Here is a 110,083-nt window from a genome sequence, read left to right as displayed (position 1 = left end):
CGTGGAAAACAGCATTGCCTCGCTTTTGGGATTCACAAAATGACAATTGGACTCCAATTCAGAATACGAGTCCGACGACATTGTCAGAATTTCGAGCGTCAACACGATCAGAATCGTCAACAACGTTATCGGGTCGGCGTACATCAACGGCTCGCAATTAAATTGCATTTATTCCTTTTATCCAGACGTGGGTCCGGGTTTTAAAATCATCGAAAGACCCACCCATTTAATTTACCTCCCTGTCAAAGTCCCAGAAATTTCCACGATGATCACTCGCATCGTCGATCAAAATGGAAATTTAATCGACTTTCGCGGCGAGGACATCACGATCCGTTATCACATTCGAGAAATGAAATAAATATTTTTTTCCGGCATTTAAAAAATGAGCAAATATGTTAGTGTCAAATTAAATGTGTCTCAGGGTCAGATCGAAAAAATAAAAAAATTAATTATGGAAGGCAAACCCGTGAGCATCCGGATTTCAAGAGACGATTTTAGAGGAAACGACGTTTTACTTGTGACAGAAAGTCAACATCGAAAAATTTCGGACGCTCTACATCGAGGAGTTGGAGTCACCATTAAAATGAGCAAAACTCACGTGGAACACAACGCAAATGTGAAAGGAGGATTTATTGGAGCTCTTTTACTTTTATTGGGAATGCTTGCAGCTCGAGCCGCTCCAGTAGTTGCCAATGGCTTATTGGGTGGGGTTGCCTCTTCGCTTGGATCCACTATGACCGACAAAATTGCAGGAAGGGGTGACGTTTACGTCAAAAAAAATGGAAATGGAATGAATATGGGGACTCACAGAGGAAACGGATTGTTTTTAACACCCTGGGTCAAAGGAAGCTCAGTCAGAGATGGACTTTACGTCAAAAGCGGAAGAGGATATGAATCTATCGGTGCCGGATTGCTTCTCGGGCCAAACTCCCCATTCTCAAGCGTCCCTTTTTTAAATTTAATTTTGTAAAAAATAAAATTTTTCGGGCAAGGTTTAAACACCTTTACAAAAATTAAAAAGTTTTTTTCATTACGCGTTATCACGTCATGAAAAAAAAAAATGTTTTGTCACCGGAATTTTTTTTTTTAATTTTTTTTTTTTGTATTTTTTTTGAAATTTTTTTTTTTTTTGAAAAAAAATTTTTTTTTTTGAAAATTTTTTTTGTATTTTTTTCGAAAATAATTTTTTGTCCCAGAAAATTTTCACCCCGCGATTATCAAAATTTTCACAACTAAGATGAAAAAATGATTTTGTCCCAGAAATCTCCTTTTCTAGTAGTTTTGTCATCCAATATTTTTTTGAATAAAGAATTAAATATAATTCAACATTTGTTGTGCAAAAACTTTACTCAAAGTTCAAATTTTCTAAATCTTAAGAGCTTCTTATAAAATCTTATAAAAAACAATACATGGAAATATTATCAGCATGCAAAATTGATTTAGATAATACTCAAACTAACATGTATACTCAAAATATATTTATCCAATGTGAAACAATTTTTTTCTAAACAAAGCAAATCTTTTGTAACATTAACAGCAAAGTGTTGGTTAATGAAATGCATATGGACTGTGATTACAAGTAGCTTAAAAAATATATGTTTCAATACTGAAGTGCAAATTGATATAGAAATGCATTTCCCTCTTCTTGAAAGTATGCTTTTTTGCTCACAAGGGTAAGAACCTTTTCCTATGCTAGAGATAGAGATATTCATTGTATTATTGTAATTTATCAAGAATTGCTTGCTTATATCAAAGATTGTTACTGCCTTACCCGTAAGCAATGATTTAAACTTTTATAGCTTTTTATCTAACTTTTTTTTTTCCACTTCAGGTTACAGCTCATGTTAGAGAAGCCAAAACTGTTATTCAGAAAAAACCCAAAATCTTCATAGACTTTTACTTTCAACATTTTAAAGATCTAGGTTTGTAAAAGAAGAAACTAATTTAAAACTCATCAAAGAAGTCATTTTGAAAGATGTTCTCTCAAATAATATACTAAATTAACTTATCTTAATATTATATGCATATTAACATAACATCTCAAATAATGTAGAAATTTGTGTTAAGTTATCTAATGACAGGCTCTAAGTCAAGCATACCATTCATCATAAGTCAGTCATACCGTTCATCATAAGTCAGTCATACCGTTCATCATAAGTCAGTCATACCATTCATCATAAGTCAAGCATACCATTCATCATAAGTCAGTCATACCGTTCATCATAAGTCAGTCATACCATTCATCATAAGTCAGTCATACCGTTCATCATAAGTCAGTCATACCATTCATCATAAGTCAAGCATACCATTCATCATAAGTCAGGCATACCATTCATCATAAGTCAGTCATACCATTCATCATAAGTCAGTCATACCGTCCATCATAAGTCAGTCATACCATTCATCATAAGTCAGTCATACCGTTCATCATAAGTCAGTCATACCATTCATCATAAGTCAAGCATACCATTCATCATAAGTCAGGCATACCATTCATGTTACTATGATAGATGGCAAATCTAATAAAAATACATAAAATATAACAAGCTCTGGTAAATTTTGCGGTGTATGTGGATGTTCATCAAAAGATATGAACAACATTGAAAAAGTTTTAAAATTTCCTTATCAAACGGAATGCAATATGGATTGTCTACAATTTATGTATGGATAAGATATTATGGCTGTCTTTGTATTTCGTACAAGTTGCCAAATAAAAACTATAACAGTTTTAATAACAAAAACCAATAAAATAATTTTGGCACGTACAATTTTATTTTGTCCAACTGTGGGACAGTATAAGTAGTTTTTAAAATTTGCATTTTTGGACTCTGAGTAGTGTGTACTTTCACCATATGAAGTACTAGCCATCGGCGCTGGCATATCTGTCAGTTGAAAATAGCAAGTGGTAAATCACATTTGTCAATAAATTAAAAGTTACATAAAAAAGTCAATTTTATTCAGGAATTTATCATTTAAAATTTATTAGAAAGAAAATCTATACTTTTAACTTACAAGGAAAAAAAGTGTTTAACACCTTAACGACGAATAAGGTCAAGTCTTTTCTTCACACTCCCACCAAGCTTTTGTACAATACTCAAATCTATTTTGTTGCTGCACGAAACTATTTTTCAAAATCTCAAAGTCTTTAGGTTTCTAATCACATTTTCTTTCAAATTTCCCCAAAATCTGCAATTTGTTGTGCCTCTGCCAACAAAGTTTACCTACTCAGAACAAAAATTAGACGCGAGACTCCGGGGGGCGAAATGGATAGGAACATGAGCAACTTTTTTTAAAATTTCAACTGAAAATTAAATTTAACATCATTTGGTGAATTTTTTGTCGTCGGAATAAATAAGAATGACAAGAATTCGACAACTTAAAGTAGGACTTGTCATCATAACGAAATCGAAATCTCGATAATTCTTAAAAAGCTTCTTTTCTGTAGTTCAGAAAACAAAGTAACATCTAATATTGCTACATTTTCTTTAGAATAGCGCTGATGTGTTGATCGGTGCAACCAAATGATCTGGCAATACGTCTTTGGGAACAACCGGAACAATTATTGAACTTTTTTTTAGTTTTCTATGTTACCTTTGGTCGTTTACCTTTAGTCACTTATCTTCGATATGTTACCCTTAGTTGCTGATATTTTACCTTTGGTCGCTATTTTAACCGGTCTACCGCCTCCAGGTTTCCTCTTAAGATCACCACCTTCTCTTAAAATCTTGGTCCAAAAAACAAATTTTTCATTTTACTCCAGTGTTACAAAATGGTCACAAATTTGGTTGTTAGATAAATGAGAGTTCTTTAGATAAAACTTCTACAACTCATAATGTTATCGAACGTTGCCATTGCAAATTGAATCAGAAAAAAAAGATTTGGTTGTAATTAATTTTTATTAGAATTTTGTAATAACAAATTTTCAAAAAGTTTAACAACAATACTTAAAAAACCACGTTACACAACTAACTTAACTTTACTGACAAATTTGTCACCTGTTACTTCTATGGTTTGATGTGCTTTACCGACTAATAATACAATCACAAGAAATGCATGCAATACAAGTTTTATTTCAGTATCCTTGTCGTTCTTTCAGTAACATAGTAACTACAACATGATAGTTATATTTTTGACACAGCAAATGTATTTGTAATATTACGATAACAAAGACATTCATAAATACATAATGGTAATCATTTTTTAGCATTACAAAATTATAAAAGCTATTTTAAATTAGATTTATTTTAAATGATATACTTTATGTACTTTATTCGATATTAATGAAAAATCAACACATCGATGCTTAATTTACAATACCTCTCATACCTTATATTATTTTGTTTCAACCCTTCAAAAAATTGCGCAGATTTGTAATTAGATTAAATCCATTAAACTTTTTTTCAAAATTAACAAATTTTATATGAAAATAATTGTCACAAAAAAAACCTTTAAACGCATTTATGCATTTAAACGCTTTAAACGCATAAAGAGTTCTATAAACTTTGGAAATAAAACTTTTGAGCTATAACATTTCTTGCAGAAAATTATAGCTCAAAAGAATTTGTCTTAAAGTAACCCCTGATCAGAACAATTTGCTTGGCATGTAAATTCAGCGTTCTGATGTGTAAATTCAGCGTTCTGGTGTGTAAATTCAGCGTTCTGATGTGTAAATTCAGCGTTCTGATGTGTAAATTCAGCGTTCTGGTGTGTAAATTCAGCGTTCTGATGTGTACACACAGAAAACAAATGTTGCGAAACCGCTTAAGAAATGTTGAGTTCAATTGTTGAATTGTTTCAAAATGTTGAATTTTCAACATAAAATGTTGATTATAATGCAACATTTATGTTGAGAAACGGATTTTTTAGCAATAAATTTCGTTGAAAAATAAAACTCAACATTAGTTGTTGAGATTCGAAGTATGCACTACCATTTTGGATAATAAGTTCACGATGCTCATGGCCTGGAGTAATACAATTTTTTTTATTGAAAAATCCTAACATAATTTTATTTAATGTATCAATGCCATTTATGCGGAGAATTATTTTTTAAAGTTAAAGAGCTACACTCTCATCTACGTAATCATGAAGCTGCTGGTGAATTAAGAATGCCTGTTCGCTGTTGTCAAGCTAAATGTACTCGTTCGTTTCGCAATTTGTGGAACCTCAAAAGACACATGGATAAGTATCCTATAAGTAACCTATAGTACACCCTCTTTGACAGTAAGAATATGGATAAGTATCCTATAAGTAACCTATTGTACACCCTCTTTGACAGTAAGAATATATACTAGAAACATAAATGTTTATCAAATGAATATTACAACAACCAAGAAAACAAATATTTAAATATCGTTAATTACACTGGGCAACAAAAAAAAAATTTTTTTTTTTGTATCTTTAACAATTTTATTCAAATTATACTAATTTTGGGCTGAGAAAAAAGAAAATGACAACGAAAATTTTTTATTAGCTCTAGTTTTTGAGATATAGAATAGCGAAATCTGGAAAAATATCCTGCCTTTAAAATTTTAGTTTATGCCAAGCCCTTTACTTTGTTTTCAAGGCGCAAATTATTTTAAGTTTGTTAGCGAAACGTACTTTATAAAAAGTTATTAACAGTCCGTAAAAACGAGCGCTATTTTAAAAATCAACCTATAAAAAGTTGCTTTTCTACTTCAATTAAAGTTTAGAATTACTTATGTTATTTCAACTAAGAATGAATTATAAAAGTTATAAATGCGTTATAAAAGTAATTACATTATTATGGTATTATTACTTTTTTAATGCAATTAGTAGAGTGCTATTACTTTTGTAGTTTAAGTTTATTATTTTATATTTTATAACTTTTTCGCTAACATGCCATTTTTAATGTCATTTTCGAATTCAGCACAGGGAAATACATAAGAAATTACTAATTTTGGTTCCGAAACAAATTCACTGTTGGGCAGTGTTATCAATTTTACGATAATTTTATTTTTTTATTTTTTTATTTTTTATTATTTTTTATTTGTTCTTCAGTGCCTCATCGTTACATATTTCTAATAAATTTCCGTCTACTGGATAATGCAATCATAAAAATTTTGATTGTGAAAGTTGGTCTATGGGAAGAATCCTAAATACTCGACCCAAAAAACTTTTGGCTTATTGTGAACATTGATGAAGTGGTCTTATCATGAAATGTAAACATATAAATACAATAGCTGTTTTCACAACAATTCATGAAGAAAACAATTGTGTACTTTATCTGATAAAAACAGGTAAAAAAAAATATTGTTTTTTTAAATATCTTTTTCGCTTCAATACACCCAAAAAAGTTCTTTATGCAGAGAACACTTAAGAACTATGGTTTCCTCGAACGTCCACACAATTTGAGCGGGAGATAAAAAATTTTTTTATAGACGTAAATTTTTTCTCTTATCTATAAAATGATATTGTTTATGCAAAAGTTCTATATGTTTCATTTTATATGTATACGTTTTAGATGTTTTGTTTTTAGAGTAGAAGAAAACTATTATAGGTAAATTGAAACGTAGACGAGTCAGCTATGGAGAAAATATACCAGCCTGAACATCCACTACCCGATGAAATTAGAACTATGTTACGGAGTGAAACCATTTGTCAATTTTGTGGAGTAAGCTATTTGATTCATAGTGAAATAAAAAGGCTACAATATGAGTTAGAAGAGTGTAAAAAAGAGGTATATTAAGATATAGATATATAATTTTTAAGAAATTAGTAAATTTAAGTTTTCCTAATTCGTTTATCTATTCCTTTTTTATTTTATAGATAAAAAGGCTAAAAGACTTCGATACAAGAGAAATTTTTTTAGAAAATGATATAAAGCAATTAAATTTACAAATTAAAGATCTCAAGTCTAAATATGAATCAGTAGAGAAAACGTAATTGTTGTAGCAATACAGTGAATTAATGTTATTGATATTGTTTTTAATAAAGTTCAAAAGTAGAAGTTTTATTAATTTTTTATGATGAATAAAAAATTTTTTAAAAAGTGATTTCTTTTAATTAAAGATTTTATTTTTTGTTTTTAGAAGTCAACAGCAAAGTTTACTTTTAAATAGTAAAGAGTCAGAAACTTCACACTTAAAAGACAAATTAAAATCATTTTCAAAGATGAGTGAAGAAGCAATCTTAAACTTATTGAGTTTTAAAAATCAAATTGTATGGAGTATGCAATGTCTGCAAGATGTTCTAAAGAAAATGAAAATTGTTTATTGTATTCTTGTACTAAATGTAAAAGATTTACCAAATGAATTGTCAGCATTTATGCAAGAACTGAAGTTAAAACTAATTGCAGAGGAAATCAAGAGATCAGACTTAATCAGTTATTTAAACTCTTCAAATCAAAAGGTATTTAAATAAAAATAATTATTTTTGTATATATTAACCTATATGCTACAGTTAGTTTATATAATAAGTTTTATTTATATTCAACTACAATCTGGGCAATATACTTTACACTGAATCAGACTGTTTATGTTACCTGAAATATTTACAGAATATACATTTATCTTTATTATTTATAATTATTAGTATTATTATTAATATAATTATTATCATCATCACCATCATCATCACCATCATCATCATAATAATAGAATAGCGCTGATAATAATAATAATAATAATAATAATAATAATAATAATAATAATAATAATAATAATAATAATAATAATAATAATAATAATAATAATAATAATAATAGTAATAATAGTTTTTTTATACACTATTTTTACCATCTATGATTCTAAATTTACAAAAAGCTGTTTAACTAAATTTGTAACTTTTTGAATCTATTCAAAAATATCATTTCATTACTAAGTTAATTGTCTAATTGTAAATAATTGTCTTTTGTATATAAACAGAAAATGCAAATAGCTAGAGTTAACCACCTTGCATGGTTGAGTGGGCTAATTCTATTAGCAGCTCACTTATCAGCAACTTTACCGGACCCTATTCCTTTGCAATACACAAATAAAAGTCTTTGATCACTACTAAGGTCTTTCAGTATTTCCTCTAAAATATATCCATTAACTATTGGATTTCTGACAAGTTGTGGATTGAAGGAAAAAAGTTATATAAAAAAACAACATTTTTTTTTTAACCTTTGATAGCTTTAAACAAAACTTGATGTGTATCCTGAATATTTTCAGCACACTTTTTGCCAAGAAGGCTGCTGAAACTTTCTGGTCAAGTTGTCATACTATCTAGTTTTTTAAAAAGAACTCTAAAAGGAAGTTTGTTTAGATGTAATGCACATCTAATAAGGGGCAGTTTTCTTTAATAATTTTTCAAGTTTATCAAACCACTTATTGGGCCAGTATTGGTAACAGTATTATCAAGAAGAACTGCCTAAATACTTTCAACACTGTTAAATTCTTGTAAAAGACATTTCTTTTGCAAGTACTAAACAAGTTGTGTCAATTATAGGAATTTTTCTATGACTCAATTAGGTTCTAGTAGATTTTTGCAACTTCATAAGTAAATGTGAGGTGATGTTTAGGTTCAATAGATTTTTTGAGCAATTTCCTTTCAGGTGAGTTTATGGTTTTGTTATGCTAGAAGTTTGAGGGTTCTGATCAACTTTGCTATCTACATCAAGGCAAATTAGCTTTTTTTTTCTTTATCTTCACTAACTATCTTTACTTGTGCTTTAGCCCTATCTAATTTGCACTTGTCAATCAAGATGTTTTTGATAACAAAATATTTTCCTAAGATATGTTTAATGTCATGTAGTAAAGCATTTGCAAGAGCTGCACCTAAGTATAACGAACACTCATTTCTGATTTCATAGCAAACTTGGGAAACTTAATTTAAAAAATTCTTTACTGGCTGCCATTCAACTTCTTCCTGAAAGAAAATGCAGCATACAAAATGGTTTTTCAATTTACGTGTACTTAAAATGTTTCAATGAAGTTACAATAAGTTTACCTCAGTTTCAGATGAATTGGTTGTTTCTTCTGATGACTTTGTATGTTGTATGAAAGATTCTGCTTTATCAACTACCCTTTGAGATAAATGCTCATTAGCAATCCTTTTGTTTCTTTTAAAGCTACTCTATCAACTGAAGGAAGTTGATATCCTGCCTTTGCATCAGTTTTCTCCTCTGGTCACAAAGATAAACTCTGTTTTCAAGAGGTACTTTTGCATTTTATGAGCAAATACATACAATATGTTCTTCTGAGCAATTTGCATTATTGCATGACTTTTCTATCACTGCAAGGTAGGATATTCAATGAGCAAGAACAAGCAGTAATATTAAAGAGCATATCCAAATTTGTATCTAGATTTTGTTTGATATTTGCTCTACCATACTTGCAATCAATGTTTTTCACTAGAATGAGAAGATCATTTACTTTTCTAGCAATAGATTTATCAGTTGTTCAAGGTAGATTAGGATTCACTGCAGCCCAAATTGATTTTAAGTTAATTAATACACAATTCTATGCTGAAACAAAGTTTTAATTGTTGCAAAACCTTATACTTATATAAATAGATCAAACACAAAAGTACATTTGCTTAAACTTTTGCCAACTTTCAGCTTTCCTGTAAGATCTTCCACCAAATTGCCATCCCAAAGTAGTAGATTTATTTTTGGAGTGTTAAAAGCTGACAATTGCTTGATAAATAGCAATTATTGAACCAAATCTTGATATTTTGTTCTATTGCATGAATGATTTGGGCTAATATTTAGACTGAAGGTTAGTTGAGTATCTTTGACTAATTAAGCAATACAAGTGTCAGAACTATGGTCTTTCCATTTTTAGGAACAGATGGGGTGGCTTCTCTGACTCTAGCGTAGATATCAGTATCAAGTGTCTCCCTTGTCTGACAAAAAAGTGGATAATTCCAATTGCGGATTGATCAAGTTAGTTTCCATCTTGTTTCTCTTTCCAAAATGTGTTAATTTTTTTGTTAATTTACTTATACTTTATATCAGCCAACAAATACCAATTCTTGCCTCTCTACTACTTGATAAAGATCAAAGTGAAGGCATTTTTATGTGCCTTATTAAATAGTTTGTTAAACATTTCTTTTATGGTTAGCAGCATTCTTTCATGCTTAGTCTGTTTTGACTGCTGGTAAAATTAGAACCCAGGAAATTTTTATTGTATGGTTTCTTTTCAAAGAACTCATTCAGAGTAGAACTTGCTATGGCAACAAGCAACAAGAAAAAGTTTAAGTCTACATTTGTTTTTTTTTTTAAAGATTGTTTTAGTAAAGTAAATTAATTTTAGTGTTTTGAGCAGTGAGTACTGAGTATCTTTCAAAATGAAATAGATTTGATCATTCTGTTATCTGTATAATAAGTGTAGTTATCATTCTGTTACCTGTATAGTAAGTATAAACAATCAACTTTTTATCAATAACCTGCCTGATATTTTGATAAAAAATAGTTTGTGCATCTCATATAAGCAAGGCACAACTTACCTTACAGCAATTAAATAATTAAAGTAAAACACAGCTTTATGAACAGTTTTATTAAAAGAAACTTTTGAACTACTTAAAATGAAGTTAAATATGTTAAAGTGTTAAATTTAAATATATTTATCTTTTTTTACAAAATGTCTGGTATTATGACAGTATTATGACAGATTTTATGAATTTTTTATTTATTTAGTTAACTTTCTTTGATTTTCACAACCATATTCCCAAATTAGACTTTTTCAATATTTTGGAGATTTTCAAACTTCTTTGAGATTTTCAAACTTTCTTTACAACTTGATCATGTTTTCTAAATAAAAGAACAACAGACTTTTATTTTTTAGTTAAAAGCTGAAAATCTAATTATTCAAAAAGAAACTAATGAGAAACTTGTTGAAATGGAGAAGATTTTTAATAAAGAAATGTTAAAAGTAGTTTTTGTATATCCTGATTTTATTTTGTTGATATTTGTCTTTTCCACTTAAACTGTGGTAGTTTAAAGTTTGCATCTTTTATTATTTTTAAAATTAATTTTATTTAAAAAAAAATTTTAAATTTAAAAGAAGAAAAATCTGCATACTTAGATTTCTTTTCAGGTTAGATTGGTTTTGTTTGTTAGATTGTATTTTTAAAAAACCACAAAATACAATCTAACCCAATATAGATTTTCTTTTTTTTTTTTTGTCCTCATTTTTCTAGAAAATAAATCTATTGGAAGAAGAAAAAGTAAAAGAGATCCAATTTTTAGAGGAAAAGCATCGATATCAGGTAGGATTATTTTGATGTAATGAAAATGAACAACAGAAAATTTTTTTTTAGATTTATATACATCAATATAGAGTTCTTCAAAAGTTTTGTCTCCCATAAGTTGAAGTATAAAAAAGAACTGGCTTGAAGTAACTAATTCTTATTGCAGCACATTTTTCTTATTGTTTCCATGGATGATTAAAATATAGTATTAGAGGTTTTTTTGACTGTTGTCTAGAACATTAAGTAATCTTTTTGGACTAACAAATACAAAAAAGTGAACTATATCAAAGAGAGGTATGTAACATTTTTTTTTTTTTTTGGAATAATAACTCAGTATCTTTAATTGATATTTTAGATTAAGTAATATTTATTCTCTATATTAGTTTTAATTTGCGTGTCTTTGACATTTACCAAGTTATAGCTAAATGATTTGAAATAACCTTTACCATAGGTCAAAAGTATTATTTCCTTTATCATTAAAATATGAATTTATATAAATCATAACTTCATAGCAACTAAAGTGTTTTTTGTTTTTTAGATGGGAAATGTTGGTGGGAATAGTAACTTGACACCAGAGCTGAGAAAGTACAAGATTCTACTAGAATCTAGAGGCATGACAAAGTTGGAGGTGGCAAAGGTACTAAGATGTAATCCATAATCAGTTCAGCAGTGTTGTCACCAACTGATAAATGGCAAACATCAATAGTATCATGTGCTCATAGGCTGAATTTGTTAGGGAATTATCAGCAACATGGCAAATCAATATCCATCTTGATTGTTCAGAGATATATAACTTGTCTACCAAGGGGAAAACTAGCCTACAAAAGGCTAGTCAAACCTCTTTTAACAGATAAGAACAAAGAAGACTAAATTTCTGCTACTGGTTAGAAGAACATGGCTGTTTCATAATGGAAAAATTAATAGAGCTCACATTCTATGGGCTAATGAATCAACAATTTAACTAAATATTGTGCCAAATAGGCAAAATGTTTGAATGAGGACTGCCAATAAAACTAAAAGTCAACCTGCCTGAAGACCTAAAAATGCTCATAAGGTATACTCATAACTGTTAATAGTTGGAGGGATGAATACTTATGGGTTAATCAAACTTTAATTCTTCCCTGAGAAAGCTACCATAAATATATAAAGGAAATTCTGCTAGTCTTTGAAGAACCATGTTAAGGGTAAAACAATGGCAGCACCAAAATTGATGAAGCTAAGATGTTTTTGAGTGATGGACAAGTTTTACTTCAAAAAGATAGAGTACCAGCCCACAGTACTCAGGCTACCTACATCTGTCAGAATTCATTCTGAAGCATACAGCTAAGGTCAGTGCTGCTGGTGCTCACTGGAGTAAAATAGATTCAAAATTGGCCATTTGATAAAAATGAAAAAAAGGTCATTTTGAAAAAATTTTTAATGGTAATCTGTATATCCACCTGGTTTGGTCAGCTCAGGACTGACCTTTAACCTTATGGAACCCATTAATCAGCAAAAGTGAGTTACTCCTATGCTTTTATGATGTTAAAGCTACAGTTTGTTAAAAATTCTTATTCCATTCTGGGGACTTTTCAATTTTAAATTTGTAACTATGTTTAAAAACAATATTTAAGTGCTTGTAGTATATATTAAATTAAGTGCTTGCAGTATATGTTAATAGGCCTTTGAAAAAAGAGCATTCAAAGTATTTCATTTTTATGTAAGTTTTTAAAATAATGTGCTCGCCTAGATATAGATTTGATTTTTTTCAATTGAATGTCTGATAATTACAGATTATAAATCTTTTTTTTTTTTCCTTTGCCCCTATTTATCCCTTTTATGCATATTTGTGGAAGTGTGTCTAATACATCAGCAGACACCAGTTAATAAAACCATGTAATAAACAAATTAAACTAATGGCATTCCTTTTTCTCAATTGCTGTCCATGAGCATGCAACACTGAGAGAAATTAATCAAAGTTTTTCGAGTTTTTAAGTTATTTTTTTGTTTGTGTTACTTTTTACATTAAATTTAAGTTTCTCTAATTTATTTTAGTAAATCAAGCAAACTATGTTTTATTGTTTATTCATTCAAGCTTTTGATTTTTTTTTACTATTTTCACTTGTCCAGTCTTAAAAAAAGATTTCTCAAAAATAAATTGTCCCATGTCCAACATTAGTAAATGAATGTTAAAAATCTATATATTTTTTTAATATCTAACAAGTGCTCTTAAAATAAACTTTTAGCTTAAAAAAGAATTTTTGGGCAGTTTTAAAGCTATTCTACCTCAATGTGGTTTGGTGGTCAAACCACTCACATACAGGCAGACAAATATATGCATGCATTTGTGTTCCTTCTTATAAATAATGCTGCAACCTAAGTTTAAGAATTTTTATATAGCAATTTAATTTTAATTTTTATATAAAATTGAAGGAGCAGAACCAATGGGTTCTGAGTTTCTCAAGTAATTCCTTTGTTCACCTTGTGTTTATATATATCACCATTAATATACAATTAAGCAAATAAAAGATATGGGGTGGAAGTCAAACATCATAGGCCTAAAGCTTTATGAAAAGAAAATTTTCTTGTAGCTTTGATGCTTTCTGACTTACATTCAATTTATTCTTCAATGTAGATTGAAAAAAAAGATAAAACAGAAAAAGATTTGACAAATGTAATACACCAAATGAAGGTAAGTAATCTTGTGTAAAAGTACAAAAAAAAAAAATAGCTACAGAATGTTTTAGCATTCAAGATGTAATTTATGTTTCGGTAAGTATTTTTTACTTTGCCCATAATTTTTATACAGATTGATCATTTGGAAAGTAAGAGTCTTTCTGATGAACTGCTCTCAGCTAAAACTGTTGTTCAGCAGCTCTGTTCAAAAGTTGATCAATTGAAGAAAGAGCAAGAGGTTGCAAAATTTTTATTTCTAATGCATACATTTAAGTATTAAAATAGTTATAATCTGCAACAATATTTGCTAAAGAATAATTTTTTAATTAATTAATTAGATTAGCTATTTAATCATCAATAAATTAATAAATCAATCAATAAATGATTATTCCATAGGTTCTATCTAATGCATACAAAGATTTAGAAGGAGAAAACAAGGCTTTAAAAGCAGAAAGGTTAGAAAATAGTATTCTCTTGTGGTTTTAGCGAAATCTTTATTTTTTTTCCTTTAACTTACAGTAAACTTAAAAAAGATTTCATTTGAGTGGTTTAAAAAGATATCAACCAAGGTGTTTAAAAAATATGTCAACTGAGGAGTTTAAAAACTGTTTCATCAATTGCATTTTTTACACCATTTAAATCAAACTTTTTCTATCATTAAAAGATTTAAATATAAAATGCTGTGTTACTTTTTTCAGGGAAAAAAGTATACTTGCTTATCAATATAAATTAGGGCAAATGCAAGAATCTTTAGATGAAAAGATAATTGATTCAGAAAAGTCGAAGGAACAGGTTTTTTTCTTTTTTTTTAAAGTTTTCTTTAATTTTTTCTTTGTAAAGTACTAAGTGAACATATTAAGTTTTGTTCAGATTGAGCAACTGAAGAAACGGTTACAAGAATTAAAGGAGGAAAATCAAAGGCATGTAGAAGAGCTGATAAATGCACAGAATAATGTGAACAGCCTTTTTTAGATTACACTTTATTTTTCCATATATTTTGCAATTTTGTCTATAAATGTTTTTCTGTTTAATTGTTTTAAAAAGATTGTTGTATTTTGATTAATTTGTTTATTATATACTTATTTTTTTATGTTCTCCATATTTCTATATAATTTGGATTTAGCTTAAGATGGAAATGGATGACCAGCATAAAAAAACAATTAGCGACTTGAATGAAAGTTACTTGAAACGCGAGCAGAAGGTCATTAAATTTGTTACTTACCTTCTGTAAATTTTAAATCACTTTTGTTTAGTTTACACTTAGACCTCTAGAACCTAATTTAAGCAGAGCATTTGTCGCTAAAAATCTACTCTCTTCCTGAGTTAAATAAATAACATGTTTTTAAAAACATTTCTTTTATTTAGTGTTGCAAAGGCAATAGTAAAAAAACTTAACATATCACCAGAATGATGGAATTATAAAAAAATATCAAATCAGTTGTTTCTAATTGTAACGAGTAATATTTTGTCAGAGCAATCCTAAAAACGATCTTGGTAAAATATATAACAACAAAAATTTACAAAGAATTTTTTTTGAATTCTTACAAAACCATTAAAAAAATTTATTCTGAAGAAGCAATATTTTAAGATCTAAATCTTATTACGAATAAGAGAATTACTTTTAGTAATCAAATGATTCAAGATCAAAAGAACATAAATGGCTTTAAAAACAACAATTGATTTTTTAGAAGCATTTTAATCAGTGTTGTTAAAGGTCTAGAAGAACTTGAAGCCAAATTTAAAAAAAAACATCTAACTTCTTCTTACAAATGATTTATTTTTGTGGGTATATATGTTGCTTTTGCCTTTCTTTAAAAACAAAGAACTTAATTGGTTGATTATATCTCAGTTGTGCTAAAAATGTTTCTTGTTTTAAAAGCAGCTTGACGCAAGTTTTCTGACAAAGGCAAAAAGCATGTGGAAGTTGCTGTTAAAAGATTTTTTTTTTTTTTTTTTTTTTTTTTTTTTTTTTTTTTTTTTTTTTTCAGCGCAAAATTTGTTGTACTGCAAGTTTTTTTATTTTACTTTTTAATGAGTTTTTAAAGAGAAATATAATTGTATTAAGTAAAGGGATTGACACTATTGCATTAGTTAAAAGGTCAGTTATCACTGATTAATGTCATCATGTATCTTCTGTAAGATAAAAAACTTTGTCCTCACATTCAAAAAACTTGGTGTAAGAGATGAACGCTCGGTATGAGATAAACGCTTTGCTGTTTTTATTTTTCTCTACTTATTTAGCTGAAATTTGAAATGGATTCAATGCAAGACAAATTTCACAGCAAAGTCAAAATGTTACTGGAGAAAGCTGACGTTGCACAAGTTAACATTTTGTTGTTGTTGATAATATTTTATTGTTGAACATTGATTTTATACTCTTTAAAATAGAGTTTTACAAAGTTGTCTTATAAGCCGTTTTTTTTACTTAGTTTATATACCACTTTTTTTTTCCCTTATAAAGGTCTTTAATAAAAACTTACAAATGCTTCAATGTTTTTAGAAAGAAAAAGCCTTTGCTATATCAGCATTGACAGATAAACTTATAAAGTCCCAGCTATTGTATGAAGAATCTGTAAAAAATGTGGTTTATAAGAACTTATCTACAGAAAGCGAAGATAGTTACAAAAAGAAAATCCAAGATCTACAAAATTTACTCACAGTAACACAAAGTGATTTTAAAAAAAATTGCATACTTTTGCAGGACAGCATGAATGAGGTTTTTAATTTATTATTTTTTAGTTTCTTACATATAAACTTAAAAATTTCTAAACTTAAAATTTTCTTGATATTAACTATAAAGTTGATGAAAAATGACTATCAAGGAATGACATAAAACAATCAGGGACGTACTGACTCTTATGAACGGATAACAAGAAAGAGTCCAAAAAACTCATGTATCATGTACAACTTTATCAATCCACAATCAATCATTTATCAATCCACAACCAATCATTTATCAATCCACAACCAATCATTTATCAATCCACAACCAATCATATAAAGTAATAAATGATTATAGTTTAGGTAAAAGTAAAACCATTACAGGAAAAAAGTTCATCGATCTTTGCACATTCTTGAGTTATATCTTCTTTGTCTATGCTCCACATTAGCCCATGCTCTGCTGCCACTTGAATTTTATGGTTCAGGTTTTTTTGTCTTTGTTAGCCGATCTGTCCTTTTTTTTTTATTTTACTGAACATCGCATTCCACAAAATCTATAAGAATGTCGCTCAGAATAAAATAAACTGTTTTTAACTCTGAAAAAAAAATCCTCAAAAAACGTTCTTTCTGAACAAGTTTGGAGTCCATTGGGTTTTTTTTTAATCAAATGTGCTTTATTAATTCCTATATCCTTGAAATCATGCGATTGAAATATTAACACGTTTCCAGAAGTAAATAGCTGCGTGAAATACTTCTGTGATTCGGTGTTCTTTTGCAGAAGCAGATCATCCACAGTCTCATACAATGCCTGCCTTTTTTTCTTGAGATACTCTTGGATTCCACTTTTAATTCTACAACTATCTTCACCGCTTTAGCTAAGAAATCTACTGCTCCTGAATCATTGAATGTTTGCAGTTGGTCGCAAGCTAACAACAGAGTAATAGTCAAAAACAAGATCTTGCTAATATTTTCACTAATTTCACTAAGTCAACAACAGATTTTGCTGATAGCAAATCAATACTTTTAGTTTGACAAATTAGGTTGGGTAGAGCCAAACTTTCAAAAATTTCATCAAATAGGAACAGTGTGGCAAATTTATCGAATAAACATTGTTTTGTATTTGCTTTTTATTTTAAATTGATTCCTCAGTATTCTCGTCGAGCTGCCATACCCTTAAATGTTATATATAATCTTTCATGTTTGCTGCGCCATCAAAAGAACATTCAACCCATCGCTGAAATGAATTTTTTTGTCGCTCCAAAGAATTTTATATTTCCTCGGGTATAATGCAAAATAATCTTTTATTGGTTTAACTCAATGTGGTAACTTCACATTTAATGAATGTCTGTACGATAACATTTAGATATTTAGATATTATTTTACTGGCAAATGTCTGCACGATAACATTTAGATATTTAGATATTATTTTACTGGCAATTGTTGAACAATACGAAGAGTGATGGCCGTTAGTTCACACAATGTAATATCAGTTGTTGCAACTCCAGAACATCGTAAATTTTTTTTTCAGAAGCTTCACAAGTTTACTGATTGCTGTAACATCTGCTGTACATTTAACATCATCATTGCCAGAACAATCTTATTCTGTGTGAACATTATGTTATCCTGCGTGCTGTATGACAGAAATGTTAGTTTACTTCCTCTTCCAGACATTTACTGTTGTATTCAAAATTTGGTGCAAGTTTTGTACAGTTTTATCATGTTCCTAAAAGAAACATGATAAAACTTTTTATCGCTAAATCTTCAATTCAATCTCAAAAGCTTTATTTCTTTTTAATGATTGCTTTTCAAACCTAGATGATCTCTGCTGTGCAGTGAAATAGTTTTACTAGTTTGAACGCGAAGTGATAGGTATTTGTCGAAGTTATTGACCAAGACTAGGCTGTTTCTAAATCCTTGTGTTTTGTTGGAGCTTAGGCTGACAGACACTGGAACTGATACAGGGATCTCTTGAACTGATGCAGAATGGCAAGATAAACACTGAAGTTGAAATAGGAGTCTCTTGCGCTGATGCAGATGTAATTACAAATGTAACAAATAAGGTGATTTTTTTAAACCTCTTTGTATTTAGTGCCAGGAAAGTTAAACTATGACCTACATTAGTACATTTTTAGCTTACTAATAGCTGTATGCTTGCACACTACAATTAAGTGTTCAGACCGCTTACTGATTTAATACAAGGTAAAGATAAATCTCTTACCCTCTGATGTAATTAGATAATTTTATTTACAACACTTGGCACTTAAATGAGTAGACTGTATAAGAATTTAGAATAAGTTTTTATTATTATCTTCGTGAGCTTCCATTGTATTTATTATTACAACAATCTAAATTTCAAAGATATACAGCTCTCTGCAGATTAAACTCTTGTAAATAATCTAAATACTGCTCTCTGCAGATTAAACTCTTGTAAATAATCTAAATAACAAAGTGTACAACAGCACCATAACAACATATTAGCTTATTTATTTTTCTGAGTAACGTTTGTGGCATCAAGTAAATTTAGACCGGTAATGACAAACCAGATACCCTCGTGCAAACGTTCAGAATAAAATTAAGGGAGATTGTAAGAGGTAAATAAGGAGTAAAGTTCAGATTATCGTAACTAGGGACGTAGCTAATGGACTCTGGTACTATCTTTGAGAGTTTTACGGTCCAAATATGAAGATAAAATTATTCTTTATCATAGGGTGAAATTCCACCATAAAAAAAGTTTTTTTTTTTTTTGAATCATTTTTTTATATCCCTACAGCATTAAGTAGCAATCACATGACGCATGAAACAACAAAAAGTAATCCAGACTGTAAAAGATTGCTCGAGTGTAATTTGGACGATCGTCTAACGATTGTAAGAGATTGCAAACATTCACTGGACACTTATTAATAATTATTACATTCAAAAACTTTTTTATTGGTGTTTTTTTTGAAATATCGACAGAAAAATTTAAAAAAAACAACCAACCTTTGAACATTTCAGTTTAAGTTTAAAAAGTGTTCTTTTATAAAGTTTATAAACAATTAAATCTCAACTAGCATTACTTTTATATGGGAAAGCACAACTGGGTCTAAATCAATAGTTTGTTGATCGCATCGATTAAATGGAAACCAAGCTAAAGTTACACAAGGCATAAATTTCTTTAAAAATCATCTTCCCAACTTTAACCAATGGAGTAACATCCTTAACACCTTTGGTATTACATATACGGACCATTAAGTAAAAACTTCTCATGTTTTGATTGTTTTGAATCGGACTGAAGGTTTCTTGAATAACGCTAACCACCTTTACAATAAATGACCCTGACCACCTTTACAATAAACATTGGCTGGCTAGTTTTGATATATTTGGAGCTTTAATATATTTCGAGTGACACGCAGTTTCTTCAATGTTATAAAAAATACCAATATTGTATATATAAATTCAGTTTATTTTGAATTTGAGCACATTTTCTTAATACTCATCCAATCACATAAGCTTAGAGTATTGTTTGCCTTTATCTTAAATGCAATTTGCTTTTTATTTTGGTTCTGTTTTCTATGCAGATCGAATCACTTCGAGATTGCGTCAAACGCGAGTGCGAAGAACGGTTTGAATTGACAGAAGCTCTCTCAGCAGCTAGAGCTGAACTTCTTTCAAGTCAAAGCGAGCAAAAGAGCAGCGTGCTTTGTCCTACCCGTAGCTCAGTTAAGCCAATGACGAAAAATTTTACTCTAGATTTGGAGAAGAGTAATCGTATGTTAACCAATGGTGGTCAAAGAAACTCTAAACAAAGTGGGAGGTGATAAAGTGAAGCGATTATTAAAGTAATTAAGTTATTAATAGTAAAGTTTTTGCTCTGAAAAACAATTTGAGAAGCTGTTTGACTCGATCTCCAGATAATATACGAACCTTTTTTTTTCATAAAGAAATAGCGTAAGTCTAACTGAAAACACCATGATTGGTGTTAATTTATGTTTCATTGATTTTATGATGTATGATTTATTGTATAAAGATGCTTATATGACAATTAAATTTGTGTAATTTGTATCAAAGTTGTCTTATATTTAACATTTTATTCTTAAACCATCAAAATCTTTTAAGTGTTATGAATAAACTTCTTGTTTAATAAGTTGTCAAATTTTTGCTCGCTAATCTCGATGGGCTTAGATGGATGGGATATCGAAACTGAAATTGAAAGGATGTTCAAGTTGGCCTGTTTAAAAAAATTGCAGAGAATACCTCAAAATCGTTTCTTTGTTAAAACTTTATTTAGAGTTTACTAATATAACATAATTCGCTATTCTACAAAAATGTAAACGAGATTTTATATACAGTGATCTGTTTCAGGTACTCAAATTTACCTTTTTTTTGGAATTCGATGTTACTATCGACTTCCATGAATACTCTATTATAGCACGAAATTCTGTCTCATAAATAACACTAGATTTATAAAATCAAAAGAATAATCGAGAATCATTTTTAGTGATCAGTCAAGAAAATGCCATCACTCTCCCTCAACTTTAATCGAAAGAAATAAAATATCAGAAGCAACTATAGAAAAACGCGCCATTGCGTTCCACATTTCTGATGTAGGCCATAAACTGACACAAGGTTAAATTCTGATAACCTTGTACAGAATTGCAAAGTATACGTTTCGACAAGAACGGTTACGCTCTTGAATGATTGTTTTCATTTAAACATGTTTTAATATTTTTATCGAAAACCAACCAAAATCAGTCTATTCGACACGAAACGGATAGACTCCGATTACAAGATCATTTGTTCATTCACCGAACGACTACAGTACGAACTTAGTACAATTTCCATTTCACCAGATAAAAAAGAAAACATTTGGAAAATCCTCACATTACATCGACAAAAAACTCGTTTGATGAATTCCCCATAGCCATTCGAAAACTTTGCTTACTTGCGCTCATCTCGCGCGGAATAGTGTCTAGGCGTCCTAACTCTCGTAGTGCGCTATTGCGAGCGTTTTCTCCCTTTTCGAAATTGTTATTTGACTTAATAGACTCTCTTGTACTGTGTAAGCTAACACTGTCAGCTGATGTAATTGTATCGTTAGTTAAAGGATCGGTAGTTGCGGCTAAAACTCGTTTTGACTCTAAACTACCTTTACTACCATGACTTCTATCAGACGAACTGCTACTGCGCAGCGTAACTTGATCGTAATCATAGTGTTGCGGTTGCTGCATGAGGAGCTGCTGTTGCTGATGTATAGGTAGTTGTTGTCCTCGAAATGATCCTCCCGATCCACTATTACTTCCTAAAACAATATTGTGTAATAAAATTAAAAAAATTCCTTAAATATTTTATCGCAAGACTGTGAGCAAAAGAATTCTTTCATATAAAATGAACCGAGAAAAAAAAAAGGTACCAGTATGATGCGAGCCTTGACTACCGGGATGGTGTGCAAAATAAGAATTGAAAGCTGGTTGGTAAATTTGAGGATACATATCCATATAATTAGGAGGAACAACAGTGGAATAATTTGTTGCAGATGGGGCAACACCCATCTCTGAACCAGAAGTTACAGAAGGCGAACCACGAACTATCATACCAGGATGAATTAAAGGCATACCACCCATTTGCATAACGTATTGAGAAGACTGAGGACCAACCCAAGAACCTAAATTATAATCGCTTAACAATGCAAGACTACTTAGTTCTAATTCAAGTGGAAGCATAAATATCCAATCACTCCGTTCATTTATGAAACACTCTAGGAAAAACAAATATGCTTATAAACGCCTACCACACTGACTAGAGTGATTTGACAACGGTAACTCATTTGATTCGAAATCATCTAAGGTTAAACCTTTCATTGAACTGTTTAAATCACCAAATACATAATAACATTGTTCGGAAAAAGTGACCTTCTTTACAGTGTGCTTGATGAGTTCAGCCTAAAAAAACAATGTCGTTGAAAAAAAAACTAAATTACAAATATACTAAAAACAAGCGCCTCAAAAATTTATTTTTAAGATGCAATATTTAAAATAAGCTTTAGACCTTAAGTAATTTTGAAGCGTATTTCCTAGCATCTCTGCGATCTTGAAAACCATCAACGTGTGCAAACAACCAATCCACTAAATCAGATCCTGTGCGAAATAAAGTTTACATTCATTCATCTCAACATTAAAAACGTTTATATTTGTGTCGCATTTCACTGAGTGCTGATTATGAACCAATAAAATATTCCGACTAAATTTGACTGAAATAAAAATTTTGACTGAAATGAAAAAATGAAATTCCTGAAAGAAGTTAAAAGGAAAAGTTAGTTTTCTTTCTTCAATAAAAAGATAAATACGACTAAACATAAAAACATTGAATGATATTTGTTTGGGTGTAATAACGAAAAAAAAAAAAAAGACGTCATGCAGTGTATTTACATAGCAAATTTAAATACGAGATTTTCTAATGCTGAGAGCATTTTCCGAATGCTCTTATACATTTTTACAATCCCTCATTTTTTTTTTTTTTTTAATAAGTCTGCTTTGACTTTTTATAGATCGCACTAAAAAAACATAAAACAATATTCATGAAGCTACCTATAAAAGCATTTGGAATAGTTATTTTTAACCACATTCTGTCTCGAACAACCAAACCCGAATCGGGTGACGCCATTACTTTTACGATTGTATTCATGTCTGTTTTTATTGACAAACCAAGATCAGAGTGATCCATGTAACCTAAACACAGATTAAAGTTTAATGTGACCGAATGTTATTTATGATGAAAGAGAATTCTCAGAACGATTTAAGAATTGTAAATCGTGCTTACGGTCAGATTCTGGAATTGAACTAGTTAGTGAATCACTTGTTGAAGTCATTGTACTCATGGAGGGACTGCCTGCACGACCTCCCAAAAGACCGCCGGATGCTAATATAGAAAAATTAGACTTTTTATAACTGTGACGTCATTTAAAATTATAATGACGTCACAGTTATTAATTTTTTTAATATTTTAATCGCCAATTTCGAAATTTAAAAGAATATTATTTACTAGGATACCTCTCACAGCTTCAGAATGTTGCATCCAAGCTGCTGGATCGATAGGCCTTGTAATATCGTCTACAAATATAAAAATCAATAAAACAGATTGTTTTGAAACAACTCATGATTATCACTCGTTAATCAACGAGAAATCTTTATGTTTAAATGTTAATGGGATCATAGCAAAGATGTTACGAACTTACTTCTTGGTACAGTGAAATATCCTTTTGGGTTAGGATCCCAACATTTGGCAACTGTCAGCATGATGGGACTAAAAAACGTAATATGATTAAGGATTTTTACAAACAAACTCAGATGTTTTAGCGAAAAGACTTTTGGACCTACCCAGGTTTGTGCACGCATTCTCTGAGTACTCGTACTGCATCATCATTACTCATATTTTCAAAGTTCACATCGCCAACCTAAAAAAAAAACGTTAAAATTACTAAAATCCCACCTCAATATTTTAAATCTCCATTATATATTAGATTCAATGAACTTAATATTTTCATATGTAAACAGAACATACCTCAAATATAGCAGATGAAGGTAAAAAAGAGTGCTTTTTTGTGCAATTATTAATATCTGTTCCTGGGGGCGCGGATGAGTTTTCAACAAAAATTTCTCTTATTTTTTTATGACTGCGGCGGAAAAAATTAAACTGTACCATTTCTCCTTGAAATGCTTCACTTAATAAATTTCCTTGCAAAATAAAATGACAAAAAAAGGCTTATATTCATTTCCGGATATCAGAACAATAACATTCATTTGCATATTTGCATTGGACGCCTGGACTCTTTTTCTACCTATTTATCCGATTAACACCTCTGCTTTTAAGAAGCTTCCAAGATAATCGTCGCAAACAAATTCACTTAAGAGATTTAGCAGTTTAAGGACGAGTATTTTAAAGACAAATAACTTAAGTTTGAAAAATTTCTCTTGTTTTTTATTTACCAATTAAATTTTGTGATATAAAATTTTTCGATAAAATATTCTCACCAAGGTTCAACGAAAACGTTTCGTGATTTTAAAACTTTTAAAACACATTCAATGTTTACCGAGATTATGCAACATAGTTTTAAAACAACATCCGCTGCCATTTTCTTTGAGTTTGCGTATGGTTTGCGTGTGGTTTATTTACAGCACTCGTAATTATTTTCTTATCAGCGGTTTAATAAGACGCTCACTTTGATATCGAGATAAAAAAAAATTTAATTTACTATTTTCAAATATTGAGATTGAAAATTAGTTTTTAATCTGCAGACTTTTTTAAACATAAATTAAAGAGAAAAAGTACAACAACAACAGAAAAAAAAAAAATAATGATAAAAAAAAGATAAATAAACAGAACAAAGAAAACAAACCACGTCCATCTGACCACGTGGCATCTGAGGACGTGCTGAGAGTTGAGATTACCGATATAATGATAAGGGAAAATCTGACAGAAATTTGATTGAAATTTTTTTCTTTAAAGCAAATATGCCATTGATAAATAGTTTTCCGAAAAACTAACTATATGAAGTCTTTTTTTGTTTGGTAAGATTTCATGTTAAGTCTATCAGACGTTTGTATGTATCACGAGTGATTGTTTCATGTTAAGTCTATCAGACGTATCACGAGTAATTGTTTTGGTGATAAATAAAAAAAAATAAAGAATTCACTACGAAATAAATAAAAAATCCACTGTAACAAAACAATCAAAAGAATTAAATCGAATTAATAAAGTAAACTGTTTTATATAATATATTTCTCTAAAGAATAACCTTGTTTAAAAAGTGTCTGATACTTTCAAAAGGAGAGAGACGGGTAAGTGAGGAAGAGGGGAAAGTTGGAAATTTACATCCCTATAAAATGCTAAGTTTGTTTTTGAAAATAAAGTGTTAAATTTATTATTACAATAAATAACATGATGTTCAGGGAAGGATGAAAAAATCGAACACAACTACGAATTTTGTCATGACCATTGAGTAATGCAGATTGCTTGAATTATTTGCTCACCTATCAAAACCTTTAAAAATGTGTTATGATTTGAAAGGTTTTTAAGTGCTTTTTGGAGTGCAGTAAAAATTTTGGAAATGAAAACTATAGATTTATTTTCTTTCTAAAGACTAGTGTTGCTTCTTAAAACAATTTTTTTTTTTTTTGAAATTTGAGATTCAAAAGCTTTCTTACAAGTAAAATATAATGCACAAAATACTTCTGGTTCCACTTATTCTGTGAATTATTTTTTATGTAAAAAAAAAAATTATATATTTTTAAATAACTTTCTTATTGCCCTTTTTTTCTTTATTCTCATAATTTAAAAAATATATATATATATTAATACATAATAAACATAATTTAAATGATGTGTAGTTAAAACTTAATTGTTGTGAAATGAAGCTTATAGAGATATGAAGCTTAAGGAGATATGAAGCTTATGGAGATATTATAGAGATATTATAGAGATATTATGGAGTAAAGAAAGTCTATTTATATCAAAACTGTTTCAAAATAAAAATCAAGTCTAGATTGTTCCAGAGGACCCTAAGCATATCAAATCAAAACTCACAGCAAGTATCATATCTCCAGGTTCAATTCTTCCATCTGCATCAACAGCACCTCTTTAAAAATGATAGTAAATATTGAAGAAATAAAACATATTTACGTATGTTCACATCTTTATACAACATATTTTATAATACATACTTGCATATCGTTAGTACCATGTAAAAACTTGCTTTTAAAATTATCAATATTTAAAAACAAAAAAACAAAAAAAAAGCAACTTTTAAGTCTTTTTTGTTTATAACTTAGCTCAAGTTTATACCCTTTCATAACTGATCCAACATAAATTCCACCATCTCCTTTCTTGTTAGCTTGTCCAACAATGCTGATTCCAAGAAAATTTATTTTATCTAATAACAACAGTTGGATCTTTTAGATAGGTAAATTAATGAATTAAACAGAACAAAAAAAATCTTTACAGTATTTTTTATGGATTCTGATAAGATTGGGACTTATTTTCGTTTCAGTCTTTACAAAATTAGCTGTAATCTTTGTGCATTGCTACATGGCAAACTATTATTTTAAAAAGTTAGAGCTTTTACTTGTCTTGTAATCAGTGCATAGGAATAGAATATATACAAGTTTAGTAGATGTAATTTAAAAGATTGCAAATACTTGAATTGAAATAGCAGAAACATTGCACATTTATTTAGCTTTTTTAACTTTTATGAGAAATTTTTAATATAAAAGTTACTTTGTTAAATCTATAGATTCACTAGGATCAAACAATAAAGATTTGATTGCGCAAAAGAAGTCATCTGGTTTTATAATTTTTTAGCAAATATGAAGCTTTTGAAGAATTTTTGTTTAAAAGAAGACATTTTCAAAAAGTTATAAATTTTTGTTACTAATTAAGATAAAAAAAAAAGTGAGAAAATTACCCATATTTAAAACAACTGTAATAATGTTAAGTGACATAGTCGACTCTGTGATGGTACTGAATGAAGAACACTAAAACAAGTACTCGTAAGTAACATAGAATTTAAAAATAATATTATAAAATATTTACTTTAACATGACAAGAAGCAAATATTTTGCAATATTTATGTTTAATTTAAATAATAAAAACTTCACACAAAGAATTCTTACTCTTTCTACTCGAGGCATTCGTTGTTTTCTGCGTCGCCTCTTCTGCCTTGCTCCACCATATTTTGAGTTTTCTGTTGTACTTGATACCCGACTCTCTTCATCTGAGTCAACAAAACTTGTGGTCTCTAAATCACTACTCATTATAGATGATGAATCAAAGTCTGAGCGATTCTCTCTATGCACTCTTCCTCTGCTCCGGTGGCCCTCATCTAAATTTTATAAAATTACCAAAGTGTATTTTCTGGCATGGAAAAGTCTTTTTAATAAGATTATTAAAATTAATAAGATGTACAACTAATATAATAAAATGTATTTTCATGTAAAGCTATTACTTTCAGTTTCTAAGCGACGACTTCTGTTCGACCGTATACTTTTACGAGAACAAATAGACTCAGTATCATTTTCTGGTTGTCTATCCTTTCTTCTAAAAATTAAATAACTTTTGTTTAATGAAAAATAGATAAAATCATGATAACATACATTATCATAATGTTATAAAAAATACATAGATTTATGATAACATACGTTGCATTGGAACGTCCAGTTAGATGGTTTAGTCCAGATTCACCTGAATTTGTAGAGTTTCCATCATTAGATCCCTCTTCTGGTGGTACAACCTGAAACAGTCCATATAGTTATCTTAAAACTGAGTTACTAAAACTGTTATTGAAAAATTTCTGAAAATTTTCTGAAAAAGCCTTAATTAATTTATTAAGAATTAAGATTATACACATAATGAATGAAATTAAATGCTGAAGAGCTTATTACTGAAAGAAAATTATAATCTATTTCACTAAAAAAAAATACAGAAACAATACATTTACAACAGATGAATAAATTTAGTTTAATAAATTTAGCTAAAAAAACTAATTTAATATCAAGAAGTATATACAAGTAACTTACCCATGAAACAACGCGGCCATTGAAACAAGGCAATATAGCATCATCATCAATAATTTCTTCTTTTACAACTCTAAAAAAAAGTTACAAACATACATATTTTTATGAATGTGTGTGTGTTTGTGTTTGTGTGTGTGTGTGTGTGTATGTGTGTGTGTGTGTGTGTGTAGACATACAAACATACTTCATACATAAATGCATACATGCATACATACACACACACACACACACACACACACACACACACACACACACACACACACACACACACACACACACACACACACACACACACACAGATATATATATATATATATATATATATATATATATATATATATATGTATATATATATAATATACACAGATAGATATATATATACATATATATACATATATATACATATGTATATATATATAAATGTATATATATATATATATATATATATATATATATAATATACACAGATATATATATATATATATATACGTATATATATATATATACATATATATATATATATATATATATATATATATATGTATATATATATATATATATACATATATATATATATATATATATATATATATATATATATATATATATATATATATATATATATATATATATATATATATATATATATATATATATATATATGGGTGTGTGTTTTCCTGCACGAATCTAGTAACAATTGAATACAAAAAACACAGCTCACCCAAAATCATCATCCATTGATTTAAAGAAAAACCTATAATTAGGTCTATTTATAACGTTTTTAAAATCCCCTAATGTTACTTGATCTGGGCATTTTGGTATCTTTACTAAATAAGGTGTTTCTTCGTCATCTACATGGTAAATTATTTTAGTTTCATCTGGCACACTCATTTTTTAGAATCAAGGATCTTGGCTATCTATTGCGTTATACACTACGAATGACTGATGTTTTCATTCTAAACCCATAATGGACGATACGGAAAACATTGATCATAAAAAAGGGATAGGGGGGTTTCTTCACCGGGAAATAATTGTAGTCAAGTTACATTTGAAATCGATTGCTAATCTAAGTTTTATTTACTTACTTTTTATATCTAAACACTCAATAGTTTTTAAGTTTGAACAAACCATAACTTAATAGTTTTACAAAAGAAAAGGAAAACATAGGTGCATTATCATCACTCATGTGCAAGAACCTAATTGAACAGACATTTGTACAAATGATTTTATACGATTGTTTTAATAAGCAAGGCAGTAAACATTTTTGTTACCGATTACAACTGCTGACCTCCTCCCACAACATGCAGCCATTTTTAAAACTTGTGAGTTTTCCAAAAACTTTTCTTTCTTTGTGTCATTTCTAGGTTTTTATTTTATTTTTCGTCTATTTGAATAAAGTTAAAAGCGTACGAACAGAAACTATTAGTTTTAGGTTTATAAAAACTTCCTGGTCCTATAGTGATTATCTAAATAAAATGGAGTTGTGTCAATATCGTCTCTTTCGTATCTTCCTTCTTTCTTTTCTCTTTTTGCGCATAGTTAAACATTTCTTGTACGATTTTTTTGCTTACATTCCGCATGGCAATCCGAACTAATTTTTCATTTGCTTTCTGCATGGCAATCTGAATTTATTTTAATTTTTTATATTATTTACTTCCCTGTAAGATAACAATTTTAAAAATTTATGACTTAAACTTTTAATTGTTGTGAAACATTTTTAATATGGTTTCTAAAAAAGAAACTTTTTGCAAGTTTTGCAAGTTTTGCCACTGTTTTGTTGCCACTGTTTTTTCTGAAAAATTCAATTCAAAAACTTTTTCATTCTAACTTTCAAATAAAAGGCCTAAAATGACGAAAACTAAAACTTTTATTTTTGCTCAGTTTTGTACATTCCTGCGTGTGATTTTTATCTCAGAAAAAATCGCACGCTGGAATGTACAAAACTGAGCAAAAATAAGTCAAGGCGTTTTGGTTTAAACGTGTTTACATTAGAGTAGGGATAATTTGGTCACGGAATTCTTGTAAAAAACTGCGCTTCCTTTTATATTTGTTCCTCAAATTTATACCGATTTTTAAAATAAAACCATTTACCTTCCTACCAAACTATCATAGATATAACGTTTTAATTATAATGTACACTAGCACATTATAATACACAACACTAGTACATACATTATAATACACTACACATGTACACTAGTACATCATACACACTACCACAGTTCTTTACCCTTACCACCTAGAGCTATGTAGAATCTTGTGAACAGTTGTATAATTGATACAAGTTCCTCTCAGAGGGTTGGAAATATAAATAGAGGAGAATTGACTCGAATGTGCCATATTATGGTTGCAAAAATGACTAGTTAAAAATCAAGGATGAATGTTGAAAACTTCCCATCAATTTTTTTATTGTCAATTCAAATTCATGTTTGGCAGACATGTTTCTTATTACTGTAGGCAGTAGATTCTATTTTTAAAGGAATTTGTTCTCCTCCAATGTAATATTTCTACTCTGTTATTATATGGAACTCTTTGATTAATAAATAGTTTAAATAACTAAAAAAGCTTAATTACCTTTTTGGAGGTAAAGTTTGCTGGAAAAAGTAATATATATATATATATATATATATATATATATATATATATATATATAATGTAGTAAACTGTTAGCGGTTATAGGTTCAAAAAAAAAAAGGAAAACAAAAACGTATATAAAAGTCTGAAACAAAATCAAAAAGTTACGAAAATAACTTTAAAATTGTGGCCATTTTAGTGTTTTAAAATTGTGGCCATTTTGAATTTTTTTATATTTGAATAATTTAACTTTTTGCCACCTACCACTCAATTAATTTTGGTAGCAAATTATTGCCAATTTATAAGGGGAATGGGAATTTTAACTCAAAAAGTCTAGTGCTATTCGGATAGAAATCATACTCATATAAATTATATGGTTTCTAACCAAGATATTACCAATTTAAAATTCTTAGTTAACAAAACGTTCAAAAATATTTAACATAACACAAGTTCAGTTCTTAAAATCATTCTATGCTTTGTTATAAAAATCTAAAGATTGAAGATGAAATTTAACTCTCAGAGCTATTCTACAAACAAAGTTCAACCACGCAATTTGACTTTCGAAAACTTAATTGGTTTTAATCATCAAAACGTTGACAATCGGGAATAACATTCGACTCAACAAAAAGGAAAAGATCCACGATCAAAAATAATTTTTTTTTGATCAAATAAACAGTGGAAATGAATTCGTATTTGCTGCAAGTGTGAATATCAACCGATTTCAAAGTTTAAAGAGAAGTTGCTCGACTGATTAGTATTTTCAAATGATTTTCAAAAGTTTATTTAGCTCCAAGTGGCTTTGCAATAAATCAATAAGTTTATTTTGAAACTTAAATAAAGAAGAAACCTATTCTTTCATACTTGGCACCTCTGTGATAATCTTTTGGCCGAATTAGCAAATCACATTACACCAATAGCGTCGTTTCTGAAAAGATTGGTCGATGCAAAGGGCCGGTGAGCAAATAAAACTCAATCAACTTTGGATTAATTTCAGATTGTGTTTTAAGAAAAATCGAACGTGATTATGTGAAACGGCATATTAATTTCTTTTTTTTTTTTTGTTATTACTATTATTGTTGATAAAATCATAAAAAAAATAAATGAAATTTTATTTCCTCTTAGAACTCTGTACAAAGATTTCGTGCACTTGTGAAAATTAAAATTCAATTAAAATTTTTTCGTTAGACTGTGAGTTACTATTTGAAATGCATCTCTTTACTCTGACTTTATCTACACACAGATCTCTTAAGCTTTAAAGGTTACGTTTACCAGGAAGAGTTGTCATTTATCATTTCTTTTACCCTGTTCAATGATAATGCATTTAAGTTTAGCGTCTTTAACAAATATGAACTTAGTCAACGCATAATTACTTTTTTATTTTTATATAGCCCATTTAAACTTTCTTTCTTTACTCCTATGACAGTTAACTTATCACATCGTTAGTGTAATTGAAATTATGTTCTGAATACAAATAGTCAAGAGTTACAAATTATCTTGTTAGATTCCTAACTTTTTATTAGTTTAAGTTTTCCCTTTACACTAAGATTTTCTGAAGCATGTATTGCACATAAAGGGAAAATAGTTCTTTATGGGTAATTAGTTTTTTTTTTTGGAACCAGATGATTTTTTAAATAACTATTGCTTCAATATCCCACTATTTCTCTTCCTCTCCTCCCCTTCTGCCAACCCCCTCACCCAGTTGTTGTTTCTTTTCGAAATTGGACTTTATGTTTCTTCAGTAAGTAGAAAGATATAGTTTAATTTATATCTTTGTAGTAATTATTTGTTGAATTTAAAGTCTTCAGAACATACACTTTTTCGTCAGCAATCTAGAATTATGATTTAAATAGTCATGAATAATCTTGAGACATATTAACAAGTATGTTTGTTTGATGCACATTCATGCTTTTTCTATCAAAAAATAGATAAAACCATTTAATGGTATTAAAAAAACAAGAAAAAAAAAGAAACAAAAACGTTAGGCTCATTTATATGCTGCATCTTTAAAAATGCAACAAAAGAATAATGAATTTTAATGTAACAACCATCAAAAGTATTTGGTTGATCACGAAATAAGCAACGAAATCTCTCTAAATCAATTCAGTTAATAAATCAATCAAATATTTGATAAAAGTAGAACAAGTTAAATCTTCGTTGGGCTATTATAGTATTGATTAAATATTATCTAGAATATAATTTTAAAAGAAGAATCAAATCAAGTTATAAATAAATGTCTTTTTAAAGTTTACATCGAGAGTTTTTTTTAATTTTGTAACAGCCTGTTACAATTATTTCTTTTTTTAATATATGAATTTTAAACTAATTATACTTTTATCTCAAGTTGTGTTGTTTTAAGATTATTAATACGAAATAATTACACCAATGTTATGCATTGAAAGTTGTCGGAAAGAAATGTACACGTGGCTTTGTTTATTCAAAAATATTTATGCATTAAATTACACGAATGAACCACATAGCACAAAAAGCTATAAACCACATAGCACAAAAGATTCGTGTATACTTCACATGCCTCTAAGATTCTAAGTAAAAGATTTCTTTGTCGCAATATTAATGTTAATTTTTGTTTATATTATTTCGACGCAATTTGATAACAATGCACCTATTTATTTTAACTGTATTAATTATTAATTGCAATATTTGTTTATCTATTAAAAATGATTATTACTCCTTACTCGGCGTTAAAAGTGATGCATCAAAGTCTGAAATAAGAAAAGCTTTCAAAAAACTTGCTCTTGAAAAGCATCCAGACAAAAATAAGGTAAAAAAAAAAAGTCGATTATATTATAAATTTAAAATGATGTAAGCAATTACGTTTTTCTTTATTGTCGTGGTTTTTATTATCTTCAAAAATCATAGTTTCAAGATAAAAATTATTCTTATTAGGGAATTAATGAATAATAAACAACTTGTAAATTTAATGACAGACTATAAATTACCATTTCACTAATAAACAATAAAGCAAAAAAATCTTTACTTCACTAAACATATTTCTTAAAGTTGATTAAATTTAATTGTTAGTTGAGAGTTGTTGTGTTATCACAGTTATTGTTTTTGAATAAATTGTCTCTTTTTTTTTATTACTATTATTTGTTACTATTACATTATTATCTACTATTACTACTATAATAAATATTGATATTAATAGTTTTATTAAGTCACACTATATTTAAGGTTTTTGGAATAAGTGTTTTGAAATTTAAAATAAATTTCATAATGTAATTATTTTTTATACTTGACTGTAGTGTAAGATATTACCAGAACTATGCCATTATAATATTATATAAAAGAAAAAAAAATTTAATCATTCAACTGAATACAAAATTTTTATCAAAATACTTGAAGTTTAACTGTAATGGATTGTTATTTACTTTTTTAGGGAGATGTAACTGCTCATGAGACATTTCTTAAAATAAATAAGGCTTATGAAGTATTAAAAGGTATCAATTAATAAAAGCTGCTTTTAATTTGTTTTGTTTTCTTTAGATATTATTATTGTTGACATTATTATTGATTAGAAAAATTGCTATAAAGTAGAGTAAAATCCAGAAAAATTTTTGATGAAACCTTTGATTATTTTCTAGATGAAGAACTGCGCAAAAAGTATGATAGATATGGGGAAGATGGTCTCAAAGACAATCACTTTAGTAACAACTACCAAAGCTGGACATACTATAATGAACAATTTGGCATTTATGATGATGATCCTGAAGTTATTACTCTTAGCAGATCAGATTTTGGTATATTGAAGATTATCTTTTTTTTTATCCACCCGTTTTATTATTGTTAGCAATTGTTTAAAAATGTTAAAATTTTCAGTCAGATCATTTGAGTCTTAAATAGTAAAATAAGGATATTATTAACTGTTAAGTATTTTCTTTTTTTTTTAGAGCAATCAGTTTCTAATTCTGAAGATATATGGTTCATTAACTTCTATTCACCCCACTGCTCACATTGTCACACTCTTGCTCCTATTGTAAGTTACTTTTAAATTTTTCTTTAAATCCTTTCTTTAAGTGTTGCTATTGAAAGTAAATGCATTGAAAGTAAATGAAAGTTGTTTTTATCTTGTTTATTAGTTTTATTGCATTTAATTTTTTTTAAAAAAAGCATATTTTGAACTTTATAAATAGTGGCGAAAGCTTTCTGAAGAACTTAGTGGGGTTGTTCGCATAGGAGCAGTAAACTGCCATGAAGACTGGATGCTGTGTAATGCTGAGGGAATCAGAGGATATCCTTCACTGCGTGTCTATCCTACTGTAAGTTAAGTTTTCCAGAATTTAAATGCAATTTGATTAAATTTAAACAATTGTAATGTGGGGAATTATTTAGACTTTCCCTGAGACACTAAAGAGTCACTTTGAGTTGTTGACTTCTATGGTGAATTGATTCCAAAATTGCAACCAGTCTTTATAATCGCCATTAAATTTTGTGATTGTGTACTTTTGTAGCTTGACGGATTGTTGAGTAGCTTCGTTTTCGTTTCCAAGAGATTTGTGCAATGTTTCTTTCATTTTTAGTTTCTTTAAATACCATTCTTCTTCGCTTTAAAGTTTTCTCAATGAGGCTTGCTCTGCTTCTTTTTGAATTGTTAACTGCTGTTCCATGATTTGTTTTTCATACTCGAATTTTATGATGCATTCGTTTTTGTTTATTGAATCCAATTTGTCCAACATTTTGTTTTTGATTTCAATTGCTGCTTCTACTTCCATTACTGGTTTCGAAAGCCATTCTTCTACCAAATTGATGTTTTCGCCGTCGTCAAGCATTTTTCTGGTCAGCTCATCCTTTGCCATTTCAAATCTTCCAAATATATTTGTTATTTTGTCCAATGCCAAGATTATGCTGGATTTTTCTCCATTAATCGTGTTGCGTTCTATGCCTTTAATGTTCATTCTTAACATGTTGATTTCCTTCTGGTAAGTTTGTTCTTGGTCCATTCTTCGCTAACTCGTAGGTTTCGTTCGTCCAGGCAGTAGTCGCCACCAAATAGTGTGGGGAATTATTTAGACTTTGCCTGAGACACTAAAGAGTCACTTTTTAGACTTGATAATATATTTTACATCTGACTGCGAATCAATACATTTTACAAAATACACTCTCTTTTTATACATTCTTACAATTGCGTCATTTTCACACATTTTATGCATTAACAATTAAATACCTTAACTCCTACACTCATTAGCATCTACAAAATATTAACACCTTCAAACACGCCTTCACACAAACACACCTTCAATTACGTCTTGAAGACTTATTCACGACAGTAATGACAATTTTTCTTTGCCGTTGAAAATTATGAATTTTATCTGCATTGATTCTTTCTCTGGTTTTATGGTTAATGGATTAATTAGGATAGTAAATTGTTAAATTAACCTAAGATAAGTTTGATAGTTTGAAGATAAGTTTGTATATCTGATTTAAATAAATGAAACCAAAGATCAGAGTTCCCTTTATTTTTTCAATTGCAGTAAAAAACTTATTTCCATAAAAAGAGGAAATATATAAGTTTATTATCACTTACAATTTCTCTATAAATGAAACTTTCTTTATTAGGCGGAAGATTACTATGGAGAACATGACATTGAAAAAATGATACTATATATTTTTGATAAAGTTCAGATTGATGTAGCTTATTTGAATAATGGTATAGCTTGTTTGTTCTAAATTAAAAAGCATGCAATAAACTGTTAAAAACAGCACATAAAACAAAAATTTGAATATCGAATTTCTTTAGAAAATATAAATAGCGTGTATGAAAGTACAATGCCTTGGATTATTTCTTTTTGTAAAGAAGATGATGGTATGTGTCTTTTATCTTCTATATTTTTTTGCTATGCTCATTATTATATAATTCATTTACATTATTAAATTGGTTATTTAAAAAGTAAAGTTATTTAGAATTTTTATTTTAAACCATTATTTAGACTGTTTAACTGATAGAACATTGTTGAAAGTTTCAGCCATGTTGGTAAGCTGTCTTTTATTTTGTAGCCAAATTTTAAGTTAAAAAGATACAAAACTTTTAATGAAAAGTTCTTAACTGTGTGTTGACTATCCTTTTTGGACTGTATAAAGTATTTATTTGTTAAAGACTTTTGCTTCCCTCTTTTTAACACTACATTTAAATGATTATTTTCTTTTTAGGAAGATCTTGTTAAAGTTGGATCAGTAAACTGTGAGACAGAATCAGATCTTTGCAAACTTTTATCTCATTCTAGTGGAGTTTACTTCTATTCTGCTGAATCAATAAAAGATTCTCAAGGACTAGTAAGGAAGCAATATATTTTTTACGTTTCTTATGATTACAAGAATGCAAAGATTAGTTATCAAAATCAATTTCTCTTTCTTAATTTTTTTTTTTTTCCTTTTTTGTTTTTTTTCAGATGATCAACAGTATGAATGCAAAAGAATTAGTCAGTGAAGTGTTAGAATTGCTTCCAATACCTCCTCAAGTTAATGACAATATGTTTCAGGTTTTTTTCAGTCTCATTTAAATTATCAAATAATAGTTTGTTAAAAAAATGTTGAATTTCAATATCACTCAAAGTTTATTATCATTTTTAATCTGATAGAGGGAATAAAAAATCTTATATTTACAAATAAAAATAAATAACTGTTCTGTTTTATAACAAAAAATACTAATTGTTTTATAATATTTTACATATTATAGCAAATTCGGCGAAATATTTCAGAAAACAAGAGCAATGAATGGCTTTTTATGTTCACTAATGGTGATGAACATAAAAATCATGAATTACGGAAAACAGAAGCATTAATTCAAAATATAAATGTCAGTATAGCTTTTGCTGTGTTTTATTTATTTTAAACTGCTTTAATTTTTAAATATTTCTGATTTACTTTTTGTTTACTAATTTTAGATTGGCCTCGTGAATTGTTTAGAAGCTGCAGATCTTTGTCAGAGATTTCTGATAACAAAATATCCCACTGTTTTACTGTATAAAAAAATTGGTTATGAAATTCATCATGGTATTTATGCACACATTTTTAAAATTATTTCATTGTAATTTGGTTGAAAAGGTTTTATTTTCTCACTCTTCAGCTCTTTTAAATATATATTTTTTAAAGATTTTATCAAATCTTATGTTACCAGAAAAATCAGAGAGTTTTTTGTTTCTTGTTGTCAATCCTAATTGATCTCAACTGGTTATTAGCCTAATAAATAGTATTATAGTTTTTTAAAATCAGGTCCTCTGACTCTGACATTTAGTTAAATAAGCTATTTGGATGTAACATAAAATTGTTTATTGAAGTGTTCAACAAGGTGCTATATTATTTAGGGCGTATGTTTGCTCATGACCTAGCAAATTTTGCACGAGAGAGTCTTGCATCAAATGTACGAGTAATGGGTCCAGATGATTTCCTAAAAATTTCCCAGAGTTCAGAAAGTTATTTTGTAGACTTCTTTGCACCAGTGAGTTACTTTATTAATCACTAGTAGTTTGTAGGATAGAAGTATCAGAAATTGATATTTGTAGCCTGTTTCTTACAGTGGTGTCCACCTTGCATGAAATTACTTCCAGAATGGCGTAAAGCAGGTAAAAAAATTGGTGGGAAGCTTGCACATTTTGGTACTGTTGACTGCACTGTTCATCACCAACTCTGTGTTAAGGTTAACTTTTTTTTAAAGGTGTTTTAATTTTTTTCATTTGTTGCTGGTTAAGGATTTCACTATTTTAACAAAATTAAAGAAAGTTGTGACTATTTGATAAAAGTATAAAAAGTATGTTGTTCACTGTTCTTATGTTAAACATAATTTTCATATAAATAGTTTATTTTTAAGAATAAAATATATGATCTCATTACAAAATCCTCAAAAAAATCTATGATCTGGATCAAAGATGATGTCATAAAAGTAACTGTTGAACTAATTTGTAATCCAAAAACAGAAAAGAAGTTGTAAATTGAAATGATTTTACTTTGATGCAACTGATTTTTACTATTGATGCAACTTTTCTACTGTCATTTATTTGCAAAATTAACCTTAAACCTTAAAAATATTTTGTAAATGAATGTCTTAAAAATAAATTTAGTAAGAGAGAGTGCTGTAAAAAAGAGTAATAGTTAATATTGTAAAAAAAATATTGTAATAATTAAAAATATCTTCTTCTTCTTCTTCTTCTTCTTCTTCTTCTATTACTACTATTACTACTACTACATTATTATTATTTAATGTTGTTATTATTATTTTATTTTTTTAATTGTAGACTTTATATTTTAATAGTGGACTATATTATGTTATATTTTGATTAATGAATTTTTTGTTTTACTTTAGTTAAGCATTCACTCTTATCCAACATCAATTTTCTATAACTTGAGCAAAGCACATATTTTCAATGGTTATCACACTACAGAAGAAATAATAGAATATGCAGAGGTAATATATTTAGACACTCTAATCACATCAAATACTTTAAGGGAGGTAACAAATAAATTTAGAGTGGTGATTGTATTGATTGTTAGATGATGAAAATAACACATGATAATTACTGATTAATGAACGATGTTATAGGATATCAAGAGTCCTCCTGTTGTGCAGATTACGCCAGATTTTTTCAACACTGAAATTAAGAATAAACCTATTGGAAAGACATGGTTATTGAAATTTTATGCCCCGTGGTGTCATCCTTGTAATGAAATGGCCCCAGCCTATTCAAAACTTGCAAAAGTAAGTCCCTGGTTTTTTATATTACTATAATCATTCCACTTATTTACTTGGAACCTTTAAATGTGTGCAAACTTTAGAAACTGAAAGGCGAAGCATTAGTTGGCGAAGTAAACTGTGATGAACAGCGGTATTTCTGTCAAAGTCTTGGTATCACAAGTTATCCAACACTAAGGCTACTTCCACATTATATAAAAGGTTATTCTGGTTTTGTGTAAGTTTTTGACAATTAAAAAGTTTGTGATTTTTCTTTTTTATATATATAATTATCCAATATTTTTCATGTATAAATATCAACCATTCTTCATATGTAAACATCCAACATTCTTTTTATATGAATATCTAAGATTCTTCTTTAAATAAAATGCTTTTTTAGCCTTTTACCTTGTTTCTTTATTAATTTTTTAATTAATATTTCTTTATCTATTTCAGACAGTACAGTGGTTGGAGAGATTTTAATTCCTTATACATTTGGGTGGTTGACTATTTCCCTACTGTTGTAAAAGATTTCAATGACATTGATTTTTACACCATACTAAACAGTGATGATCCGTGGTTGATAGAGTTCTACGCCCCCTGGTGTTCTCATTGTACAACGTTTGCGCCACACTTCAAGCAACTTGGAAAGGTAAAACTATGATTTTCTTTCTTGCAAAGAAATTTTTGCAATTGTTTTAAAAACGTTATGTAGCAGTTACAACTTTAGTGGATTGCTTTTAGCAATAATGTGATAGGTATTAAAATTTTGGTTACCAGTTTAATAGTTCGTAATCTATACGAGTTGATATGCTAAAGTCTATTTTCTCTTTGCAGCGTCTTCTTGATGAGAAAGTAATTCAAACTGCAAAAATAAATTGTCAAGATTATTATAGTTTGTGCCGTGACGTTGGAGTTCGCAGCTATCCATCGCTCCGTTTTTATGAAGGAAGAACGCACGAAGGAATGAGTCAGGTAAGAAATCAATTTCATCGTCGCGCAACTTTAACTTTTATCAAGATTCTTTCAAACCTTCATGAGGTTGACTTATCAAGATTCTTTCAAACCTTCATGAGGTTGACTTTATAATGCTAATAAAGTTTCAAAATTGCAGCAACATATTTATCAACGTAATTCTTTCGTAGCCCATTACTGGAACCGCGTTGGAATCTCAGGACACGAACTATTTGTTCGAGGTTTGCTCTCAGTTATTGGAATATCATGTCGCATCCTTAAATTCAGGAGTCGATAATTCAAACAGCGACGAATTGAATAAAAAATATGAAGCTTCTGACGAAAGGGTATTTATTATTAATGAAATCCACTTAAAGTTTTTTTAATAAAATAAAATGTTAAGATCTAAGTTAAAAGAGCTTTAAAAGAGCTCATTTTTTAGGTACTTTGAAACATCTTTTAACATTGTTTTTATTTTATTATTTTTTTTTAATTTTAGTTATTCGCCCACGATGAGTTCTAGTTCTATATTCACAAGATTTCTTTCGATATCAAGTTTTGTTTAACTTTTTAACAATATTTTTAACTACGGGCAAATTTCGATGCCCATTTTTTGACTTATTTATTAACCTCCCTCTTTATTATGGCTTTTATTTGCAAAAAAAACTATATATATATTTAAAGCTCAAAAAAAATCTTAAAAAAAAGATTTTAGAAAATCTTTTTAAAAAAACCTCAAAATTTTGGAAAATTTTGTGTTTTCTTTTCACACTTTTTCGAAGTTTTAATTTTTAAAAGAATTTAAGTTTGTATTTATTTTACTATACAAACCATATATATTTAAACGAGTAGAACGTAGTACTTAAATTAACTATATGGTGTTTTCTGTTCAAAGAATGGAGTTTAAAGTAGAAACTTTTCTCTAGTCCCCTAAGTCCCGTTTAAAGTAGTTATACATTAAAGAGTTTCAAAATCTTTCGTTTATTTACCAAGTACTCTTTATATCCATATCCCTGGTTATCCTTTCTCTTGTTTTCTAGCACACTAAAGGTACATACCGAGAAATGAATACACACACACACTATATATATATATATAGTCTTTAAAAAAAGACGAAGTTTTAATGGAACAGTAATAAAATCTCTTAAGGGGCATTTGTTTTATACAGTTCATTCTGAAGCCTCTGACAAACGTTCTCTTTATGAACAGTACAAACGAAGTATTTTTTAACTATTGAGAACTTAGAGGGTTGATAGAAGACAGACGGGTTTTTGGGTAAACAGCTATAACACACACGATTGAAAAATATTGTGTTCAAGCTACTTAATAATAATTTTTGCTATTTTTCATGAGAAAGAATGCCACTCGTTGGATAAGAAATCTAAAATTAGTTCAATAAAAACAAGATTTCTCTGTTATTTGATGTTTTTATCGACTAAAAGCATGTTAGATTGACGCCAAAATAGTATCGAGTATGTCTCGTACGTAGAGAAGGAATCAAGCTTATTCGGAAATGACTTAACTTTAAGATTCCAGTTTTAAGAATAATTTGGTAAAAACAAATAGAAGTTTCATCAAATCAAAAAGTTAATTAACCAATCAAATAAGAGCTGTCATGAGTTTATTTTTACTAAGGATTACATCTAATGATATAAGAAGCAAATTGTTTAAAAGAACATTTTTCATAACAGAAAGAGGCTCAAAAGCTTAGGCTTAAACATGTAGAAAAGACTGGGACGAGCTGCAACACGAATAGCTTGTTGCCGGTCTTGCAAGTCATTTACCTTCATAATACTAACAAAAAAACTCATGAATACCTTATTAAGATAAATAAAATGATATCTAAGCTTGTTATACATATACTTTAAGAGTTTAAAAACCAAAAAAACTATTGATAGATATAAAAATTAAATATGAGGCGGGGGTGTTATGTTGTGATTTGAGAGGGTGCTTTTCGTGTTTATAGTGAAATTAAATATGAGGCGGGGGTGTTATGTTGTGATTTGAGAGGGTGCTTTTCGTGTTTATAGTGAAATTAAATATGAGGCGGGGGTGTTATGATGTGATTTGAGAGGGTACTTTTCGTGTTTATAGTGAAATTAAATATGAGGCGGGGGTGTTATGTTGTGATTTGAGAGGGTGCTTTTCGTGTTTATAGTGAAATTAAATATGAGGCGGGGGTGTTATGTTGTGATTTGAGAGGGTGCTTTTCGTGTTTATAGTGAAATTAAATATGAGGCGGGGGTGTTATGTTGTGATTTGAGAGGGTGCTTTTCGTGTTTATAGTGAAATTAAATATGAGGCGGGGGTGTTATGATGTGATTTGAGAGGGTGCTTTTCGTGTTTATAGTGAAATTAAATATGAGGCGGGGGTGTTATGATGTGATTTGAGAGGGTGCTTTTCGTGTTTATAGTGAAATTAAATATGAGGCGGGGGTGTTATGTTGTGATTTGAGAGGGTGCTTTTCGTGTTTATAGTGAAATTAAATATGAGGCGGGGGTGTTATGATGTGATTTGAGAGGGTGCTTTTCGTGTTTATAGTGAAATTAAATATGAGGCGGGGGTGTTATGATGTGATTTGAGAGGGTGCTTTTCGTGTTTATAGTGAAATTAAATATGAGGCGGGGGTGTTATGATGTGATTTGAGAGGGTGCTTTTCGTGTTTATAGTGAAATTAAATATGAGGCGGGGGTGTTATGATGTGATTTGAGAGGGTGCTTTTCGTGTTTATAGTGAAATTAAATATGAGGCGGGGGTGTTATGATGTGATTTGAGAGGGTGCTTTTCGTGTTTATAGTGAAATTAAATATGAGGCGGGGGTGTTATGATGTGATTTGAGAGGGTGCTTTTCGTGTTTATAGTGAAGAGTATTTAAGAAATTCACTGAAGAACTTTTTTGAGATTTTTTTTTTCAACATCTTTCAAAATAAAGTCTTTGTGACAAATTATTTTATTAAATGTGATTACATGCCATAGTTGCCATAGCTGCGAGGTAAGGTTTCCATTGCGTGTGTTTTGTTTTAATTACCAGTCTTCCCAGCAAACAACTTTTTTAACGTCAATAAATTGCGCACGTATCCTAGTTTTATGTTCCGTGAAAAAATAAAAATTATTTGGACATCGAACAGTCACTCTCCAAACAAGAAGGAAAATTATTTTTAAAAACATCTTCCTTACTTCAAATTATTGCGTAAAAAAATGCTGCATTTACAGCAAGTTTACATTGAAGTAAAAATAACAACATAGGTTACTTAATAAATATCGAGAAATAATATTTACCTTCGTCTAAGATTGGGGCTGACACGAAATTCTAACCTTGAATGTCTACTATTTAAAAACAAAGGTATCAGCCAGTTTGACATTCCGCTATCATTAATCTTTTGTACTGTCCCTTCCTTCATTTACTTTCTTTACTCAGCCTGTAGCTCACATTTTGTTAAAAGTGAGCTACAGGCTGTTTAATTATTTGAAAATTTTAACTAAAGCAAAGAAAAATGTCAATAAAAGTTTGTTGTTTTTTTTTATCAAACACATTGATGTATTTTGTACACACGCGAATCTATGTAATATGTCAATGTTTTAAAAATATGGTTCTGCCGTTGCACGTTGATGTGTTTTGTACACACGCAATTGTCTATATGTAATAATATGTCAAAATTTTTAAAACACGGTTCTGACGTTCTGTCGAGAGTTTTCAAAATTATTTTAAAGAAATTTTAAAAATGCAAACTTGAATAATAAATTGTATTACCATAGTTTCATTTTTTTATTCATATATTTACACGTGTTTTTTTCTTCTATACAATACTTTTAATAAGGCTGCAGCTACTTTTTAATTGAACTCGTTCTTGCTATATATTTTAACCTACCTTCTGTTTTGTTTTTTCTTTTCAAGCAAGTCAACATCTAGTTTTACTTTTTTGCAGGAGCAAGACACAATTTTCCAATAAAATCGAAGCTTTTGAAGCTTTTTCCCGCCTATTTTACAGTTCATTAAAATGTCAATTTTTTTGTAAATTGGCAAACACGCTGTAGAATATTGCTCTTGGACCCCAGGAATGAAAATACTGTTACAACGTCCATAACACATGTTATTTTCTGCTTCTGCAGGCTCGCAATCTTCCCAGCTAATCTTTGTTATGTACGGGTAAGCTCCGCAACTGGATTTATTCCATTTATTGTTCGGGACCATAATGACATCGTCCTTTACATTGTATGAAGGTGGCAACTCTTTCTCTTCTTTTAGTTCCTGGAGATCTTTAGTAAATTTCATTGGTTTATTTTGCAGTTGTGGTGGTTTTGCAGAAACCGTTTGTAAAAAAACGCAGACGATACTCAGCGTCCGAAACAATAACATTTTAAGAAAATATCGATACCGCATCGCTCAGCCTAAAGTGTCGTAATCAAGGACAAAGCAAACAAAAATGTTTAAAATAATACAGACTGCAGGTCTCCTATTGATTATGCCTTGTTGATAAGTATGACTCATTAAAGAATAATAACTAACACGTATCTTTTCCAGTTTCTAAATCAACTTTCAAGATTTTAAGATTAAGGCAATGCGCTTTTACTTAAGAGGTGTTCACATACAATTACTTTTCAATGCTATAGATTGAGAAATAGGATTGTATGTAATCTACCGACTTATGACAGAAAAGTGTACACTAGTTTCGTTGTTTATAAAGTAAAATGATAAGAAATTTTGAATTTGTTAAATCAATCTTTTGCTAATATGTAAACTCTAGTAATATATTACTATAAATAGCTAAGCGCATTAGATAAAACTAATGGTGGAGCGTAGTTGACAGAACTGACTAGTGTAGCGGATTAAAAAAAAAATCAAATGGTGGAGTGTAAATGAAAGAATTTGAAAGAAGGCGTAACTTCAAAATATTTGTTGATTTGCTTAAAATAAAATCAGACGTTCCAGTAAAAAAAGGTTTTCCAACCCCTTTTTCTCATAAATTAATTTAATTTTTAACCAATCAAAAATGACCATATAACCAGATAACCAATTAAAAATTACCACAAAACAAATTCGTTTAAAAAAAAAAATTCTCAAAACTTTTCGTTTGCTTTTTTAGCGCCGAAAATTAATTTTGAAAACCTTTCTAAATCGAATATTTCCCCTGCTAAAATAAAAAAATTAAAACGAGCAATTGGATTTCTTATCATGTTCAGTTTGTAAACTTAAAAGAACAATAAGCTCACGAATGTTATGCAAAATAACATTCGTGTCGTTCGTTGTAACATTATGCAGAATAACATTCGTGAGCTCGTTTTTCTTTCAACTTTACAAACTGAATATGACAAGAAATCCAATTTTAAGGAAAATTGACCAATTTTCTAGGTCTACTTCTATAGTTAAAATGTTGAATTTTTTTTATGTTCAGCGGTTTCTAGCTTCGGATTATTCAAACCTTTAGTTTGATGTCGGGATTGAGATAAATTTTTTGAGGTTGAAATACTTTCGACATTCCTTTTCTTTTGCATTCCCCATCAAAAAGATTTCAGAAAAATAAAATTCTGAATACTTCATAAACAAAAAGAAAAAAAAACTTTTGGACAAACAGAGTTTACTGTTATCATATCACAAAGTAAAAATATTTTTTTACTTTGTTAATAAGCTGTGGTTGATGTTTTTCAACATAGGGGGCCGTTTAATTTTTTTCTGCTCACAGAAGATCAATGATATTCTATTAATTTAAGCATGATGGTGTTCTTCAAGTTTGCACTTTTATGTGCCGCCATCACTTTATTTGATGCAAGAGAGGCTAAGGAAGAAATTGATTACATACAATCGTTGATAAAATGTGGGGTGCAAATGGAATCACGTACCATTCAGGAAGATGGTTGCAAACCACAAGGTTTGATCTTTAGCTAAAAAACATCAAAAAGTAATTTTCCTCAAGAATTTACTCAGAATCTTTATTTTGAACAATTTTTTAGTAAAATTCTGATCTTTTAGACTCGTGATTCGATTCGTAATCGAGATTCAATTCGTAACTTTAGCTAATATTTAAGTAAAAGACCTTTTTCATTGTAAAGACCTTTTTGGTAAATTATAATTCTGAGAAAGGAAAGTATTCGGAGCTCTATCAAAAATATCCCATTTATAAACCTTGATCATCAGTTAAGGATGCTATAAAAGATGTATTGAAAAACAATGAAAAATTTAATGATAAACTGATTAATTTTTTTTTGATTAAAGGTTTTTAAAAGAAATACTAAAACAGCACAAAATGTAAAAAATGTCAAAACGAGTAAAAGAATTTTAAACATGCTTTCTAAAAATGTGAAAGCTTAAAACTTTTACGCGTGAACTACCCATTACGCGTGAACTACCCATAAAAAGTTATCACTTATAAACATTAGTAAACGTTTCAAATGTAAATTAAAAAAAAAAACATTTTTATTAAATTGTACTTTTACAGAAAGACGAAAGATATATATTGATATCATTCAGTTAACTAAATATGGAATGATGATGGATTGATGCCGCATTTTTGTTCTTTAACATACTTGTTTTTTTATTTTCATGAAATTGCACTAATTAGGTTGTCTAAAGAAATTGCATTATTTAGGATTTTTAATGAACTTGTATTAATTCAGTTGTTTACTGAAATTGCATTAACAAATTGCTTAACGAAATTAGAGAACTGAATTTGTTACGAAAAAACGATATTATTTTATAAAACGTATGTTTCCAAAGAAAACGATCAGAGAAAAGAGACTTTTTACAATTTAAAATTTTATCATGAATACTTATAAAATAAATGCAATCTCAAAAAATGTAACAAAGCGTAAGAAGTTGAAATTTTCTTATAGAAGTACAGATCGGAGTATGCAAAGGAACCTGCCTTTCTGCTACGACATACAAACATAGCTACCCCTGGTACAGCTCCAAATGCACGTGCTGTAAAAAAGAAAAAGTAAAGATGGAAACATTCGAAGTCGATTGCGGAGAAACAATTCGGTTCGTGTTGAGAGAGAGTATAGTATCTTGTAAATGTGCGACTTGTGATTCTGAAAAAAAGTAATCCTAGTAAAAGAAATTAAATAGAAGATTCCATAGAAAATCTTTTTCTTTTTTTAGAACTTTAAAGTTAGGATGATTTTTTTCCTGTAAAAAAAAAAACAAACTTTCAAACGATTTGTATAACTTATGAACCTTATATTTTATGATTTTTGTATATTGTAGTATTTTATGTATTGTAAGATTTGAGCGAGAAATTTAAAATAAGAGACAACAGGGTCTTTTAACATGCTATTTGCACTAAATAATAAATTTTATATTTTCAAGCCTCCATTTTTAGCAGAATCGTAGAGGTAGACTCTAAGCTATTTGATATCATTAGTTTTTCCCTTCATTTAACATTCGACTTAGCGAATGTTAAATGAAGGGGAAAACTAATGATATCAAATAGACCACCGTGTGTTGCTTCATTCTTCTATTTCAAAATACTAATTAGTAAGTTAAAATTTTTTTTTTACAACATTCACATTATCACACCACGTACTTCACATCATGTACTTCACACTTTTTACATTTACGCTTAAATCACAATAATGTGAGGAGGTGAAATGAGAAAGTTATAAACATCATCTTCAAGTTTTACCCGACTCAAACATATTACATTCGAACGAAGAAAAAAGAGCGAGTCAACCAAAACACCAGGTGGACACACATGTCTAATGGCATGAAAAACTTTAATGTCAACCATAACACCTGACACACATGTTTAATGATATGAAAAATTAAAAGAGAATTTTAATGAGAAGAATTTATGGAGATTTTAAAGAGAAGATATGGTAAGAAAAGATATTTGAGTAACTTTAAATATGCATTATCATCTATGTTAATGTATTGTTATTTGTATGAGTTAGTATTAAGAGAATATATATTGATGAGAAATAATTGAGAATATTTTTTAAGAAAATAAGTAAGAGAAGAAAAACGAGTCGTAAGTATTTCTTACTTTTGTTTGCATTTCGATTAAGAAAATATTATTATTACTATATGCGTTAATAATCGTTAATAAAAAGTCTGATGCCCCTACCGCGCTTCTACCATATCTGCATTACATACTGATAGTCCTATTTCACATTCTACCTTAATCTACTTTTGCGCTACTCCCACACTCATATCACAGTTGCCATTACACGTCATTCTGCGTCACGCTACCATTACACTTACATAGAACCAACCGCACACCTTATCATATCTACGCTATTCACTTACATCACACATATATATCACATAAGAACATAAGAACATAAGAACAGTAAGAACGTACATAAATAAAAATCGACAAAAAATCCCCGCCCCTCATAATGACAATATAAAAGTAAAGTAATAATTTTTATCACACTGAATACTTCAGCGAATGTGTGAAAACGTAGCTGAGTGTAAAAATAAAAACCACAAAATGCCCATAAAAAATGACTAAAACGTTTTAACTGTTTTTTTTTGTGGCCAATCACATTGACCCATACAAACTTTTAGAAAGTGTCAAGTAAATACGCAGTGCAATGGCAGCGTTTGGAAAGGAAAAATTGGATGCTGTTTAATGTTCATCAGAATGTATTGAAAGTTTTCTCTTCATTACCAATATGCAAAGAAAGCAGCAGTGTGGATTGTGTTTCCAGATCCACCTATTATTTGTTGTTTGATCGCATGAAGTCGTAATTTAGCAGCATTCATACACAAAGTCCAGGCGACAAACTTTGTTATACGCAGTTTTTAGTACTTGTTAAGGAAATGACATCACCTTATCAGTTATGACAAGAGTACTGTTTACTAATTACAATTAGGACAAATGTTTGCTTTTATTGGCCAAAGTATGAGAAACAATCGCATACCTTGGTCAATCAAAGCAAACGAGTAGACCAAAGAAAGTAAACAATAGCATAAAAAGAAAAAAATATTCGCATGAGTTACTCTCATGCGGATGTTTGTTTTCATAGTTTTAAGAAAAGTACTAGGGAGTATTTCCTCGGATTTATTTTAAGATGTTTTACTGTTCAAAGCGTTGTCTATAGATGTTGTAAACATACTTCTTGAACAATTTTCCTCGTGTTTCTCAACTTTTCAGCAACGTCAATGCCGAAATCCATGATTAAAACATTTTTATACCAACTTTTAAATCTCATTCCCTGATTAAACTCATGAACATCAATCTGCTCTAATTTTAAATAAATTTCAACTTTTAAAGAATAAAGAGCTAAAAGAATTCTTTTGCATAATTTTTACACTCCACCGTTTTCCTCCATTCCCCCCCCCCCCCCCCCTTGATTTAGTAAATTACATTTCTGCAAAACCATAATGATCTACATAAACTTTATTTGAACACAAAAGATATACGACATCTTTCTTTCATTTTTATCAACGAAAAAAAGTTATTTTTATTGTTCATAATCTCTTCCTTTGCAAAAATTTGCGTTTTTGTCCCTCCCGTAATAAACGGTTTATTTAGTTAAAAGTGAAGCCGATGTTTTAAGACATCTAAATTTGCAAAAAAAAAAAAAAAAAAAAAGATGACATTGTAAGGTGAACGTTTCGGTGTTGTCTATTAATCGAAGACAGAATTACATTTCTTTAATTGAATAATAGCCCGGGGCTTTTTGAGCTATGCAGGGAGTTTTATCATTGAACTTGGTTGATAAAAACCTTATATGGGACAATCTGTCAAGTTAATAATGCACTCAAAATAAGAGAAGATACAAACTGATCTTTTAAACGCAGAAAAAATTGGGATATATAGAATTTAATCATTTTTCAATTTAAAGATTAAATTTAACACAAACGTAAAATTGCAAGTTGCATGCTCAATCTGGGAGTATTTTTTTAAATACATTTATTTCTTCTATAAAAATCTAAAAGATTTTTATAGAAGAAATCTAATCCTACTCTCAACTTCAACTCTTTCTAAAGGTGTTTTCTTAACAGCTGGTTTCACTTTTAGAAAAACTCTCCCTTTAGCATAAATTTTTAATTTTTAAAATGAATTTTCTCGTTTAAAAATTACAATTTTGTTTGCTTCAAAATTTTTTGCTTTTAATAAAATAATGATGAAGCTTGTTTGAAGCTTGATGAAGTAATTACTGCACTTGTTATTTATTAATATTATTTAAAACTGTTATTTTAACATCTCTGGCTCCAAAAGTAGTTACTATGTTTATAAAAATTAGAAGTTTTAGAGTGTTTTATTTGTTTCCTGAAAAATGTTGTAAACTCGTTAGACTTTTATTAAATAATTTTATTCGTAGTTCACTGAAAACTAGGGATTGCAATCCCGCATTGCGGGATCCCGCAATCCCGCGGGATCCCGCATTAATTTAGCGCATGCAAGATCCCGCAAAAACTACTGCGGGATCCGCGGGATTTGCGGGATTTTGAAACAATTGCTTTTAAACAAAAAAGGTCAATTCTTTTAAACAAAAAAGACAAAAAAGATATCAAATTAAAAGTGTTTATTGTATTTGTGAAACAAATCAATTTAAAAATTTATCTTCAGCTATTAAAATATTTTTCTTAGCTATAAATATAAAAAAATCATTCAAAAATAAGCAATTATTTAGCAAAACATTAGTCGAACTCGTTCAAATTTTTTTTTGTTTAATTAATGATTATGTTGAAATTTTCGCTAATGAGTATGTTCAAATTTTTGTTAATGAGTATGTTGAAAACGTGAAATTGAAAACGTGCGTGTATAATTGTAAAAAATATACTTTTAAAAACTACTTTTTAAAAAGTCTTTAAAAATTATTTACATCAAGATTTTAAAACAAAAGTACTAAGCATGTCCCAAATTAAAACTATATGGAATTATTTAAAAAAAAGTGATAATGAAGAAAATGCGAAGTGCATGTTATGTTCGGCTATTTTAAAAATTAATCAAAGATCAACTAAAGGGTTATTAATCCATTTAAAAACTAAACGTGGCACCGATTTAAAATCAAACGTTTTACAACAAGACGGAGCTTCAACTTCAAAACAGCATGAATCAGTTGAACTAGAGCCTAAAATATACATCGACTGCGAAGACGAAGAAGTAATTCCATCGAAAAAAGTCAGAACAATTGACACGTTTTTCGTAAAGGAAATTTCTATGGAAAAAAATGGTATCGCGCATGGTTGCAAAAGATGGCTTTACATTTAATAGTTTTTGCACATCTTCAGATTTACGGTACTTGTTTTCAAAGAGTGGTTTCCGGCTCCCTACTTCACCTAATACTATAAGATTGATGGTAGTTAAATTCTCAGATTCTGTAAAAACCGATATAATGCAAAAACTCACATCACTAAAAAAGCAAAATCAAAAGTTTTAGATAACGTTTGACGAATGGGCATCACAAAATAGTCAGAGATACTTAAACTTAAATGTACATATAGAGGCGAAACACTTTAATCTTGGATTGATTCGAATCCATGGATCGTGTAATGCAGAATATTGCGTCAAGTTAGTTTCAGAAAGGCTAAATAGCTTCGATATTGACCTCCAAGAAGACATTATTGCCATGACCACTGATAGAGCAAGTGTGATGGTAAAAGTCGGTAAAATGATGTCTTGCTATCAACAGCTATGTTATGCTCATGGAATACAACTTGCAGTTATTGATATCTTATACAAGAAAAACAGCGGAGAAGTCGAAGAATCGTTTATTACATATGAAAATTGTGAAGAAGAAGATGAATGTGGTAAAACTGAGGATGATGAAGCTATAAATAAAGAATATGGTTTGACAATGATTTTGGATAGAGCATCAGCTGAATTGGTTAGCAATTACAAAGATCTCATGAAAAAAGTGAGAAAGGTTGTAAAAATATTTAAAAACTCTCCTGTCAAAAAGGAAATATTTACAGAAAGATATCCTACAAGAACACGGGAAAAAGCTTCAGTTGATTCTTGATTGTAACACTAGGTGGGACAGTATGTTCGATATGTTAGAAAGATTTCATAGACTAAAAGTGTGTATTGAAAAAGCCTTAATTAATGTTGGGTCAGAAATTCGTTTCACCCAAGAAGAGTGGTCCCAAATCAATGACTTAATTATTTGCCTGGCACCACTAAAACTTGGTCTCGAACTTTAATGCAGAAGAGAATCGAACCTTGTCACGGTGGAAACAACTTTTCAATTTATGCTAAATAAATTGCGAAAGCAATCATCACTTTTGAGCAAAGATTTAGCCGCGGCACTTCGTGAGAGGTTTACACAACGTCGTAATAAGAATTTAAATGGACTACTAGTTTACTTAAAAAATCCGACGAAGAAAATGAACTCGAAGAAAAAGAAGCTGTGGATTTTATTAACAATTCCCAAATACTTATTCCTACAATTCTATCGCTGAAAAAAGAATTGGAAAATCAAGCACAGAAAGACAAGAACAGCTGGACAGAAAATGTAAAGGAGAAACCAAATTTAGATTCTTTAGACTTTGATAAATTATTGAAGCCGGAAATGTTTGCCTATGAAAGTAATGGAGTAAGAGGCACGTTTCTAGATATAGCGCATAGTTACTTGATGACCATACCACCAATAAGCGTAGAGGCCGAGCAAGCTTTTTCAGCTGCTGGTTACATATGCAGTCCTTTGAGGAGTAGATTAAGTGATGATACTTTAAGTAGGGTCTGGTTCTTAAGAGCCCATTTCTTACAATCATTTTCTCAATTTGATATTTCAAAAAACAAATAAAGCTAATAGTTCTACGTAAAGCTAAAAGATGTTCTATGTACTTTGGCTTATCTTTTTGTTCATTAAATGTTAAGAATTATATTGATTTACAAATGAATTGCGTTTTTTGGCTTTATTTACCTTATCTTATCAATCTAATAGGTTGAGTATATTTTTTCTAAAATACTTGAAAGAAAAATACAATTGTCATTTTGCCTTTTATAATGTGCATAAGAAACCTACTAATCCCGCGCGGGATCCGCACAAAAATTAAAAAAATCCGCGCGGATCCCGCGGGATTGAAAAGTGTGCGGGATTGCAATCCCTACTGAAAACTGTTTCTTTACATAAAATATTTGTGTTTTTCATTAATAAAGTTAAATACCCATCAAATGGATTTTTAAATTAAACATTTGGTTATAAAATTATATTACGACACGACTTTCACTTATACCAATATTTAGAGCATTTTTGTTACTAAAAACCGAAATAAGACTTATTGTCTTAAGAATTTTGGTAACTTTTTTCCAGTGTGATTTACACGCATGCACCATTTGTGTATACAAGCATAATTATTTCATATATGATTTACAAGATCACGGACACAATTGTTGATTGCAGATAAAAAAAACCTTTCGAGCATCGTTAAAAAAAAACGATATTCTTGATTTCCTATCTACTCAAACTCGATTTCAAATAATTGCTGTTTTAAAACTAACATGTCCGGTTTTCTCTTTTAAAGTGTCAATCATTTTTGCAGTAATTATGATTAATAAGCCACGAGGAAATATCATTACATTCTCTAGCCAGCCAACTTATGTTTAACTTGATACTTTCTAAAGATTGATTAATAGCCCTTTCTGCTGATGGCGTAGGATGTGTTTCAAAAAACTCCTGAAATTAATAAAAAGTACTTTACCAAATTAATAAAGATAAAAACAAATAGACGAATATTTGAATAAACAAATGAATAAACGAAGACACAATTGGAAAAAATATACAAAAAGTTTTAAGATACACTGATCATAATTGGTGTTAACCGACCTTTACGTCTTCATACTCCAGAACAGTTGCAAACTTAGTACAAATCTATAAAAACATATGTTAACAAAAAGTTATGTTTCAATATGAATATAAATTATGAAGGGTTAACCCCTTAAGGCGCAAACTCGAATTAACTCGAGCACCGACACTTTTTCTAAAACAATAGGGTACTTGTGGTATTTAACAACCAAATCATGGTTTTTGAAAATATGCAATTTTATCTGGAAACACTGATCGGATTTGAATAAAACCAACTGCATTTTAAAACTGGACCTTTTACCTTTTCATCAATGAAATCACCTTGCACATCAATGTTTCAACACGGCCACGGAACCTCTTGCAGCAACTGATGATTGCTTCTTTTGACAAGGCCTTGAATTCTTTCTTCATCCTGGTGACCTCCTTGGTATTTCATGGGGGCTTGTTGTCGTCTCTCAATTGTGCCTTACACAAAAAATTCCTAAGGAGTTAGGTCCGTTGAGTTTCGAAGCCAAACATCAGGACCAATATAGTCATAAAAATTTTCACTCAGCCATTTTGGCGGTTTTCTTGATCTATGGCATGATACTGAGTCTTGCTGCCGTTCAGCAGCAACCCTTTGTATCCAGAGCAATGTATGTTCCTTTAGGATCTTTAAATCCTCATCTGTATTCACCCTTAAGCCTGGAATGACGTCACCCTCTGAGGAGATGACTCCAAAGACTACGACAGTGGTAAGAAGCTTTGTTTGCATGACCTTGGGTACATTCTTGGGATACATAGCAATCCAACACATGTTCTAGCTGTTATTTTTTTTGGTTCTAGAAGAAATTCTTTTCATCAGAGAATCATATCATCTCCGGCATTAAGGGGTGACTTAATGAGCAATTTAACACAGTTCTTTAGTCGCTTTTCTTTAGCCTTTTTGGTTAACAGCTGGCCATTTCTCATTTTGCATGACTTATACCTAAAGTTTTCTGCCATAGGTCTTATTTATTGACTCAGACCTTCTCAAGTCACGAGCAACTGACCTTATTGACTTACCAGAGTCAATGTCAACCATTTCTTTTGCTACGAATTCAGGAGTTCTAACACAATCAGACCGTTGCTTATGAATTGATCTCTCAGCTATGGTTTCATAGCCATCTTCAGACTCTTCAAGTTCTTTTCTCACCCTCCAAATCCAACTTTTGTCTGTTTTTTTGATAAAACGTTTTTGATAAAACTTTTTTGAACTTTGCACTGAAATTATCATGTTCAGCGTCAATTTCAATTTTCTTTTTCATGACTATAATTTTGAAAAATCATTTTATTGAAGCCATTATTAAAAAAATTATATCACAAACAAATTACCGCCAAAAAAAAACAAACAAACAAATTTTGTCATGCTGCAAGCAGTGTATTTAAATTTGATTGTTAAATACCGCGCACATCCTGTATGTAACAGTTGAAATAACTATAGTTATATAATAAATATAAATCTTATTTTTCATATTTTTCTCCTATTCAGTACATATTTTAGCCTGATTTAACAAGTGCCCATTACTCAAATACAAATGTTACATGGATGGACGAAAACTTGAACTATGTTGCCAAGGAGATCAATCCGCTAAATGCGCCACAAGCAAGTCCAATCGAAAATTTTTGGGGTTGTTTAACACATAAAGTTTACGAGAATGGCTGGGAAGCAAAAACAACCGATCAGTTGGTCAGAAGAGTAAAAAAAAAAAAAAAAAAAAAAAAAAAAAAATTTAAAAAAATCCACTTAAAGTATTTTAAGTCCATAATAAAGGGAGTCAAGGGAAAATTAAGAAATACAGCAGGTCATGGTGTTTTTAATTATTTAAAAAAATGAAAACTTATAAATGAATAAATATTTTACAAAACGTATAAAACTGCTTTTTCTTTTCTTAGTTTTTGAGATTTTGAGATGTCTTAAGGGAAGACTTTCGACGAAAAATCTCGAACTGTATGAATCAATGAGTTTTTACAAGCAAGATCGAAAGGGCACAATGTTCACTTTTTCTGTCTTAGAATAAAGCTAGAAAGATACAATTAGACATTAATACGAAAGAGGAAGTAAAACATCATGTGATCAGCTTTTTACAAAACAAGAGTTAAGAAACAGATCAAAGCAAAGGAATGAAAGGAAACATAAGAATGACATGGAGTCATCATTACAGAAATGTCATGGGACATACAGAGAAAAGTTCATCAAAACATGTTCTCAAGATCCAAGTTATAACAGCAAACAGGGATGCTACCAACCAGGCATACCCTTTGGAATATACTTACAACTTTTTTTACCATGGACAACAAAGAGGAGTGGGCTCAATATCAACCGGACGCCACACTATAAAAAACTTCCAAGTGTAACTTCCGAAAGGTTAGGTACATGAATTTTACAATTGCACTGATTGGAAGAACAGAAGTGTTCCTTGCTAGTTTTGTTTCACCCAAAAAGAGAGAAATTTTTTATGTTTAATAGCATCCTTAAAAAGTCTTTTTTTTGTTTTTTTGTTTGTTTTTTTTTTGCATATACAATTTGAGTACAAATTTTTTGGTCAGTATTTGTGATGAATCGGTCAGTATTTTTTGAAATAAATGTTCAGTATTTTTTGGTCAGTATATATATAATTTTGGGTCAGTATTTTAAACAAATGGTCAGTATTTCACTTTAGTTTTGTCAGTATAAAAATTAAAATTGGACAGTTTAAAAATAAAATTGGTCAGTATAAATATTAAAATTGGTCAGTATAAATATTAAAATTGGTCAGTAAAAACAGAAGTTGGTTAGTAAAAGCTTTATTTATACACTTTTGAAAAATATTTGATCTCCAAATATTCAACAATATGAAAATGTGATCAGTCTCTTAGTAATGCTTTAGTAGCTTTTTTTGGTCTCCCACGTTTTCTTTTTTAACCAATAGAAACATCTTTTACTGCCAGTGGGGGTTTACAATACTTCATTCGAATTGCAAAACCAACAATATGTTTGCACATGAATTTCTTAAAGAAATCTGGACAACTACATACATTATGTGACCAATTTTCTTCATTCTTGATCATAGTTAAGCTCCAGACCTTAAAAGCTTTTTGTTTAAATTGGTCAAAAGTCTTCCATTTCATTTCTTTAATGAAATCTATTTCTGTCTGAGTAGTTTTTATTTCATCATTTGCAGGTATATAATATTCAGTTGATTCACCCATTTGCTTTGACGAAATTGATTTGTTGGTCTTGGCCCACTGATAACCTTTTGTCCACAAATTTAGTGTAATTGTTGGTTCTTGGCTGTATTTTTTCATGTTTGTTGAATATTCATTTGACCATTTTGCAACCATCTCTAACGCAACCTCTTTAAATCTTGAAAATGGATGCCTTTCCCTTAAGGTATCTTCATCTTTCACCACTCTATTAAATGATTCAAGAGCATTATTAGTACTTGGTGTGAAATGTCTAAAGCCTTCATACCAAGTTTGATGAGAATTCAACCATTCTGCTTCAAAGTACCTAGAAAATTCTGGTTCAAATGTTTTCCATTTTTTCAAAAACAAACCTGAAGCTTTCTTAAAGATCTCTTTATTCTGACTTTTTTGCAATGTGTCTATATCCTCAATAAGTTCATCTTGATGGGTTTTGTTCACCATTGCCTCAGCCTTTTTATTAACATTCCGTCGCATATGCGCCCAACACATCACCATATCTTTTTTGCCAAAAACATCAGAAAATGCATTTCGAATTGAATCAGCACCATCTGAGATTAATACTTCAGGTTCATACCCTCCCTGGTTGATTTTTGCCAAACCAAAAGAAATGCTATCAAATATAAACTTGAAATCTGCAGTTTTTTCATTGGAACACATGGCCATTCCAAATACATGAAAATGGCAATCCATATCAGTGGTCCCAACTAGTAACACAGGGAACCCTTGCCAATTTAGTTTGTACGTAGCATCAACATGTAATTTATCTTTTCCTGAAACTTGACATAAGAGTCTTTTTGTTGATACAAAAATTTGAAATATCGAATTGTCTAGGACATCATCATTTTCTTCTTCGACGTCTGAACCATCAGAGTAAACTATTTTGAGTTTACTATGAAAGGTTCATCCTCACTGTTGGGAACATTATTATTGTCTATGCACCATTGTTCTAATTCACCAAGAGAAATTGATGTACTACCATATTTTTTCTTTTTGTAAGCAGTTATATAGTTTTGGAGTTGTTTCATTTGGATTTGGTGGCCATTATCTACAAGGGTTCTTAAAATTCTTTTTGGTTTCATAAGCAAGTCACACATTTTGTTGATTTCAGTCTTTAAAAAAATAGGGATGGCTTCTTTGAACATATTGTTACTGTCATGTTCATGTCCATTTTCAGTTCTGTAAATGATTACATTGTTACTTGCTGAATCAAATAACAGATAAACTGCAGCATCACATTGCTCTTTGCGTCTTTGAATGGCTTTACATCTATAGTATGATTTTTTTCCATCATTAGTGTAATTGGAATAATGATAACTCCATTGATCTTCTGCTGTTATCGCTGAAAAAATATTTGAGAAGAATTAAATAAAAAGAAGAGGAGGAAGAAAGAGAGAGAAAGAGAAGAAAAGGAAAAGAGAGTTATAGGAGAGAGGAAAGAGGGGAGAGAGCAAAACGCATCTCCTCTCTCTCTCTTCTCTCTCCAAATGTGCAATGAATCTAAAGGGTGTTTTTTATAGAGGTATAGAACTTTAAGTTGGCATTACTGTTCAAGATGGCGACCGATTTAACAGGTGACAAGTGATTTATTCTCAGTTTGGTTTGGCAATTCATCATGAATAGACTCACGCCTGAACAACGCTTGCAAATAGTTCAATTTTATTTCGAAAATAATGGTTCTGTGCGGAATACGTATCGCGCTCTACGTCCATTTTATCCTCGACAAAATCATCCATCAGAGCAGTTAATTCGATTAACCATGGAACATTTTCGCACCACGTTTACTCTTATTGATAACTCGCATCCCCAGAGACGCCGTACGGTGCGTACAGAAGAAGCTATTGCTACTGTAGAGCGTAGGATTGCGGAAGACCCGAATGAGTCTATCCGCCATCGAGCACAGGAATTGGATCTGTGTCCATCCACTGTATGGAAGATTTTGCGCAAGGATCTTGGTATGCGTGCTTACAAAATCCAACTCGTGCAAGAATTGAAGCCAAACGATCATCAAGCAAGGCGTAGATTCGTCGAATGGGCCCAAAACGAGATTGCCTTTGTTCCCGATTTTCATAAGCGAATTTTCTTTAGCGATGAAGCGCACTTCTGGTTGAATGGTTACGTCAACAAACAAAACTGCCGCATTTGGAGTGAAGATAATCCTCAAGTGTATGTCAAAACACCGTTACATCCAGAAAAAATGACTGTTTGGTGCGCTTTATGGGCTGGTGGAATCATTGGTCCGTACTTCTTCAAAAATGATGATGGCCAGAACGTTACAGTCAATGGTGATAGGTATAGAACCATGATTACAAACTTTTTCATTCCTGAATTGAACAACCATGATGTCCAGGAGCTGTGGTTTCAACAAGACGGCGCAACATGTCACACAGCTCGTGCCACAATCGATTTATTGAAAGACACGTTTAGTGACCGCCTAATTTCACGTTTTGGACCTGTGAATTGGCCTCCAAGATCTTGTGATTTAACACCGCTAGACTACTTTCTGTGGGGCTGTGTAAAGTCATTGGTCTATGCGGATAAGCCACAAACGCTTGACCATTTGGAAGACAACATTCGCCGTGTTATTGCCGATATACGACCACAAATGTTGGAAAAAGTCATCGAAAATTGGACGTCCAGATTGGACTACATCCGAGCCAGCCGTGGCGGTCATATGCCAGAAATTATATTTAAAATGTAATGCCACAAGATTATCTTTCTAATAAAAAAAAACTCTTGTCAATCGAATAATCCATCGTTGTTTTATTGCAATTTAAAGTTCTATACCTCTAAAAAAAACACCCTTTATATGTTTGTAGACCTAAATGGCTCTTAGGCCTAAAAGTTTGTTGACCTAACTGTAAGGGACCTAACTATCTGAGACCTAGCTGTCTGATGACTTAAAAACTGTTTACCTGCAATTGCATCTTTCTTATTCGGGTATGTTTCACATCTTATCCATTTATGTTTTCGTTTCTGTTTCCTTGATTTCAATGATGCTTGCTCTTCTATTGTCTCAATTTCTTCTTCACTAAAGGACTTGTATTCTGGAATAAAGTTTTCCATTTTTTTAAACTTTCTTTGTTCAGTGCTCAGATAGAAATGGCAGTCTTATTTGTAAATTTTATCTAATTACTTTGGTCAAAGCTCATAATACTTTAGTTAAATAACAGATCATTTTATTTAAGTTACAGATCATTAAATATTTGTTTAAAATACAGATCGTTTAATTTAAAATACAGATCATTTTGCTTAAACTACAAATCATTTTAATTAAATAACTGACCACTTGATTAAATTACTGACCATTTAATTAAAAACTGATAACTAAATTAATTAACTGACAGTTAATATATAATACTGATCATTTAGTTAAAATACTGACCATGTCAATAACATACTGAAAATTGAAAATAAAAAAATACTGACCGACTCATTAAAAATACTGACCCAAAAAATGTCACCCATACAATTTTAGGTGAAAATCGAAGGCTATTGTGAACAAAAAGGTTTAATAAAATATAAACATAATACCTTGACTATATTAGACAGCATGATACCACCATACCTTCTTTGAAATTCTGACCAGTTTTCTTTGGCTATATTCCATGATAAACTGCGACCAATTAAACTAAAGAGACCAAGTTTACAGTTAACGAAAATAGCCTTCTTGATTGATCATGTTTCCTATGAATTAGATTACATGAGTTTATTTACATTTTTAAATAAGTTACATTTATTTAAAAACTTAAAGAAAAACTTGTAATCTAAATATTTTAATAGATAATTTTGTTATAAAAACCCGAGTAACAAGCAAACTTTCCACTCTCCGTTGGATCATGATAGCTAGCTTTTAGTTAAAAGAAGAAGAATAACATGATACCTAGCTTTAGATAAGGAGTAGAAGAATACAATTTGCTTAAGTTTCACTTAAATCAACCTAATCAATTATAATAATAGTAAGGTAATAGGTGCAAGATATATAAATTAGACAGTAATAGAATTTATCACCTTTTTGTGCAACTGTCTAAAACCGTTTTTGTATTCTGGGTTTGAACTTCATCCTAAAAAAAATTTAAATTTTATTAGCTTTTTATACTTACCTTTATCTTAGTTCTATGCAAGTTTAAAGTAAATGAGTGAATTATGTTTAATGATAATGCCATAAATAGGAAAAGGAAGGGGGAGGGGTGAAACTGAAAAACTATAGGTGCCTTATAAATAGGACACCTAATAGGCAAAAAAAAAGTCTTTTCTTTGAAAGGTTTTTCTTTAAAAATCTTCATTGAAGAACAAATGCAATAATGTTATATTGTAATAAGGGACAATACCTTCTATTATAAATTTATATATTATGATGTGACCCTTTTTAATTCTACTTTAATTGCTGGGGCACCAAATTGCAATTTTCTCCTGGACATCAAAGATCCTAGTTATGGCTATGATAAAAAGATTTTAACACAAAAATAATTACTTACAGAAAGACCAAACTCCAACACCTTTGAAATAAAGTTTGGATTGTGTGTATTTCCAATGCATCTAAGTATTCTAGTTTTTTCTTCCATAAGTGTAGAATTTCGAAATAAAGTTAAAATTTGTTGAAGAGATCTTTCATCAGCAACACTCATAACTGTACTAAATTTTAACAATAAAACAGTTGCAAAAAAAGGTGCTTTCTAAGATATTAGGAATCAAAATAATGTCTATAAAAATACTTGATAATGGTAGTCAAATTTAGACTATGTAAATGGCAAAATTATAGATGCTATTTGTTCAAACCTAAATTAACCAATTCTTTCTAAACAACTTCTTTAATAGAAATTTATGCTAAATAATAAATAAGAGCTTTAATTTTTTTCACTAAATTCTGATTTATCATTCTATTCTCTTAATTGAATCTGATTTACAACCTATAAGAAATTATTCAATGGACCATTTTTTATAAATGTTAAGTGAGCATTAACATTATTTAATAGTCCAATAGAAATTAAAAAAACAACCTGTAAACAGCAATGCGTAAATCTGCTGGAATACATTGAGTACCACTAACATGAGCAGTAAACATCTCCTTTGATTTTTTTATTACAGTTGGGTCACCAACTTCTCCTAACTTTTCTAACATAAGGCATCGCAACATACCAACCGAATAATCTGATGAACAAAAAATCAATTTCAGTTTTAATTGAACTATCAACTCTGAAGATTGTACATGGTACATAGCTGTTCATATTATAAACTTTAATTATAGAGAAATGCGTACGGCACAGGTTTTGCCATTAAAAATAAAGACAAAAAATTTAAAAAAGGAAAATTATACCTTAACTATATTTAAATTTGCACAGGATTTGTTATTTTTACTGAAGGAAAGAAATTTTCCAACTACACAAAAAAGACATCTGAATTAATAAATATTTTAAAATTAGTTTAAAAAAGTGCTGTTTTTTTTTTTTTGTTATAAATTTTATATGCAACTTTTATTCATAATTAATCTGTCAACTCTGCTTTTCATCCTGAATAGAATTCATGAACAAATGAATTCATATGTAAAAAATGGTTTCACCAAATTTTACTGTTATATTTTTTTATGGCAGTAAGCATCAGTATTTTGTTAAAGGAAACAAAATTATTTCTTTTCATCTAACCAAAACATGTTTAATGATTTAATTAAAAATAATATAATAAAAATGCTCAGCATAAGTGTGGAGAGACATTGGATAACTTATTTTTGCAGTGTTAGACAAAACATGATTCATATTTTAGGTGTAATTCTAACTGTTAATGGATGAAAATATTCAAACCAACAGAAAGAAAGATTATTGTAACATGACTTCCTATGAAATGAGAAACAAACTGGTAACATTTAAATTTCAAAAAATATACTTTTATTTTTTAGTTTATTGCTAAAATGCATCAAAACGATCTGAACAGGTCAATTTTCCCTTGTTTCAGAATGAGTTGGCGAATGGAGAATTTCAAAGCAAAGTTATAGCACTAAAATCAATATTATTAACAAGGAAGAAAACTTGCTTAAAGATATAAAAAGAAAATGTAAAAAATATATTCCAAATAAAATCTTTTTAGAATACATTTTTTCATTATAATTCAAAAAATTTCATCCACCTACAACTTTAACTAACAGCGGTCTCTTCAATATCTACCATATCTAAATAATAATTGGAGTTTCATCCAGACAATTTAAATAGACACAGCAAATCTGGACGATTTAATAATTCTAATGTTGTTTACTTTTGAAAGTCTATTTTTATATATGAAAGTATATAACCAAAGAATTCTTCTTGACAAACAAAGTATTTTCTTTAATAGTAAGCCAAATCAATTATTTCTAAGAGCCCATTTTCTTGAAATTGCTTTATCATAAGTTATATATGGTTGCTTTGTTGCAATTGCTATATATAAATTTTTTTCACATTTACCATGATTTAAAATTAGGATTAAAAGTACTTGGACACTTTATCTTTAAAGTACTTAATTTATTTTAGATTGACAATTCAATGCCATTTTTAAAATCTTTTTCCTGAATTGATTAAAATTTAAATTTTCATGGCAAAAATATTGTCTAATCATCTTTAAAGTGTTTTTTTAAAAAAACATCTTTAAAGTGTTTTTAACACTTAATTTTCAAGTTTAAAAGCATAACTTAGTAACACTTAATAATACAAATTATTAAGTGTTACTGAGTTATGCTTTTAAACTTGAAAAATGAAGTTTAAAACATAAACACATTTAATTTAAGAGATAAACACTGAATACTAAATATTCTTTTACATTATATGCACATTAACTTACAAATTGCATAAGTTAAAAGATTTTACTAAAATGTACCTAATGCTCTAAAAGAGACTATGTTTGAAGTTACTTAGATGTATAAAGATAAAGGGATTTATGTAGAGTCATTGTGAACAAGCTATCAAGGAGATTTATCTAGAATCAGGAATCAAATGAACGATTAAATTGTACAAACAACCTGCTGGTAACAAATTAATCAAATACTGAAAGTTTCCCAAAAATGCTGAGAGAAAGTAAAGTAATGGTGCCAGAGAAGTTGAATGACATCAATAAAAGATGCAATAAATATTGAAACAAAACCATTTTAGTAAATTATAATTACAAAGTTATTGTGTTAATTAAAATGAAAACACCCAGCAAATTATCCAAGAGAAACAGTGGTACTAGAAAACTTTTGCTTAAACAGCATAATAGCTTTTTATATGTTAAAATACAAACAAAAACCTTCATTTTCAGTAGGTTCCCAACCAAGTTTTTCTGCAACTGGTCTGTAAAGATCAGCAACTAGACATTTAAAATTGTTGTAACAGGTGGCATTTTGTAAGAGTAGAGAAATTTTAGAAATACTGTAAGTAATATCCGACCAAACAGCATAATCCATTTCATTTTTATAGCCAGACAAAAAATCTAAAAAACATGTTGTTGAACAAATTCCAGCAGTGCTTAGGGCAAATAAATCATTTACAAGATTAAGGCGATCAATTGCAGAAAGTTGACATATTGCTGATTGAAGTTGCAATATCAGTTCTTTTGAGTAACTAATTCTATAAAAACCAGTAAGGTCAGGGTTTAATTTTACCCAATCACAATTAAGCATGTTATCAATTTGTATCGTGGTTTCTCTTTCATTCATAAGAACTTTTAACAAATGTTGGTTTTTGCTTGTTTTCATTACGATAGGAATAGACCATAATTGTTTGTTATCTGTAATATAAAAAATGTAATTTAAATAGAAAATTTTATACATTAATTTCCACTTTAACTATGAAAAAAAGGAAATTGCAAACAACTGTAACATAATGAACATGTAAGACATATTCTTCATTTGAACACTAAAAACCCTTAAACTCATAAAAATTTATACCAGAAAAACCATCGGGTGAAAACTTCTTCTGATTGATTGTTATAGTTCTTTGGGATTCACTTTGCTTACATGTAACAAGCAAAACAGGATAACCCATCTGTTTAGTCCATGAGTTCATAATATGTTTAACAGGTTTACAACTAGCTATTTCTAAATGGTCCCAGAGATCATCTGGAATATAGAGCAAAACCTTTGTAAAAGCACACAATATTCTTACTTTCAGACAAGTCACCTATTAGTTTTTTTAAAGAATGGTAAAAAAAAGACAAACAAAAAAATAGCTGTTTTAAATGCATTTAAAAAAATATTACTTGTTGTTGCATTTTTGAATTGAAAAGCTTTCAAATAACTCTGAAGTCCTTTTTGAAATAAATCTGCTCCTAAATAGTTGTGGAGCATTCGTATAACTGATGATCCTTTACAATAAGATATTGCATCAAATATTTCATCTAGTTCTGATGGATGACCAACTTCAACTTCAATTGGGTGACTATTACTTAAAGAGTCAAGTTGTAAAGCACTCATTAAATCTTGAGACACAAAGTGTTTCCAAATATGGAAGTCTGGGTAGCAATGATCAATACATAAATATTCACACCATGATGCAAAGCCTTCTTTCAGCCATAAATCAGTCCACCATTTCATTGTTACAAGATTTCCAAACCAATTATGAGAAAGCTCATGAGCAACAATTAATGCTACATATATCTTATTTACAAATGAAGATTCCAAGGGATCAAACAACAAAGCAGCTTCACGGTAAGTTACCAGACCCCAGTTTTCCATCGCACCAATTGGAAAATTTGGTAATGCTATTAAATCAATTTTTGGCAAGTGATATTTGATGCCAAAGTAATTGTTGTAAAAACCCATGCATTTTATTGCTAACTAAATATATAGTAAAATGTAAAAATTCATAATACAAAGTTTGCAAAAAATATTAATCAAAAAAGAAAAAAGGTGCCCTAAAGCTATAAAAACAAAGCCTTTACAAACCAATATGAATATAAGTTACCTCTAGAGCAAAATTTCCTTGTTCTGATTTTCCAATGGGTGTGTAAATACGAACTGGAATATTTTCACTGTATCCCTCAACAAAATCAAAATTACCAACAATAAAGGCAACTAAGTAAGTTGACATAACTGGTGTCCTATTAAAAGAGTACAGGTGAAATGATTCATCATTATTGTAGATTTTCTTTTCACAAAGGTCCTAGAACAAATAGTTTTTAGTTAATTAAATTCTTTTGATCAGTTCAAGTCATTTCTTGAACATCAACATCTTAATAACTTATGCCATTAAAAGAGAACATCATTAAAATAATATTAATGCATATTTTTACCATATTTGAAAGCACAGTTTTATCAATAGGAGCAACTAAAGAGATCAAAAATGTTGCTTTAACTTCTGGTTCATCCCAGCAAGGGAATGCAAAACGAGCACCAGTGGGCTAAAGATCAAAAGGTTAAAATTTAGTAAATTTCATTTATTTAGAGTCAAAAATTATAACTGAGGATAGCCAGAGTATAGATAATAACTTAATTATACCCTTTAGTCAAAGATTCCTTAAAACTTTAAGCCAAATCCAATTGTAACACTGAAGTTACACAAGCTAGTTGAACGTACATGATCAGGGAGAGCATACATTTATTGGCAGAGGTATAGTTACTGACATGCAAAAATTATTTCATTATTAAGTGTTGTGTTAACTTTAAAACTTTTTTTTAACAATATTTGGTCACACTCACCTATCTTTATTTTTTGCCAAATGTTATTACTGTTCTGTGACTAATAAGTAACAACATATTATTCAAAAAAGGAGACATTTAAATAGGTATGCAATTTTTTAAAATTCTAACTTGCTATGAAAATAAGTACCCTTATGAAAATAACCATCTACTTGTACACAAATGGTTGTACAGGGTGATCAAACTAAGTGTAGACAAATTTTTATATAAATAACTTGGCAAAAATAAGGAAACATGATTTATATTTTTTGGATAAATTACATAGCTATACAAATATAAATGAGAATTTTTTTTCTATGTACACTACTTTAGATTTTACCATTCGCCTTAATCTCTCAGAAAGCTGATTATATGAAAAATGAATGTTTTTAGTTAAAATTGTTTATAGACAATATGCCAAAAAAAAAAAAAAGCTTTTTAATTTAGGGATTGGTTGAATTGAAGCTTTAGAAGACATACTTTCAGTAAGGACCAGTAAACTTGTCACCTCTGCAAACGCCAATGTAAGCAAATATAATGTTAAAAATTGATTTGATGATATGCATGATCATTTATTAAAGTAAAATTTAGTTAAAATTTTTAATGATGGTTGGGAATTTAACCTTTTCATGCACCAATTATTTTTCCATAACTAACGTAACCCATAAAAAATCATCTACATAATGACAGCGGTACTATGAAATGTTAAAGTAGACTTTTTCTACAGTCTTTTTCAACTCTCATTTATAAAATAATATTGTTTTTAATCAGTTGGAATGTGCCATTTGAATTGGGGAAGCTTGGTTTAATTTGTTGTTATAGAACAACCAAGCGCATGAAAGGGTTAATGGGGATGAAACAAGTATTTTGCTTTGTCTTTGGACCCTTTTGGAGTGAAAAACTATGTCTTTACAAGTATTTTGCTTTGTCTTTGGACCCTTTTGGAGTGAAAAACTATGTCTTTTCTTCACAAGGTTCCAAAGATATTTATGAAAAAGTAACGATAAAGATAATGTTACAGTAATGTTTCATTTAATGCTACTGGTACACCCTTTGATAACATTCAAACATAAAAAGAGTTCCACAAAAAATCTTTTCTCTTTAATTGGGGTTTTGGTCAGATAGACACAGGGTGAATGAGATCTGAATTATTCTAATACTATATAGCTAATATATTTTATCTCTTTGTTGTCAAAAGTGGCATTGAATTACCAGTAATTCTTTTTGTTAGTGGTCATAAAAGACATTTGACTTATGAAATAAGTAAAGTATGTTAACAGTTAAACATACTTTTAATTGATTTATATCCAAATGCCACAAGAATTTTGCAGCCAACCAATGTTGCAGCATTTAGACCCATAACAGCATGTTGGAAGAAAGGCCTGTTTGACTTGTGGAATGAAAATCCAAATAGTATAAGTACCAAAAACAATTTTGGCCCAACTTTGGATAAAACTTAATATATAGTGAAATCTGAAATTTTGGCTTAAATGGCTTAATGGTTTGTGGAATTTTTCTCTGGAATATAAACAACATTGACTTTGAAAAGTGTTTGGGAAAAAATTTAAGTGCTAATGATATGATTGTGAAACAGTTAGTAATAAAACTGATATCCTAATGTTAAATTATAAGCAATTTTCAGATAATGTTGGCAGTGAAAAATTTAGAAATATAAAGAATTATATTTCAAATGAAAACCACTCTGAAGAATTTTTTATATTGTACAGATTAAATAAAAGTTAAAACAAAAAAAATAATACTAAAAATGAAGCTGAGCAATCACTATCCAAAAATAACACACAACATTTCTTGAGATTGTTTGTTCTACAAACAAATTGAGTCTACCACAAGAGAAATGAATCTTAGGAACTGCAAAAATAACAGAAAATTTTGTTGGTATTAATCAGTTGAATACATCTCCAATTGAGTCTATTCTTGTACTACCAGTAACACCAGAGTGTAAAGGTACTAGAATTACTGAAAGAGTATTTGAAAAAAAGAGATCTGTTGAAGAGGAAAAAAATATTAAAAAAAGAGAAGAAACTTAAAAATAAATAAACAAAAACATCATATTTTTGTTTATTTATTTTTACCATTAACATGAAACAACACAACCTGAAATATATACAAGTGAAGAATTAGCCCAGTTGATGATTACAAAAAAGTCTGAAAGAGATTTCATAAGATAAATTGAACTTTTTTCAATTGATGAAAGTAAAAAAAGTAAATTAAACAATTTTGTATGATATAGTTTTTCATTTCATAAGAAATCACTTTCCTTTATACTATTCTCTTTCAAATTTAAAATCATTTATTTATTATATAAGATCTCTTTTTATTATCTACAACTTTTTTCCAAATGATATCTTTGTTGTGCAGCACAAACTATATAAGGTATTATGCATCCCTTAACTTCCTCCATGCAATAATTAATAAGCAAATCTCATATATGCAACAAACAATAGATACTAAAAAAATTAGCAGTTATTAATCTTTTATTGCATCAAACTTGCATAAAACATGACATCTGTAAAAGTGAAATTCATTGATTATTTCAACATCTTGACACACCTAGATTATTAGAGTCAGAATTGCTTTTACAGTATTAACTCCAATTCATTTAATCATAATAATGTATACAGTGATCTCATTAGTAGTCAAGCTGTTAATAAAGCAGTACATTCTCATAAACTTTTTTATTTTCTATATAATACTTTATAAAATGTTTTGGTGATTTTACTAGTTTATCAGTTTCTATTTAAAGCATTTTAAAAAACCTAATACTGTTACTAATATTATCAACCTAATACTATTAGTAACATTAAGGATACCTCAAAATGTGTAACTGCACAGTATTTTTCACCATCAGAATTTGTTGTATATTTGCTTCGATAGAAACCTTTCATTTTATCATTAAGTTCACCAATAAACACAATATTGAGCTTTGCTAAACCTAATGGCAATTCTTGCCCAAAGTGCAGAACTACTTTTTCCTCTTCAGTAATGTATTCAATATTATGACATGGAACAACTAAATTAAAGATTTAGTCTTTCTTAAAAAAAAGTTTATACTAAAAATACATTCAATAAATTTAAAATAACTTTTCTGACAGAAAAATTCACTTATTTTACAAAATCTTTTAAAACTTGTTTAATACAAAAAATTTTAATCTGAGTATATGCAAAATTATGATTTGTATATCATTTAAGATAATTAACCTTTAATATATCATAATATATCCTTTAATATATCATAAGACCTTTAATATATCATAAGAATCATATAAATGAAAAAAAAGAAAAAAGAAATTAACATTTGGTACCATTATTGTCTGATTCAAAAGACACAAACGATATGTTGATAGAAACACTGTTTAAAACTACTTGCATTGTAACTTCCTTTACCTAAAAACAAAAATTATTGATCATGAACAATGCTTTAAAACTAAAAAATATGTAAAATTATAATGATAAGTATAGTAAGATAAGTATAAAGTGTGTTTTTTATAAAATTGCAGTCTGTTACTACTGAAAAATTCTATGAGAAATGAAATATTTTCAAAAACTAATAAAATACCTCAATGTCAATTGTTTCTTCTCCATGAAAATCAAATCTTTCAAAACTAGGAAACAGTGTGAGAGTGTAGTTAATTGGCTGAACATTTTTGGGGAGCATCTGAAACCTATTTCTAGCCATTATATCTTTTTTCAAACTTTTTTGGTTGAAAACAAGATATATTGTATCAAATCCATATATAAACAAACCCACATATAAGAAATTGTGTCTTAATAACATTTAAAGAATGTGTGAGTATTTGTCTGTGTATGTAATACTTATTTTATATATATATATATATATATATATATATATATATATATATATATATATATATATATATATATATATATATATATATATATATATATATATATATAAGATATGTGTGTGTATAAAGGTAGGTCGATTTTAACACGGCGTATTTCGTTATGTTGCAGTAGTTGGAGGTAATTGAAATAAGATACCTCAAAAAATTTCACTAATTTTGGATGAAAAATGGTTTGTGGATTTAACTTTAAAGATTATTGTAATTGTATAAAAAAATGCCATAAAAAGCGCTATAAGTGGAAATTAAAATTTTCAATTGTGAGAATATGTTAAAACGTTTTTTATACGCTATTTTTACTTTCTATGATTCTAAATTTATAAAAAGTTGTTTATCTAAATGAGTAACTTTTTGAATTTATACAAAACTATCATCATAGAATTGGAGATAGTATCCTTTTGACATAAATGCTTGCCGCATATTTTTGCCAAGCGATTTTGTTAAGATGCAACAGTTAATTCTCAAACCCGTAAATCTAATGGGATGCTTCCAAAAGTAGTTTAACACTACACTCAGGGAGTGAGATGGGAAGTTTGGAATATTTGGTTTAACAGAATTGTCTATGAAGTTTTGAATTTCTTGAATTGTAAAATGTTGCATGTTAGGAGGTTCCGTAACGTTTGGAGCAATGGAGGTCAATTAAATTATTCCAATGATTGGCACTAAAATTTTTTTTTGGATTTTTTTAAAACTTTTTTTCCATACTGGTCAAGTTTATGTAAATGTAAAATTGTGATTAATAGCTCTTAAAGGTAGTTCGTTTGGTGTAGTGCACATCCAATGAGGTGCAGCTTTCTTTTTGATAACTCTTTAAGTTTTACTACTAAACCAACCATTGTGCCACTATTGGTAAACCAACCATTGTGCCACTATTGGTATAAGTATTATCAAGAAGAACTGCCAGAATACTTCCCACACTGTTAAATTCTTGTAATACACTGAACTTTTTCTTTGCATATACTAAATCAGTTTCGCCAATAATAGGAATCGTTCTATGAGTCAAATAGGTTCCAGTAGATTTTCCATATTCATAAGTAAATGTGAAGTGATGTTCAGGTTCAATAGATTTCTCTCAAGATATGTTTAATCTCATGTAGTATAGAATTTGCAAGAGCTGCACATATGTTTGACGAACACTCATTTTTGACTAATTCCATAGCAAATCTGGGAAGTTTAGTTAAGTTATAATCTTCAAAAAAAATTTTTATTGGTAGCCATTCAACTTCTTCTTGAAGAAAATTCAGAATAATAGTATTTCAATAAAATTACAATAAGTTCACTTCAGTTTCAGATGAATTGCTAGTTTCTTCTGATAATTTTGTATGTTGTATGAGAGATTCAGCTTTATAAACTGCCCTTTGAAATAGTTGTTGTCGTCCATTATCAATCCTCTTGTTTCTTTTAAAGCTACTCTATCAACTGAAGAAAGTCAATATGTTCACTTTGTACCAGTTTTTTGCCTCTGATAAACTTTGTAATCAAGAGATACTTTCTTATTTTGAGAGCAAATACATATGCTATGTTCTTTTGAGCAATTTGCTTTATTGCATGATACTTTTCTATCACTGCAAGTTAGAATACCCAATGACCAAGAACAAGCAGTTGTATCAAAGAGCTTATCCAAATTTTTTTCTAGATTTTGTTTGGTATTTGCTCTACCATACTTGCAATGAATGTTTTTCATTAGAATGTGATCTTTTACTGTTCTAGCAATAGATTTGTCAGTTTTTAAAGGTTGATTAGGGATTTACTGCAGCCCAAATTGGTTTTAAGTTTTTTTTGTTTTGCTCAGTTATGTCTATGATATCTGTAGTTGACTTTACATGAATAAGATAATAGTAGTACTGAATAACCTGTCTGTAAGTACTTGGGTCATTAATAATTCACATGGACCACCAACATACTTCTTTTTATTTTTTTTTTCGTGTAATAGGTGTCACTATGACTATTGGGATTTTTTTATTGTTAATCATATTTATAATTCTTGTTAAAGTTTTTGTTTGCTATTTTATATTTATCTGTTAATTTATTTTACAATCGCCAAAACGCCTAATTTTAATTTTCAGCTGTAACACAGTGTAAACTTTATTGATTGCATTATATATATAAAACAAGATATTTTGAAACAATATAACTTGTTTGGAATTTAAATTCTCAAAGACTGAAATTCAAAATATTTAAGCAACTTAACAAAATTAGTTCATAACTAAGAACTTTAAATGCACATTCGCCATTTTAATGCAGCATTCCAGAAATTTTTGGAGCTGTTGCCATACCCTAGCTACAATAACTGCAATCTTACTCAGTTTGATATTTATATATATATATATATATATATATATATATATATATATATATATATATATATATATATATATATATATATATATATATATCAAAATTTTCTTCAAGAAGAAGTTGAATGGCTACCAATAAAAATTTTTTCTGAAGATTATAACTTAACTAAACTTCCCAGATTTGCTATGGAATTAGTCAAAAATGAGTGTTCGTCAAACATATGTGCAGCTCTTGCAAATTCTATACTACATGAGATTAAACATATCTTGAGAGAAATCTATTGAACCTGAACATCACTTCACATTTACTTATGAATATGGAAAATCTACTGGAACCTATTTGACTCATAGAACGATTCCTATTATTGGCGAAACTGATTTAGTATATATATATGTATGTATGTATATATATATATATTATATATACACTCTAAAGCCGAATGGTTCTCTGAAGAACCTTTGAGGGTTCTTGACGTTGGTGCTCCCTCAGCACCAACGTCAAGAACCCTCAAAAGTTCTTGACGTTGGTGCCGAACCTTACGATAAAGTTCTTTAAAGAACCCTAAACCGTTTTTCGAAGAACCTAAGAGTTCTTGATAGTTCCGATAAATCATCCGGATAGGTTCTTCAAAGAACCCTAAAGAGAACCTTTTTTTAAAAGAAAAACAATTTGTAAAGGTTCTTCAAAGAACTGTTTTTGAAGAATTATTTCAGATTCAAGACATCTGACTGAAAAAATGTTTACTAGACAAATCTTTGAATAATTTTTTTCTAAAAAAAAACCATGATTAATAATTATTATTGAATTTTCGGATAATTTTTTAGCCTAACAATTTTATTAAAACTTATTATTTTTTCAAACAAATTAATCCATGTTCTTCCAAAAAGTTTATATCAAGTGATAAAAATGATTTAACGTTTTACCATTTACTTGTTATGCAAAATGATGAATTAAAAAACGAATAGATTAACAAAAAGCATGTATTATAAGCAATAAAAAATTACAACACTTTTGGACAAAATAAATTTAAAAGTTGCTTTACTTTAAACGTTTCTGTTACCTCCCTTCGTAGAATTAGCTAAACCTAAACAAACAATAGACGGTATATAAAAGGTGAAATTTTACTCATTTTCTAGTAAATCTCTCTCTCTTGCTTTATAAATGTTACAATTTGTAAAATTATGTTAGGCAGTTGAAGTTAAGATTTCGATATAAAATAAGTTTAAAATAAATCAATAGCCTTGCTCAAAGTATTTACCATCCTGTGAATTGTTACAGGGACTTCTTTATTTGATACACCAAATATGATGTGTTAAAAAAATAATGTGTTTTTCAACTGAACAGGGTACTGTATATCGTAAATAAAGTAAGAGGCAAATATACAAGCCACCGCTAACAAGATATCAACATTATTATAATGTTCAACTATTTCTTGGCTATCTAACATAATTCTACAAAATTTTGATGTCAACCTTTGAGCTTGAGGGATTGCAATAGTTGGTGTATTCTGTTTTGGAGTGTCATAAAATTTAACCAAGGTTTCAACAGATTCTTTGAATAGCTCTGGAAATAAAAGAACTGCTCTATTGAATGTAGCATCTGTAATAGTAAAAAAAAATTACGATAGAAACATAAAACAGAATTAAATTATAAAACAATATTTAACAGAAAAAAGCATAAAAATTTTTATCAATAATTTTTTGGAAAACAGAAATCTCTTGTATTACACAAAATTTATTACCTCTCTTAGTGCTTTCATTAATTTCACACTCAATTTCAGCAAAATTTTCAGAAATAAAATCGTCTTTACACTTTAACTTAACCAAGCTTAAGATTTTATCTTCCATACCCTTCATCTGTTTATGAAGTTTTTTATCGAGATCTTTTCCAAATCTCAGTTTCATTTTCACTAAGAAGCTTTAACATCATTATTATAAAGATTATTTTTAAGCTGGAACACACAAAAAAATAAAATCAAGAGAATAGTTAAAAGCCTACCAATTGAGCAGAGCAGAGCAATGGGTATTTAGCTTTTAGATCAATTGTGCAAAGACGTCCATCGAAATCCTTTGCTCACATAAACAAACTATGTTGCTGACAATCAATCAGCATATTCATATCTGGACAAAGATTACGGTATTCAATTATCATATCCTGATGATGTTTTGCTACAGCTATATCATCCTCACCAATAGGCAGAGAATGTGGCTAAAGAAATTTATTTTTCAATATTTATTAAATCTTTTTTTTACTATTTTATCCCAAAACAGATAAGCTTAATTTTTACCAAGTCTCCATCTGTCCTACTAGAAGCTTGGTCATTCTCAAGACAATTTTCTGTGCATATATACATTTACATATTTTACTAATTGATAAAATAAAATCGTATGGTAGCTATTAACCATTGACAGTATATCACTTTTTTTTTCAGAATTCATGTTTAGTCAAGTTTATAAGATTCCACGTTGTAATCAACTAACACGCTGAGTAAAAAAACAAAATGGCGTCTTAAAAGATGGAAAAAGGTTCTGAAGAACCTTTAGAAGAAACTTAAGATATTTACTCTAACAATTAATGCGAAGAACCTTAAAGGTTCTTTAAACTTGCATTAAAAAAGTAGCCGGTTCTACAAAGAACCATTTAGGTACGTGAAGAACCCACGGGTTCTTTAAGTCGACTATAAGAACCTTTAGGTTCTTTGAAGAACAGCCGCAGAACCTTCAAGAACCCTTTAGATTTGCAGTGTATATATATATATATATATATATATATATATATATATATATATATATATATATATATATATATATATAATTAATATATACAATATAAATTGAAATTAATGGTTTGACTCGGGCGTCCTCCAAATAAATTCATCCCTTTCAATAGTTCTGGGATTTCTTTCTAAAGTTCCCCTGCGAGCTTTGAACTTGATTTATTCATATAAAAGCTGTTTGGATCCTGCAAACTGAGCAACTTTCGCTTTTGTGATTTCACAATTGTTAACTGCATTTAATTCTGATTTACAAAGGTCTCTACTATACTCTCATTTTTGAATGCAATTTTAACAATTTTCAATAAAATCAGCTGGAAAATTTCTACTTCAATATGAAAACTTTTAAATTTATTGAAAAATTAAGAGTAAAAAATTTTTAGACTCAACATATGGCCAGATTTGGTATATATAGTAACTGAGTCTGTAGCCAACAAAAGCTGTAAAGTCTATGAACAATATCTCTCTATTTTTTGTACAACATTACAAAAGACTTGAAAAAAATTTTAATTAACTATCTAAATGAATGCAATTACGAACATTTGAAAGAAACGTTTGCTTTTTAAACATATTCAATAATAATAAGTTATCAAATCGTAAATGCACTTTTCTGGTTTTTTAAAGATGTGTTTTGAAGAGAATCATTTTCGACAGAAAATTGTCCGAGTGATGAAATTTCATCACTCGGATCACTCAGTGCATTCCCAGCAAGCACACAACGTTGAAACAACGTTGAAATAACGTTGATCAACGTCGATCAACGTTATTTCAACGTTGTTTCAACTTTGTGTGCTTGCTGGGAATGCACTGTTTTCCAGGGGTTTGAGCGAAAGAAGTTTTTTATTAAGTTCAGTTTTGAAAAGGAATGTACTCCCCAACTGCTTGCTCCTAAAATTGCGAGGTAAATTAATTTATCTTAAATGAAGGCTTTAATAACTTCAGTTATTGTTTTCCTTACAGTAAATAGAATCAGCTCATCAGCAAATGATTTTTCAAGATTTCAATAAGTGTATTAGCCCGCCACAACATTTCCTCAGCAGACATGGAACAATTGACAAAGAAATTGAACCTTTCATACAGCTTAGAAGTTGAGATGAATTGGAGGCCACTGCAAAAAACTCTCATAACATCTCTATTCAGAGATGTTATGAGAGTTTTTTGCAATAGTCTCCAATTCATCTCAACTTCAATAGCCTCCAATTCGTCTCAACTCGTTTAAGTGATCCGAAAGAGAATCATGCAACTTTAAAATGATACACAACGGAATCCTTTTCACTTTCAGAGTTTTGCTTGCCATATTCATCTTCTGTGGCTCATTCCGATCCATCCAAGCTATCTTCAGGTGTTGTTGCTTTAACAAAAGTGTCTTTGCTTTATAACGAGCTATTTATGGTTGTGAGCCACTCTAAGAAATTTTATCTAATGATTTTTGAATTTCTGAATAATTTTCACAAAGAGGTCCAGTTATGTCACTTCGTGAAGACTATCTTGTTTCACTTTGAACAACGTGCGTTTCTTATTTACGTTTTTTAACAATTTAGCCCATTTTTGAGTTGAAGCAGAAAAAAGATTAAAAAATCCCCCCTAAAAAACTACCGCATTTAAGCAGCACTCAGCAGCATATGAACTACCCAACTTCACGAAATCTTGCTTGTACACACGAATGCTCCACTCATATTATTAAAATTGTGATTTAAAGTCAGCTACATTAATTCTATGAGACTCGATTGTACTTTGCAGGATATTAAAAAAATATTTTCCATCATATTGTTTAAGATAATGAACTATAAAAAAAAGTCTACACTTTGGTTTTGGCGCCCCTTGAACTATTGGTGTCGGCACCCCCGGGTCTACGAAAAAATAGTGCCTAGAGCTTACGAACAACTTAATCCATTCCTAGCGCTACTTGTTAGTATGTATATACATTTTACTACTTACTTTACCAATATAGTAACACCAACAAGTATTTTACCCATAAACCAGCCTTTTAAAAGTTGTAAATTATAAGCTATATTTTTTGTCTTTTCAAAACCTGATTTATAGGTGTTAATATATAAACTTTGTGTAATTCTTCTTTTATTGCTTGATTAAATTATTTGATATTTTTGTATTTATTTTATCATATTTAGGTCATTACATTTTATCAGTGGATCACTATTTGCAACTACTTGTGTTTTGTAAAATTTTTATCAACACGAACTATATCAATATTAAGTGATTCTATTGAATCACTACATAGTGTATACTCCTGTCAATTTTTCATGATGTTTAAAGTAAACCACATAAATACCATGCCATGCCCAGATGTACAAACCCCATCTCAACAGTTGTCTTCATAGGGCTTGGATGTTGTGTTAGGAGAGACTTAAAGATACTAGTAACCCAGGTGGATGTTTCAGTAAGGTATATATATATATATATATATATATATATATATATATATATATATATATATATATATATATATATATATATATATATATATATATATATATGTATGTATATACATACTAGCAGGGGTACCAGACGCTGTCCGGGAATAAAGTTAACCATTGAGCAAATCAGACAAAGGGGGGAATAATTCAAAGTTTGGAAGTTTAACCCACTTAAGTGGTTTTCAGTCTGTGCCACGTGGAGGCACTTCCCCATACAGACCAGTCTTTTTGTCTCAAGACTCACCTTGAAGGACTTAGACACAGAAAGAGAAACCTAAAAAGAAATGAAAAATTTCCTGTTAGTTTTTACATACCTGCCTTGCAAAACTCCTGGTCTTCAAAATGAAGGGCTGTTGAGAAACCTAGCTTGAGAAACTTACATAGACATGGAAATATCAGTGTTCAATTAAAAAATTATGAAATGAGATTTAATCCAGAACTTGTCTGTAAACAATATTTTTTGAAACACCTCCAGGGGCCAAAATAAAAAGATTTCTAGAAGAGCCAACTCTAGAACAGGCAACATAAAATTGACCATGTGAGAAACATGGAGATCGTAAATCAAAACCACAGTATTTGATGGATTGTCCCTGAGACTTCTTGACTGTTATGGAAAATGCTAGTCTAACAGGGAACTGAAGTTTTTTGAATGGGAATTCAAAATTGGAAGTTACTAAGGGAATCCTGGGAATAAGAACGCTTTTACCAGCGCCCTTTCCAATCAGAATTGTTGCCTCAATGGTGCTGCGTAGCATTCTTTTCACACACTGTCTAGTTCCATTGCACAGTTTTGGAGGGTTCAAATTTCTCAACAGTATAATAGGTGATCCTACCTTCAAATAAGTGAGTGAGGTGGCATACCAGGAGGATTTTGGGCATTTAACACCTCAACAGGAAAATGAACTGCATCAGATTCCTCAACAACAGCATCAATTGACTCATATAAGTTGGGTTCACCTGGCAACATTAATAAAATCTTAGTATTTATATTGTGAACATCATCATTTTTGGCAGCAAGAATTGCTCTTTCTGTCAACCAGCTTAAGTTTTGATAGTCCATTTCCACACTTGGATACACAACATTGATAAGGTCCTCAACTGACTGTACCAAATTGCACAGCTCATGAATCAATTGAATTTAATTGTTGATATTTTGAAGAAACCTGCCATCACCAATTTCCAAAAGAATATTTGGAAAATTGTCAAGATTACTGTCACTTCCCAATCTCATTCGCATGTTTTGAGTCAGGGTCAATGTCCTTGCGTGTCTCTACAAATGTGACATTTTCAGACATGCATTGACTTCATCTGCAGGTGTGGACTTTGGGATGACTGGTAAGTTTGCCGGAAATCCCCACAGAGTAGAAGTAAAGTGCCCCCCATAAGTATGTCATTTTTTCTGAGATCTTTTAGTATTGTATTTAGGGCTTCGATAGATTTATGGTGTGCCATGGTGCACTCATCCCAAACAATCAATTTACAATCTCTAAGGATTTGACCCCTACCGCTATTCCTTGATATACTGCAAGTAGGATTGTCTAACCTAGCAATATCTAGTGGAAGTTTAAATGCAGAATGTGCTGTCCTTCCGCCATCCATCAAGTTGCAGCAATACCAGAAGAAGCTACAGCGACAGCTATCTCTCCCCTAGATCTTACTTCAGCCAATATTAGTTTGGTCAGGAATATCTTGCCTGTACCTACTGGAGCCTGTAGAAATATTATGGATCCATCCTCATTTCCTAATCCATCCATTATTGATGCATAAGCATGTCTTTGATCATGATTGAGTAGAAGCCTTTTTTCAGCAACATATGCTTGCAAATCTTCTGCATTGTAGTTAATTTCCCTAAGGTAGTCACTGTGAAGCACAGCACCATGTGCTAATTATAATTGCAAATAAGTCTCGCATTTGTGAAGGTAAAGATATTTGTTTAGCCTCATTCAAACACTCATCCCAATTGTTGGGATGAGTGTTTGAATATTTGTTTAGCCTCATTCAAACACTCATCCCCCCTCCAAGAGTCCCAACATTTGACATGCCTCACGAAAGGTTTCACACACGCAATTTTCAACAGTTTTCACCTCATCAAAAGACCTTGGGCCTCGCACCTTGTGTAGCAGTAATCGCAAGAAATAGCATTCCTTGTTTTTGGGGTTCACCACATACACTCTTCCCAAGGCCTTGCCTGCTTTTCTCCTTGACCAACATTTTATTACTTGCATTCCAGGTAAAATACTTGGGAACTTCCACATAAAGCAAGTTGCAAGTTCATCAACTGTACAAAGCTTGAAAAATGCCGTCAGAGTTGTGTCACGTGGATTAGCTGATATTTCAGCAGCATTCTGCTCCGTGAAGTACACCCTTTGGCCATTTTTCAGGTGCACTTGAAGGTGCATCACACTAACAGAACGATGATGTATGGAGTAGCCAAATATCCTCCAGAATGATTCATTGCTACTCAAATATCTCCCAAATTCGTAGTTACTCACCTCGTCATTGGCTCTTGAGCCAACAACGCCAAAAGCAGCCATGTCACTTCATTTATTCACATACTTGCAGATATATTTGATAGACTTTATACTACTACAAAACTCAACATTAATGTGTGCATTAATCATTAATGAGTGATCAACAGTGTTTGTCGCACCAAATGAGGTCATTTGAAAGCAAGAATTATATTTTCTCATGTTTTTCAAAAAATCCCTCGACTGGGGAGTTTTACCATGGGTGAGACGTAAAAGTTCAGGAGGTGGTGGTGCCAAAGGAGCTAATTTCACCTTCCCACTGTTGCAACATAGTCCAGGGCGCTCACCCTTAAACGTTCTCGCTCTACAGAACTTACAAATCTTATCCATTTTACCGATCAAAGAAAATGTGCTATAATCAATTGTAGGATCATACATAAAGCCACCAATTTCAACAGATCGTCTGGCCCTGGTTGATGATCTGAACTGCTCTACTCTTTGCCTCTGTTCAGCAAGAAAAGTTTCTCTTTCATCAAGAGCCTGCAATTGTCTCATCTCTATCTTTCATTCTCTACGCACATTATTTGAGGCCTCTCTTTCAATTTCAGTCTGAGACAATCTTACCTCAAGCTCTCTAGCCCTGCGCTGTGCAAGTAATGCCTCTCTTGCAGCCGCAGTTTGAAGCCTTTTCTGTTGCGCTCGCCGTTCCCTTTCTCTCAACAGCCTTTCATTGCGCTGACCAGGAGTTTCTCGCCTTCCTTTCCTTGAATTGATTCCCTTTCCTCTTCCTCGGGCCATCCTTTTTTAATAAATAAGTATAAACAAGTTTTAAAGTTATTCCATGGCTTCATAATCCTTTTCAGCCAATAATTACTAAAAAAACTGAAGCAAAAGAGAATAACAAAGCAAATTATTGCCATTTATTTTTTCACCTTGCCTAATTTTGTCATGTCAGATTGATAAGCTGACTTAAGAAATCATTTCAACTTTATAGGTCAAACAATGTGCTTACATAGGCTGTTGCAATCCAAGAACTTTTAGTGAAAGGGACATAGTTATAGAAAATATTGTGCTCAAACATCATGGGTCAACCACTTATTCTCAAAATGTTAAGCTACGAATTAAAATTAAATTGATAACTATCCACTCCAACTGGCTGAAATAAAAATATGACCTAATAATAGTTTCTCTGCATGGGGCAGATAATGTACAAAACCTAACAAAGCCTGTTCAAATCATGCATGACTAAGTTAAAGCATTAACTTTATTCCAGCAAGCAGATCCATGATGGCTTGAAAAGAGCAAAAGAAAAATAGATAAATTCAAGATCTTATACTCAACCAAGTGTAATTGAATTGCGTGAAGAAACTATTTACGGCGGATTTGATTGACGGAGTTTCTTTGATATGTTGTAAATATAGTTTAAGCGGTTTATTTTATGAGCATATTTGAGGTTCTTTGTATAGTATAAATTGAAGGAAAACTATTTGTAAAGAGAGAATTATTTTAGGAGAAGAGAAAATGTAGAACTGAAACGTTGTATTTGCTGCAAGAAAACAACACCAAGGCACAAAAATCCAAGGGACAATCCCTTTTATACAAAGTAATAGATTCAAAGTTAAGTTACCAAATAGTGAGCCCAAAAAATCTATTTGATTTTGCAGTTTCACATATTTTCACACTTTATGTTGGCTGAAAATAAGTCACAGGTTCAAGTTAGCCTTTCAAATCTGATGAGCAAGGGTGAGCTAAACATTCATTGGGTTCAAGAAGATTAGGGAAGTGAGCCAGAGAGCCTATTAGATTTTACATAACCGGCAAGAGGTTAGCTACATTTAGTCCCTGGATTTTTTAAAATATTAGGACGCGGCTGAACTCAAAAGAAAAAAAAGAAAGAAAGAATTTACCTTCCTCAAACAACTCCCTGATTGTTTATCCTGAAAAAAAATTCCTGAAATAAAAAACCTTCTTTGGTATTTGAACAGAATAGTTTTATTGTCCACTCGCCAAATCACACCACTGGACAAACAACTTAATTTAAATGCTTCCTCATTGCAGCTGGCTGCCCCTGGATCATTGTATTTACTGGTCCGGATTAGGATAGTTTTACTTGTTTATTTTTGCAAAACTTATACAGCCTCTCGTGGGCTGATTTGTTTAAAGCAGGGACAATCCAACTGCCTTTTGTTCAATGCATAACTATTCCAAAGAAAGAAGAAAGAAAAGACATTTTAACTTTTATTCTGACAATAAATTCTTCAGCCATTTTAAAATTAGTTGTCCGGTCGCTGAGGACTCGAATTGGACTCGGCCGGCGAAATTCAGCTGATGCCTGGGAGGGAGCCATTTTGAAAAATCTCCGTGAACATTTCTTTAAAAAATCAAATATTCAACTAATTTCAAAAAATCAAATATTCAACTAATTTTATTAGACTAACTGTTCTAGAGATTTTTGCATTTAAAGGTGACGTCGGAAAAAAAAGAAAAATTCTTTTAAAGATTCTGTTGTTATTAGTCCGTTTTAAAAGCTAAAACATATCCTATGGCATTAGTTAGATTCCCACGAATTTTTTAAGCCATTCCTGATTAAATTTGGTGGTCTGGTTGTGAATAACTCAGCTCGGACACGGACCACGGACGGTACAGTCCTCTTTTATTTATAAGATTAACATAGTATGATTAACTAGCTATATATAAACTAATTTTTATTTGACAAAAACAAATGGGTTACTATGTGTTTTTTATGGCAAATGAAATAATATATGGAATATGAAAAGCGAAAACATAAAATATCTGGGCGCATTTTGCAAGATAATTTTAAATTCGAATAACCTTTTAAAAGGTTTTGTTTTATCAAATGAACTATAAAAAAATCCATTAGAAAATACACCTATAAAAAAATAATACATAAAAGAATATATATTATGGAGTTTATAGAGTAGTCGAGGCAAAAAATGGCGACATATCGGAAAAAATACTAAAAATATACACAAAATTAAGGATGGTGAATGAAGGATCTTGACAAAAAATTTTATTTAAACATTTTTGTATTTCGCTATACTTTTTTAATCATTTTAAAATTAGCCTTACAGGTCTATTTTATCATTAACAGACTTTATTTACACGAAAAAAAAGTTCCCAAATTTACAAATGTTCATCTTGAAAAATTGATAAATTCTGTTCGTGCCGACAACTAATTTCCTTTACTTTGGTGTAATTTGTTTAGTAATTTGTCAACACGTGAAGTAGTTACTTTATCCTGAACAGTCTTATGAAACAAATGCAAAAAAAATTTAAACTAATACCACGTGATCAGGTTTCTGTTTTAAAACTGCGGGCAGTCATTTTAATAGATTTTTTTGTTGACGGGTGAAAATTTAGAGTTTGACGGGAACTAACATGGCTCGCTGATTTCTGCGGCCTCATTGATGTAAAACAATGAGTTGTACGTCCATCTCTTATACGTTTATGTATAGAACTAATTCAACGGCTTTATCTTTCACAAGTTCATTTCTATGATTTGAACGTATAAGATCATGTAAACTTCATCTATGCAGTAATGTGTCAATTTACAGCCTGAGAAAACTGGAGTAATAAACACAAGACATAATCATGTGACCGTTGCCACACTCGGAAACTTCCTTGAGCCTAGGGATTGCAATCCCGCATTGCGGGATCCCGCAATCCCGCGGGATCCCGCATTAATTTAGCGCATGCAAGATCCCGCAAAAACTACTGCGGGATCCGCGGGATTTGCGGGATTTTGAAACAATTGCTTTTAAACAAAAAAGGTCAATTCTTTTAAACAAAAAAGACAAAAAAGATATCAAATTAAAAGTGTTTATTGTATTTGTGAAACAAATCAATTTAAAAATTTATCTTCAGCTATTAAAATATTTTTCTTAGCTATAAATATAAAAAAATCATTCAAAAATAAGCAATTATTTAGCAAAACATTAGTCGAACTCGTTCAAATTTTTTTTTGTTTAATTAATGATTATGTTGAAATTTTCGCTAATGAGTATGTTCAAATTTTTGTTAATGAGTATGTTGAAAACGTGAAATTGAAAACGTGCGTGTATAATTGTAAAAAATATACTTTTAAAAACTACTTTTTAAAAAGTCTTTAAAAATTATTTACATCAAGATTTTAAAACAAAAGTACTAAGCATGTCCCAAATTAAAACTATATGGAATTATTTAAAAAAAAGTGATAATGAAGAAAATGCGAAGTGCATGTTATGTTCGGCTATTTTAAAAATTAATCAAAGATCAACTAAAGGGTTATTAATCCATTTAAAAACTAAACGTGGCACCGATTTAAAATCAAACGTTTTACAACAAGACGGAGCTTCAACTTCAAAACAGCATGAATCAGTTGAACTAGAGCCTAAAATATACATCGACTGCGAAGACGAAGAAGTAATTCCATCGAAAAAAGTCAGAACAATTGACACGTTTTTCGTAAAGGAAATTTCTATGGAAAAAAATGGTATCGCGCATGGTTGCAAAAGATGGCTTTACATTTAATAGTTTTTGCACATCTTCAGATTTACGGTACTTGTTTTCAAAGAGTGGTTTCCGGCTCCCTACTTCACCTAATACTATAAGATTGATGGTAGTTAAATTCTCAGATTCTGTAAAAACCGATATAATGCAAAAACTCACATCACTAAAAAAGCAAAATCAAAAGTTTTAGATAACGTTTGACGAATGGGCATCACAAAATAGTCAGAGATACTTAAACTTAAATGTACATATAGAGGCGAAACACTTTAATCTTGGATTGATTCGAATCCATGGATCGTGTAATGCAGAATATTGCGTCAAGTTAGTTTCAGAAAGGCTAAATAGCTTCGATATTGACCTCCAAGAAGACATTATTGCCATGACCACTGATAGAGCAAGTGTGATGGTAAAAGTCGGTAAAATGATGTCTTGCTATCAACAGCTATGTTATGCTCATGGAATACAACTTGCAGTTATTGATATCTTATACAAGAAAAACAGCGGAGAAGTCGAAGAATCGTTTATTACATATGAAAATTGTGAAGAAGAAGATGAATGTGGTAAAACTGAGGATGATGAAGCTATAAATAAAGAATATGGTTTGACAATGATTTTGGATAGAGCATCAGCTGAATTGGTTAGCAATTACAAAGATCTCATGAAAAAAGTGAGAAAGGTTGTAAAAATATTTAAAAACTCTCCTGTCAAAAAGGAAATATTTACAGAAAGATATCCTACAAGAACACGGGAAAAAGCTTCAGTTGATTCTTGATTGTAACACTAGGTGGGACAGTATGTTCGATATGTTAGAAAGATTTCATAGACTAAAAGTGTGTATTGAAAAAGCCTTAATTAATGTTGGGTCAGAAATTCGTTTCACCCAAGAAGAGTGGTCCCAAATCAATGACTTAATTATTTGCCTGGCACCACTAAAACTTGGTCTCGAACTTTAATGCAGAAGAGAATCGAACCTTGTCACGGTGGAAACAACTTTTCAATTTATGCTAAATAAATTGCGAAAGCAATCATCACTTTTGAGCAAAGATTTAGCCGCGGCACTTCGTGAGAGGTTTACACAACGTCGTAATAAGAATTTAAATGGACTACTAGTTTACTTAAAAAATCCGACGAAGAAAATGAACTCGAAGAAAAAGAAGCTGTGGATTTTATTAACAATTCCCAAATACTTATTCCTACAATTCTATCGCTGAAAAAAGAATTGGAAAATCAAGCACAGAAAGACAAGAACAGCTGGACAGAAAATGTAAAGGAGAAACCAAATTTAGATTCTTTAGACTTTGATAAATTATTGAAGCCGGAAATGTTTGCCTATGAAAGTAATGGAGTAAGAGGCACGTTTCTAGATATAGCGCATAGTTACTTGATGACCATACCACCAATAAGCGTAGAGGCCGAGCAAGCTTTTTCAGCTGCTGGTTACATATGCAGTCCTTTGAGGAGTAGATTAAGTGATGATACTTTAAGTAGGGTCTGGTTCTTAAGAGCCCATTTCTTACAATCATTTTCTCAATTTGATATTTCAAAAAACAAATAAAGCTAATAGTTCTACGTAAAGCTAAAAGATGTTCTATGTACTTTGGCTTATCTTTTTGTTCATTAAATGTTAAGAATTATATTGATTTACAAATGAATTGCGTTTTTTGGCTTTATTTACCTTATCTTATCAATCTAATAGGTTGAGTATATTTTTTCTAAAATACTTGAAAGAAAAATACAATTGTCATTTTGCCTTTTATAATGTGCATAAGAAACCTACTAATCCCGCGCGGGATCCGCACAAAAATTAAAAAAATCCGCGCGGATTCCGCGGGATTGAAAAGTGTGCGGGATTGCAATCCCTACTTGAGCCTTCAAATGCCCACCAGTATCAATTAATATCAATAAAAAATGAGATTTGGATTAGCACAAGTCTTCGGTAGGATCTGATTTCTGTGAAGTTTTCGGATTATCACATGATTTAGTTTTAAATATGTAATTAAAATATCTGATTGCTGTTTAAATTAATTTGATAATGGTGTAATAACATTTAAAAGGTTATTCCTAAAAATTATTCTTTAGCAATGATCAGATGTTCTGTTTTTATTGTTGATCCATAATTATAGAAGAAATAATCTAAAAGCAATAGCCTAAAAGATTGATCAGATGATCTGCACAATCTTTAGAAAATATTTTCAGTAATTTTGCATGTCCCATGCAGCTCAAATTTGACGTATTGTCAAATACTTGTAACTTTTAATAAACAATAAACCTAAGAACTAAAAGCTCAACAAATTTTATGACTTTGTTTGTTGCTCTTGTCCAGCGGACTTAACATTACAAGTAAGTGGTGTTATTTTCCTACTTTCAAATTAAACCAAACAATTATTAAGGTTGATACTTCTATTCATGTATTATACTCTTTAGAATCATTACGCTTTAAGTATAATAAAGATAAGCAAAATTGGGTTAATTTATGCTATCCGTACAATGATGGCATTTATATAGATGATACATTGATTATGTATTGTATTTTTAAAACTAGTATTTAAAGATATGCGATCGTGTTATGATGATAAGCTGATACTTGGTGGTGTGTTAGCTTTTTTTGTTAACAGAATTATTGCACATGGTTTGCCCAACATGTGCATTTTGTACAAGCGTTATCTAAAATAAACTGTCTCATCAGCGACAGTAGATAAAACTTTGGTAAATTGAAATTAATAAAAATTTTCCTTCAATAATAGGAAATGAATGTTTTTTTTTTAATTATTTTTAAACTTGTTCTCTGTTAAGCGCCAACTGTCTCAAAATGTTGTCTTCAAAAAAACTGTTAACCTAATGAAATCACGAAAAATACTGTTTAATAATTTAAACTTGTAATAAATCCTATAATTTACAATTATGTGAGACTAAATAATTGAATTTCATGTAATTTCACCTATGAACATTGGATTTCCCATGAGTGACATTATTTTTAAACAAAAGAATCAACTTATTCAAAAGGAGCTCCTGCATGTAATAAAATCCCTAAACGTCTTTCCAGTCTTTTTATCCTATATCCTTATATAAATGTTAATGTCCGCTGAAGAGTTCTTCAGTGAATAAATGGTTTTCTTCACTATTTAATAGACTACAATTTGATTGGTTATAGTGATCTGTCTGCTATAATTGTCTAATATTTATATATAGTAGGTACGTGTGCAAAATTTTTAAACTATTCAAATATTTAATTATTGTGCATCATTGTAAAGAGCTTTAAACCAGTATTACAATAGTGAAAATTTCATAAAAAACTAATGATTCTACAAAAAGTTATGCCCATTTAAGTGACAAAAATTCATTATAAGGAATGCTTAAGAAAACTGTAACCAACTTAAAAAAATAGCTTTCGACTAACGGTGGTTTTGTAATAGAACTTCATTGAACAACATCAAAAAAATATAGAACTTAAAGTATTAAATAATCCTGCCAACTTAAAAAAATAAAATAAAACACCTCGTACTTAATATCAACAATTATATTGATATGTATTAAACTTAACAACAGAATCTATACTGAAATATTTATGTGTATCACTGACTGTATTTTGACTATATATAAATATGAAACAGACTTTATTTAACAATTTGAAAAGGTACTCCATGATAAGTCTTCATAGACTTCTACGAGTTTTCCTTTACAACAACATATATATATATTTGAAGTAACAAGAAAATTTCTTGTCTTTTTATCTTTTTCTTATTTTTATTCTATTATTTTTAAAAAATACTGATAGTCTTTATGATAAGAAACTCTATTATTTTACGTTATACTTAAATATGCTTGTTAAACCACGTTTTATTATGATGTGTTCTACTTGCTAAACCACTTCTTATTATGATGTTATACGTGGTAATATTATGTTATATTCTTTTTTTTTTTATTTACGTTGCATTATATGATGTCATGTAGTTTTAATGTAACGGATGTGTAAATTTATTGAAGTTGTATAAAAAAAAAAAAAAAAAAAAAAATTGTTTATTTTTTAGCGCATTACTTTGCCTCGGTTATATTTTTATTCAACTAATAACAGAATATAATTTTTTTTATGTGTGTAAACCATGTTTTGAATACTTTAAAAAATCTCCAATATTTTAAATAAAGTTTCATTTTTCTAAAAAAAACAATTTTTTAATGAATAAAAAGTCAAATATACAATGCTCATAACCCCCCCCCCCAACCTCTTCAATAGAAGAATATTTGGTACCTTTACTGCGTGCAAAAATAGAATATGAACGTGTCATTATTTTTTAATGAAATTTGACAGGTATATAGAAAATAGATTTATAAAATTGATTCCAAAGTTAGAAAAAAAACCCATCATCCCTTCAATGTCAATTCACTTCCAGAACAGGAATGACGTTTTCAATAGCAATGAAATCACTAAAAACGTTTGGAACTGCAAAAAAAAAAAACAAATTGCAATAAAATTAAAACACTCTACTTTTAAAGTATTATCTAACTCAATATAAAATTCTAAAAAAAGACGAGAAAAATCCATCCTTACGACACCTACCTCAAGCACGCGGTGAAAAAATGATCACAGATTTTATCTTTAAAATCGGTGCCGTAAAATCGCAGATACGCACGTACCTACATATAGAGAACGATCGTTTAGACGTAAGCGTTATATACAAGGATCTTTTACTTCAGCGACCTAATAAATAAATTGTAAATGTCTAATAACTAGTTCAGAAATATCTGATTAAAACTCGTAAATGTACTTAATTGAAAAATGATCAATTAGGCTCAAAAAATTTCTCTTCCGTTTAAAATTGAAAGGAGTCTGCGTCTAGAAAAGTACCCAACGTGTTGAAAGATGCACTTAAATCGTAATACTTTCATACGTGAAACAGACACCTTCAATAAATCTAATTATGTTCTGAGTATTCTATATAACTATTGTTAATGTAGCTGCTTTGCTCTTGTTTATATTACGATATAATTAGAATAGATGATTCCTTTCACACACACACGCACACACACACACACACACACACACACACACACACACACACACACACACACACACACACACACACACACACACACACACAAACACACTCACACATACATTTATATATGTAAACACACACATTTATGTATGTGTTTATATATATAAACACACATACACAAATGTGTACAATGAATTTATAAATAATCATTATGCTTGTTAAATAGCAGTACCACCCAATAGAATGGTCAAAAAAGATTTCCGCAGATTGTCAAGAGCTGTCAAACCAATAAACTATAAAATATCTCTGAAACCAGATCTTGAAAATTTTGATTTTGTTGGAGATGAAATAATTGAAGTTGAGGTATAAAATTTTAAAACCTGCCTTCATTATGTTTTAAGAAATGCATTGTAAAATTGATTCTATAGTTTATTAGTTTATTTTTAATACTATATTAGTTTATCTTTTATTAATATGTGTATATGTATGTATATGTATGTATGTATGTATGTATGTATGTATGTATGTATGTATGTATGTATGTATGTATGTATGTATGTATGTATGTATGTATGTATGTATGTATGTATGTATGTATGTATGTATGTATGTATGTATGTATTTATGTATGTATTTAGGTAATTAGAGGGACACAAAAGATCACTCTAAATAGTGTTGACATCAAGTTGTCTTCAGCAACATTCCAGTCAGAGAATTTAGGTGCATATTTGTTTTAAGTTTTAGGTTTTCTTTTTTAAAATATTATTATGAATGTTCTTTGTGTTAAAATCATTGTTTATGCATCAATTTATATTTTATTTTAGTAGTCCCTAGCAATGATATTGTTTACAATACAGAGGATGAGACTGTAATTTTACATTTTCCACAAGAGTTACCCGTTGGTTCTGGAAGTCTTTCTATTTCATTTATTGGAGTAATAAATGATCAGATGAAAGGATTTTACAGAAGCAAGTATACATCAAAGTTGGGTGAAGAAAAATATTGTGCTGTCACTCAATTTGAAGTAAGTGTAGTATTTTTGTTATTCTCAATACTACTTCACTCTGAATATTTTCACGACAAGTAGATTTGATAAAAAAATTATGGACCTTCTATTCCAACTATAATTGAACAAAGCAAACTGAATGAGTTTTTTAAAAGTTAAGCAGTTAAATTTTAATCATTAAATAAGTTAACAATAATCTTGAAAATTGTTTCGAAACTTAAAAACTACTTAAAAATTGATGCAACACCATAAGTCATGACTTTTGAATTGACTGCTACATCCAAAAATGTTATGTTATTAATACTTTACTAAGTAAACCATTATAGTACCTAACATTATAATAAATCTCACCTCCATATGTTATTGCTATTTATTACTAATTCACTGATTTCATTATATTTACTTGAAGCTTATGACTTAAAATTTTTTGGTAAAAAATTTATTATTAAAATCATTTTCCAATATTAATTATAATTAAAAGCAAAAAAAAAAACCATTTTGGCAAAAAAAAAAAAAAAGAAAGTAAGGCCTACTATTGAAGCTTCTGACAGAGGACTTTTTTGCTCTTAATAAGATTTTTTTTTAATTATGAGATTTCAAATGTAACACAATTGAATAGTGAATGACTGAAACCAAAAATACCAAATTTTCAGATCAGTAAAACTGATAAATCAAATTGAAACTGAACAATCAGACTGGAACTGAACAATCAAACTGAAACTGGTCAATTTAACTGAAACTGTAAAAAACTTGAGGAGTGGTGGCAACTGGGTCTAATCACAAAATTAAAAAATATTATCCTAAGAATCTAATAAAATATACAATATTTTTTTGGTCACCTGTTTTAAGACAAATTCAAGTTGTGCAATGAAGTCTGATCAAATTTGACAACCAATGAATTATGAAAATATTTCTTTTTAACTTCATTAGTCTTGATATTGTTTTGTGTAGTGTTAAATTTTTTTGAAATTACTTTGTATAGCCAACTGATGCAAGACAAGCTTTTCCTTGTTGGGATGAACCAGCATGTAAAGCAACATTTGATATCACAATAACTGCACCTAAAGATAAAGTTGTACTTTCAAATATGGTAAGAGATCTTAAGAGATCTGATGCATTTAATGACTAAAGTGTCAGACTAATGATTAGTGTTCATACTAATCAGTTTGTAATAGTTATGTTTGTAGCAAGGTTATTAGAGAGTTATGTTAATAATATAACAAATGTTTTTTTATTTTTAGGATATTTATGAGCAGAAAACTGATGAAACCAATGATTCTTTACAAGTTGTCACTTTTAATCGAACACCAATTATGTCAACATACCTAGTTGCTTTTATTATTGGTGAGTTTGACTTTGTAGAGGGCAAAACTGAGGATGGAGTTAAAGTACGCGTTTTTACTCCAGTTGGAAAATCAGATCAAGGAAATTTTGCACTTGAGGTATTGGTAATGTTTAAACCTTAGGATGGATTTGACTGATGTTCGAAATGATTAACTTTGGCATATATATTTTGAACCTGTTTGTGCAACCCATAAGTTTTAAATGTTTTAAAATTTAAAATTAAAAAATATTGGATTTGTGTTGAAAAATTGTGTTTAAACAGTTTTTTTTACAGCTGTCTTATCAACACCTGTTTTCTCACAACAATACTCTAGAGAGTTATCTATGTAGAACCACTAGTCTTCAAGGAGCAATCTTGATACTTGGCATAAAATGTCCTTCTTTTGTATCCTTCTTTTATCCCCATCTTTCACTTTGCAATACTAAAAAGTAAAGAGTACATAGCATGCAAAAAAAATATCCCACATTTCAAAAAAAAAATCTCAAGTTGACCAAATTTCATAAAAGTTAGTATTGGGTGTGGCCTTCTTTGGCTTTGATAATCTCAGCTAGATAATTTGGCATTAAGTTAACCAAATTTTGAATCTCTTCTGTTGTCATACTATATCATGCACTTATCATAATTTTTCTCAAGTTGTCTTTATGTCTATATGTTCAGTTGCCAGTTTTTCTGTCAAAAAATACCACAAATGTTCTACTGAGTTCAAATCGAGACTTTAAATGGCCATTCTGAAACATTGAGGTTGTTTGCATCAAAGTATAGCTTTGTTTCCTTAGTAGAATGTTTTGGGTTTTTATTATTCTGGAATATTAAGTCAATTCCTATTCTTAATTTTTTAATAGATGGTTGCAAATTAGCATAAGAATTTATGGAATAAGCATTTAGTTGATGGTTGCATTTATTTTGTCATCAATAAATGTCAATAGTTCCATTCCTTTACAACTCATACTAACCCAAACCATCACATTTCCTTCTACATGCTTTACAGTACCTTACAAACAACTCAATTTATAAGCTTCTTCTTCTTTTTGCAGCACTTTCAATGAGACAAAGTTGTATTTTGACTCATCTGACCACAAAATTTTTTCCATGATTTTAAGATTTTTTCTCAATGATATTGGGGTTTTTTTTTGTACTTATTTGCAAACTCCAATCAACATTTCATTTGTTTAGTAGTTAAAAAAGGTTTTTTTTGAACTACTCTACCTCTTTAACCTTGTTTTCTGATGTAATTTTGGATTGTCTGAGGATCACTGTGATGTTTTGTCTTTTTGAACATTAAAAGCTAGTTTAGCTGCCAAAATGAATCTATTTTTCTTCACATCAATGATACTGTGATTAATTTCACTGGTAGTCTTACATTTTCATTATCTGTCAGCCACATTAGCAACATGTTTTCTTAATGCCAATTTGCTGAAAAACTATAATTTATTTTATTTCTAGGAAGAAAATGTATTTATTAGCTATTGTCAATTTTACTTATCAGTTTGATCATCTAGTTTATACAAAAATAATAAACAATTTTGTTACTGTTCTTTTTTTTTTTTTTTTTTTTTTTTTTTGCGGTCAATTTTATACATTATTTTATTTATTGTCTAAAATTCAATAGGTTCGACAAGCAAGTTTACCATCATGCATAGATTCTTTAGATTCTTTACACAATACTTAAAAAGATATCAAGAAAATAAATTCAAATACTTTAGTGGACAACTCATTTTTTTGATGCAATTTTTAAAATCATGGATTTTTTTTGCATATTGAATTATTCATTATCAAAAATGATTTTAAATTAGTAAATTAACCTATTAGTGAGAAAACAAGTTTAAACTTTCATATATAAAAAGTTAAGTAAAATGGTTTAACAGAAAATAATTAGCAAAAAATTTATTGAGTGTAATTTCTTGGCTCCAAAAATGTTGGCATTGTTTCCTAGGGTCTTTAGCCCTTTCTATGTTGCATTGTGTATTGTGGTAGGATACAATCACTTAGGCTAGTAGTGCGCCTATTTTAGTGATTTATGTTCATGCCAAACTGCTCTAAAGTTCTACTGACTTCAATTTCCTCATTAGGCTGCTTCACTGAATCAGGATCACCTGACTTAATGTTACATATTGTCTCTCTTTCACCTCTTTGTTTAGCAAGAGGTTTATATTGCCGTGCTTTTTGTATATCTATTTTCTTCCTTATACTCTGGTATTTGACTTTCAATTTCTAGCCAATTCCCAGGTACTCATGTATGTCTTCTAAAGTTATCTATGAGACCACAAGTTTTATGTCCACATTCACCTCATACTCATTTACATTATTTTGCTGTCTGAATATGTCTTCTGTTTTTGAATATGGTACAAAGGTGAAATTTATTCATTCAATGGAAAAACCATGTTGAACTTTTGATTACAGTCTAGGAATTATGTAGGTGATATCACCCCTACTAAGCCAGTATGCATCTTCAATAATGTTCCCATCAACTTCAATCATAGTTCTTATTGTTAGTTAGCTAGTGCCAACCCTTAGCATTGCCTCTTTACTTATATTTTGCCTTCTTTACAAGTATTTCATAAGTTTTTTGCAGAAATTAATCATCACATGCCAGGAAAAAATTCCACTCAGATAAATCTATCAGCAAGACAATTATTCAAAGCTTGTTGATCAATGAAAAGTACAAGAAAACTAACAAACAAATATGATTTGTTTGCCAATTGGCAAACAAATCATATTTAAAAATTTCATTTTTCTTGTAGACTGCATGCCATGAGTGTCAATGTGACTAAAGTCATTTAAATTACTTTATGAATGTAAAATGCCAAAATCCAAAAAAATTAAAATAACACATTTCTCTGGAGCTGTTACATAATGGTTGTATTATTATGACTGTGCTATTTCTGTTAAATGTTGAACTAAATTCTTAAAAATTGTAATGAAAAATCAATTATAATTAAGAAAAAGTACTTTAGTACCTTACTTAATCTTTTTCTTTGAATAAATTCCAAAGTTACAAACTGGGTTTTTTTTACTACTATTGTATATTTATTTAGATCTCTTTAAAAACATTGCCATTTTACAACAAGTACTTTGGAATTCCTTACCCTTTACCTAAAATGGATTTAATTGCAATCCCTGATTTTGCTGCTGGTGCTATGGAAAATTGGGGTCTAGTAACATATCGAGAATCAGCTCTTTTAGTTGATCCATTTGAGTCTTCCTCTGCATCAAAGCAGTATGTGGCTTTAGTTGTTGGACATGAACTTGGTAACTTTTTTTTTCGAAAACATGGATACCAATATGGCTTAACTCTATTTTATATAAGTTTTTTTTTAAAATTATATTAAGTTTTTAGATGAGATAATATTTAAGTTTTCAGTTAAAGTTTCAGTTAACCTGTGTTGTTCTAAAATAATAATGCTTTAGTCATTTTAATTGGATCATATTTTATCTCAGCTTGTTAATCCATAGCTCACCAATGGTTTGGGAATCTCACAACTATGGAATGGTGGACTGATTTATGGTTAAATGAAGGATTTGCATCATGGATTGAGTACTTGTGTGTTGATTATTGCTGTCCAGATTATAAAATCTGGACACAGTTTGTTGCCTCTGAGTTTGTTGCTGCACAGTCACTTGATGCACTTGATAACAGCCATCCTATTGAGGTGGAAGTTGGTCACCCATCTGAGATTGATGAAATATTTGATGCAATATCTTATTCTAAAGGAGCTGCTATTATTCGTATGTTGCATGCTTACTTGGGAGAGCATGATTTTAAAGCTGGCTTAAACTCTTATCTAAATGCATTTAAATATAAAAATGGTAGAACAAGTAAGTTGAAACTTTAGTTATTGTTTAAACTTTATTTATATTTTTATTTTAACTTTAATGATTGTTTTTATATTAAAGTTTCACAAATTTATTTATTAAAATCGTACTGTTTTAAATATTTTCAGATGACCTCTGGGATCACTTGGAAAAAAAAAGTTCCAAGCCAGTAAAGCAAGTTATGAGCACATGGACTAAACAGATGGGGTTTCCAGTTTTGACTGTAACAAGTGAACAAAGTCAGTCTACAAGGATTATTAAAATAAGCCAGAAAAAATTTACGGCTGATGGTTCACCAGGTAATTCTTTGCAAATTTGTTGTCTCCTTTGTCTTTTTTCAAAATTTTGAAATAAACGAAAAAATGTTTGTACATTAGGGTGGCCCTTATATGATGATAAAAAATTAAATAAGAGCAATGTTAAGTCTGACCATTTTAAATGGTTCCATTTCATACAAAAAAATTATGTGTAAAGTTTCATAAAAAAATATTAATATTTAGAGGTGGCTCAACGCCGTCAAAGTTTTCTCATATACGAATTTTTGATGTCTGTGACAGAATTCAGCACATTTTGCCATCAGTTTCATACAGAAAATTAATTCTAACTACTAAAAACAGTTCTTAATTACAGAGACAAACACAGAAACAATAGAATACACAAAGTTACACATCTTCACTTAGTTGAACTAGTTAATTGTGAAATAAGGTGGATTTTTTCACATTCGGAAAGTTTGCCCGGTTCTGTTCGATAACCTGCAGAGCATATTGCAGCTGTTCTTCGCTCTTAAATCGGCCAGACTTTGTTGCATCTTGGATCAAGGCAACTCCTCGTTCTGCATGGTCGTTTGTTACTGCCTGGGATTTCACGATTGCCTCTGCAACCTTGAAGTCATCTCTCCTGTTCCATGATTCAGGATCTTCGGCCAGGAATCCATCTGGCATGCCCAGAATAGAAAACAGGTTTCTGCTTCTTTTTGAGACAAAATCAGGAAGCGTCTTTTGTTGTACTGTCGCTAAGTCCACCACGACACGTTTCAAAGGTACTTCTTCTCCTTCCTGTTCTAATGATCTTTTAACAATTTCGCGTTTCGTAGTGAAATCCACTTCTGGATTGAAGAGGCTGAAAAGGATCAAATCTTCTGACAGGTACCAAAGATGGCCCGCAAGCTTGCGTGATGTTGCGGCACCAATATCTTGATCAGGGTAGGCCTGGAGTTGTTGAATAAGTTGTAGATCATTCCTAGCGGCTTTGTAAGCCAGAGGCGCCAAAAACCAGAACGTGATATAAACCTTTGCAAGAAATATGTTCACACGTAGGAGGCCACGAGACTCTCGCAAGGTCAGCTTAAATTGTGATCGAAACAGCCAAACCTTTATACTGTAAATGGCTTTCGCCATCCATCGAGCTTGATGCATTGACCCAGGCGCTCGAAAATTCTTCCAATCTGTAGGCTTTCTTCCTAAAAAGATGAGCATCAGTTTGAGCAGCTCGCGATAGTCATCTCGTGGCTGATGATCTTGCAGCTGCTGTTCACAGAAAACAATGATTACATGTTTGACTTCGGAGAGTTCAGCTGAGGCAGCATCATCCGAAAAGGCATCTTCATAACTTTCCTGGTCAAAGGATGACCACTGTGCTTGAAATCGTTTGAAAACGAGTATTTCCGGAGCTTTACTGGGTCCCATACAGACACAAAAAGCAGCAGCCAATACCAGTTCCATGATGTGATGTCGACAACCAAAGTGCAGTAGAGGCCGCCCTAGTAGCTGTTCGAGAAGAACGCAAGCGCCAGACAGCCGACCGGTGTTGGAAGAGGTTGTATCGAAACACATACCATGGACAAAGTTTTCCAGCTCCCATTTTCGGATAGCATCATAGACTGCTTTGGCCTCGTCTTGTCCAGTGCCTAAAAAGTAATTTATAGTAGTCTTTATTAAAGTTTGTCTGACATGATTTCACATTCACATTTCATAATAATAAATGATTTCGAAATTTATAAAAACATTTAACTAAAATAAAAGTAGGCATATATATTATACCATTATATATTATACCATTATGTATTACCTGCAGAAATCTTTGGAATATCCAAAAGCTTTGTCTTCCCCATTGTTGTGACAAGAATGGGCAACCTATCCACCTTCTCTGTTCCAGTCAGATCTTGCATCAGCTTGCCATCCCAGTGTACTGTAAGAGCAGTATTTGGCTTGAAATGTTGAATGATTCCGGAGGCAATTTGCTGTCGGTGTTTCCGACGGAGTCGTTGGATGGTTGATCTATTCAAAGCGAGTGATTCAGCGTCTTGTCCAAGAGCCCTCGAAGCCTCAACGATGACCATCATAGCAGCCCTGTCGCTCATTTTATTTCTATCAAGCATAGATGCCAGCTGTGGTGAAACAACACTTTGGCGTCCTCGCTTTCGTGATGAAGAAGAAGGAGTAACAGTACTTGTGCTTAGAACTGGATCCTCATCTTCAGGTTCAGACTGACTTTCTTCTGAATCAGCGCTGCTGCTCTCCAACACAGCTTTATCTAGCAAGGTGTTTTTATCAAGTTGAGATCGATGTACTCTCTTTTGCAATATCTGCTTTCTCTCATTCTGCTTTTTTTGTTGTTGAAGCAGAACCTTATCGATTCCGCCCATGCAGCCAGGTCGTCCCTTTTTTCTTTGAGATTCCAGAAAGACCTTATCTTCTTGATTCTCAATTAGCTCCATGGCGTCAGCATGTGCAATGTCGAACAGTTCTTCTATTGCGGCTGAAAATGCGGTTTCATTTGTTTGTTGAGTCTCGGTCTTGCGGCTCTTGTTTTTCTTTAGACTTTTCCACTCGAAGAATAATTGCTCAAGCTTTTTGATGGAATCTTGATGATGCCTGGTTGGAATTTTAGCTCGAAACCAGAAATCTTCAACTTTCTCAATAGCGTGGGTTGCAGCCTTTCGAATATCCTCTTTCAAAACATTGTGGAGATGTAGAAAGTGACCAAGAACCTGCTTCCCTGATGGCAATTTACTACCTTCAATTCTTTCAGCAGGGCTAACAAGATAAATTTGTGAACGCAATGCCATCTGAAAATGCCAAACAGATTTATACTAATCATCATAATATTATAACATAATATTAAACTATGCAATTTTTGGCATAAACAAATTACAAAATTACACATGCCATTGACATGCCATGCAGTAATACAAAACGAAATCTACAGTCATACAGACTCCCTCATATAATTATATATATAACATAATATATTTTATAATTAAATTGACATACTAACCTTTGCTGATTGCTAATATCTGTGATTATTGATAACTATTAAATAGAAATTTTATTTTGATTAATTAACAAACAACAGTAGAAGAAGAAATTTATAATACAAGATGGCTACAAAGAACTAGCACAAGATTTATTTAAATATTATATAAGATGCCCAATAGGTGCTAATATTAAATTATATTACATGTTTAGTTTTGTTTACTGAAAAAAATGACTGAAGAAAATTATGAATTAATAAAATTACTGAGGAAAATTATAAATTACTTATTTAGATATATTGAAGAACATTTTTTTATGCGTTATTACCTTTATATTTATTATAATTTTATATTTAATTATTTTTTAGATTAGTACATTATTGAAACATGATATCTAGTTCAAATTATTGATTGAAATATATTTATTCATTTAATATTCAAAATCATTTATTGAAAAGAACCTGAAATTTTTTTTCGCCGATTTTGGTATTCTCACAAAACTAAAGCTTAGTTGAGCCACCTCTAAATATTGTTCAATCCTGCTCATATTTGGCCTGAATTATTTTTTTATATATTGGAACTCATCTGAGGGGTCAGACAATGATATTTTAAAACTTCAAAAATAAGGGCCACCCTATTGTACATGTAAGTTTGTTTCATATATTAGAGTGTCCTAGGATATCTAGTTAATTTTAGAAAATTTTATCATCGATGCAGTCTTAATCCCCAGATTGTTTGAATAAGACCCTATGATACTAAACAAAAAATTTCACTTGGGTAATATTTAGAGGTCTCCCAAGTTCATAAAAGTTTTATCATTGTAATACCATGATGTAATTTTAAATGAACATAAATTTTATAAACATGTAGCATTAGAATTGATAAGATATTTTTTTAAAAAAATTTAAAAAAATGTTATTGGAAAGATGAAGAGCTGTTTGCCTTGTATTAATTTAGTAATGTGTTTTAAATGTATTTTTAAAGTGTCATTCTTTTTTTTGCCTGGATTTTTACTGTTCTCCCCAGGATAACTAAAATGTAAGAGTTGTACTAAACCAGATCTACTTAACTGTTATATTATTTTTTTTGTTTTTAAAGATTGTTTTTGCAGATCTATGTAATGTAGGTAGATATGTGAAAATTTGGTAGATGAAAAATATTTTTCTTAAGAGAACTCCTGATATCATTTGCAAGTTCAAAAAAAAGCATATTCTACTAACCATTTACTTAAGATAAGATTATTAGATAAAGTTATTTATCAAAGAATATGAATATTTGATAAAAGATAATCTGATCAAGAATAGAATGCACATTGAGTTATAGACTAAATATATACATTGAAGGCAGTTTGATACCATAATCATTCACATAAGATTTTTTTTTTTAGATCATACTAATCAACTGTGGGCAGTTCCTATAAATTTGATAACAAGCAAAAACCCAACAAGTCATGAAACCAGTACTCTAATGAGTGACCCGGAAATGATTTTGTTTTTGGATAATGTATCCTCAGGAGATTGGATAAAGCTAAATCCTGGTATGACAGGATTTTATAGAACCAATTACTCAGCTGAAATGATCAGAGCTCTAATACCAGCAATCAAATCTCTGCCTGCTGTAGATCGCATTGGTCTTGAAAATGATTTATTTGCTCTTGCTGTGGCTGGTGTCTCTCCAACTACATCTTTTTTAGATTTACTATCAGGTTACAAAGAAGAAACAGATTACACTGTCTGGGCAGACTTAAGTGGAAATCTTCAGAGGCTCTCCATTTTAATACAGAATACTAACAGCTTTAGCTCTTTTAAGAAGTTTGTTGTGTCTCTATGTAAACCTGTTGCATCATCTCTTGGTTGGATTCCTTTAAAAGGAGAAGGTTTGTGAAAAGTTAGCTTAATAAAATTGTGTAAGTAAGAATAACTGTGGTGTAAAATTAATTATTATTTGGTCTTATGTTACTACTACATTGTATCATGCTTTTATGACTTTTTTTTTTCAGATCATCTAACTGCCATGCTAAGAAGCCTTTTGTTAAAACGACTTGGATTAGCTGGTGATGATGAAGTAATAAAAGAAAGTCTGAAAAGGTTTTCTGCTCATGTTGATGGTATTCAATCTATACCTGCTGATCTACGTTCAGCAGTATACAGGTATCCAACTATTACGCTTTATTTATTTGAAATAATGTTCATTTTTTATTTACTTAGGTCCTTCAAAATTTAATAGAACCATGAACTAAATTTAGCAATAATTTATGTTACAATTGTTGTTTTATTTATTCAGTGGCTAATTTTGGACGTAACTGAATTTTTAACTCCTCTTGACTGTTGACTACAATAGTGACTGTTTCCTCACTTTGTAATTCTTTTTTATTGATTGGAGTTCTTGAATTTATTGTCTTTGTAAATGTTATTAATGTCACTTCTGGTTTCAGAGAAAAATCCAGTCTTGTTCAAATGTTCACAAAAAATATACGCAACAATTAGCAGTTTATCTGCTAATGTATAACTTTTTGATATTAAATTAAAGTGTTTCTCTGTATGATGAATCTCATTCTTGCCAACTCTAACAAGTTTCTAACCACAAAGCCTTCAACTTCACAACTATATTTGATTTTTAAGCTAAATACAAGAGAGAAAGTAATTTAAAAGTAAAACAAGTTTTGAGTATCTTCTGAAAAGTTGCAATCAACAATTTAAGAAGTAAAAAAAGAGATCATAGTTACAACGATACTTATGCATTCCTTTTTTTTTCTGTTTAAAATCAATGATTATTTTTATTACATATTTGAAGTTGTTGTGGTTGATACTCATAAAAATGTGTATAATTTAAATATTTTTTTTTAGTATTGTTATGAGTGTAGGGGATCACACAACTCTGGAGAAAATGCTATTATTGTATCGCAGCACTACACTCATGGAGGAAAAAAATAGAATTCTTAATTCTCTTGGATCAACAGAAGATCCTGATCTCATTACAAAAGTGTTGAATTTTTGTCTTTCTGTAAGTGTTTTTGCAATTTTAGAGCTTTCTTTGTGACCTTTTTTTGTTTAGTATTTTAATTTTTAAAACTTTTAGGCAAGAGCAGTGTTATACCCTAACAATATCCACAAAAGTTTTTGAAGTTTTGTTGGCAAGTTAGTACTTAGAAACAAGAGCTTATTAAACCCAATCATCTCTAAATCTAATCAGGCTCATTAGTTTTATATGTTCATTAGCTGCAAAAAAAAAAAAAAAAATTGAGTTGTACCACAACATCATCAAATCTTCTCTGCCCCACAAAAAAATACACAACTTCTGAGTTCAACAGTTAAGTTTTGAATTTTTCCTTAATGCCCATTTTTCTTTTAATGAGATTATATACAGTTGCTCCTGGTATATTTAGATGCACATATATTTTTACAAAAAAATAATAGCTCTTACTAATTTGCATTTGAACCGATTTCAATTAAGTTCTTTTTTTATTTCATCAACTACCACAGCTGAACAACTTTTTTTTTTTTAAATCTGATATCAGATAATCTTATAGTTTTCTAAATTCATCTGTCTGATAATCAATTTCCAATAGTCTGATAGTTAAAAAAATCTGGTCCAATAGTCCATAGTCTGATCATCCAATATCTCACAAAAGAAATATCAAAAGCCTTTTAAATTATTTTGTCTGTTTTGAAAAAAATCACTCTTTTTGCTAGGTTTTTCAATTTTTTAAAGAATTTATTTTTTGAACATAAAAAAATTAGTGCAGTAAGCAAATGAATATGGTTACTGGCAATATTGAATATAAACAAGTGAAAAAAATAAACATAATATAACTGTTACTGTAGTGGTTCTGTAGGTAAGTACAATACATTAGGTATGCTAAGTATGGTAGTGGGAAAAAATACCTCAATCACCATATCAAAATACTGAGATCACTTGTCTACCCCATCATGTGCCTCCTGCCCCCTCTTGAATTTGCTGTGGAACAAATCCAGAAGCATTTAAATGTTGTTGCATTTTAAATTTGCAGTTGTTTACAAAAATTAATTTATTACATATATAAAAATAAGGAAGACTGAAATACAAAATTTGGATGGTCTGATAGTCAATGTCTGATAATTGTTTTTTTTTCTAATAGTTTTTACTTATCTATTAAATATCAGAAGTCTAATGTTGCCAGTCTGATAGTCAAAGTCCAAAACATATATCATTCCAATAGTTTGATATTTTTTTCTTAGTCCAATTTTTTTTCTTTGTCCTATTGGAATGTTGAATATCAGAACTTCTCCTGCTGCACCATCAGTTTTTTACTAATTATGCTAATTTTTTTAAAAGAAAAACAGATTTTTTTAAAAAGAAAAAAAAAGTAATGCATAATATTTTAAAATAGCAATTAAAAGTAGATGTGATACAAATGTTAGTATTTAAAGCCTTTTTCAGCTTTGTATCATGCTCTGATGCATTTAGCTATAGATTAAGCTTCATGATTAAATTGGTTTGGATGTTCAACCAAATTTTCTTGAGCTTCTCCTGAAGTCCTTAACTGATGTAAAATGGATGGTTACCATTTTCTTTTGTCCATCCAGGACCAGATATTTTCAATAGGATCGAGATCAGATGATCTTGCATACCATATAACTGTTAAATTGTTCTCATTGAACCAGTGAGAAATCAATTTTGCTATGTGAGCAGTTGATCAGTCTTGAAATTTCCCAGTTTGGGTATTCTCATAAAAAAGAGTTGCTGATGGTAAAAGTGAAAATAACTTTTAACCAGTTTTCTACAGACCAATGGAATTAATCTTTACAGCACTTATGTGGCCTCGATCTATCAGTCACTGAAAAGTGGTTCTCTAAGTGTTGTATACAATCCTATTTTTTTGTTTCTTTAGCTCTTTTTTTTTTATTTTTATATTTTAATGCATTTTTTCAAAGAATCATTAATAACTCTAGAAAGATTTTCCTGAACTGTTGTAAATATAAATTTTGTGAACAAATGTTTAACATAAAAAAGGAAGACCTGGAAAAACTTGCCACTGTTTGGATTAGTAAATTCTTTTTGCACCAGAAAATTGTTTGTAATTTGCAGCTTGATCTGTCCATAGATACAGTAGAAAGATGGGTTATGTTTAGGAATTTTAAATTTACCAACCTTTTCATTTACTGGTAAATCTGCAAATAAAACTTGAAATACTGGTATACTGGTAAATTACTGGTAATTCTTTGAATATGAATAATATAATACAGATATAGTGTTGTAGTACCATTTTTATTAAACATCTTTTTTTTTAAAAATGACTTCTTATGATTTTTCATTAACTATAAAAAATGATAGCTCTTAAATAAATTTAAAATTTTTTGGTTCATAAATAAATTTTAAAACATTGAACTTTTTATTGTAGTTAATGATATAACAAATCTTAGGTACACTTAAATTTCAGAGATATAAAACTATAATTAAAAAAAAATAATTTATTAGATATACTGTGATGTAAAGTCCTATGCTTTAAGAAAGTCTTAATTTAAGAAATGACAAATTTCGTATACATAAAATAAACATTTTAGAAAAAAAAAATTTAGTTATTTTATCTAACTAGATATCTAGTTAAAACAACAATGGTATTTTCCGCAAATGTTTCTTTTATATATACGAAATTTGTCATTTCTTAAATTAGGACTTTCTTAAAGCATAGGACTTTGTTAGGTCACACCACAGTATATCTAATAAGTTTTTTTTTTTAAATTATAGTTTTATATGTCTTTGAAATTTAATTATATTTAAGTAAAGAAAACCCTTGTTTATTGTTGCTTGACAATCATGAAGGTTTAGATGTGGCAAAAAAAAATGGAATAGTAAAGCTTACCTTTCCATCACATTGCACACATAAGTTGCAGCTCTTGGACAGAGCAGTTTACGGTCCCCTCAAAAGTTATATAAATACTGCTATGATTTCATGGTTGGTAATGAATCCTGGAAAAACCGAGACAATATATATTCCAAAAATAGTAAACATTGCATTTCCGAAGGCTCTATCTCCCCACAATGTTTTAAGTGATTTTGCTGCAACAGGTATTTTCCCATTAAATCCTGATATTTTTATTGAAATTGATTATTGTCCTAATTATGTAACTGATTGCCCTGACCCACCTTGTTTACAGGTTGATTTAAATAAAAAAAACTGTGAACCTTATTCAATGAACCAGAGCCAGTAAATAAAAGATTTAAAGAATCTATTCAGATACCAGATAATCAAGTAAACATAGTAATAGAAGATCCAATTGTATCAAATAAAACCTCTGATGAGGACCCAATCACTCCATTAGTTTTAAAAAATTCAATCATACTACCTGAGAGTATTAGGTCTCTGCCTAAAGCAGGTTAGCATCAAAAAAAGGTCGGAAAAAACGTTCATCTATTATTCTTACTAACTCACCAGTCTAAGAAAGTCTTGCTAATTATAAAAAGAAGAAAACTAGTTAAAAAAAATATTAATAAAGATCATAAATCATTTATAAATGGAAGTAAAAAAAAATTGATAAAGTCAAATTTTGCCACAAACAAATTCAGAATATATGAAGAATATATGAGTTATATTATATATATATATATATATATATATATATATATATATATATATATATATATATATATATATATATATATATATATATATATCTGTTTATGTTTATATTTAAAAAAAAAAAACATTTTTTGGTATATAGTATTTTCTTTTTTTCAGTATATAGCCTTTTTTTTTCCCCAAAATATTCAGATTTATTCTTGGTATTATATAAACAAAATTTATTGGTATCAGTTTTAAATATAATCAAAACATACCAAGAAATGTGACAAACAGCCCCATAGTATGTGACAACCAACCCCCTGGCTGGGGTTGGTTGTCACATGGAAGAGGTCTTTGATAAATGATTTTACAGCAAAAAAAATTTCACTCAATGTCATAAAAATATTCTAATAGTTACCAGAAATAGTTAAACTACTTTTGTGAAAACTTTGGAATTGATTTGATGAAAAATAAAAGCTGAGCAGTCTAAAATGTAAAAAGTGTGACAACCAACCCTGCTCTCCCCTACAAAAAATTGAACAGCTGATCAGTGGTGCTATGTTTTGTAGTCTAATTAATCTAAGTTAAAACTTAAATGCTCAGTAAATTGCCTGTAAGAAGGATCAAATGATGTATGCTGCAGAGATAATATGTTTTTGAGGTTATCAGCAAAATCAATTAAAGCTTTTCTTTTTTGCCCAAAAAATCAATTTGTTGCAGTAACTCAAAATTAGAAACTTATGAAAAGAGCTTGATGACATGACAACATAGCATACATGACTACAGGATGTCTGACAACATAACATACATAACTAAAGGGCGTTTAAAATCAACCAACAACTGGAAGTAGTTTAATATTTAATTTCATAGGAAAAAGTTCAAAGCGTCTTGCAAAGACACTGACTAGAAATGATTTAAAATATGGGTTAAACTATTAATATAATTTAAATGTAATAAAAAAAACAACCTGAAGTTAATGAAATCTTTCAAAATTTTCTAAAATTCTAATTATTATTAAAAAAATCTGCTTTTTTATTTTCATTAGCAGTATTTGTTTTCTTTTTGATTGTGTAAAAGATTTGTTTACTTTTATTGTGTAAAAGATATGGTTAACTTTTACTTGTTAAAATATGATCAAGATCATATATCATTACTTTTTTCAATTTTAACTTCTTTTTTTTTTCTTTTTGAAAAATAGAAGCTTATTTTTAATCACTCCTAAGATTTTTAAACATTCTTAAAACATCTTGAGAATGTTTCAAATATGTGTTTTGTTTTTTCTAAAAGTTAAAGATAATTTGTCTCTATAAATAAATCTTATTTTTTATAGGATGAAGTGCGCTCTCAGGATACTGTATTTGTTATGGCAAGTTGCACTGGAAGGTTATTTGATTAGACTTTTGTTTTAGCAATAATATAAGTTTATGTGTTTACTACAGCATGATTCTGGCTAATTATCAGTGGTACATATTTATTTCAAAGAATAGATTTGATTCTCTGTAAATGGAGTTTTGAAGGTACAATTAATGCAAATTGCCTTTATTTATTCTTTTCCCTGTGAACATTTGAACACTATTCATTTTTATGAAACTCATGTTTACCACAAGTATTTTCATATTTCATTTATCCTTAATATTTTTTCTTACTATTTTTTATGATTTCTTGCAGTTAACATATTAATATCTTAGAGCTATAATTTTACTCAGATTTTTAAAGTTAATCTAAAGAAAGAAAAATAGGTTTTAAACGAATAACTTTTTGTAGTTTGGTTGGTCGTAAATTGACATGGGAGTTCTCAAAGAAGCACTGGAGCGAGTTCTCACAAAGATATACTGGTGGTTTTCTTTTGTCACGACTTGTTAGTGTGAGTACTTTTAATTTCGCTTTTATTTACATTTAATGAAAATTTTGAAAAAATAAAAATGCTTAAACGTTTTTTCAATTTTTTTATCCATTAAATTTGCCACTGTTTTTCTCTTACATGTTTTTCTCTTTCATCCTTAAAAAACTTTCATTCTTAAAACATCCATAAATATTTTCTATAAAAACCAGTATTAAAGAGTTTAGTAAAAAAAAATTAAACACACGAAAGTTCATCAGTAAAAGCAATTCAAATTTTGTTTTTTAAAAAACCACCGTTTTTTTTTTTTTGAATAAATTGCAGTAAAAATTACCTTATTTAAAAAGAAAAGTTTTACTAAATTTTTTTAAAACCTAAAAATTTTTAAGTTCATTCTTTTAAAAAACTTTGGTAAAGTTTTAATATATTTTTTTAAAGCCTGAAAATTTAGAAGTTTATTCTTTTTAAAAAATTTAGTAAATTTGTAATATATTTTTTTTTAAGCCTAAAAATTTAGAAGTTTATTCTAAATTTTTTTTGAAAAATTTAATACAGTTGCAATATTTTTTTTTAAAGTCTAAAAATTTTGAAAGATTGCAGGAAATTGAATGCTAGTTTTAAAAATGTTTTAACATTATTTATTTTCAATCAATTTAATTTTAGAGCTCCACCAAAAACTTTGCCACTCAAGAAGAATTCAAGGATGTAAAGGTCGTTCATATTTGTATCTGCAAAAAAAATTTCTGTTCATTTGGGATAATTTTATATTTAAAATTTTTTATTATTTAAATTGGATTTAAAAATTACTTTTTTTTTTATCAGGATTTTTTCGATGAACATAAAGTTGAGTCTGCTGAACGAGTCATAAAGCAGAGTCTTGAAAACATTCAACTCAATTGCAAGTGGTTGGAAAGAGAGAAATCAAGCATAGTTGATTGGCTGACATCTTTATCAATTTGAATATTTTTTGTATCAGCTTTACCTATAATCATGTCAGTCAAAAATTTAATAAAAGTAATGTCATTGTTTCAGTTGCATTTTTTACTCAAAATAATAGAAATGTTCTTGTGGTGATTTAAAAGTTCAAATCTTACATTTATATTATTAACTAAAAGTTTATGAAAAAATACAACTCAAATCTTCTTTAGATTTGATGAATTCTATTAAAATTTCAGAAAAAAAATTTTAAAATCATATTCGGAATCAAATTAGCAAAAAAAATCAACTAAAGTTCATGATTATGTAGTATTGATTTGTTTGTAGTAGAGGTGACAAGAGAAGTTCAAAAAATTAAAAAAAAACTTCTTAAAATATTGGGTATCGCAATTCAAGTTTACAAATCTCTTCTGCCTGATGATTCAGTTTCACAATTCTAATCAAACTTATCCTCAAACAACGATGAAGTTTGTTCGGATTGTTCTGTTTCGAATTTAAAAATTACATTTGAATTTAAAAACAACTTTAGAGAAACATTGAGTTATTGCCAATCACTTGAAAAGTTTAAATGCGTGCATATATCGTCGGTTGAGAAGTAAAACTCATTAAGTGCAATTAGCTGCAGTGTCAATGAGTTTTACTTGTCAATAGATTGATCAAATGATTAATCATTGGTTGCTCCTACTCACCACGATATTCGATTCTACTCAATATTAATTGTTTTGGAACATCTGATGACGAGAAAGTCGTCCCGAGTTAAAATTCAAATAATATCAAAGCATGGTCAAGATAGCACATTATCTAAATGCTTAAATCTCTAAATTATTTCTTGGTTACCGAGTTTTACTACTTTAATTAGTTAAATTAACATAGTTCCACAATCAACGTGAAGATAATAACCAAGATGGAAAGACAACAATTAAACTCTTTGAAAATGAAAGATGTAAAAAGAGAAGAATTTAACAAGTATTTAAACATTAAGAATTAAAGTTGAGAACCTAAAGAGAAGATCAAGAGCAGTTACATTTGCAAACCAAACACTTTTGAACATTTAACAGCCTGTAAATTCAAAACTTTAAAAATTAATTTTGAATCTAAACAAAAACAAAGTTGAAGCTTTATGCTTAATATTTTCGAGCCTTATGTCATGTCTGGAACGACCAAGTTCCAGAAAATATTTAGTATATAGCTAAATTTCCTTTAAAC

The 110,083-nt window shown here is 29.8% G+C and overlaps 8 protein-coding genes across 37 annotated transcripts; 3 read left to right on the top strand and 5 right to left on the bottom strand.

Moving 5' to 3' along the window:
• Positions 1-6,114: 6,114 nt before the first annotated feature.
• LOC145185165 (uncharacterized) lies at positions 6,115-20,550 on the top strand. 15 transcript variants are annotated; one of them, XR_016455316.1, is made up of 17 exons: positions 6,115-6,257; positions 6,497-6,697; positions 6,787-6,899; positions 7,050-7,368; positions 10,788-10,883; positions 11,143-11,211; positions 13,808-13,864; positions 13,982-14,086; positions 14,245-14,303; positions 14,547-14,640; positions 14,719-14,802; positions 14,972-15,049; positions 16,090-16,170; positions 16,349-16,564; positions 18,038-18,154; positions 18,325-18,569; positions 20,067-20,550. XR_016455316.1 is itself a non-coding variant. In XM_090096844.1 (15 exons), exons 2-15 carry the CDS (start codon positions 6,545-6,547, stop codon positions 20,304-20,306), a joined length of 1,755 nt encoding a protein of 584 aa, XP_089952970.1. In that variant the 5' UTR covers positions 6,115-6,257; positions 6,497-6,544; the 3' UTR covers positions 20,307-20,550. The 15 variants fall into 15 exon arrangements, 12 of the variants coding, with proteins under 12 accessions (XP_089952970.1, XP_089952968.1, XP_089952973.1 ...); XR_016455317.1 differs by lacking the exon at positions 18,038-18,154; XR_016455318.1 differs by lacking the exon at positions 18,038-18,154 and having other exon boundaries at positions 18,445-18,569; positions 20,067-20,319.
• Positions 20,551-20,752: 202 nt separating this feature from the next.
• On the bottom strand, positions 20,753-29,655 carry LOC145185925 (segment polarity protein dishevelled homolog DVL-3-like). 5 transcript variants are annotated; one of them, XM_090096838.1, is made up of 17 exons: positions 29,324-29,655; positions 28,056-28,125; positions 27,678-27,769; positions 27,485-27,576; positions 27,153-27,361; positions 26,945-27,014; positions 26,326-26,413; positions 26,068-26,119; positions 23,862-23,938; positions 23,720-23,787; positions 23,535-23,594; positions 23,305-23,403; positions 23,073-23,213; positions 22,534-22,622; positions 22,277-22,427; positions 21,899-22,150; positions 20,753-21,787 (listed from the first exon to the last, which is right to left on the bottom strand). In XM_090096838.1, the coding sequence occupies exons 1-17, from the start codon at positions 29,353-29,355 to the stop codon at positions 21,366-21,368; spliced, it is 2,064 nt and encodes a 687-aa protein (XP_089952964.1). In that variant the 5' UTR covers positions 29,356-29,655; the 3' UTR covers positions 20,753-21,365. The 5 variants fall into 5 exon arrangements, with proteins under 5 accessions (XP_089952964.1, XP_089952963.1, XP_089952966.1 ...); XM_090096837.1 differs by lacking the exon at positions 29,324-29,655 and adding an exon at positions 28,774-29,048; XM_090096840.1 differs by lacking the exons at positions 26,068-26,119; positions 26,326-26,413; positions 26,945-27,014; ... (3 more) ...; positions 28,056-28,125; positions 29,324-29,655 and adding exons at positions 24,575-24,702; positions 24,881-25,629.
• A 3,444-nt stretch (positions 29,656-33,099) lies between these two features.
• LOC145185588 (endoplasmic reticulum disulfide reductase DNAJC10-like) lies at positions 33,100-41,127 on the top strand. Its single transcript, XM_080061537.2, has 21 exons — positions 33,100-33,405; positions 34,024-34,084; positions 34,229-34,384; positions 34,535-34,620; positions 34,778-34,903; positions 36,201-36,291; positions 36,382-36,447; positions 36,572-36,615; positions 36,792-36,914; positions 37,031-37,120; positions 37,318-37,437; positions 37,526-37,634; positions 37,946-38,079; positions 38,158-38,277; positions 38,941-39,042; positions 39,178-39,333; positions 39,411-39,544; positions 39,763-39,958; positions 40,144-40,281; positions 40,452-40,607; positions 40,760-41,127. Exons 1-21 carry the CDS (start codon positions 33,241-33,243, stop codon positions 40,781-40,783), a joined length of 2,397 nt encoding a protein of 798 aa, XP_079917663.2. The 5' UTR covers positions 33,100-33,240; the 3' UTR covers positions 40,784-41,127.
• A 12,362-nt stretch (positions 41,128-53,489) lies between these two features.
• On the bottom strand, positions 53,490-70,531 carry LOC145185509 (puromycin-sensitive aminopeptidase-like). 6 transcript variants are annotated; one of them, XR_016455321.1, is made up of 15 exons: positions 70,360-70,531; positions 70,106-70,187; positions 69,614-69,813; positions 66,398-66,505; positions 66,070-66,267; positions 65,366-65,942; positions 65,055-65,225; positions 64,415-64,894; positions 62,164-62,314; positions 61,642-61,798; positions 61,175-61,227; positions 60,698-60,794; positions 54,261-55,247; positions 53,981-54,025; positions 53,490-53,830 (listed from the first exon to the last, which is right to left on the bottom strand). XR_016455321.1 is itself a non-coding variant. In XM_090096880.1 (14 exons), exons 1-14 carry the CDS (start codon positions 70,477-70,479, stop codon positions 53,681-53,683), a joined length of 2,589 nt encoding a protein of 862 aa, XP_089953006.1. In that variant the 5' UTR covers positions 70,480-70,531; the 3' UTR covers positions 53,490-53,680. The 6 variants fall into 6 exon arrangements, 2 of the variants coding, with proteins under 2 accessions (XP_089953006.1, XP_089953007.1); XM_090096880.1 differs by lacking the exon at positions 54,261-55,247; XM_090096881.1 differs by lacking the exon at positions 54,261-55,247 and having other exon boundaries at positions 66,070-66,205; positions 70,360-70,498.
• A 3,399-nt stretch (positions 70,532-73,930) lies between these two features.
• Positions 73,931-75,614, bottom strand: LOC145186780 (uncharacterized). Of its 7 annotated transcripts, XM_090097962.1 has the most exons (5): positions 75,252-75,614; positions 74,963-75,172; positions 74,706-74,881; positions 74,437-74,563; positions 73,931-74,048 (listed from the first exon to the last, which is right to left on the bottom strand). In XM_090097962.1, exons 3-5 carry the CDS (start codon positions 74,721-74,723, stop codon positions 74,008-74,010), a joined length of 186 nt encoding a protein of 61 aa, XP_089954088.1. In that variant the 5' UTR covers positions 74,724-74,881; positions 74,963-75,172; positions 75,252-75,614; the 3' UTR covers positions 73,931-74,007. The 7 variants fall into 7 exon arrangements, 6 of the variants coding, with proteins under 6 accessions (XP_089954088.1, XP_089954082.1, XP_089954086.1 ...); XR_016455702.1 differs by having other exon boundaries at positions 74,223-74,563; positions 74,706-75,172; positions 75,252-75,592; XM_090097956.1 differs by having other exon boundaries at positions 73,931-74,563.
• Positions 75,615-89,785: 14,171 nt separating this feature from the next.
• Positions 89,786-108,972, top strand: LOC145185164 (puromycin-sensitive aminopeptidase-like). Its single transcript, XM_090097852.1, has 15 exons — positions 89,786-90,506; positions 90,782-90,863; positions 90,968-91,167; positions 92,132-92,239; positions 92,391-92,591; positions 95,530-95,743; positions 95,948-96,310; positions 96,436-96,606; positions 100,948-101,436; positions 101,560-101,710; positions 102,407-102,563; positions 107,432-107,484; positions 107,866-107,965; positions 108,605-108,652; positions 108,764-108,972. The coding sequence occupies exons 1-15, from the start codon at positions 90,387-90,389 to the stop codon at positions 108,899-108,901; spliced, it is 2,595 nt and encodes an 864-aa protein (XP_089953978.1). The 5' UTR covers positions 89,786-90,386; the 3' UTR covers positions 108,902-108,972.
• Positions 96,997-98,262, bottom strand: LOC145180923 (uncharacterized). Its single transcript, XM_080055890.2, has one exon. The coding sequence runs from the start codon at positions 98,137-98,139 to the stop codon at positions 96,997-96,999; it is 1,143 nt and encodes a 380-aa protein (XP_079912016.2). The 5' UTR covers positions 98,140-98,262.
• Positions 98,262-99,689, bottom strand: LOC145193432 (uncharacterized). Its single transcript, XM_090097853.1, has 2 exons — positions 99,584-99,689; positions 98,262-99,374 (listed from the first exon to the last, which is right to left on the bottom strand). Exon 2 carries the CDS (start codon positions 99,372-99,374, stop codon positions 98,364-98,366), a length of 1,011 nt encoding a protein of 336 aa, XP_089953979.1. The 5' UTR covers positions 99,584-99,689; the 3' UTR covers positions 98,262-98,363.
• Positions 108,973-110,083: the final 1,111 nt, after the last annotated feature.

Source organism: Hydra viridissima, unplaced genomic scaffold (assembly GCF_058129835.1).
Source record: "Hydra viridissima isolate aposymbiotic clone 2 unplaced genomic scaffold, HvirCarnegie_v1 scaffold_9, whole genome shotgun sequence".
Classification (NCBI taxonomy): Eukaryota; Metazoa; Cnidaria; class Hydrozoa; order Anthoathecata; family Hydridae; genus Hydra; species Hydra viridissima.
Note: the sequence above shows the minus strand (reverse complement) of the source record. Positions and strands in the feature narration are given on the sequence as shown.

Coding starts and splice junctions, on each gene's coding strand:
- LOC145185588 (XM_080061537.2), top strand. CDS start 33,241: ATGCACCTATTTATTTTAACTGTATTAATTATTAATTGCAATATTTGT. Junction 36,616..36,791: donor TGAAAGTTTCAGCCATGTTG/GTAAGCTGTCTT, acceptor TTTTCTTTTTAG/GAAGATCTTGTTAAAGTTGG. Junction 40,608..40,759: donor ATGAAGCTTCTGACGAAAGG/GTATTTATTATT, acceptor TTTTAATTTTAG/TTATTCGCCCACGATGAGTT.
- LOC145185165 (XM_090096842.1), top strand. CDS start 6,545: ATGGAGAAAATATACCAGCCTGAACATCCACTACCCGATGAAATTAGA. Junction 11,212..13,807: donor AGGAAAAGCATCGATATCAG/GTAGGATTATTT, acceptor TCTTCAATGTAG/ATTGAAAAAAAAGATAAAAC. Junction 14,087..14,244: donor AATTGAAGAAAGAGCAAGAG/GTTGCAAAATTT, acceptor ATTATTCCATAG/GTTCTATCTAATGCATACAA.
- LOC145185509 (XM_090096880.1), bottom strand. CDS start 70,479: ATGGCTAGAAATAGGTTTCAGATGCTCCCCAAAAATGTTCAGCCAATT. Junction 66,506..69,613: donor GTGCAGTTACACATTTTGAG/GTATCCTTAATG, acceptor TTTGATCTTTAG/CCCACTGGTGCTCGTTTTGC. Junction 66,268..66,397: donor AAACTGTGCTTTCAAATATG/GTAAAAATATGC, acceptor TATTTGTTCTAG/GACCTTTGTGAAAAGAAAAT.
- LOC145193432 (XM_090097853.1), bottom strand. CDS start 99,374: ATGGCATTGCGTTCACAAATTTATCTTGTTAGCCCTGCTGAAAGAATT.
- LOC145185164 (XM_090097852.1), top strand. CDS start 90,387: ATGGTCAAAAAAGATTTCCGCAGATTGTCAAGAGCTGTCAAACCAATA. Junction 90,864..90,967: donor ATTCCAGTCAGAGAATTTAG/GTGCATATTTGT, acceptor ATTTTATTTTAG/TAGTCCCTAGCAATGATATT. Junction 101,711..102,406: donor CTACGTTCAGCAGTATACAG/GTATCCAACTAT, acceptor ATTTTTTTTTAG/TATTGTTATGAGTGTAGGGG.
- LOC145185925 (XM_090096837.1), bottom strand. CDS start 28,943: ATGAGTGTGCCAGATGAAACTAAAATAATTTACCATGTAGATGACGAA. Junction 27,577..27,677: donor ACTGGACGTTCCAATGCAAC/GTATGTTATCAT, acceptor TTTAATTTTTAG/AAGAAAGGATAGACAACCAG. Junction 22,428..22,533: donor ACGCTTCAAAATTACTTAAG/GTCTAAAGCTTA, acceptor TTGTTTTTTTAG/GCTGAACTCATCAAGCACAC.
- LOC145180923 (XM_080055890.2), bottom strand. CDS start 98,139: ATGTGTTTCGATACAACCTCTTCCAACACCGGTCGGCTGTCTGGCGCT.
- LOC145186780 (XM_090097956.1), bottom strand. CDS start 74,868: ATGAAACTGAGATTTGGAAAAGATCTCGATAAAAAACTTCATAAACAG. Junction 74,564..74,705: donor TAATGAAAGCACTAAGAGAG/GTAATAAATTTT, acceptor TTACTATTACAG/ATGCTACATTCAATAGAGCA.